Source organism: Atractosteus spatula, chromosome 1, assembly GCF_055471065.1.
Source record: "Atractosteus spatula isolate fAtrSpa1 chromosome 1, fAtrSpa1.hap1, whole genome shotgun sequence".
In the NCBI taxonomy this organism is placed as follows: Eukaryota; Metazoa; Chordata; class Actinopteri; order Semionotiformes; family Lepisosteidae; genus Atractosteus; species Atractosteus spatula.
In genome coordinates this window covers 34,319,011-34,463,189 of record NC_142706.1, presented here as the reverse complement: position 1 = coordinate 34,463,189, position 144,179 = coordinate 34,319,011, and the positions used below count along the sequence as shown (strand labels likewise).

The 144,179-nt window shown below is 35.8% G+C and overlaps 3 protein-coding genes across 3 annotated transcripts; 2 read left to right on the top strand and 1 right to left on the bottom strand.

Annotated features, from left to right (window-relative positions):
• Positions 1–62,738: 62,738 nt before the first annotated feature.
• On the top strand, positions 62,739–74,956 carry slc34a2b (solute carrier family 34 member 2b). Its single transcript, XM_088924965.1, has 13 exons — positions 62,739–62,829; positions 65,286–65,358; positions 65,469–65,597; positions 65,941–66,069; positions 66,341–66,484; positions 66,881–66,992; positions 67,807–68,002; positions 68,913–69,008; positions 69,638–69,758; positions 70,529–70,696; positions 71,457–71,573; positions 71,685–71,809; positions 72,021–74,956. The coding sequence occupies exons 2-13, from the start codon at positions 65,289–65,291 to the stop codon at positions 72,573–72,575; spliced, it is 1,962 nt and encodes a 653-aa protein (XP_088781091.1). The 5' UTR covers positions 62,739–62,829; positions 65,286–65,288; the 3' UTR covers positions 72,576–74,956.
• Positions 74,957–80,766: 5,810 nt separating this feature from the next.
• LOC148840808 (protein sel-1 homolog 3) lies at positions 80,767–112,554 on the bottom strand. The gene is made up of 24 exons (XM_088916893.1): positions 112,376–112,554; positions 110,879–111,446; positions 109,562–109,688; positions 107,976–108,097; positions 106,427–106,542; positions 104,481–104,545; positions 103,677–103,809; positions 102,761–102,893; positions 102,097–102,243; positions 100,171–100,379; positions 98,781–98,960; positions 97,852–97,974; positions 97,629–97,769; positions 91,990–92,052; positions 91,535–91,711; positions 88,524–88,651; positions 87,922–88,005; positions 86,486–86,576; positions 86,144–86,231; positions 85,951–86,060; positions 84,771–84,898; positions 83,842–83,956; positions 83,685–83,763; positions 80,767–82,415 (listed from the first exon to the last, which is right to left on the bottom strand). The coding sequence occupies exons 1-24, from the start codon at positions 112,439–112,441 to the stop codon at positions 82,147–82,149; spliced, it is 3,462 nt and encodes a 1,153-aa protein (XP_088773019.1). The 5' UTR covers positions 112,442–112,554; the 3' UTR covers positions 80,767–82,146.
• A 536-nt stretch (positions 112,555–113,090) lies between these two features.
• smim20 (small integral membrane protein 20) lies at positions 113,091–115,641 on the top strand. Its single transcript, XM_088908718.1, has 3 exons — positions 113,091–113,238; positions 114,269–114,325; positions 114,718–115,641. Exons 1-3 carry the CDS (start codon positions 113,103–113,105, stop codon positions 114,753–114,755), a joined length of 231 nt encoding a protein of 76 aa, XP_088764844.1. The 5' UTR covers positions 113,091–113,102; the 3' UTR covers positions 114,756–115,641.
• Positions 115,642–144,179: the final 28,538 nt, after the last annotated feature.

Here is a 144,179-nt window from a genome sequence, read left to right as displayed (position 1 = left end):
ATTGTGGAGGAGGAGGTGTTGCATTTTTTTTGTCCAGAAGTATATGTTTAAGAAGAATATCTGTGAAAAAGTACATATATTTCTAAATGCAAGATAGTTCACATTTATTCATGCTCTGGCAATTGATATTGTGTGAACTTTCTTTCGGTTTCCATAACCTGATAAATAGCACATTTCTGTGCTAATCGTACTGCTAGAGAGACTATACAATAATTCAATGTGTGTGTCATCCAACCAAAACATTTGGTCCTGTTTGACTTGAAGTCAATTAGTTGTCCTTTAGCAAATTCATGTTTTTTTTCTTTTAATGTCGCCATGGATCTCTGAAGCAGACCCCACCTCAAACGGTACTCTTGGAAACACTGTATCCTGAAAAGATTACTAAAAAGGTAATTCAGCCTCCCTCACAACATTTTTTTAAAATTAGAACAATCAATTATTTTTTGTAAATCTCAAATGATCTGGAAATGCCAATCACATGTTATTTTTTTACATCACGGCTTGCAATTGTGTACCCCACGACAACATACAAGGAAGGAAATGAAATAAATATATAGAAACACTCCTTTGACACCACAGCCATTTTAACACATCAACATGTCACAGAGAACTTACAGGAGTTCAGCACTGACTGGAGTAGAGGAGATGCTCTCACTGAAGCACCTCAAGCCTGCACCATAGTTGAAATTGGGATATTTTGTGGCTCATATTATGCACTAGAGTTGTCATGGATAATATTTTACTTTAGATCAGTATTTTTACACCAGACCATAGATCAAATTTTTCTCTGACTTTCTCCAGGATGACATGGTGGAATTTAGTCTGTGTTCAGCTCCATTTAATGGAAGTGGCAATCAACAGTAGAGTTACATTGGCTTCTATAAGAAAATCCTGACTTTGTGAAAATACAAGATGACTTAAAATAAATGAAGGGCCCAATTTACAGCATTTTTCTGTTTATATATATTTAAACATTGTACATTTAGAGATGTTATTATTTTTACATTTATCTAAGTATATATTTATATCACATTTTAAAATATAAATATTAAAGAAATGTGATGTTCTGAACATTTTCTCAGCTTAATCAACATTTCAGGGGCTGCTGTGTAATATTAAACACTACACCATTTTTCTCTCCAGATGTGATTTTATATGCTTCACCTTATCATCCTAATTTGTTGTCACCTGTAACTGTAGATAATCTGAATTTAGAATTGATCCCTGTTTGAAATGAAGCAGTGGTCATGCTATTTGACCAATGTAAGACACTTTGGTCTATTTGCAGACTTCAAAAACAGTTTGGCTGCAGCAGCTGTAGTATAGCTTTTGTCTGTATTTAATGAAATTGTTACTACAGATATTATTGTATCCTCATCATTTCAGAAAACTCTGCTTATTTTCCTCCTCTATATTATACTTGTAACAGTCAGGTACTTGTTATGATGTTTTACTTGTATTTGCAGTTCTCAAGACCTTTTCTCTGCTTTTCTAATTCGGGGTGTTCCAAACACCATTAATAGATACCTGTATTATTAAATATTAAATCTGAATCTTTAAACTCAATATTAAAGCTGAAAAGAAGTTAATTTTACTCTCTTGGAGTCACACAGATTAATATTGTTAATATGAGGGAAGTTAATACATGAAGATATATAAAGTGATTTTAATATCACTAATAGAGCATAGTTTTTATGTTTGTGTGAGGAGCTGCATCAGTATGCATTGGTTGCAAAAGGAACAAGAAAAGAAAATGTATAGAAACACAAAAAGACAAACACAAAAAGAAGGCTCAACTGCCAAAACATTGTGTTTCTCCATTCTATTATTCAGCGTGGAAATTAACCTTTACTTGTTCCTATGTACAAGACGTAAAAATATGTGATATTCATGGGACTCCAAAGTACGATATGAATTGTATGTTATGAACTAATGTGCATAAATAGTGTGAACAGTTCTCAAAGGGACAGACAAATAACTTTTGCAAACTGTCAGCTTCCTCAGAGAATGAATGGTACAGTATTTATAAACAGATTCAACTGTGGGTGTGTTCAATCCACAAAAGTTTTAGTAGAGTGTGCACATTGCCAGACGAGTGTCAAAATTGCTCTGTGATAAACACAGGCGTTTCACAAATGTGTCAGTCATCTACATTGAAGCAGAAGGTGATCCTTTTTTGTGTATCATCACTATAGTAAAAAATGTGTTAATCATTATTAACCATAGAAAAGAAACTGGCATCCATGCAATGGAGACAGCTGTCATCAGATGTCATCGCATCATGTGGAATGGAGCTGTGTGGAAATGTAAAGATATTAATTTTAAATATTAATGTTACCTTGGGTACATAAACATATACTATATCCATGCATTTTTGTCAAACTGATTCTAGATTAAGTTAAATATCTACATATTTATTCCCAAGTAAGATTTTCTGTAAGATTGGCAAACACATTCATACTTAATCTCTTTTGCTAATATCATTCTATGAAAAGCCTATATTGAATTCTTAACTTTCACCTATTTCTTCAGTGTTTTGTTCTGAAAAATATTTTAATTTAACTTTTAACACTAAATGTTGCTTTCATAAAACTGAAACTAACTAAATATACATAAGAAAAATACATTTATGCAGGGATTGACAAGACTGGGATGATTTCCAATAAATAGGTACACAGTGCTTCATTTATTTATGAAAAACAAGTTCTAATAATAATATTGCTCTTGAAAATGTACCAAATGTGTCTTGTTGTGTACTTAATTGAGAAAATTAATTTCTCACAAACTAGGGCTATTTCATGCATTTGAAGACACCTATACCTCCCTCACTTCTCATTCCTGGCATATTCATGTAGATTTTCTGTCTCAGGGGTTAAAGTTCAGCATCGTGTTCAAGTGGATGTTTGTCTTTTCTCTGGCTTGGAAATGTAAAGCTGACTTGATACAAATACAAACTGACATGTTCCCAACGGTACCTTACAGTAAATGGTGCTCTATTCAATTAAGCATTTCAAGATACATTTCTCCTTAGTGGCAGCTACAGTGCAGAACTGGAGACTCCCTGCTGTCAGAGCTTATAAAAAATGTGCATGTCTTGCAGTCAGATCCAGCTAAGACAGGAAAGGTAAGAACAGCTTGCCAGCAGAGAACACACCACAGTGAAGATTGCCTTCAAAAATGCAGGATGCACAAAACCAAACTAAACTAAACCAATCTCTCTCCATTGCTCCTCCAAATCAAAGAACAAGCCATTGCTTTTTTTGTTCTCTTCTTCTGCATTCTTTATATTTTACACCCATGTGTATTACCCTATATATATAAAATCAGAAATATCAGTTCAATCAATGGAAAAGCTTTTGGATGCCTGACCAAGAAGAACAGTACATGGATTGAAACTGTAGTCATACAGTCCATATATAAATATAAAATATGAGACAAACACAGACAAACATGAAATGTAAGTTTAATGGAGTTTTACATCATAAATTTGGAAGGAAGTAAGTTCTGCTATTTTATGCATAAATATCTCACCTGCTGAGTACTGTTGACATGCATCTTTTCTCACAGCAGTGTTTTGGTCCTGCCAGAAACAGATATCTCTTACATTCAGAGTTGCTAGACTATCATTTCATTGTCACTCCTCTTCTCCGACACTCCTCACTTGGCTCAATCCCATCATCTCGTCATGCATGCCATCCTTTCTAGCATGGCCAGACTCAGTCATCCAGCCATCATTGGTTGGATCCCCTCCTCCATGCCCGGACAGGAGTCATTTGCTTCTTGCTCTCCCTCCTTCATAAATAGAGTTTCTGTTTTGGTGTCCAACCCACTGCTCCTCCATTGTCTCTCATCCTCTCTCCCCTTTACTCAATCTTTTCAAAGTCCCAGTAGGAGCTCCCACAGTCACTGACGCTCAATTTCCCCAATGGCTTAAGTACATCATGTCTGTTTGCACTCGGCCAAGGCTCCTCTATCACAAACCTTGCTGGCTCCAATGCCCACACAGGTTGCAGCCCAAGCTGTTATAGTATTGGCAAAAAAGACTCTTCCCCTCACCAACTCATGAGTGGCCTCCCAACAGCACTGGACTCTTATTGCTTCCATGACCATCACTTTAAGACATTTTCCTCTTTGTGAGGATTCTACCAGAATCCATCCTTATTTATTCAAATTCAAAAAAGGGCATCTACAGTACATTCAGTATATCAAGCTTGATTCTGTTATTAGCCTTATGAGTCACTTCTTGGGCTTTTGGCTAAGATCAGGTGTAGTGTAGAAACTCTATTCTTTTGCTTTCTGCTCTTTTTCTCAGCCTTCCTACTCACTGTCAAACACCAGCAAATGGCTTCTTAATACTGTTTCCTCTGACACCTAGCATATTGGAATCAGCTCCATCCAACAAAATGTTTGCTCTACTACTCTATCGTTGAAGAACCCAGCATTGATGTTATATAGTTCCTTTAACCCTTTTTGGAGGTAATGTCTGCCACAGCCTCAGGGCCATACTGTCATTTCCTCAGCCAGGTGTGTTAATACTAAATATTAAAATATTGAATGCTCTATCCTAATATATTTAATCATCTTGACACATTAATTCAAATTAAACTAAACTATGGAGTTTGTTATTGCAAAGAGTAAAAATGTCACAATCCCATTTTAATTGTGTCACTCAGTTTTTCTGAGTAAATAAGAAAACATTTCTCCTTCAAAGCCGAAGATAACACTGCAGTTAATCATAGTATAATGTGATTATGGTATGGAGTATATAGTATATACAGTAATATATAGTATATAGTACATAGTATAGAATAAGTAATCTCAATGAACAGTAGTCTTTAACTTTAATTGTATCAGCAAAGAGTGCTCTACAAAGAGTTACTGTAATTACAGAGATCATACTTTAAAACACTATAAAATGTACTGCAGTCGCATGTAGCAAATGTTTTTCTAGCCTAATATATCAAAACTTATCCTTGAATTCAACAGCTTCTTACATATTGAAGGCCCATATTAAAAGGCTTCTTAGTCCTGCATGTGCACATATTAATGCAATTTGTAAATGGCCAAGTAACCATGTTGCAAATATTTTATCTGTGAATTAAATTACTGTCAAGCACATATTCATCTCACTGCCTGAAATTGTACCCCAACAGCTGTTAAATTGCTAAACACACTAGTTCACAGTGCAAAGTTAATATTTGGCAACTATCATTCCTCCAACAGACTTCAAATAATGTTTCCCTTGTAACTTTCTTAGACCTCCAACCAGCAAGGTCTGGATAGAAGCAAAGCTTTTTTCAATGCAACTAGTGATTTAAAAATGTTCTGTATAAAACCATCTTGTAAAACTTTCCATATGATTTCATGCACTCTTAGAAATCTGTTTGAATTTTTAATGTAAATATTTAGATACTATATCAGTAGACCTGTAAATATGTATTTTAAATGTAGCAATATTTGGTCCAGTAACATTAAATTCCTATTTCCATTCAACAGACCTGACTACATTTCTATAGCTGTATCTACATTATTGAAGGAAACCGGCATATTCCTGTTTAATTAAATAGTTGAATGAATGTAAATTTAAAAACGAAAATCATATCGCAACTATCAACACAAGACATACCAGTTCCTAGACTGTGGAATGCACTTTCAAGAATATTTAAAAATCTGAATCTTCAGACACTTTTGAATCTAGTCTTAAATGTATTTTTCTACCTTGGCTTTGTATTGGTACCATATAGTACACAGAACCACTATATAATAGCAGAAGCATTATATAATAAGAAAGGAAAACAAAAAATATGTATTATAACATTTGAAACATGAAAATTGTTGACAAAATTAATTTAGCTACCATTACTTATTATACAGTATATTATAACTATGTTTATCAACTTTTCTAGAACACTGATTAATCCTGGTAAAGTAATATCAACGTTTCCAGGTCAATTAAATGAGTTCAAAAGGGGTGTGTCACTACACACTCTATGTCTTTCATTCCATTGTTATCTATGGATTGCTAGATGTAAATACTGATATTACTCTTTGGTCTGTCCTAATGAATCAGTTCAGACAAGGATTATTTACAAATTAAAAACTGAACAATGTGACAATGAACATTGCTTCAGATCAATCATTTTGTCTGCAACTGTAAGATTTTGATTTGATTATTGCTTATATCTCATAATAATCCTAACAAATCCCATAAACAAAGCCCAACTGATCTACATTACATAATAAAAATAAAGAAAAGTGTTTAAGATCTTCATGAAATGCCTTAGCATAAGAGTAATTTTAAAATATTGAGACAAAAACACTACAATTTGCAGTTTGCTTATATAAATTCCCAAGAAAACCAAATATTGTATTTTTTTTAAAATACTATGCTTCAGACTTACAGAAATCAAGCTTGGCTGCACTGTAAATATGGATTACGTTACAATACATTAAATCTTATTAAATTTAGTGATATTTAATGTCTGAATATCATTATACCCTTATAATATGTGATCAGAAGGATGTAAGTTATATGCTTTAAAGTTTACTAAATATTGATAGATGTTTAAACCTCTACACATAGAGTGGGCTTTTAGAAAAATTATTTGCAATACTGATTAAAATATTTTGATATCATTTTGATTAATTGGTCATTGATTGACTGACCATGATGATGAGCCACAATTATCCAAGTCCTCTATAGCAGTTAATCAAAGTTTTATTACTAATATCAGTGAGTGTGGCACAAACATAGGCATAGATTGTGACAAAATGCTACACTATTTTATAGAACAGACCAATCAATGCAGATGTCTTAATGTCATGGTCGGGGAAGATAAGTCTCGTCCTTACAGAACTCCACCTGATAATAGTGGTTGATGGCAACATGACTGCATGTTGGTACGTTGATCACGTTCTAAGACATTACTACTGTAGGTGCTCTTCCTGCAGGCTCATACTGACATGACAAGATTCCAACATGACAGCACACATCACAACACATGTTGTTCATGTAACAAGTAACAATTTCTTGTGAGACTGGAATGTCACAGTAGCATAATATCATGGATGTGCTACTTTGAAATGTGTGTCCAGACTTTAAAAGAGCCAGAAACGAGACAGAAATCCCCATGACAGCATCTGTAGCCTGGCGCAAGTCAGGTAACACAAACGTGCTGTACATCTTGTACATTTGTTGCAGTTATAAATAATGCTTCTTTTGATGCTCAGTATTATTTGTAACTTTTAAAAGCCAATCATATGATCAGAGTCCCAGAATCTACAGTTTTGCCATGAAATATAAAATGAAAAAGCAAAATTAATCTGTCAACCTTACCCTTTATATGTTTAAGCAATGTTTTCAGTAAGGTTTTGAAAATCATACTGCTTGGATAGGGTCATGGCCTTTACAGTGCAACTAATCATTCATGTTTCATCTTTTTTTCCTCGAACATACACTTACCAGGCTCAGTCTGTTGAAATAGATGATTGTTCCTTTTGTGAGCACCTTAGTAGATCAATCAGAGTAACTGTTTGTGAAGGGCTTAAGTTGCTCAATGAGAAGCCATTTTCCAGAATGTTGGTGCTAACAGTGGCCCACGTCTATAAGAGATTGGTGCTGACGGCTAGCCTTGACTTCAAATTGTTACCACTCGCCTGCCATCTCGATTGGATCAAACAAGAAGTTGACTAGAAAAATAAGGCCATATTTTTTTCCCCTTAAATTAGATTTTAAAAGATGGTGTGGGAAACGATTAGTGTCAAAATGCTTCTCACATTTCATACCCATCTGTTTTAGATTTTAGTCTGTGACATATCAGGAGGTCTGATGCCAGTGCAGCAGTGTAGTTTTGCTGGCACCCAGCATGAACTTTCAGCAGGTTAGACAAGATTGAAGCAATTTTCAGACTTAAAATACTGCCAGATTTGACTATTACACAGCAAGTGTGGGCACAGCACACTCCCTGGGCCAACCATAACCTTCAAAATTATGTTCCCTTGTTTACATTGGATGTTTCACACAGAGTCTGTTTTTTTTAATAATTCTATTTTCAAAGGCCTGTCATTAAATGCTGTATAATCTATACCTTACATGCAAAGTCCCCAAGACATTATCAGCACTGCAATATTCTTCCCTTTATATTTACGATTTCCATGCAAAAACATTCTTTAATAGATTATTTAAAAAGTTTAGGCTTGTGAACCTACCAAGTACTGTATGTTCCTCATCTATTGGTTACCTTCTATAACTTCTTGATCTCTCAGAGGCAGGTGGTATCTGCCAGTATAATTTATTTTAGAAAAAGGACATTTCAAATTTTGAGGTCTGTACAGTAGTTATCTATTGTAAAATGCAGCTTCATGCAAATCTTTTTACCCCAGGTGGTATACTGCCTCTTTTTATCTTGTGGTACAGTTTATTTAAAAGACAAAAATTAAGTCTAAGTTAGTGGCTTTATTTACTATGCTTTGTAGTTTTTTTAACATTATAGAATAGTGCAATTATAATTATAATTTATATTAATTATAATTTATAGTAGAAAAAAAATTGACCTAAAATGGGAAAACAGAACTAATAAAATGATTAAATGAATAGTAACAAGAAAAACAAGATAACTATATTAGATAGAGGGTTACCAGACAGTACTGAAGGAACTGATTTTTAAACAATCCTCCTTTCAACTGTTGCTTTAAAGATTGCAGTCATGACTCATTGAGGTAGTAATTGATATTTATTGTATATTGTACACAACATTTTGTGCAGACACAACACATCACATCTCATGTAAACACCATCCTTGAAGTCAAGTATGGTGGTAGCAGCATCATACTAAGAGGATACTTTTCCTCAAATGGGACTAGAATTACTGTTATCAATGAAAGAAAAATGGATGAAGCAAAGTACAGATAAATACTGGAGGAAACCTGTTAAAGACTTAAAATTCAGTTTTTAGCAGGATAGTGGTGGCTACATAACCAAAGATATGTCAATGTCCTGACAAGAACCTTATTAAGAGTCTGAGGAAAGACTTAAAAACTGTTGTCCATAAGTGATACACAAGCAACATGAGAGAATTTGAGCAAATTTGCCAAGAAGATTTGGCAAGCACACAAGCCAGTATGCAAAGTTGTTAGAAAGTTACTGAAAAATATGTATTGCTCTAATTGCCAAAGGTGATTCAACAAAATATTGAGTTTAGGGGTCTGGATACTTACTTTACATTTTGTATCATTTTGTTTATCACTTGAAATTATTGCTTTAAACATATACTGCAGTATGCTTTTTTCTAAAGTAACCAAATAAATGAAAGGAATTACCAAAAAGTAAATGCATTGCTCTTATCATTCATATTAATTTCATGATCCAAATTTAAATTGCGTGTCTTTTCTGCAAAAATCACAGTTTTGTCATGCCAGTACATTTGAGGGAATTGCATAATTACTAGAAATAATTATAATTTTCTACTCTCCCTAGCTTGTTTGTTTACTCCACTATTCTTCTCAAACTATAATAAAGTGTTTAAGTTATTGCTCTCGCTTGTCTTTTGTTACTAAAATTATTTTTTCAAGCTGGTAAGTTTTAAACAATGCAGTATGTCCTATTGTTATTTTCAAATTTGTAGTCTTTTACTATTACAGTCTTCATTTTTATGTTTCTTGGTTTGATATGAATCTTGTAAGGTGCTGAAAACAATTCCTATTAATATAACCTCTACACAGTCAGACAGGAAAGTCTAAAATAGCATGCATAGTTTAAACTGTGTAAAAGAGTACAAGTGAGTGGAAACAAAAACAACAAATCTAAGTTTAAACAATGACAAATTTTAATTGCTAGTATTTTACTTTCACCCCTTCTATCTGAGGACGGGCTGTCAGAGACAGGTACATACACGTAATTATCATCTGACTCACACGAATATGCAAATTCATATACTTTACTGCAATTGTAATGTTGTTCTTGTTCTTTTGTGCTGTTTTGACTTCTTTAAGCAGTACAGAGTTTTTGTCGCTCTGCATTAATGTCAAATCCTGGTGACTGTAGTCATATTTTTAGAGTCCTGTTGGTCTCATTCTTTTCTGGTATTCATTACAGCTGAGTTTTCAAATTATTGATGACATTTTAAAGTTTGAACATATTGTGATATTTGTTTTAACATACCTCTATCTGATGCATTAGTTGGATAACTACAAATTTCCTTAGTTTCCATTTTGTATTTGCTTCCAGTATTAACATCCTTTAAAATTCTAATTAAGATTGTGTCAAGTACTTCGTCATGAATTTGCTGCCTCTATGTAACCTCCTTTTGAATTGTGATGATTATTATGCTTACGATGATTATTACTTGGAGGAATGCATTTTTAAAAAAATGTTTGAAAAAATAAAAAAATAATAGTTTGTTTTACCCATCTCTAGGATATAATTCTCTGCAAATCTTTAAAAAATCAGTTTCAATAACTACAGAAAATGCCCTAGCATGGCTGCTAAAGATATCTCCCACACAATGAACATACATAAGAAAATTATATTACAGTATGATGGCATACAATATAGAAAGAGACATATTTGTTTATTTTTGGAAAAAAAACCTAAAAGATTCATGCAGAAACTAGTGACATATATTGGAAGTTTTCCCTGTATATTACAAAATGGTACAAAATTAATTTCCTATAAATGCAATAAACTGATTGTTAACATAAGCACTGCCTTGGCTTTATGTTTACAGAATCTAAAATTCAGCAAATATTACATACAGTATATACCAAAATATGTAAGGAGCAGTTTCATTTTTCATCTTCTCTAAACATATGGAATAATGATAGCTATATACAGTACTTGCTTAAGAAAAATAATACATTCAAAATAAATTTTCATATAACTAAAATGTGTATTAAATATATAAACAGATCTTTGCCAATATTGTTAGGCTGCCCTTTTTATAAAATATATAAATAAACGAAAACATTCTTAGGAATATTTTCAATGAAGGCAAAAACATGATTCAATAAACTGTAGGTCTTCAATCTGAATTGCTGCTGAGACCCATTAGGGAATAATGTCCATGAGGGCATTATTTAATTCTTCAGTAAATTTTGTTGTCACTTCTGCCTCTAAAGACCAACTGAAAAAGGTTTCTGGCAGTCTGGCAGACTGCCCCTGATTGCAAGTGACTCAGAACAGAGAATTATCTTGTTGAAATAAAGCTCCAGAATGTATGGAATTGAAAAGGCATTTTAACATGTTAGAATAGTTCAACCTTTGTGCAGTTTGCTAAATCCTACACCATTATGAAATTTGGCAAATGGGACAATAAACAAGAGTTAAACTCACCATCTTGCTTATTGAAATGACATCTACATTATGTTTCATATATGTTATATATTTAATGTTTCATATTTCATATTTAATGTTCTTTTCAAAGTCTTTGATTAATTTATAATTGCTTCTGTCTGACCGACCACTTTTGCATATTCCTGTTTTAAATTATTTTGTCAGTAAGATTTTTTCGTGTTCGTGACAATGAATGATTCATCTTTGCTTCATACCCATCTTCACATTTCATTCCCCTGTCAAGTTTATCTGTCCAATCTGATCTTTTTCCTCCAATTATTTCCAATAATTCGTAAGAGAACTTAGAAGAATCTACAAATTTATTGTGTCTATAATTGACAAAAAGTCCATTATATGCACGTGTTCATGAAGTTGTGTGAGTCTTATCATGATCACTATGTGATGTTTGTTTATATGGAATTTTGTCTCTTGATGCTTATTCTCTGTGACACCATCTGTAAGGAAAAGTTTTATCTGAGTATATTTTCGCTTTCACTTTTTGCATTTTATATTGCTGAGCAACCTTTAGTCTAAGAACATATGTGCTCTTCAAAAATATCACAGATGCAAGCCCTAAAAGAATAAATGTATTAATTAATCTGCAAGTAATCTATTAAGAGCTCTCACTTAAAATCAATCATGTTTTTTAGATTTAAGCAGAAATTTGTTTTGTATTTATTCTTTCCCACCCCAAATGGTTGTCCATAGTAATAATTATTTGGTCTTGTATACTAATGAAATTTATCACGCAGTTATCTCAGAAGCTAACAACCATACATTCAATATTTAAGGAGACGCACAATTAAATCCTCAAAAAATGTAATGTTTTATTACACAAAACCCATTCTACGCATTCTTTGTCTATGGCCAACTTTAACATATCCCAGGTCAACACTCTGGAACAACAAAGTGGTAGTATGAATAGGATTGGGCTTATTGCCCAGAACTTATATGTAATATAAGCTGACCTCAATTACTTAACATAGTAATAAGTGACAGAAAATAAAATTGGAAGGGCAAAATTATGCTTTTCTTTTGTCATCTACTGAAAGAGAGTAACAATGCAACACGATCACTCCCTGTAGTCTGTGGTGTTTGCAGGAGAGACATCTGTTGCTCATCAAATAGCTTTCTGTATTCGCTGGGACAGTGTGCCTGACAAGAGAAAGCATTCAAATGTCCAACACATGCAAAGCATTTTTACCAAACTAGAGAGGGGTGAGAAGAATAATTAAGAGCATGGTTACTTTTTTCTCCTCAATAGGTCTTAACAGTTAACAGATGAATGAATATTACAGCATTGCACACCATGGTTATATGTGTGAATATTACCTATTTCTTTAGCTATGTTTACTTGTAATAACATAGAAATTATAATGTATCATGAATTCAGACATACGGTTCATTTTGAGAATACATGAGCATGACTTTTTACATTTACAGTAGTTACAAATGTTTTTTTTTAGTAGGGAAATTTCACACATAAAATAAGGCTAAGATTTCCTTTTTAGTTTCCTTTTTAGGGCTATTCATATGTAATTTAAATCTTATAATAAAATGGCATTCTAGAGTTAAGGTTAAGAATCCATTTTTGGCTTCACCCATTATGTTTTACCCAAACCAATTCATTTTATTGCATATTCTTCAGGTGCATTACAAGAAATAGCTTTCTGACATTTTGATTAAATGAACAAGCCAAAGACAGTAACTACAAAAGGTTTCTACTGAAGTCTCTGGCTCCCTCAGCTGGAATACTAAGTCAAAAAGTGTGTGTTCAGTATAAAAAATATCAAACCTGGCAATGTGCTATGCAGCTATGCTGTGATCTAACAAATATGTGGAGGAAACATGCTGGATTTGTGGAGAAAGTAAACAAATGAAAACAATTGAAAACAATCTTGAATATATTTAAAATGAAATTTGTGATAATATATAAACAAGATGTTCTTACAACAAAATTCTTTTAACATTCTCTGGTCTTTAAACGAACATTTGTGTATTAAAGTGCACTCTACATAGGTTCTGTTATACTGTATCCCTGTGACAGTAGCTGTAATTTGGTCAAGATGTGAAAGACACTTCATCCATAAAATGTTTACAGCAGTATATACAAAACCCAGAATTAAGAGACTTACATGCACAAATTAAAGGAGCTGAATCATGATGATCTTTTACAATTTGTAACAATATGTCTTTATGTTTTCAATTAAACTGCTCCTTTCTGGGCAGGAAAACTCAACTTGGTTGCATTAGTCTTGTATTTACACCAGATATTTTAATATATGTAATAGTGGCATACATTCAACACAAACCACACCTGAAGAAGGCTCCACAGCCGAAACATTGTGTTTCCTTTCTTTTCTTTTCAGCATGGAATAAACTCATTACCTGTTCCTTTGCAAACTATACACTACATACTAGTACATACTGTGCTACAAGAACATCATTAATATATTCGGCATTGTACAGGTTGTACAGTCACAGTCACTCTCATTCTGCTACTGCTATTACTTCTGTAGTCCTCCACAATCCAAGTAACAATGTCCGTAGCTACTGCATGGTCCTCAGGAATGCTTCAGATGGCGCTGAAGTACTACCATTGTATTACTAAATCAGCAACATGAAATCCACTAAGGTTTCAAATCTTCTCTTTGCTGTCTAAAATTGATACACTTGTCAATCATAAAATAAAGTAATTCTTAACTGCAAAAACAACAGGTTCTGTAATCTCTTCATGTGAAAAAAAATGCTTCTTAATACTTTTAATACTCTGTTACAAATTGCTGTTTTATTTTCAATTCTATTAAAAGATTACAATAAAGACTTCCAATTTGTTTTGGAAACGACACTATTTCTTATTAGCAGTATACAGTATAATACAGTATGTGTGCAGGTGAATTTGTTACTTCATTGAAGTATCTACAATTAGCCAGCTTGACCTGAGAAATAAAGGACTACATACAGCATGTGTGTGAGATTTGTGTGTGATGAAAGCTTTAAAATGAAGTGCAATCACAAGACAAGTCTAAGAAAGAAAGAAAAATGCATTGCATTTTATCAGCTGTTTTCCTTAAAAATTCATGGCTTTTCCTGTAAAATGATCTTACCAAGGCCTGGATTAAATCATAACTTCAATCTTTCAATTACATATTCAAATTTTCCACTTTGTGGTAGCATTTTATTTTCCAGATAATTCATTTGTTTGTCCAAAGATGCCATCAGTTGGTTGGGTGGAAATCCCTGTGCTGAGCCAGTGCCCATCCTCTCTGTAGTCTGCTTAATGCTACAGAAACAAGGATAAGCTCTGGCCCAATGAGCCACTATGGCTCTGGTATTGAACTGAATTTACTTTGACTGAAGAATCCATTTTCTAAATGTTTCATCCAATTCAGGGTCAAGGGGAAGCAGGAGCCTCTCTCAGCAAGCAACTTGCACAGGACGGAGTACACCCTGGACAGGACACACACAGACATAGACACAAACACAGACAAGCACACACTCACACCAGGGCCAATTTTCCTAGAAGCCAATTTTCCCAGAAGCCAATTAACCTGCCAGTACTGTACTGTATGTCTTTGGACTGTGGGAGAAAAACTGGAGCACCCAGAGGAAATCCACATAAACACTCAGAGAAAGACTGAAGAATCATACTGTCCAATTTTGTGCTTGTGCTCTACCTACAGTATTATTTAGTGAAAGTTCTGTACATGTAGCAAGTTCTTAAAAATTCCATGTCAGAGGTCTGGTCATTTAACTAGTATCTTTTTCTTTCTTGTTATATAACCATCTAGTAAAACATTTGTCAAATTCAGGACCATAACTACTGTACATGAACAATTGTCTCTTTATGCTATTTTCAGTGTGAAAGACTAGGAGTCAGCTAAAAAAAATGAATGTGAATATAGAACATATTTAATGCTATACAACATACGTAATCCCTGTCACGCTCATTACACCTAGAGGGCACTCTATGTTCCTTCTGTTCCTAGTTCCCTGTGATTATTCATGTCTTTCTGGTGGGTCTTGTTGTGTATCCTATTTATTTCCTGCTTCTGCTCTGCTACTCGCTCAGCATTGATGTTCAGTTGCCCTGAGACCGCCTAGCACCAGGTCACTCCTGTCCTTGGCCTGAGGGCATAGGTTTCTATACAGCTACTCCTGAACAGCTGAGCCCAGGCTAACCCCCGTCTCACCGCTACGCATAGGGTCTTTATCGCTCTCCTCCCATTCCACGGTTCGTCATTTCGGACTTACGTGACAGAATGCTGAGCCTACTTTAGACCCCGCGAGCGTTTTTTTTTCCCTTTTGTTTCCTGGCTTTTGGAATTTTTTTTCTTTACGCCTGGTTCTAGGCTCCCGTGCTCCCTGCACTTCTCTATCTGTTGTGGGTTATTTCTTTTACGTGTTGTTTGTTTTCCCTGTTCCATCAGTGTTTATACTCGTTGTGTATTTTGCCTTTGTCCAGGGCTCCCACACCCTCTCCTACTGTTGCTGACCCGGGCTCCCACGCTCCCTGCTGCTGCTTCCATGTCCCGGGCTCCCACACCCTCTGGTCTCCCTGGCTCCAGGCTCCCACGCCCTCTGGTCTCCCTGACTCCGGGCTCCCATGCCTTCTGGTCTCCCTGGTTCCAGGCTCCCATGCCCTTATGTGTTTATTGTTCCCCTGTTCCGTCCGGGTTTATTTTTGTTCATGATTTTTGTTTGTTTGGTCTGTTTTTTTTGTTTTGCTCCTCTGGAGCTCAGTTTCGAACCCCCTTCCTCTACTCAATAAAGGTTTATACCCCGGAGGAGGGGGTAGCTCTCAGCGGTGGACTCCCGGAGGTTTCCTTTCAGTTAAATGAGGTTTTTCCTCCCCCCAGTGCTGTGCAGCTCTTTTTTGGGCGTCAGGAGCCGCCCGTGAAGGGGGGGGTACTGTCACGCTCATTACACCTAGAGGGCGCTCTATGTTCCTTCTGTTCCTAGTTCCCTGTGATTATTCATGTCTTTTTGGTGTGTCTTGTTGTGTAGCCTATTTATTTCCTGCTTCTGCTCTGCTACTCGCTCAGCATTGATTTTCAGTTGCCCTGAGACCCGCCTAGCACCAGGTCACTCCTGTCCTTAGCCTGAGGGCATAGGTTTCTATACAGCTACTCCTGAACGGGCTAACCCCCGCCTCGCCGCTACACATAGGGTCTTTATCGCTCTCCTGCCATTCCACGGTTCATCCTTTTGGACTTACGTGACAATCCCTTGATATACTTAATTTTACTTTACATTATTTTGAGTACTCGCAAGGAATTTGCTGTATGCAGTTTTACCTTGTGCCACCCCCAGATTTTGAGTACCTAAAAGGACAAGAAACATCTGTTAATTGTAATGCTGGTGTGAGAGTTCTTTTCATAAGGGGAGGACAAACAGAATGACCATGCAGTCTGATCTAGGTTTTTCTCCTCAGTCAGTTTCCTTTGCGAATAAACATGTCTGTAATTTCTATTAATATGGCTCCTAAGCCTATGAGAAAGGGCGAAGATTCCAGTGTTGCTAAGTGTTCTAGATCTATGATAAGCTTAAAAGGAAAAGAAGGGCTTGATAAGTTGCATGAAGGACTAAGCAATGGTGCTTTATGGCAGTTGTTTGGTGAAAATTAATCTACAATATATAGAATAAAGAATACTGCGGAAGCTATCAGAGTGATTGTGGAACAGCAACATCTCTTAAGATTTTGTAAATGCCACATGACCTGATCTACTTGAGCATCATCACAGCCATAAAGGTAAGAATTATTGAATGTTATCAAACTCACTTAAAACTACACATATAATATTATTTCCATATTATTATTTTATAATATTATTTTACTCTGATGTTATTGTTTTACTTTATTTGTTCTTGTGCGTCTGGACTGTGAGTAACTCTTGTATTGTATTGTATGTATTGTACTATTATTATATAATTCGTTACATTGTGGCTGTGTTGTGTGTGTTAAGCTGCTGTTGCACTGCAATTTCCCTCACGGGATCAATAAAGTATCTATCTATCTATCTATCTATCTATCTATTATCAGTGCATTTTTTTTAGGAATATTAATAAGTTGAATTGAAACTTCACTCCCTCCTCCCAGTGTCCCCATAACATCTTAAGTTTACCAACGAATTACATTCCTGAACTGGCAAAGGATTGCTGTATTTCCAATATACTAGGAATAATCCTTTTGTTTTAAGTCTGTCAGATGTAGAAATATTGATCAGTAATAGCTTTGAAATTTAACTAGCAGAGGGGCTGATACAGAAGTGATATAGAATCAGCACTTCTTCTATTAGATAAAAGTCCAATAACCATTAAAAATAGAACTACTGTTAACTGCTTGACTTTTGAACGCAACTTCAATTAAGACAATAAATTACAATGAAGCTATTGTTTTTCAATCTGTTATAAACAGGACAGTATACTGCTAAATGCAAGCTGATCAGCATTATATTGTTAATTACTGTAGATAAGTAACTATGATAAACAGATATAATTCATTATAGTGAGCAATATGACTACAGATTTGAAGTTTTTGCCAAGCAAAAGAATGATCAGTAGCATATTAGCAACATATTATACTTTTCAGTTAACTGTGTTTGGTTATAGTATATATTTCAGATTTAATTACATTAATTTAATTAATTAGTGGACTGTGCTTTTTTTTGCATTCACGATATACCAGTAATTGTATCTTTTTGCTTTAAGTAGCTTGTTTATTGTGAACTAAAATGTCCATTCAGTTTAAAAGTCAAAAGGCAGTAATGTACAGAATAAACTTAGTGTGTCATGTCATATAAGATTTAAGATTTTAGATTTTTTTTCTTTTAAAACATTATTAGCCAAGGAAAATACATCTCTGTTTCTAAAAAAATAGCTTATTTTCCTTCTACTCTCAAATTAATTTTAATGGTTCACATTACAAATACATCATGAACAGAAAAACTGTTGATAAAAAGTATTTTCTTTACAGCACAAAAGGATACATTATTACTAGTTTTGTTGGAAAACAGCAAGTGAACAGTTTTTTTTTTTTTACCCAAAGAACATGATGATTATATTTCCTCAAGAATACTTAAAAGAATAGATGAGCCAAAACATTTTGTATATTGATTGGAAAATAGTATTTCTATGGAATAGTTACACATTAAAGGCAAAAACATTATGTATTATTGTTTTTGTGGAAAAAGTTTTTTTACACATTTTATTAAGTACCACATGGACCCATAATAATGTGTGTCTATGTTTAGGAGGTACTGCGAAATGAAATTGAAGATTTTATTTGTTTATAGAAAGCATCACAATATCATTAATACCTGAATGTTTTATAAAACTCAGATGTTGATTTCTGGAATCATTATTTTTAATATGAACATGTTACAATATGATTACAGTGAAGACTATGTATCATTATTTTATATAATTATTTTAGATATTTATAAAATGATGTACATAGTCAGGTAGTAAAAAAAATATACAATCTGTGGTTCGTGAAATCATTTTCACCAAAGAATCACCATCAGCAAGCAGATAACTATAGGTAGGTCCATATAAGAAAAAAGGTTAATAAACAGAGCACAACTGAAATGCCAAGGGAATGGACAGTAAAATTTAAACACCAGAAGAAGAAGCAAAAGAAGAATACTCAGAATATCTATAATCCTTTCATTAAGCAGCTATAAGGTGAAGGATAATGATGTTTAAGAAGCAATAGGATTTTGGGATAAGTTCTCTGGTGTTATCTGATGAGCAGTTTGAGAATGAAGCCAGCTTTTTCACTGGCTAGATTTACAGGCTAAAAGGAGGAGAGGTAACTTAACATTTCCCATACAATCAATGTCACTCATATGAGCATTTAGAGCTACCTTGGTTGTCTCCAAGGAAGAATGAACCCGCCTCAAAATGCAAATTGCCTCATAAATAATACAAAAATGAGAGGAGAAATGTGGAAGCATTCAAAATTAGACATGTAAGACAATTTACACTGTAAAGGCTGCATTTACACTGGAATGGTCATCACTGTGAGCAACAACATATTGAATATGTTGTTGGGTTATAAATGTTTATCTGTAAATATTCTAAATTGCTGAAAACAAAAAAGGAAATCCCCAAGAAGATGAGGAACAGTGGGACAGAATAAGCTTTTGAAACACAGCCAGTGTAGATTACCAGCTGTGTAAAAAATGCTATTCAAGTGCAAAGTATGTGTCAGAACCAGTGGAGATTCAGATTTACAGACATTCAACTAATTGTGTGACTTGTACTTTTGCACAACCAAACTAATTTAGGATTGTCTAAGCAATCAATATATTTTAATATATATAAAATATAGCCAATGTAGTTTAATCAATATATTTTAGTTTTTTATGTTCCTCTGCACTTTTTACTGACATTTTACTTATTTCACTCATAAAAGTGTTCTATTTGAGCATTCAAGATTTCATTAGAAGTTCTCACAAAAATGGGTATACATCATTTGTAATTCAACACAATTGGACATCATCAGAAGGGAGTAAATACTTTTGCAAGGCACTCTAGAAAGAGATGTAGAATATAAATCAAAGGCTGTTAAAAGCTATGCTAAAATAGCACAATGCACTCTTAAGATCTCATTTAGAATACTTTGTGCATTTTTAATCACCACTTCACAAAAAAAAGTTGCTCTGCTCTGGAATACATGCAGAGAACAGCAACCTGATACATTCCAGGCTCAAAGGAATGTTTTTCTCTGACAAGCTGAAAGAACTAAATCCTTTTAAGCTTGAACACAGAAAGCTGCCTAAAGTATCTCACTTTCTCATAGAAATTGACCAGGTCAACATTTGGGACTTCTTTAGAGTGAATAGGTAAAGTTAAATCAGAGGGCCTACACATACATGAAAACTAAAAGGAAGAGCATTTTAAACTGAGAAAGGGAGGCATTTCTTTACAAGCGTCATTATTGCACTGCACTTCATTAGTAGCCTCTATCCTGTGATCGAAACTCTGAGGGGTCTACTACCAGTATGGTTTATTTTGGAAGGTAGAAGAAAATGCTGTGTTGTTATGTTATGTTAAAAAATAAAAGGTTTTTTAGAATGCAAGATGCATTTTGTTTGACATAGGAGCACAATTATTGTCTGATCTGCTCAGCACTAAACCTGCAAAACTTGGAGGTGTCTGGCAATACTGTATTCAATCACAGCTAGTAAGAAATTTGACAAGAGAAAAAGAAGAAAAAATATTTCACTCATCAGATGATGATAATGTTATTTTAAATATACCTCTGATTTCACTGGATGGGAATTAAATGAACAGCTTTAACTTTAATTTAAATTTTATTTTAAAGTTTAAGCAATATATTTATATTCCAATTCAGCAGTTCAACAGTTGTTGCACAACAGGTTCCTATAAATTAAATGCCATAATTCTTAAATATGACAGAACATTTCATATAATTTGTTAATATACATTAACAAAACTCTGGATTGGGCAGAGAAATCTAAACATTTTAAAATGACAGTATGCTTAGGAAAACAAACATTTACAAAGTGACACTTTAGAATTAATTAATCAAAAAATGGAAAGAGAAGATTTACCTTAATTTTATTTTAATAATAATTGTGATTATTACAAATCAAAATGATAACAAGATTACCATTCATGTAGAATATCACAAAGAACCTCTTAAAATTAAAACAGCTATGAAAAACAAAACAAACCAATTCAAAACAATAGCTGTAAATCAGCAATAACCATTAAAAGCAGTGAAAGCCACAAAATGTGTTTTCATTTTTATGTCTCCTTTATCCTTATATGGTTTCTCAGCCTAAGATTACCAAAGTATCTAAAGTACCAAAGTACCACTTACTTGTAATGAAAAGAGCATGCCACAGTCTAAGAATCAAAGACTGCAAGGAGTGGAAAATCAAAAAAGAAAATCAAATACTGTATGTTATGTGGTGTTAATTTGTACAAAGTCTTAAACATTAGGAGCAGAATTGTAGCTCAAATCTTTTTATTCAAGTTTTGCTCTGAATTCAGCAGGCCAATGCCCAGATTTTATTTTATTTAAAAAGAGGGCAGCTGAAATATAAATATACTGCAGCTTGTTTTGGTCTTTGTGGAAACCCCACCCAAGCAGAGAACTGCAGAGGTAGTGTATTAAAAAAAATACAAATACATGCATTTGTTTTGCTGCATCAACCTGAGAAAGACAATAACAAATGAATTCAAAGTTACACCATCACAAATACGATTTTTGAAAGACATCGGACTATTAAGAAACAAGCTGAAATTGTTATAACACTTTTTTTTTATTTATAGAGCTAATGTGGAAAACCAATCAGCATTACCTTGATCTTATCAGAACCTAGCTGCAAGAAATTTGGGCAGTGGTTACGAATACACTATATGGATAAATCCATGTCAACCCATGCCTAAATGTTCATAGGTAAATGTGAGCATCATCATCTTATAAATAAAAAATCTAACACAGCAGTAATATATACTGTACACTAAACAAAATCACTGCCAAGTCGGATCCGTAAAGTATACCTGATAAATTGAAGCTTTATTTGAAGATGAACAAAGGCAAATTTTTACAGATCACAAAGTTCCAATATACTGTACATACACAGTCCTTAACTCAAAAAAGCATAATCATAATCAATAATAATCAATCAACAGAAGCATAATCAATTCTTAGCAGCATTAAGATCTCACTAGTTGAGAAAAGAAGGGGACACCAGAATTGGCATTGATCAATAAATTATTTACTATTGCTGCTTTACTGTGCATAGATCTGAAAATGGGCTGAAGTTGTTAGCAGATAGCTAAATACACATAGCTTTGTAACAGTATATAGCGGTACAAGGACTTTTGCCAAAAAATCATAGATTAGAATCAAAGCAATAGTATAATTATGTGGTAAGTTGTTTTTTTTTATCTAAGGATTAAAGATAGCACCTTTAAACACTGTGGGCATTCCACCAGGATAAAGCAATTACAGTAGAGCACAAAACTGAACAGACAAGATACTGTAAATTACAGAAGTAGGAATGGATTTCAGAGAGTAGTAGTATGTACCGAACTGTATAATTTGTGAAATAGTTTTGAAACTGAAGCCTGTATAAAGCTTATGACAGGAGCTTATAAATTGAAAATTATCAAAACATTATGAACATCCATTATTTAGCTAAAATGGTACCTGTTTTTAATATTTTCCTTTGTAAAGGCTGAGACATTTTTCACACCTGAAGAAGGCTTCACAGCCTTTTCTCTCTTCTCTTTTCAGCATGGAATTAACCTATTACTTGTTCCTCAGTAAATATAATATTTTATTATTTATCTATTTGCTGGCCGTTACTATTATTTTATACATAACATATGCTATTTGGTGTAAATTACATAAATTTGGTATAGATTTAAAACAAAAGAGCACTTAAAGTGTAGAATACCTTATATAAAGTAAACAATTTAAATAATGAATAAAGAATTTCAGACTTTACAGAAACCATTGTAAAAATTGGGATAATAATAATACTCATCATGTGTTGTTCTCATAATTGTAATCACCTTTAAAAAAACGAATGATTGTCATGGTCTGGTATGAATTTCTTTATAAAGACTGTTAAGATAAGTATCAAAATAAATACATTTGCATTGTCTTTTTCCTGTGTTGAAGAAGGACCACAAAAAGATCGCTCCATTTATACCATAATATGGATTATATACCAACTCAGCAGTTGTCATCAAACATTTTTTTAAGTGTACAAGAATGACTTTGAATAAAGAATCTCATCTTAGGTTCAAGTTTTTTTTTGTGCTCATGAACCATTTAATAAAGCATACTGTATATGAATAATGGTTAACTGAATCGTTTACTTTTTATACCAAATGCCACAAGTGGTAGAGTATATCCTGTCTTCAAATGTCACTGCACAGTTATAGCAGAACTCTGGAAGTTAATTGCTAGTGTGCTATCTGTGTTATCTGTGTTATCAAATTGTGATGTGATACTGTAAATGATCCCTGTTTATTTGCTGAATGAATAGTCCCAAAGTGGATCGGCTTAATGCTGTGCAGTATAAAAATGTTTAATCGGATTGACAGATGCAAAAATGCTCTCACACACTTGAGTTAAAATGATAATCTTAATAATATTAATAATTATTAAGACTAATTTGTTCTCTTTAATCTGTGTATGAGCTCTTTTGTAGATAGCTCTGTGTTTTTGTATTTTAGATACACTAAAAATTTACAAAACAGTTGTGCCACAGCAAATGATTTGTTACAATGGATGTTTTAGCAGTCAAATCTGTTTTCAAACGTCACATCAGTTCAATATAAAGTACTATAGGCAAACAATTGCTTTATATTGGTGACTTCCTGTTAATACTAAATTACAGGACTAAATTAGCTCTTCACATCTGACATAAGAGTTTTGAGACTGTATTGAAAAGCAATTGGTGATACCCTAAAAGGCAGAATCACTTGTGATATTTGTTTTTTCAACTACTGCCTTCCTTCCATGAGTTATAAACTAAAATAACTTTTCAAAGAATAAAGCACTAAAGAAAAGCAGTTGCAGATTTGTATCATCTGCACAATGACCAGCATCACTTTCATCTCATATGTACAGTAAAAGCTGCTTGCTTTTAAATTGTAAGCATTTTAATTCACAGAATTTGACAACACCATGGGAAAAAAATCTATAAACTTTTCCAAGATTGCTGAAAAATGTTCTATGAGTTAATGATTGACTATGGTTAAGTGATTGAAAGAGAAGTATAAAAAAAGATCTGAAATATTGACCCACGTCCATTGCACTGTCAGGATGTGATGAAATGGTGATTACAGAGTGTTGTAAAAGCCCCACCTAGTAGGATTTATTAAGGTAAGGTAAAATCTGCAAGAGACTAGCATAAACTACTGTACATGTTAATTACTGACTGGGGATGTTTATGAAATATAGAAATATAATATGGAATAATTTCACATTTTATTTTTTTATTTGCATATTGCTTTAAATTTTGTCACTACATCATTAAGAAAACGCTGCTTACACAATTTGTAGATTGGAGGGCATCATTTCTCTGTCTTAACAGTCTTCTCTGTTTAAAACAAGAAAGATCTGATTTTTTTCATCAATCACTGTTGGATATTTATTTAATTCTGGGAAAGTATCTGGATGGTTTTCTCTGGACTGATTCCAGAGCAGCAACTTTTTTGCAGCATGGTGACTAAATTTGCACACAATTTTCTATATGAGGTGATAATAGCACACTATACAATTCTAACTTCCATTGATTAAATTGTACACTTTTAATTACATCTTAGCATTCCTTTTTTATTTCCCCCAATACCTGGAAAATGAAAATAATGTGTTTAAACACTTGCATGTTTACCATTTTATATTTGTAGTTTATGTTTTTGCTACCTGCATGCATCAGCACATTAAATATGGCTGCCGGGTGTTTGCCCAGTCCTTACTGTGGTCTACATCTATTTGAATTCCTTCTACAACGAGTGTTTACCAATCCCCCACTTTTGGTGTTATCTGTGAACATGACTAGCTTGACAGCTACAGTATACCAGACCCTTGATATAAATAAAGAATAGCAATCATCCTAAGACACTCCCCAGTTGTAGTCCACCAATTAATATCACCACAATCTGAGCATTTGTACCTTATCTGTGCTCTCTGTCCATTCTTGTCCATTAACCAAGTTTTAATTCAAGAATATACATAACCTTGAATGCCTGTAATTTGAAAATAAATATTTTCTCATAAATGTTATTAGAAGCCTTCTGTAAATCTAAATATACCATATGCTGTGTTTACAATCCATCACTACTGTTGTTCATTCAACGATTGCTAACTAAAGATAATTAAGCAAGACAGGATGGGAATGGGAATGAAGGAACTGGATTGTGAGTAGAGGGTCACTGGTGGGCTGCTTTGGCTTTTGTACAGGGGTCTCCAATCCCTGCCCTTCAGGCTGGTGTGTTTATGGGTTCTCTGTCCAGCTGCGCTTACTGTTTGACAGTCTGAACCAGTTCATTACTGGCTTAATTAGACCAGTTTATCAGCTTCTTCCAGCTCTTCAGGCGCAGTTGCTTTGAAGAGACCTGGAAAATCTGCAGACACCCCAGGACACAAAGACCAAGACTGAGAACTCTGCTACAGAGAATGTAGAGTTAAATAGATGCTCTACATTCTCTGCCCCGCCTGGGGACTCTGGAGCATTTCAGGTGTAGGGTGTGTGTCTGTCTCTAGAGCTGCTCATCTCTGTTGTTCCACTAAAGATTGCACTTTGTGCTTTATCTCAGTTCAGACCTGTGCCCTCATGTGTCAGTCACTACCCTGTGAAACTGTTGGTTTCATTTCACTGTATATATACTGTATTTAAAAACATGAGCAAGTGTGATTTAAATCAGTTCAATTGCCAGGTGTGCACTTAACCTTTGGTAAATTTGATTACATATGTACAATGTTAACAAGTTAAGGCAAATTCCAACACATTATACAGGTCTCTATAAATAGTAAGTTTCCATACAATAGTGTCTATTGGGCAATTCACAAACACTCTTACAAAAGACTCCACCAAGATAACATTCTGTATGGCAGTCCATTGGCCTTGATCCATTACAAGAAGCAAAATTAGATTCGGGGTTGGATAACAGCTTTCGCAAATTATGCCATACAATATTAACAATAGAACTTCGGCTTGTATTTTTGCCAAAACAAATAAAAAGGATGGTGATGCAAATGCAATTATTAAAAAGTAATAAACTCAACAGGGTGATGTATCAATTACAGTATATCTTGCCTAATCTCTATAATGCCACCTATAATACAATTATTGTTCCTGCTATAATCAGTACTCCTATAATGTGCACTGCAGTGTATATGTACAGTACGTATATTCTTGTATGTAAATGTCAGATATGCCTTAAAACTTTACTGTGGTACTTTGTGGAAAATGTAGAGAAATATGTAGAAAGTACAATGAAACAAGCATTGCAATGTGTAAAACATGATCAAAGCTATGGAAAAGTGCAACAAAGCTTATCACAAAAAGCTTAGAAAATTGCATGTACAAGTAAGGAATTTGTTTCTCAGACATTCATATAAAGTGTTTTTTTTATAATGTGGGAAGCATTGGGCACTATAAAATGTGCATTGAGTTGAACTTGACAAATGGAGAATTGATAATTCATGTATAGTAAGTGTAATTGATTAACGGACAGTTTGGTGTGTGAGACAGTTGAGGCTGCATGGCAAACATGTTATTGAACCTCTGAATTCAGCAAAATAACACTTATATCTGAGACATTTGAAACTGTTGTGTATTTACTTCAGTGTCACTTAATTTGATCACCACATGTCCTGTGATAAAGATCCAGAACCCTGAACGGTTTTCTGAATACCTAAGTACATTATTGATATAGAACCTTCAGATATGGAATGTGAAACAATAGAATACCACACAGAAAGATTTAGATCTGTACAAAACCACTTTCCTAACATAATAATAATTAATAATAATAATAATAGGTCACAACCTAATTTTATGTTGTTTATTTGATTAGTAGGCAAAATATGATGAAATAATAAGACAAGGAAAATACAATAAATAACACTTTACAGAATTATATTGTCACGGACGTCCAAAGGGACTAACCGTGGAGAGCAGGAGAGCGGAAAAAGACCCATATGCGTAGCGGCAGACAGTATGAGGAGGAGGGAGGCTCCTGACGCCCATACAAATAAATAAGCTGCACAGCACTGGGGGGAGGAAAAACCTCATTTAACTGCAAGGAAACCTCCGGGAGTCCACGGCTGAGAGCTACCCCCTCCTCCGGGTTATAAACCTTTATTGGGTGGAGGAAGGGGGGGTCGAGTAGGGCTCTGGAGACAAAAAACAAAAAAGTACACAAACACAACAGAAAAAAAACCTGGGAGACCAGGGAGACAAACCACAAAGAACAGATAGGAACCAAAGCTGAGACACAGGGAGCAGGGGGGACCAAATAGGAGGGGAAACCAGGAAGAGAAATCAAAACAAAAGGCAAAAAACAAGATTAAAAAACAAAAAACCCGGGGAAAAAAATACCGCAGACTGGGCAATAGGCACGTTCACATTCTAACGCTGATATCGGAGTGGACAACCTGAGGAAAGCCAGACCGTGGTCCGCTCACAGACACAGATGCCCGGAGTGATATCCAGCGGAAAGAATGGAGGAACGGCAGAACTCACCAGGCTGACGCTGATATCGGAGTGGACAACCCGAGGAAAGCCAGACCGCAGTCCGCTCACAGACACGGATGCCCGGAGTGATATCCAGCAATCAGAATGGGAGACCCAGCTCAACATTCAATCACTGATATCGGAGTGAGCCAGGTACCGGACCCGCTTACAGGCATGGAAGATCGGAGTGATATCCAGTAATTAGAATAGAGGGGCTGAATAAATAATAATAAAAAAATAGCCCAGAGCAAGAGAAAAAAAACTGCGGCAAGACAAAAGGCGCCGCTCGCGGGGTCAGTAGGTGGCTCAGCATTTTGCACGGATGTCCAAAGGGACTAACCGTGGAGAGCAGGAGAGCGGAAAAAGACCCATATGCATAGCGGCAGAACGGGAAAAAGGCCTGGGCTCAGCAGTTCAGGAGTCAGGTAGAAACCAATGCCCTCAGGCAGCGGACGTGGGGCGACCTGGGTGGTTAGGTGGGTTTCAGGACATCCGAACGTCAATGCTGAGCGAGGGCGGAGTGCAAGACCCGGAAATATATAGCCCAAGGGAAAGAGAGGGACCAGAAGGACAGCAGGCAGGAAACTAGGGACAGGACAGAGTAGGAGCGCCCTCTGGCTGCAGAGGGCGTGACATATATAGGATTTACGTACTGGTTTTCTCACTATATATTTAAGATTTTAGAACAATATTTTTTTTTAATAAACATTATGTAACAACATCAGCCACAGAACTTCGGTACCTACAAAATAATATACAGTAGGCTATTTAAACTCAGATTTTACCTTTAAAATAACTTTCAAAAAATAAATAATAATTCTCAACTGTACAATGCTAAGCTCAAGTATAAGAGTTTAAGTTAATAAGTGAATTAAATGTATGAATTTCCACCAAGACCATTTTCATCTTAAAGGCGTGAACTTCCCTTGCACTTCAACAAACGTCTGCTACTGTTTCAAAAGGTTATGGATGGCTCTGAAACAAAATGAAATTGGTCTGTCCCCAAGACATTTCTGCTCTGACAAACTGTCATCTGTGTCTCAGAGAGTTCTGTTCATCAGACCAAAAAGATGACAATCCAACAGTTTAAGTTGAGATTTTCAAGCCTGTAGAGTGGGAGGTGTAAGAGATCAAAAATCAAATTTCTTAATGTATTGCACTGAAAACCTTGCCTATAATGTTCATGAGTTGCCATATTGCAGAAAATCCCCGGCAGCTTTGTATCACTACAGAAAAATGATATTCACGAATGTGTCTGTTGGAATTTTGGTATTAATGGTTTACTTTGGTATGATATACTGTATGAAAAACAGTTCAGATTCTATTTTGAATGGTGTACAATAATGAAAAGAAGAGCTGCTAAAATATACAGTATATACTTTTCTGAAACAAACAAACAATACATGAAGTTCAACTACTGTAGGTAGCTGCGTCAGAATGCGTAGGCTGCAAAGGAACAAGTAAAGGTTTATTCCATGCTGAAAAGAGAAGAAAAGAAACAAAGTCTTGTTCTCTTTTCAGTATGGAATAAACCTTTATGCTGGCGTCACACTACATGACTCGACACGACTTCTAGTCGGAGAGCATGTCAAATTTAACGACTGCAGCTGCTGAATCTCGCTGCCTTTTCTGTCATAGAGAGTGTCAAATTATGCGACTAGGAACCACAGGGGGTGACTAATTACACGATTCCCTCTCGATTTTTCATCATGGTTCCAAATCTCATATTGCGCCGCGGAAGTACCGTGAGGTCACCTCATTTTGGCAGCCAATCAACATGGAGCACACCGGAATAAAGGTGCACCGCACAAAAGTAAACAAACAACATGGAGAACAAGCAGGTAGTTGTCACCTTCACTGTAGCCTGTGCTCTCCTTTGTGATGAGAAAAAAAAGAAGAGGATACACTGAAAAACTTGGAGTAGAACACATTTGTTTGGTCGTGGTACTTCCGGTTGAGCACTCATTGGCTGTTGACTGTCGCAGACACAAGAGCCCTCCCCTACGACTTGTGACTCGCTACGAGAAGTTTGATTTTGTAGTACCAAGTCGCAGAGAGTCATAGGGGCTGTTAAGAGCACTATGACTGAGTCATTGGGGGTGTCACACTACACAACTGATGGTCACGGGTGCGCTGTGACTCTCTACAACTTACTATGATTTTCTTATGATTATGTAAATGAAGACTACGACTGCAAATCCTAGGAAAAGTCGTGTTGTGTGAAACCGGCATTACTTTCCAATAAATAAAGTGTTGATGAATTATGTTCTTTCCAGGGATACAATTCACTGTACAGGTATCCATGTTGTTGTTACAACAAACAATTAGAGGGGGCAATCAGCAATCAACATAACATTTTGAGAGTAAAATGCATATTGCCATAGCTAATAGCCGTATGTAAAGTAAGGTATTTAGAAGAACTGAACACAACAACAGCCAAGTTTCTCAGACTAATCAGAAAAGAGATACACTATACTGTTTCATTTGTTTATCTGGTATTCGTTAAATACACCAGGACAAAAAGTGATTACAAACCATTATATTCATATTCTGGTTTTCAAGGACTTTGAATGAGGTCTCTGAACATTAAGTGCAGACCATTGTTCATCCTTTATGTACAAAATGTAATGAATGTTCACACAGTCAAATTGCATTCAATTCTAAAATAATGCTGTATAATGTATTGTTTTCTAAAAATACAGAAACTTTGAGTAATACTATCTAATGTGATGTGGTTATCAAATAATAAATTTAATCAAGTGAACTCACGTTCTTACTTTAAGTAGGATTATTACAGGTAGTTTTCATCAAATATGTAGGATTTATTATATGTCACACCCAAAATGCCTCTCAGCATTCCCTTCAGCTTCTGCAATATAATAAAGAATGTAAGAGAGGTAAAAAATTAAAGCAGGCAATTCATTTCATGGACAGTAGTTTGTTTTGTAGCTACTGTGGATCACATCCAGACACTGCATGAATTCAGCATATCATATCAGCACCTACAATTGGGCCAGGCAGCTTCTTCTACACCTTCAAAAACCTTTGTTTAAAGCAGTGTCTCCAGCAATCAGTATTAAATGTGCTTCCCCACAGTTTCCATTTGTATCCTAAGGTTCATATTTCACTTGTTTATTATGAAAATCCTATTGGTTGACTTTATTGATGCCTTTCAGGATTCTGAGCACATGGAGTTTCCCTTGTAGTCTTCTCTGATTCGCATTTAAAAGGTTTAGCTCTTTCAGCTTGTCAGAATAGAACATTCTTTAAAGCCCAGAAGTATATCTAGACATTTCAGAGCAGCAGTAGATTTTTATACAATGGTACAAGACTGTACCAAAACTGTACATAGTATTTTAAATGACATTTAACAAAGCACTGCGCAAAATTTACATAACACCCCTGTATACCATATATCCTAAAATTCTAATTGCCTTACCCCAATCAGATAGCTTTCTCCTTATTGTAAATCTGTTTTCTCTCAACTATTTAATATTCCATATGTAAACATTATCTTGTATTCCTACAGGTTTCAAATTAAGATAATTAATATTGACACTTATCAAATACTTTCCCAAAATTGTGATGTACTATACAGTGCCTCTCATATGAAACTATTCAAACCCTTGCTCAGTTTTCATATTTTGTTGCTTTAAAGCTTGTAGCCTTGTTACACCACAAGTACAGTACCTGCAGTGCAGTTCTGAAGGAATGACTGGCTGAAGTACAAACACAGGGCGTCAGGTTACTACTCTATGGAGAGTCGAGGAAAGGGGAGCCCAGGGAATAAGCTGGACTCACTGGTTTGGGGGCTGCCAGGGGAATCAGGTAGACCGACAAACAGGAAAAGGACTGCCCGGGGCAGGCAGACCTGATGGGCTGACAGGAATAGGGCTACCCAGGTTTGCAAGCAGAAGAAATTCTAATGGCTTTAACGGTGCTTGATGGAGGTTCAAATGGCAGTGATCAAATATAGAGCTGATCACCAGAAGGCTGTCTGTAGCTGGTCAAGCTGTAAACCAGCCTTTATTTGGTGGTTAATTGGTGGCTTGATTAGATGACTGACTGCCTGATTGATAGGCACTCAGATAGGCAAGCAGCCTGATCTCGTTCTGATGGACTCAGCCGGAGGGTGAATGCTCATGAGAATGCTGCAGTCGACTCAGACAACTACAGGCAGTGAGCTGCTCCCAGCCCGGGCGTGACAATGACAATAGCTAAAAAGTAGTGGGCAAAATTTACACCAGACCTGTGTACAAAGTTGTTTGGAGCTTCCTCCCAAAGTCTTGAGGCTGTAGTCTTGGGATTGCTCCCAAAGGTGCTTTTTCTAAATACTGAGTTTGCAGGTCTGAATTCTTATGCAACTTAAGAATCTTATGCAACATATTTATTTTTTCCCACTTTATTTTACAGTAACCTATCTTCCTCTTAGACATATTTAACTTGAGTTTTAAGTAAACTCCATTCATGCAATACATTTTTAAACATTTTTATCCAGTACAGACTCTCAGCGGGAGCCAAGGCCTAACCTGATAAGAAACAGATGCAAGTTGAGATATACATGTACACTGAATGGGATGGCTGTCCATCACAGGTTTTAAGTACAATAACTTTGTAATTCTATGGGACACCATAGAAAGAGCCTTTGATATGACACTATACATAACTACCACATTTAAAATATAAATTTGTTGGGGTTTTTTGTTCCAAATGCATGCTGATGTTCTTGATTATATTGTTATACTCAGACAATATACAGACTTAATAGCTTACCTCTGAATGTTTTTCCATAATATTACATGGAAGTCCTACATAAGGTAGGAATGGTTCGCTTATAATTCCCTTGTTTGACATTCATTTGGAACATTTATGTTTCCTTTCTTATATCTGGGCTTGAAAATATTTTTTGTAGGGTGTATTAGGTCATGTTGTTTTTTTACACTATTACAATGATCCCTTAAAAATGCTTCTTAGATAGATATTGTGGTAACATTCTGAAAAGAGTACAAAACCAAACTATGCGGATGAGCTGAGATTCTCATTCAGCCATTTGTTCATTTGCCTAAGTGGTGGCAGAGAATCAGCAGAACAGAGGAAAATTAGGATTAGCTAGCCCGGACTCTCTCAAAGCAACAGTGACTGTTGTGAAATTCCAGACACCTCCCTGAAGTTCTGTTGTGATGTGAGTGAAGAATATTTACTGTAGCTCCTCCTATCACAATTAACACACTTGTCCGATGCTGTGGAAGCTGCAGTATGTCAAATGGGAATTTGCATTTTCATTTCAAAATGAGGAAAGTTATATTTTCAGTTAGACATTTTATGGTTCAAATAAATAAAATGATAGCTTCAATTATTTACTAGGCTGTTACAAAAAAATGATATATTGAAAGTAATTAGATTTGATACTGCTTGTATACTATTACAAGATAGTATAGGGTATTTTATTTTTATGATAGTATGAAAGTCTAATTGTAATTGCACTCCTGTCATAAACTGTATACTTATTAAGAAATTCCTTTAGCCTGGGAATCCAAAACAAGATTGTTCTTCTGTGGTCAGATTATAAAGCTCTAATATATTTTTTACACCATAATTACCAAAACTGAACACAATATTTTGAATAAGGTCTTACTAGTGCACTCTACAAATTTAATAGAACATTCCTTAATTTAAATACTTTTTTAATTTTAAAATTTATATTCTTACTAAAACTAAAACATCCTGAAACTGTTTAACTTTATCTAGACATTAAATACAGTAGATGTGTTAACACAAACCCTGTTATGTTTCCCATTTGATATTTGTAGTTTAGGTTTATTACTACCTGCATGAAACACTCTGTCTCTGTCAACATTAAATGTCATCTGTCAGGTGTTTATCTAGATTTGAATTCTTATCTTCTTTGCTGTACTTCAATCTGCAACGTTGAATAGTTTATAAACTATATCCGAGTCTTCACAATTGATATAAACTCGGTAGAGAAGCAACTGTAATCCAGACATGTTTCATCTTGAATGCCTCCTGCTTTTAATTTAAGAATTAAATTCAGAGAATCTAAATGTACTTTATAATGTCTTCTGATTGTATAATTTACTTTTCTTCCTTGTTCAAAGAACTCTAACAAATTAGTTATGTAAGACCGTGTTTGCTTTGTCTAAATTGTTTGTCAGGCATCTCATATTTGATTTGCTTGCACTGCATAAGGCGTGACGGGCACAGGCTGGAGAACATTGTCGTCAAAAATAAGGATTGTTAGGGTTTGTATTTCAGAGAAAAGCTTCACTTATTGATCTATGCCTTTTTCACACTTCTAATTTCACTGTTGCAATCTGACTTTCCACTGACCTGGTGCCACAAAATTGTTTTGCTTTGTAGTAGTGCTAAATTTGGCTTTGAATTGTCACATCTACTACTCATATAGTACACAGATAGAATAGTTCTTCTGCAACCACCTTAAACATGAGCTGCTCCTGATAGAAAAACAGCTAACCATCTTCACTTAAACCTGAAGATATGAATACTGAATATATGAACTGTCTTCCCCTTTTCAGCTCTTCTGCTCTGAAATTATAGAATAATATGTCTTTCTAGCTCAGTAATTTGTTTTCCTTTTGAAAAACTCAAATAGAAACTGGCATCAAAATACTCACTCATCACAGCCTTATGGTTTTGCTTATGTAAACAATTTTGTGAAAGGTTCTCCGGTTCATGTTTTATTTTTCTGTAAACCCATTGAACTTTTCTTTACAGCCTGGCATGCCTTTATCAAAACAGAAATTATTTTATTGCTGTTAAAAAAGTCTGCTAAAGTTACAAGGTAATAGTTTACCAGACGTTGCCAAGCAATTCTGATTTCTCTATATACTGCACATAAACTGCTTTTCATTTGCTGTGATATAATAAAAAAAAGCTTTAGATATGAATTCGATATATGTACAACACAAATTCATTTTTACCAAATTGTTTTAGGACTAATTTTTAGAAATTAATTATTATTGAATTGTTTGTTATTATTTACTGGTGACAGAAGGAAATTCTTTAATATACACCACTGAAGAAATCAATATTTAAACTCAAATTATTTTTTGAAGCATTTCTTGACAGAGTTCTTATGATGGAATGTTAGATTGCAATTTAATCAGAATTACATCTCATAAACATTATCTGTATGTTTAATAATCTTTTCTCTCTGTGTTGCGTAAACAAAAACAATGAAAATAAAGTTTAAAGAAAATAAAAGTATATATGTATTCATCCACATATTAGTTTTGTTTCAATAAGTAGTATACTGCTGAAATTAAGTATTTAGGAAGTTATAGAGTAAAATGGGAATTGTGATCTCAAAATGTTGAAAATCACACTGAAGCTAAGCAGGAGTGAACCTGGTCAGTACCTGGATGAGAGACCTCCTGGGAAAAACTGAGGTTGCTGCTGGAAGAGGTGTTAGTGGGACCAGCAGGGGGTGCTCACCCTGCAGTCTGTGTTGGTCCTAAAGCCCCCATAGATTGATGGGGACACTACAGTGTAAAAAGGTGCCATTCTTCGGATGAGATCCTGACTCTCTGTGGTCATTAGAAATCCCAGGGTGTTTCTCAAAAAGAGTAGGGGTGTTATCCTGGTGCCCTGGCCAAATTTCCCCTTGGCCTTTACATCTCATGGCCTCCTAATAACACCCATCTATGAATTAGGTTCATCACTCTGTTCTCCTCCCCACTAATAGCTGATGTGTGGTGAATGCTACACATTGGTGGTGGTGGAGGGGAGATGCCATTTTCTGTAAAGCTCCTTGAGTGGAGTGTCCTGAAAAGTGCTATATAAGTGTAAGGAATTATTATAATTAATTATTAATGTCCTACTTTCTAAATCTTTCTTTGTTTTGCACATTATTCTGCTTGTAGTGTTTTTTCAGAATGCAATTTTCAGTACAATTATACTGAAAAAAGTGTCAACACAGAATAGAATTAAATAGAATTAAACATTATTGAGCATAATAACTTTGAAAAAACTCAAGATATATTTTTTATACTTTTAGTGCTGATTATATGATTTCCAGTATTACTTTGAACCCTGTATGGCTTCAAATTAAAATTAAACATGAAAAAGATACAGTTATAGGATGTTTCACTGGAATATTGTTACCATCATTATTACTGATACAATAATTCATTTTTGGCATATTCATAACAGGTCTTACATCTATGTATGTAGTATAGATCCATAATTATGGTATCAATTTTTAGTATATATGACTTCATAGGCTTCGTTTACTTATTGTGTCTAAATAAAAAAGGATGATTTTTTATATTTGTTAAAATCAAGAATTGTTATCAGTATGCATAAAATACTGTGATAGTTTTGTGTAAGGAAGTTGGGAGTTGAAATTGGATGGATTGTTTAAGCAATTGATTTTCTCTTTTACCTATTCTGAGTAGCCCTGTGATTTGGTTGCTATAATTATGTCCTGCTGTGGTTTATGAGGCAATGGGGATGAAAAGCTGGGGCTGACCGAGTAAAAGAGAGAGGACCTTTGCTGAGGATAGTTGTCAGAGGAAAACGTTTTCTTTGTATGGGGAATTTGAGTTAGGCGGTTCATTGGATGGTTGTGCACCAATAAAAGTAATATTGAACTTTATCTTCTTCTCAGGAGAAAAGGAACAAGTAATAGGCTTATTCCATGCTGAAAAGAGAAGAGAGAAAACACAATGTTTCAGCTGTGTTTTGCCTTCTTCAAGTGTAAGTAAGACAGGGTAGACAGAAAAGATTAAATAGGACAGAAGAACAAAAGCTGGGAGAGTGGAGGATGCAGGAGAGGGGAGAGGCAGAGAGACCTCAGTGGTGCAAAGTGGAGAGGGGTGAAGAAAGGTGTTAAGTCGAAACCTGCATGAGAATAGAGAAGATTACATGAAAATAAATCTGTCATTGAGAGAAGTGGGAAGGTGTGAACCTAGTTTCAGCAGGAGTTTAGTTTCTGTTGCCTTTCTGCTATGGGAGTTGAGAAACCCTTCTTTGAGAACAGAGACAAAGAAATCAGTGTGATCATAGCCGTCTGAGGTGAAATGAGAAACTATGGGCTTGGAGAAATCCTTAATCTTCACAGCCCTAACATGTTCCCTGAAGTGGTCCCCTAGTCTCCTTCTGGTTCCCCCAATGTAGATAGCTGAGAATTTTTTGCAAGAGGTTCAGTAAATCAGGTTGCTGGAGGTACAGGATGTCGTCTGGGTGATCCTGAATTGTCCTGAGGGGCCCTAAATGAGCGTGTTGTTAGATATGTAATTGCAGGTGATGCAGCGAGTTCTGTTGCAGGGGAAGGTGCCTGGTGGGGACGATTGCTGAGTGTGCTCAAGGGAGCTGTGCACAAGAAGTTTACGTAGATTGGGTGGTCGGCGGTAAGAGATGACTGTGCAGTCAGACAAAAGGGTACCGATGGAGGAATTGTCCTGTAAAATGGAGTAGTTGTTAATGATGATTCTGGGGGTAGAAAGTGTGTTAGGGTGGTAGGGAAGCACCAAAGGAATGCAGTTTTGAGATTGGGAGGTCCTGTGATCTGAGGGCTGTTTTTGGCCCAGGAGAGGGCCCTATTGATAACATGGGTAGGGTATCCTCTGTAAAATAATGCAAAATAACGCATTTTGAGTGCTTGGTTCTGGAAATCCATGTTGTCACTGTAGAGTCGACTGGAGCCTGAGGAACTGTGAAAAAGGGAGAGAGTTTTTGGTGTGACTGGGGTGAAAAGAGCTGTAGAGGAGATAGCTGTGTGAATCTGTGGGTTTGCAATAGACCGAGGTAGAGAGTCGAGGGTGGTTAATATATAAATTTATGTCTAGAAATGGAAGAGTGGTGAAAGATATGTTAACTGTATATTTGAGGGGCGGGTGAGAGTTAGTGAATTGATGCAGGATGTGCTCTAGCTGGTCATTAGAGCATGTAGCAGCACTGACACAGTCATCGATGTATCGTTTGTAGAGATCAGGGACAAAGCCAGTATAGGAACCAAAGAAACATTCTTCTCCCCAGCCGACAAAAATATTGGCATAGCTAGGTCCTATCCTGGTGCCCATGGAGACTCTACTAACCTACTGTTACGCATTCCACTCGCGTCTCTGTTCCTTCTTGCATTCCCACGCGCACACCCTGTAACAAACGCTCACGCCGCAAGTAACACGCCAATCACCTTTCTCTCCCATCCCTATTTTAGTTCTCCTTTTTCCTCATTTCCCCGCTTACTGTTGCAGATTCTCCTCGAGCTCCCTAGTGCGCGTTTTTCTCTTCATGTTCACCGGTTCTGATCTCCTTGCTTGCCTCTCGTTTTCCGATTTCGCCTACTGTTTTGGATTGTTGCTTCGTCTCTGACTCTCCGTGTTCAGACCTCCTTTCCGGCTTCCTGGTTTTCGTTTTGCCTAGTGATTCGGCTTTGTGTCTTTTTCACTCTCCTGAGTCCTGCACAGGATCCACTGACCAGATCAGCCCCATTCTAACACCTACTGATAAAAAATGTTATTAAATAAGAATGCATTAAGTGTGAGAACCAATTCCGCAAGACAAACTAGGGTGTGGGTGGGTGGATGAAGCACTGTGCGTTTGTCTAGCATGTGCTTGAGGGCTGTAAGACCGCCATTGTGGGGAATGACGATGTAGAGAGACGTGACATCCATGGTAAAAGGGTAGCATTCTGGACCCTGAAATTGAAAATCATTGAAATGTTGGAGAGCATGGTTAGTATCCTTGATATATGAGGGGAAGCATTTCAACCAGTGTTCTCATAAGGCTGTCGAGAAAAGCAGAGATGAGTGTGGTCGGACAGTTGCATGCTGAAACAAAGGAGTATCCAGGTGTGTCGGGTTTGTGGATTTTGGGAAGGAGATAGAATTGGGATACCTGGGGATATTCAACGATGAGATGGTTCCCCTCCTGGGGGAGCTCCTTGTTACTAAAAAGAAGGGAGATACCACTTCCTTCTGGTAGTCAGTGGTAGGATCCTGTTGGAGAGGACAGTAGGCAGACATATCGGTTAATTGTCTGGAGGCTTCCTTACTGTACAGGTCTTTTTGCCACACCACAACAGCTCCTCCTTTGTCTACTGGTTTGATGACAATATCATTCCTATTTATTTTCTTCTCGCTTGGTTTGAGTAAGTATAAGTGTTGGTGGGCTGTTGGTGTTGGGTTCTTTGTCAGATTCTATAGCTCCTCTTACCTCAGGCTCTCTTTTTAATTGTGTTCAGTTATATTATTCTTTTTCTTTGGTATTGTGTACCTAAAAGATTGGAATTGTTTTGAATTTTTGTGTTTGCTCATTTGGCAATGTTGGGAATTATTCTATGTTTTGTGTGTTGTTTTAGTCCATGTACAGTATATATAGGATGTTAGAGTCTTATTAGAATTCTTTTATTTCTGGCTCTGGTTGTATTTGGTGTGGCTTGTCTATAAAGAAATCTTACTGCGGTGACCTCTTAGTGGGGCAAGTAGGTTGTTGTACTATACTTTATTTTAAGTGGTACCCCTTATTTGCAGTAGCACTGCAAATGTGTGAGTTGTGGTTCTGAGAATTTACTGTACAGTCACCCACCAAATGTTAGCTAGAGCTGGTTTTAATTGCTCTGTTTTGATGTGAATTTAATAAACGTTAATGTAAGTAATGTTTCTTGCAATTCAAGAGTGGAAAGGAAAGGATATTACAACCTGGAAAGGATATTACCTGGATATTACAACAAAAAGTTCCCTCACCTTTATCAAAGGTGGTATCAGATGATATAAAGTAAGTTTAGAGATTTAATAGGAATAACTCATTTGATTGTCCTGTGGTTCCTTTTTTAAGTGATAATTTGGAAGACTATGTGTGCATGTGTTACTGTACATCCTGTGTAGTGCGTGATGCGTGCTACTAATAGTATACACCTTGGCATAGTATTGTGTGGGCCTTGTTGATTCCTTTTTGGGAGCAAGTCTGCAACATGGATAGACAAGGGCATGTTAGTTGATTAAGAGTTTTTATGTCTTATTTGATGGGGAATATGTGGGCTCAGAAATATAAAGAGAAAAGCTCAGACATCAATTGGCTGAGTAGTAGGCTCATATGTGATGTATGATGTATGGGTTACCTGAAAATGTGCAGGTGAACTTAATAGGGCTAAAAAACTAAAACTAAAACCAATTCTGATGTTGTCTGAAAGAGCAAGGGAGAATGTTGGTCAAATTTTGCTACACTCATAAATCTGTATGGTGAAAAAATATCTCCTATGGGCCTTCTTTCCCTGTATTGCAGTTGTAAGGAGGAACCTGGTGAAAATCTGTCTGAGTTTGCTTTGCAACTGCAGAACTTGTTTAAGAGGTTAAAACAGATAGTCATGAGGGGGACTGGAGACGTTAACTGTCTACTATGTGACCTGTTTGTGGAAGGGTTTCAGGTGAGTTGAAGACCCATCTTGTGTTAAGACCTGGCTCGTTCTTTGCCAGTGTGCAGTGTGAAGCTTTATTGTGAGCAGAGGTGAAGATGAAGGAAGATGGGACATCACTTGTTATCAGATTGAATAGAGGTCTGTATCCAGTTCAGGTCCTATTGATTTCTAACAGTTAAAACAAGGCTGTCAGGAGGACATGGTGGCAGAGATTCAACAGCAGATGGACAGCTTGTGGCAGTGTTAGAGGCAGAACAAACTTAAGTGGTTCCAGGTTCAGCATTAACCTTGCCTTTATCTGAAACTTCATGTCACATTCATGGGCAAATTGTAAAGGACCTGCAGACGCCTTTGCAAGTAGATTGTCAATTTTATTGTAATCAGTATGATACCAATGGTTGTCCTATTTGTTGGAAGAGTCAATGGCTGAGTCACATTCAGTGGAAAATTAAGAATACAAGAAGGCAGCATGTTAATGGACAGCTTTTAAACTAGTAAGCCCCACTGTCATAGCTCAAACAGCGGGGCAGTCTAATAGCATTTCCAGTAAAGACAAAAGGATAGAGAAGCTTTCATTGGTAATAACCCAATTGTCCATGTGAAGATGGGGGGTGAGTTAGCTCCAAGCCTCCTTGATACTGGTTCACAAGTTTCCATGATTCAAAAGAGTTTTTTCCATTCACACCTTTGGTTATCGTGGTGCCTTTTTTAAAGATTCACCGACACAGTTGACTTTGACAGCTGCTAACAGACAGAAGATCCCCTATTTAGGTTGGTTGGAGATGGGGGTGCAGATTTGGGAAGGCAACTTTACCTTAAGGTAAGGTAACTTTACCTTATTGTGGTGTTGTGGTGGTTGAAAAGAAATGTTTGGCCGAGGTGCCTGTTTTATTGGGGATGAATCTCATTTGTAGATGATGGAGAGTACTTTTTCAAGGATCTGAGGCTTGACCAGTAGCCTTGCAAGTGAATATCACAGAGCAGTTTATGTAGAAGCAAGTCTTTAAAATCTGTAGCCCAGAGGCCCATTTGATTGGCCTGATGGTAGGGTGGAGTATGTACTTCCTTATACTAAGGAAGGTGGTGATTCCATCTAAGAGCAAGTGATCTTCGTTGGGTGTATGCAAGATGGCCCAGGAAGGCAAAAATACACTGCTATAGCTAAACCAAAAGATGGGACAATATAATGGAGACTGACTTGTGCGGTGGTGATCGCTGAAGGGGGTAGAATTTCTGTGCGAGTTATGAATGTGAGTGAGGCTCCTGTGTGTTTGTATTGTTATCAGAGGTGAGGACCATTATTTGCAATTAGACCTGCTGATGTGTTTTCAGGTGATGTTAATTTGTGTCTGGAAGAGCCAGGAGTAGTTACCATTTATTTACAACAAGTGAATGCTGGTGGATTGATTCCTACTTTTCCAGGTGTAGAGGATTTGGCTGGTGCAGAAGAGCATTTGTGTGAAGTGTCTGCTCGTTTGGATCGTTTCCGGCATGTCCTCTCTGTTGATGAGAATGATTGTGTGATTGTGGGCAAAATTCTGCAGCATGCCAATGTATTCCTACAGGTAATGCATCACCAGTGCAGGAATGATATTGGCAGATTCCACCTCAGCTTTATCAAGAGGTTCATACCTTGTTACAAGAGATGTTGGATGCAGGTATTATAAGAAAGAGCTGTAGCTCATGGGCATCCACAATTGTGCTGGTCTGAAAAAAAAGATGAGACTTTAAGATTCTACATGGATTACTGTAAGGTTAATGTGGTAAATTAGAAGGATACCTTTCCTCTTCCAAATGTTGACTAATCTCTTACAATGTTGCCTTAAGCTTGTTATTTCCCTACACTAGATTTAACCAGTGTTTACTGGCATGTTCAAGTGCATCCTGAGGACCAAGGGAAAACTATGTTTACTACATCAGTGGGGTTATATAAGTTTGTGAGTTATATGAGGCTGTGTAATGCCCCAGCTATGTTTTAAGGATTAATGGAATTTTGTTTGAGAGACCAGAATTATGAGACAGTATTGATACATTTGTATGATATTGTTTTCTCCTCTGATTTTTTTACTTGTTACTCATTTAAAAGATCCTTAACTTGTGTTTCATAGGTTAGCGCAACACCTGGGAAGTCTTAGACAGAGGATGGTGCCAGCAGGAGGAGATGAGAAGACTCAGCAAAATACCCTGTGCATTCAGGAAGAACAAAGATTGTCCCAAGTACTAAGAAGATTTGCAAGGACTACTTGGGGACAGGTACCAGCTCGATATTGCCATTGATAGGACAGTTATTTGGACATGACTTGTTAAGCAGGGAAGGATGTAAGGGAGAGGGAGTTGTAATTGTTTAAGCAATTGATTTTCTCTTTTTCCTGTTAAGAGCAGCCCTGTGATTGGTCTGTACATCCTGCTGTTGTTTCTGCAGTGATGGGGATTAAAACTGGGGCTGAGAGATCCGTGTTGAGACCAGTTGTCAGCTCACAAGTTTTTTTTGTACACGGAGTTTGGGGTTGCACTGGATAGTTGCTCAAAAAAAGACAGAAAATGGTAACGCTTTATTTTCTTCCTGTTTGATTTGAGTACGTATTAGAGTGGGTGGTGTTGGGAAAATGAAGTAGTTTGTTTCACAAATTTTAGTTCCTCCTAGCTCAGGTTCTCTATATGTATGTCCCTTTTTAATTGTGCTATTGTGCTCAGTCTTATATTGGTCTTATTGGAATTTCTGTCTGTTCTGAATGTTGTTTCATCCATGTATATACAAGATGTTAGGGTTAAAACTAAAATTATTTTACTTCTGGCTATGGTTGTAGTTGGTGTGGGTTGCCTATAAAGAAACTTTACTGTGGTGACCTCTTAGTGGGGCAAGTAAGCCATTGCACTATACCTTATTTGCAGTGGTATCCTTATCACATGCGAGTCGTGATTCTGGGAAGTTACTGTTGGATCATCCACCAGATGCTGGCTGTTTGGCTGGCGCTGGTTTTAGATGCTCTTGTTTGATGTGAAGTTGATAAATGCTGATGTAAGCAATGTTTCTTGCCCTGTGATTCAAGGGTGTCCTGGCAGAATAAAAAGAACCTGGATATGACAACATAAAGGTCCCTCACCTTTATCAAGGGTGACGTTGGATGATATGAAATAAGTTTAGAGATTTCACGGGAGAGGGGGGTAAGGTAGATAAAAGCAAATTACTCATTTGATAGTCCTATGATTCTCTTGGAGTGATAATGTGGAAGACCACTTGTGCATGTGTTACACCCTGTGTAGCGAGTGACATGCGCTACTGATAGTATAGTTTTCTTTTTTTTTTAGCAGTTACCCTTTGCCTTACATATCAGCCCCCTCACCCTTTACATTTGCAGTGTTAGACATTGCAATCACTGACACTGATTTAAATGGAAGGACTACAGACCAATGTACTAGATCGGACAATAGATAGATGCACTATACTTGGCCAGTAAACCATAGAATATATTCAGTTTTTACACCACATAATACATTAGTACAGATGTTTACATTTACAGTAGGATAGTTCTTGGTTTAAAACAAATACTTTGTACTTTGAATGGATGGGTGAAGTAGGGGAATTCCACTTGTTGCAATACAGTATGTGTTCTCCTTCATACAAGATCCCTTGGTAAAAGAATGTATTCCTCATTAAGAAAAGTACAAACATTTTTTCTAATGTATGCAGCCACCAAAGCTCTGGATTGACAAAAATTATTCAAGTGGCACCACCACATTTATTCTCATTCTTCTTTGTTATTTTTCAGTAGCTCAATACAGACCTACAGTAGTTTTAACAGACAATAGGCAATAACAGCCTAGATAAAAAAAAACAATGATTACTTTGTAAATGATTACTTTAAAATACCAAAAATATACAGACCAGTTAAACTGTGTAATTAAAATACATGCAATATGCAGATGTATCATATTTTTTGCAATTTACATATACAAAACAAGATTTTTTTCAGATCTTATTTTTAGAGAACACTTTAAAGAACTTTAAACTTTAAAGTTTAGAGTGGTGGCTCAGTTGGCTGTAAGAGGAGCTAAGAGCCACAGTGACAAAATGAAAGTTATCCTTTCCTATAATGTTGATCAATATTATCATTATTTCTTGTGTACACTCAGGACTCTCCAGCATTTTACATTTATGTTGTAAGACCTGAAAATTAAGTCATGAGAAATCAGAAATGTGTCATAAAGAATGGGAAAATCAGATTTGTGTAGGAACACTGATTTCTTTGTATGCATGAACTGTTTCTCTTTTTACAATACACTACACTGTTTTCTAAAGCTGATAGCATTGCAACACACTCACCCCTATTTACTAAGAAAGCTCTACTTCTGAGGAGGTTGTGTTTGTTAGCTTACAGTATATATCAACTCAGGATGCTTGCATTTTAAATATGTTTTATTCTGAATACACAGTTAATTAGACAAAAGGTTGTATAGTACAGTCATCCCCAAAATTCAATAGCTCTTTTCAAATATGTTTCAGAACATGATCTATGAAGCTGTAAACATGGTCTCCTTTCTCTAACAGCTTTCCTCAAAAAAAGAGGACAGTGCTATCACTTTCAGACAATTTCCATATCAATGGCTGTATTACATTATGAAAGAAGACACATTACATGATCGTTCAGGACACAAAACATGAATTTCTGAATTTCAATGAAGAAAATACAAAGTTATCTTCACTGCTGTGCTCTCAGCTGTTCTCAAGGTTTTTGTTTACGTTAACACTACATTTAACATACAGTAAATGACTAGAGCTGTCCTACAGTAGTAGAGGATGAAGGTGTTTTAATAAAGGAATTAGCCACAACTCGCCAGTCTGATGGTTGTGGCTAATTACTTTAGGGTGTTGGGGGTTTTGGGGATTGAACACTACACCTTTCCTTTCCTACTAGCATAATTCTCTCTCAAGAGATCAACACATACTGTATACATGTGTATATTTGTATCAGAAATGTGTCTTAGAGAAGTAACAGAACAAAATCAGATTTGTGTAGGAACACTGATATCTTTGTATCCCTGAACTGCCTCTTCTTTAACAATACACTGCATTGCAACACACCCAGCCCTTGATTTACCTTTTCCAATAATATTGGGTTCTTGTCAGATGTAACACTTTGCATTTAGACCAAAATTTCCAATTGTTTGGACCTCAAACTATTTTGACACGTTTGCAGTATCACTTTTGTGAGTGTTTGGTGTGTTGTTGTCTCATTGACATTCATTCCCTCCTCAGCCACTATGTTCTAAGCTATAAAGTTATTTTATTAAAAATTAATAGTCTCAAACCATAGCCTCAAACTGTACAGATTGTTTTTTCAGCACGAAAAATCCTATTTAAAGGATGTATCAACATTGAAGTATGAAAAGCAATGCGAAACCTTCTATATTGTTACAGCTAATCACGGCCAATTCATTTTTTTTTCTGAGCCTCCAGTGTGCAACTAGTGTTTTCATAACCTACTGCAAATCAAGTTTGTGTTTCCAAACTGTTTTTGGTGAGCAATAATTAAACGTTGCATTTCTTACAAAATGATATATGACCTACAGATTTCTTTAGATTTTTTAGCTGTGAGGCTTTAATCCCCGAATTCATTCGTTTGCAGAGGCAATTCGCGTTTGCCTTCCGTACTGGACCTCAACAGATTGAACAGGTGATGGAAACGGGAAACAAATCATGCTGTTGTTTTTGAAGCGAGACTGACACAATAATTCTGGTTTTCTTTTTACAGAAGGATTGTTTCACTTGCTGAACCTGCTGAAAATGTCTAAATACTATTTAGGTGTGCCCTGCAATCCGTGCATTGTGAAATTATTTTTTAATGAAGGAATTGTGCGTTCTCCGTGGAAACATACTGTACTGAACAAACCCCGCGGAACTACAGTAGTCATTCATTATCAGGCTACACAAATGCACAGAAACAATTCAGAAACATCAAGTATGTCGTTGAAATGTATTTTAAAAATGCCCGTGTTGTCTTTTTACAAAAGTCTTTTGCCTGTTACAATGCGCGCTACAATGATTACATATAGCTGATTTAAACTTTCAACACAGGTAATTGTTGTATTTTTATAAGGAGTTGTGACTGCTGTGTATAGAAACTACCGGTTATTATGCTTTTAATGACTACATTTGGAAAGGGTGAACTTTGCGTTTATATTTGTTTATTTCTCGAATAATCCCACGGAAACTTGGATTCGTTTTTTGGCTAAGGGCAAATAAAAAAACCCTCAATCGTGAACAAACTTTTATTTTTACTTAATTTCTCTAAAGCAAAGGCAATAAAAATCTCTACCCTCGTTATAATTGTATTGCACGTTAATTATTTTCTTAACTTTATTGCAATTGCATGTGTTACAAATTGCTTCTGAAGAGAAAAAAATAAATTTAAGGCTCCTGAAATAAAATGTGGCTCCCTCCAAGCAATTTCCAATTAGATGAGAACTGGCAGTTGGTGTCAATATACTATAAAGTAGGATCTTTACAGAAAGTTTAAAATTGCCCTTAATTTAAATATACATATTTAATGCACTCTTTGCTCGTTCTTAAATCCTATGTAATTGGTCTGCTGGGTGAAATTTTCAACTAAAAGTATGAGTAAATATATATCTTTCTTGTTACTTTAAATTTCAAAGAATTACTTAGCTAAACCACATGTAATTATGTTTCCTAATTAACTCTGTGATTTCATAAAACCATTCTTTCTCAGTTCACCCAAAACAGAAACTTACAGTTTTACAGTACCTTGACAAATAATGTTTTTTCTGTTTTTACAGACACATTATTTATTGTGTTATTGTTTTACTCACCAATAGTACAAATATATAGAAACAACTTGATTTCAGTTTCTTAACTTCTAAGACTGTACTAAGTTAAGGAGGTAATGTTTATTTTCTTTTTTGCAGGCTCTTTTTACAAACTGTCAATATTTAACTTATCTAACTGGATAAAGATCAACTTTCAGAAACCTGAGCAGTTTATAAATACTGTATGTTGATTTACAAAAATAACATTTAAAGAAGAAGTTTGGAATTCATGTGACAAGACAGTGTATAATAGTATTTTTGTGCTTTTGTATTTATCAGGAACATCAATACAGAAAGCAGCAGGCTAAACAAAAGTCTTCATGTCTTCAAAGCTACATAATCAACTAACATTCCTCAAGATAAAAAGATGGACATTGTTTCAAGTCAGATATGAGACAAACTTTTGTAAAATCAACATCAAATCTAAATATATTTTCTATTCTTTTCCAGGATTAAATAAATAATATGCATTGAAATACGGTGCTGCTAGTAAAGAATATCAGGGAAGTTTCTTCTTTTCCTGGTTGATGTTTCAAATACTAAAAAAAATGTTTGTGAAATATTAAAAAGGACTCTAAAACTGACCTTTTTAACATGAGTCTAAAAAATCCAATAAAATGTTCAAAATTTATAAAATATAGGATTTGCTGCTGAAAGTTGCAAAATTGACCTTTTTGACATTTACTAGTGAAATGCTTGCTGTAGTTTTCCATAAAGACAGTTTGGTTGACTTGATAAAGTGCTATTATTAGCTATCTGTTATTTATTCTCCTCTAAAACATGCCTGAAAAGACAACTCTTATCACTCAAGCACAGAATCATTTAAAACATACAAGCATAGCATTCGTTGTAATAATAATAGCCATTAATAATTAAAATATTTTGCAAAAATTAGATATACAAGAAATATGAAATTGGTCTTCAAACAGACGATAAGCAGAGAATCATAGTACAAAAAATGTAATATATTATTCTTCACCTGTTTAAACCTTGTATTATTAATATATTGATTTTTTTTTGGTGTCTTCTAAGTTCAAGGTCTTCAGAATATATTTATTCATATTTCTGTTTTGGCAAAAAATAGAATTAACATAAGGATTAAAAGTTCAACATTTTAAAATAGAAACAAGGAACCCCAATGCATTGTTTTTAGAAGCTGTTTTTTTAATGGCTTCATTTTGTACTATATATATTTTGGTAAAGTAGCTTCTACCAGTGCTGTTACTTAGTGGTGCTGGTTCTATCCTGGTACATCTCATATACTAGGCCTTCTTTTTTACTATTGGCATCATTAGTACATTTTTATCAGTAATAAAACTACAAAAGGAATCACTACAGCTCAGCACTACTGTGTACTGATCCACTAATGCATCCGTAAGAACATTTACGAATGATTGTAGGCCAGTGGTTCTCAAACTTTTTGGACCAAGTACCACCCCTAATCCAACCAAAGCATCCAAGTACCACCTACAAGTCATCTTCTCATAGGAACCCCAGAAATTCTCAATGACCAACATGAGCGCGCGTGCACACACTCACACATACATATAATAAATATTATAATAATAAACTTAATTTGATATAGCGCCTTTAAAGGTGGCTTCTCAAAGTGTTTTACAGAAAAAAAACATTAACAACAACTAATAAAAAAGCACCATTTCAGTGAGAGGGGTGAGCCTGTTTAGTTGAGCAAAGCAGATGTGAATTAATTTTTCGACCCTTGATACAATTCACAACGGAGTCTAACATATTAAATCGTCAGGCATTTTCTTGACAGCAAAGATCTCGCGGTGAATGTTGTAATGCGTACATTAATTTCTGGAGCAACCAATCTAATTCGTGCAACTACACCGTTATGTCGGCTTGTCATTGCTCTAGCACCGTCTGTACAAAGTCCGACGCATTTTATCCAGTCGAGGCCATTCTCTTCGATAAATTCATTCAGAAGCTGAAATATGTGCTCTCCTGTAGTTCCTGTTGGTAGCGGTTTACAGAACAGAAAGTCTTCATGGGACATGCCCTCAAACTCGTATCTAACGTAAACGAGCAAATTGGCCAAATCAACTAGAGACTCATCTAATTGCAGTGAAAAACATCTGCTCATCTTGACGCGCTCTATCAGTGTACTTTTGATATAATCCTTCATTTCAATAATTCTATGAATGACTGTGTCTTTCAGGGGGAGGGGGGCAGCAGGTCGAGCTGTTTAGCAGCTTTTTCTCTACATATAATACGTGTCAGCTCTTTTGCCAACGGTAAATAAGGTTCTTCAAAAATAGTGTAGCTTACCTGCTTTAGCAATCCGCAAGCTTGCATTTTTCCGCGTTTCCGTTTTTATTTCCGTATTTATTTAAAGTTTTTATTTCATGCGCATGGGAGCGAAACACAGAGATGCTTGGTGTATTTTTCTCAAATTAGAACAGTTCTGAAATATTTTTATATTATGTTATCACGCTTTCGTGTGCTCACAAGATTACCAGCGTTCGTAGCACGTATTTCTATGCATTCCTGTGTTTACAACGTTAGCATTGTTCCAAAATCACGCACATTCTCCTTTCTCCCTATTTGCTGGAGATACAGTAGCTTTTTTTAAATACAATTGGTCATTTGCATCCGTAGCACGCATTCCTATAGAGTGGTAGAGAATTACAGAGTATCTCTTGTGTCCACTGAACTATTAGCACACACTGTATCGTAGTACATAGGCTGCGTATTTGACATGTATTAAAATACAAAATATGAAAACCCGTCCCGATTTTTCTGCGCACACAACACAGTTCCAGGGTCATTTGGCGTACCACTTGGCGGCACTCCACGTACCACTGCCGGTACGCGTACCACAGTTTGAGAACCACTGTTGTAGGCCATTTGGTCCATCTAGTCTGTTTTTTAGTTAGTAGTGTTGCTTCTGTTTTATAAAATTGTTACTAAACTTCACATGTAACAGAAAACGTATTGGTCTATAATTATTTTCTCTTTTCTCTTAGCTTTCTTATGGATGGACACTACGTTAGCAACTCTCTAGTCTTTAGGTACTACCCCTGTCTTGAGGGACTGTTGGAAGAGTTTGTCAGTGTCTTCTGAATAACATCTGTTGTTTCTTTTAGTACATAAGATAACATCAGACTTTAGAGACTTATTAATTCTAGGTGCATATAGTACCCAAAATACTTCTTCCACTTCTATGCTTCTACTAATTAGTAGAGAACCTTATCCTTGCCTGGGGCATGTTGTTGACTTCTTCCTTAATGCACATCTGATTGAAATACTCATTTAGCACATTACCTTTGTAGGAAATTCATGCTATTTTTCCTTAGTCACCATTAGTGATATACATATTATACATATTACAAGTGTTTAGTATATTCTGATATATTTTTATATTATTACTACAGTATATGACTATACAGTATAGATGGGCAATTTTGCATATAAAGTACAAAAGTAATATACCACGGTTTAAGATAAATTACAAGTTTTATAATTGCAAGATACAGGGCAAAGTCTGTAGTCCTCTGTCATTTGGTACAATACTGTATGTTGTTGGGTTGGGCAGCACGGTGGAGTAGTGTTTAGCATTGCTTCCTTGCATTTCTAGGTCCCTGGGTTCAGTTCCTGGGCTGTTGTCTGCATGGAATTTGTATTTTTTATCAGATTACCATGGGTTTCCTCCAGGTACTCTGGTTTCCTCCCACAGTCCAAAAACATGCTGCTACTGTATGTGAACTGGCTTCTGGGAAAATTTGCCCTAGTGTGAGCATGTGCATGTCTGTGTTTGTGTCTATCCAAGTAATACACTTATATAACGCTTTTCTGGACCCTCCACTCAAAGCGCTTTACAGATAACGGGGACTCCCCTCAACCACCACCAATGTGCAGCAGCCATATGATGCGACGGCAGCCATAGTGCACACATCAGCTATTAGTGGGGAGAAGAGCAGAGTAATGAAGCCAATTCATAGATGGGGATTATTAGGAGGCCATGATTGAATTCTGGCCAGGATGCCAGGGTTACACCCCTACTCTTTACGAGAAACGCCCTGGGATTTTTAATGACCACAGAAAGTCAGGACCTCGGTTTTACGTCTCATCTGAAGGACGGCGCCTGTTTACAGTATAGTGTCCCCGTCACTATACTGGGGCATTAGGACCCACATAGACCGCAGGGTGAGCACCCCCTGCTGGCCCCACTAACACCACTTCCAGCAGCAATCTTAGTTTTTCCCCAGGAAGTCTCTCATCCAGGTACTGACCAGGCTCACACCTGCTTAGCTTCAGTGGGTTGCCAGTTGTGAGTTGCAGGGTGATATGGCTGAATATCACAAGTACCCTGTGATGGACTGGAGTCCCTTCCAGGGTGTATCCAGCCTTATGCCCATTATTTGCTAAAATAGGCTTCAGCTCCCCAATGACCCTGAATTAGAAGAATTAGTTAGAAAATGGATAAGTGGATGTTGTTGGGTTCTCTAGTTACTTTGACAAAACAGCACTCTACTACAAACTGATCCCAGACTAATCACTGATTCTTAAAAAGGTACCCAACAAAGCAGGTTTGAAAACTAACAATGAGAGACTGACTCTGTTGCTGTGTACCAACAAAATGGGCAAAAACAAGCTAAAGCCACTGAGCAGGGGCAAATGTCAATATCCTCAGCCAAGTACTGTACAGTATGTCAACATGAAATGTTTGCCTGTGAGCTACAAAAATACTGCCAATGTTTGGATGACGTGATATTTTTAATTATTTTTTTGGCTTGAAAGTGAGTTTATACCATTGGTGAGATACCACTTGTGTTACAAAAAAAAGTTTAAAAAAGACCCTGATCAGTTGATGTCCTAAAAACCCAGATATGAAAAGATTAGAGTCATGTTTCTGCCCAAGAATATGAATGCAGTCTTGCGTTTCACGGTCAAATACATCATTTGTGTCTGCAAAGTCTGAAATCGTAATAAGGTTCTTGTGTTAAAAAAAATTAAATTTCAAATTCCTGAATTTCTAAAGTCGCTAATACTAATATATCTTGCATAAAATGTTGCCTTTTGCATGGATAAATGCTTTTTCTCAACAGCAATTCAAAACAGGAGGATTAAATCACAGAGGACAACATGGAGTTACAGTACAGTAGCAGTATTTCCAGGACAAGATGTAAGACTGTCTGCTTCCCCTACAAGCTTAATATATTATTATTGTTCTGCCATATTGGCCACTTTTATATAGTAGGTCTTTATGGAACTTAACTGCCTAGATGTCTTTCTTATACCCACTGAGTTAGCAGCTTTGGTCAAAAGTGGATCTACTGTACTGCAGGTCTCTCTCAGAATTTGTGGTGGTAAAATATCTATCTCAGGGTACCAGGGTTATCAAATATGTTTTTTTCTCCATATTTATATGTACAATTCCTTTTAATTACTTAAAACATAATCAAATGTTTTGTATTAAACAAAATAATAATCAAACTATCATAAATGATCTGGACTACAGTAACTTGCCATTATATATATTTTTTTAAATTACACATATTTCAACATTATCTGTTGTTCTAAGGATCACACTAAAACTGAAAAGTTAAGTATTACATAATTGAGACTAATGAATTAAAATTGCTAAAATATAGTTTGAGATTATATTATTTTAATAAAATTCTGTTTTAGGGTGGTTGATGTTCTGTTCTGAATTTGCTTTATGCTTTTGCTTATGTTCTGTTCCTTTTTGATGATAAAGAATATTTACAGAAAGGGGCCACTGAGTTTAAAACGTTTTGATTAATAAACCAGAACGATAACATATTATCGCATTTCTCTTCTTTCTTAAGCAAATTATTTAAGATAAAAATGTAATGAGATAGTGTAACCATGGATATTTGATGAGTTTGCAGTAATAAAGTATACATGTATTGTGTGGGAGTTTTTATTTTAAATTTATATTGTATGACATATCATTTTATTATTTGCATGTAATAAGATTTGAATGATTATTTACTAGTATCTGTTAGAACCTGCTTATATAAATATCACAACGATGTATACCTTTCCTAAAATTATTTCTCTTGTCTTGTAAAATTTTGCGTATCATCTTTTAACTCACACTTTTACATTTTTGGATTTTTATTGAAATATTTCTAACACCTGATATAATATATAGGATATACGTGCAAAAACAGAAAAACATTCATAGAAATGTAAAATTATTCTAAACTAAAATGATTATGATTATAATAAAAATGATTAAATGTAAAATCTACACATAAAAAAATGCAGTATATATAAAGAAACCCCTCTGAACTCAATAATTGAGTATAATATATAATAAAACTGCTTAATTCAATTACAGTGATCAGACAATACCACCACTTCAGTTCTGCAAAACTACTAATCAATTAGGTTTATTTCTATTTAGTGTAAACCTATAGAAATAAACCTATATTACAAAATTGTAAACAAAAAGTAGAGCATAAATGAAAAATTAAACATTAGCTGTAACCAGTCTGGATTTCAAAAAGAATAACAATGCCTAATTTCTTTGAAGTAGCAATTGGTGTAATGAATAAAAATATATTATAGAGCCCCACAGGTATTGATTTCTCAGCTGAAAGCTGTAGGAACTCAAAGCAGAATATGCATATGGATTCTGAAACAGTTGATGAACAGAAAAAGGGGGTCCTAAGATGATGCAAGGTAACACCACAAGGATGAGTACAAAGCCATATGTTGTATATAATCTACTTCAAATTAGTCTGCTACTGTTTGTAATCTAAAATTAAATATTCTACTGTATAGCAATAAAGGAAGTGCCAAATCATGTAGCAGACTACACAAATCAGCTGTTAAAAAGCAAACAGAATTGAATTCAAAACAAGTATAAGGTACTTTATGCAGACGAGAAAGCATATGACATTTATGCCATTAAACATACTGCAATTACATGCAGCCTTTAAAAAAGATCAGTGGAGTTTATACTGACATGGTTGTCCTCTTGCAGGGAAGTGATGAAGATTTGAAGTTGGAAAGAGTTGTAAAAATGCCAGAAAATGCTTACCAAACTGAAAGTTATCCTGCAAGATGGGGTTAAAAGAGCTCACTCTGTTTAGGCCTGTGGAAATTTAATTCAGGTATTCAAATTAAACCCATTGAAGGAATCTACCAGAATTTAAGTTCAGAGAGGAAAACTGGGACTGATATACATTACTGGCAGTTAAGTATAAATACATTTAAGATAGAAAATCATTCATTGCACAGAAAATTGTGGAACTCAGATCCTTTTACAAGTACAGTAGCTTGATGAAATACTTGAATCAATAAGCTACTTATAACAAGAATACCAAGATTGAGCAAATGGCCACTCCTACTTTTTTAAGCTGTAATTTGTTGTTTATTCTCATTTATTATTTTCTTTGGGAACTGCACTGTGTTTATCTCACATTTCAACCTTTTGTATGTCTACATTCTGTATTCCCTATGTGAATGCAGAACCATTGTAAGTACCACACAGTAAATAATAAATATACAAATAAAAAGGAAAATGTATTTTTGGAGCAAATAATGATTAGAAAATAACTAGGGTTTAAGAACTTCTTGGCACAAAAAGTAACAGTCCCCCACACCACAACCAGAAAAGGTCCAGAATCCACCATGATGTTGCTGATGTTTTGATTCTGTTGTGTCACCTGGATTCACCTCTGCATCTTCCCTCCAGCAGGTGCCACTCTAACCAAGCTCTCTTCTCTACTCACACAGTCTCAATAGTAACAGCTCCACCTTCCTTCTTATTACTGTAGACTACTAAACAGACAGCAGCAGAACCCTTAGGTTGACATTACAGTATATTGAAAGAACCGTTCCAACAGTATCTGAGTTTAGTCATTTGTACCAATTAGTGCATTATAAGAAGCTTAGGGAAGAGTCAAACCTCTCTTTTGAACAACAAATATTTTGGAATTATGCACTCTTCATCCTGAACTGACTTTCAACTCTTTTATATTTGTACAAAACCCTTCTTCATCCCCTTAATGAAAATAAAGAATTTAATAAATGTATTATTGTATACATATATTCATATATTGTATGTATTATTACATTCAGCAAAAGAAATAGCATAAAGAACAATATATACAAACTACAGTATAACAACATTTTTTTTCTTTTTGGAGTCATACAAATGATATACACTCATTTTTTAAAGTGAAAACGTAGTCAAAACTGGAATAATCAAACTGAGCACTTTTATGCACAAAAGAAGTTAAATGTCAGTTAAAACAGCAAAGAAAACACAACAATTGATATATACTGATTGCAAATGTATTTAATTCCTAGTAAATACTACTATCTCTGTATGGTCCCTCCATCAATGAGAGTGAAAGCCACAGATTGGGAGAAGTGTATAAAAATTTGAGAGACTCTAAATATCCCTTTAAGAATAGTGAAGTCAATCATTAAGAAGTGAAAGGTGTTTTGTACCAACCAGTCACTGTTCAAATCTGGCAAGAAGACAAATGGTTAGAGATGCCACCATGAGACCAACAGATGACTTTGAAATATCTACAGAGTTCAATGGCTGAGTGCCTTAGAAAGGAAGAAAATGTCCATTAATGCTAATCCCAGTCACTCCACAAAGATGACCTACAGACAGAAGCAAAGTAGCAAACAAATTATCATATCTTAAAGAGTTTGCAACAAAGCAAGTTGTGGCAAAAAGGTTTGATGACAAACAGGACAAAGCTAGAACATTTCGGTCTAAATGCAAAGTATTACATCTGGGCCATTCCAACACAAACTCTTCACCTTGTCTACACCTTCCTTACTGTCAAGCATGATAATGGCAGCATGATAGTATATAATGAAACTGCTTTTCATCAGCAGGTTCTGGGGAGCTTGTCAAGGCTGAGGGGTAAATGGATGGCGCAAAGTTCACACAAACCTTAGAGGAAAAAAATGCTTCAGTTTGCTAAGACTGGGATGAAAATTCACCGTTTAACAGGACAATGACCCAAACCACAAACCAGAGATACAGTGGAGTGGCATAACAAGAAAAAAAATTCCTTTCTGGAATTATTTTCCTTTTCATACAATTATAATGAGTATTGATAGCTCAAATTTCAATAAATGTTTACTAAGGTTTGAAAGTATTGTATAATTGTTTTGTATAATTTGTTTAATATATCTCTATGTTAAAAATATAATTTTCCAGGAAGAAGAATGCCACCAACACCACTAGCAGAAACAATCTAATTTTCTACAGTCTTACATCACAATTCACCAGAGCAGATCACAAATATCACAGAGTTCCACAGAAATATGAATTTAAAAACATTAAACATCAAGTAATTTCTTATTACTCCTCCAGTGAGTGACCAGTCACTATCACATTTTTGCTGGTTCTTGGCAGGGCTCATCTTGGCTGTGATAGGGGACTGATCCTTTAGCATTTAGAAGAGTGTACAAGTGAGGAATGCTTTGGGTTAGCTAGCAAAATCAGTTAAAATTAGAGTGCTGATGGTACACTGCTAGAATAGGCAAGTGCCTAACAAGCAAGGAAAAAATAGTTTTAAAGTTTTATAGTTTTATAGTTACAATGTTCTCATTTGATCTCAATGTTTACCATTTGAGTTCTTAATTGGGACTGACAGAACACTGTCTGTTGACGGTGTAGTTTCCATTGTGAACAACAAAGTCACACTTGTGCCCAGTTTTCTATGGATTCGTTCAGCTAAGGCAGAACTGGACAGTGGCCAAGCTTTAGTTACCTATTTCTGTTTGCGTTCCAATTTCTGTAAAGTGTAGAGAAGTGTACAAAAGTCATATAATGAAGGAAATACAAAGTAACAAAATGCAATCCAAAGATGGATTAAGTGGAAGAAACATACAGTAATTATAGTACCATTATTTTTTTCTGTGAGAGGATAATGTCAGAAGTTTACTTCAGTGAAAAAAGAAATATCTCCAGATACAGTATGTTTGGTACTCTTTGTATTTTTGTCATTTATTACTTGTATGTTAGCAGAAAATTATTCAAGTTAAAATAAAGAAATCACAAAAGATCTGGCTCCGATACTTTGTAAATCAGATTTTTCCTGTGCCTAGTATAATGAATAGTACTTCTGCCTATAAAAGTTGGGTCCATCTGGGTATAAGATACAGAACCGTGTTATCGAAAGTGTAACTAAATTGAAGTGGACACCATGGCCACAGTGACCAGCTCAGCTGTAGCTGCAAAAAGCCACTGATTTGAAGAATTATTGCTTAAAGTACTATCGTATTTAAGTGCTGCTGACATATTTGCATATATAGTACGTAGATATGAATAGATTATTCAAAACTCTCTTGTAGAATATGACATTTTACCAGAGAACAGAAATAATCTGATAATGAGAGACAAATGACAAATAAATAATGCACATTTTTGGAGAAATGATTATAAAACCTTTAAAATTCTATAGCGATTAAAATCAGCATTTAGATATCTTCAGGATTTTCAGGTTTTGGGATTTACCAGTCTGCAGACTGAATACTTTAGGTAAACACAATAAAAACACTGTGATTCACTGGTAACAGAATCAAATGATAGCACAGTTTTAAATGATACAATAATAGCTAGAAATCCACCATTAATGTTAATAATTTACTATTTAGAAATTAACTTCATGCATGACTGTATGCACAGTACACCTACTCACATGAACTTTAAGCTATTGATGATTATGATTAGATATCTCTCATGCTCTCATGAAACCAGTTTGTAAGTATCAGCTGTGAAATGCATTTTTATATACTCATGAAGATAGAATCTAGGGTGTTCTTAGTCCAAATCTAGAACAAATAACAGCACAAAACTTGATGAGTATGAATACAAAATACATCTAAGTTCAAGTTCCCTTGTTTATCCACTCTTAAGCTACAGAGGTATGAGGAAGTTACTTCTGTTTTGAAGCTCAGCAAAGGTTAAGGTGTGGTCATGAAAGATCCTATATCTCTTCCTTCTGACATCCTTCTAATTAAAGTTTATTTTGCTTATACTTTTAGAGCTGTTATCTTGATAATAAAACAATACTTTCATTCTTAAGTCCCTTTCATAAGGCTTTTGTATGTGCTCGATGAATATATTTTACAATACATCTTTTAAATCTTGTGTTTAAATAACTGTTTAAAATTAGTTGTACTGCTAATACCCTTAGCTCAGGAAGGACAAGGACTGTCCATGCATTTCTCAGAAACTTGCACTGTCAAACTATTCACCTTCGCCACTTCATGGTGCACACAAAAGAGTTAGCAAACTGAGGTTACCATCACAAGACCACTCAGTCACCATAGTGCTAGACCTATTGTTTATCTCTGCTGGAGGAATCCTAGTCACGGTCGATTAATGACAGCCCAGAAAAGAGATATTTGGAGTGTTAAAGGTAACACTCCATTAAAGGTACTCCAAATGATCAAATTAAATTTGAGCCACGCAGAAGAATTTTCAACTGGTACTTCCCAGCAAAAAATAATAATTAATTTTTTTAGTTACAATACAGGTTAAAAGTGCAAGATTACACTTTCTGACATATCAGACATCTAGCACACAATTTAACTAAATAGACAAACCACATTGATTTTTGCTTAAGCCTAAGATTTGATTAGTTCCCTTTTGCCTGACAAATCAGTTTCCGTTGTGCAGATTATTCTGTTTGCTAATGATACTTTACAAATTATCACTCTAGGGGATCTTCTGCTTGTGCACCAGCAACACAGCCTCTTTCCTTCATGCTGCTACCCTGGTTTTCTGTAGACACTAAACAACATTTTTGACATACCTCACCTATTTACAGACTGTTCTCTTTTACAGCTAAGTTGACACATTGCACATCTTTTTTGTCCGTTATTCTTTTGATCACTGTTTTGCTCCTATTGTATTTTTTGATGACTTCATCACTGTCACACAAGCTTCTCAGGCACAAATCTGCACATCATATCAGCTTCTCATAGATTTATGTTTCCTTTTGTATGTAGAGTACTAATGTGAAATTGATAACAGTAGCAGGTAGAGAGCTGTTAAGGAAATTATTAGACTTTCAGAAAATTATGTTTCCCTGTTTGCCTTTCTGCCTTGAATCCACTTTTGTTTACATGTTGTGTTTGTTCCTTGCACCCTATAGTCTCTTGCACAAAACATTAGCCATTAATCAAGATTTCACTCCCAGAATTCCCTACCTTATGAAGGTGAATTTAGATAAATCTTGATTATATTTTAGCTTCTTCCTTGGAACAATATTATATTGTTTCTCTGCTTTTTAATCAAATCTTGTGTTCTGTTTTTCATAGAACTCTCCATTCTTTTGTTTCACTAGGAATGACTTCTCCCAAGATTAAAGCATCATGAACCGATGATGGAGTGAAATTTTGCCTTAACCCGCTTGTCCTATTTTGGCCATAGGACAAGGAGGCCAGGACCCCCTTCCAGGGTGACCAAGGGGTAGCTGCAGAGGTGGAGATGGGGTGGAGGTGGGATGCAAAAGACGTACGCAAGGGAGAGATGGGGATCACGTACAGGTATTTATAGCGTTTTGGGAGAGGCAAGGATATCAGGAGCAATTGCTAATTATGGACGGCTGAGTCTGATTGAACTTGGTTGTTGTCATCCCTCCTGAAGTTTCATTATAAGCTCCATTACTTTAGATCCTTAAGTGATCTTTGAAATTGCAACCTTCATTCCAAGAAAAAAAATAGCAATATTACAATTCTATATATATACATACAGTACATGCAATTACTTTTAATAGCCTGTCTCATTGGTCAGGTTAGTTTTGTAGGACTGATAATCCTAATAAAAGTGAAACAGCTATTGACTTCATGCAGGTGAAAGAACTGTTTAGAGGGTCCTACTTTCTGACTAATTAATACTCATATTTCCTTAATATGTATATCTATCCATATATACTGAGAACCATTAAAAATGAAACAAATGCCATTGAACTCTACTCCATTTGATCTGCCATTTGATCTACTTCTACCATCTGTATATACTGTAAACCTGTACACCTATGCTTTCAAGACAGGCCCTGGTGTAACCCCTAATAAGACAAAAAAAACTTTCTGATTATGGATTGATGAATTGATATACCATCTTTAAAAATGGGCATAATTTTTTTCTTAATAGTTTGTCTATGCTATTCCATTCTTTGTGGGGCTTTAACAGGGTGCTGTAAGATTTCCAGGTGTACTCAAAACTTCAACTGATTGTACTACACTTGAATGTGTTCAATTGCTCCAGATGCCAAAAGCTGAATTTTAAACTACGATGCCAGTTCTGGGGGCAATTAAGAAAAAAACAATAAGCTTTATATAATATTATCTTCATGTTAAATTATATTGAAGGGTTGAACAAACACAAAATCCAAGTTTACACAAATTAAAACAGTAAATTGCACAGAATTAAAAGCTAGAGTTTAAAATTGTTTTTAAGACTCGGATTTGAAAGGGTTGAGGGATAAGCCATAAGAAAAGTCTTGGGACGAAAATGAACACAAGCTTCTCCATCTGAATTCCTGGATTGTTTCCAGGACAGTTAATGAACAAAGACTGACACATTTGCAAATCTGAAAAAGAGAGCCAGTTAGCATAACTTTGGTTTTGTCAGAGTTCAGGTTTTAAAAAGTGTTGCATCATCTAAGCAGTGTGATAAAACAGTGATTGAATGTCAGGTTTCATACATTATGAACATATATTTTGATGTCATCAGCATGAAAAGCTCATGCCATACCTACAAAGAATCTGATCAAATGGGAAAATATAGATACTGAAAAGAACTGGATCAAGAACAGAACGTTACAGGACACCTGGTGTGACCAGCTTTATATAGGAGGAACAGCACCTACTGTATTTTAAACATATTACTTTCTATTAGATCAAATTTAAACCACAACATAGGAATTCTAATCAGTAAGATGGGATGATCAAAAGTGTCAGCAAGACCAGAATGGACACAAAATAGTCAGAATCTGCAGATGTTTAGTGATTGTGACAAGAACTTCCTATGTAAAGTTCTGTTGATTGATCTGAACTCATACGGAAAAGACTCATGCACAGTAGTTTATTTGCAGTTAAGTGAGCTTGTACCTGAACAGCAACAGCTTGTTCTACAGCCTTTGCCAAAAGTGTTATGTCACATATTGGCTGATAATTACTTAGTGTGTTGGAGTCTACATTTTCCTTCTTTAACAAAGGAATAATTGTTAAAGGACTGAGCAAACAATTTTAGAGATTAATGATTCATAATAAGTGTTACAGTGATACAGGGAATTGTAAATTATGATCAAAGCATGGTAGTGGGAATAGGATCTAAGGAACATCAACTGTAATTGGTTTCATTTTAAAGATTATTTTAAAGCACTGCTAAGGAAAAATTGCTTGAATCTCCATAATCCTGAGAATACACTAAATTAGGTTTGAAGTAGATACCATTTACAATTACAGCTCACTTTAATAAGTAATTATTTAAATAATTGTGGAGCAGAGAAGGAATGCCACTGTTTTACTTAGCTTTACATTTCTTAAATATGTCTGGCTGTGCTAATTTACAGCAATAATACTCAAAATAATCAGTTTTTTACACCAAGAAGTTGACACAGGGACCATAATAAAGGAAAAAAAACAATAAAATATATAAAGTAAAATATTTTATTTTGTATTATCTTTGTTCATGTGTACACTGACTTGTCTTTAAGCACAACAGGATTTTTGGTTATTCTAAATGATACCAGGGTGAGCTCTAAATTGATATTGAAGTACAACAGCTGATGGCTATGTTGCTTCTGGTCTTTGTTAATCCAATGGCATAGTTAAAAGTTCATACCTTGAAGACAGTGTAACAGAACATAATTTCTGCTATATCGCCTTCTCAAATGTAGACGATAGTGCCTTACTGATCCCAACACAGTCACACGGTTAAAGCTGGCACACGGAGAGCTGCAGAACCCATTACTGTACAGATGGATCAATGGAAAGACTGTAAAACTCACTGTTCCCATAACACTTCTCCACCATAGTTTTCCTCTCCACCACTGTGCTTTCACAACATACTGTAGGATAGTGCAATCCTGGTTAGTAAGAGTCCAGCAAATTGCATACATCACAGCAATATACTGTAGGTTAGTTCTCAATCAAATGTTTTTTAAACATGTAGAACAATTAAGTACTCAAGCAAGTTATTTGTTTAATGAATTAAGAGATTCTTTGGCATTAAATACTTAGCCCGCAGCCCTACTGGACCAGAGCTGTTCATTCATGACATAATGGAACAAATGACTTCCTAAATTGATCAAAAGCTCTCACTCATTGCTTGTCCTTAGAAAATGGGTGAAAGTGGTGTGACCTATAAAATCAGTTGTTGGATTGCAGCTCTCTGGAACCACTTCTAACCTAAGGGAACCACAGACTAAACTCTCTTTCTTTTCAAGCTGGAAACAAAAACCTCCTGCCTGTTGAGAAGCTTATCCAGTCAAGTATTCTCAGGGAATATTTTAGGAATCTAAAGTATACCTTTATAATTCAATGCAATGCATACAGTCAGAGACAAGTTACAAAAATATTAGTAAAGTAAAACATTTTCAGCCTTCAGCATGGATGAAAAATTCTAAATTACATTTTTCTGTGGCAAAACTATATATCTATACTCTAATGTTTATATTATATTTGTCACACACCCTTGTGTTTTTCTATGTTTAGATTACAGGTATCCAATTCATGTTATGATGGAAATTATACACATTATGAAATATCAGTTAAAAACACTTCCACATTAATTCAGGCTGCTCTGCAGAAATTGTTGCACATGTGAATTGATTACTGTCCTACATTCCAAGCAGATATCACTGAGGTTACAGGCAGGCAGTGCCTTCCAGCGTTACACTCACATGTGATGATAACCCTTGAACAATCAAAGGGCTTGCTCAGTGCCAACTGCTATATAAAGTAGAATGAAACCCGCACAAATCAGGTAGTTTTTCAGAAGATAATCTTACTGCTAAGGAGTACCTCAGTCACCACCAAGAACATCATAGCTGGTGAGTTAAAATAATTTATTTTACATTCGACTGGCAACACAGCAATGCGTGTGTTTAACAGTTCGAGAGGATACTTTAACATCGTTTATTCAGAGACCACTAAATAAAGGGGTTATACATAACCTGACTGGCGCATGTAGGTGTTACGGGTTACATTTACTCTTAATGAACCAAGCCGTAGGTTTATGCCAGCGAAACTAAACCATACAGTATGTCATTTAATGGAAATAACCGTGTGTTCAGGTGTGAGACCTAACATCATCAATGATTCATCAATGTTTAAACAGCACACCGCTTTGTAAGAAACCTTTAATGGAGATTTACTACAGTACGTTCAAAACTTTTAGATCTGTATTAGCTGTAATTTGAGTAGATTTTATTATTATTACTGCTGCTCCTATTAATACTTTAATATTAATCGTGTCTTGTTAATATGTAATAGTTTATAAGTGCTAACTTAAACCAGAATATATTTCAATACGAAAAACTAAGTCCAAACGTCCATAAAAGGTGTATTCAGCAAATATTGAACATCTGTGCTGAACATGGTGTCAAAAGTAAACGTTTCAAAAGCTGTTTCAAAATAATAAACAACTTAAACAGAATACATGAAATGAGTACAAACAATTCAGGGAGTAAATACATTTTTTTTTAATTTTCGTATTATTCACGTAAGGACTTCTTACCGTAGACAAAGTTTTGAAACTATAAAAAGATTCACCGAAAACAAGAAAGTAAATAATCTGGCTAAATCAGGACGCGGCAGGTTGTAGACCCACAGTATCGCACCAAGCTGTATTGATCTATGGCATTCATTGACAGGATTTTTGCAATGTCTTGACAGATCAGATCGCATTTGCTCCTTTATTTCTCACAGATAAATTAGCTAATGGTTTAAAGCAAAGACATAATAGGCTGTCCTGACAGAATAGAATGAGCTCTTATAATACACAAATACGTGTATTACACCTCATTGGATTATTGTATAGGAATATACCTGTGTTTTGCGCACAGGGGGTGAATTGGGTCATTTAAAGGCATGACACAAATTATCCATACTTCTATACTCACAGTGCATTAAGTACCTTCTGCGACACTATGGGAAGGCATGTTCACTTAATGTATTAATGTAATAGATTCTAAAACACCATACTTTCTCTATCAAGCCTACGTAAAATAAGTCATCGTATCACATTGACTTCGACATCGCAAATAGTTGTCGTGTTATATACTGTATAACAAGGTATTTTATACTGCCAAGGAACTTTATCTAGTAATTACAATGTTAATTGTTTTGCACCAATTTATATCAAAAGACTTTATTTTAAATTTCTCTCTTCAAAAACAGGGGAAGAAACAAACTTTGCATATATGTGGCCCACTGCACGCATGACATATTTCTAAGTGTTGATTATTCAAATTTTTTATTTTTTACACAGAATATATTCAATTTAGTTATGCCAATATGTCTCAAGTATTATTTAATGCATAGTAATGACATTTCTATATGCTTGTAAGGTATTGAAAATTATAAGTTATAAACATACATTGGTTTATTTTGTTTTTAGAGCTATTATTTCTTAAAGAACAAAAATAATTTCAGTTAGAATAGTAAAACATATCAATATATTAAATATAGAATTATTATCATATTAATCATTTTGAGGAGAAGTCTTTGTGAGTCTCCACCTTTAAGGCAGAATAGCAGTGGTTAGGACTGTGGACCTATGAGAGATTAATGGGTTCAGTTCCCGTATGGGATACTGAAGTCATAGCTGTGATCAAAGTACTGTACTTTACTCCAATTTCAAAGTAAAGGAATAGAACATACTGCATTAGGCTTTGGATGCAAAAGAGAGAAGCTAGATCATGATGAGAATCGGTGTTCGATTGCACTGTCAGAGATTTTCAGGAGGCTTTAAGATTTTCCACTGTCACCATCTTGTGACAACAACATGTGGTTGTAGTAGCATGAAATACGTGGGATGATACAAAAATAATTTAGGAACTAATCTGGATACAACTGTACACTGCAAAACTAGGGAAATTAGAATGTATCCACAGAGAGCTTCAAAAAGGATGATCATTTTTGTAATGCAGGTTGGGATTATTTCTTTTACGAATACAGCTATATTATATCTAGCTGCTAAATTAGTCCTTGTATTTGGGAATGTGGGAAGATAAGTTAACTGTACACAGAAGTACAGTTCCCATGGCTGATTTTTTTAGCAGAAGAATATCAACAACAGCAACATGTTTCATTCATAGAAGAACCAGACTTGCTTAATATATTTTAACTGTGTATTTAATTAACATGCCTGTAAAATTACAGTTATTTTGTTGCACTTTAATAGAATTTCATTAGTTTGCCATAAGTATTACTTTAAAAAGAAACTGTTGTGACTTCTAAAGAAATGTGTAGGTGTGTTTTTAAATTGCATTTCTTTCTTTTCCAGACAATGGCTCCTCGACCAGAGCTGGAGAATGCTTCTTCAGGAGAACCCAAAGACCCCACTCAGGGACTAAGTGGTACGTTTTGTTTTTAATTATACTGTAGCAGCATTTCTTTTTCATGACAGCACTTAATTTAAAACAAGAGAATTAACATTTCTGTTCTTTTTCCTGTTTCATCTCAACAGTTGGTTCAGGGGTACCACCAAAGGAGCCTGTGATTCACCCAGCCTGTTCCACTGTTGCGTTGGTGAACGATGAAGCAGAAGATCCTTGGGCCCTTCCTGAACTCCAAAGTGTGGGAGTCAAGTGGTCAGGTAAAAAAAAGGCCCCAAAACGTCCCCTTACTCTTCCTAGTTAGGATAAATTCTTCCTTAATTACACTGTCCACTAAGAACCACCTATTGTGACTGTGGAAAACAATAACAGCCATTTGTTTCTTCTCAGAACCCTTTAATTTGTTGTAGTCAACCCACCATCCATACATGTACAGTGGCGCCATGATCTTTACTGACTCAGTCTCAGTCTGACTCAGTCTTACTGACTCAGTCGTAGAATCTTAGTTTCATTCTTTGTCTCCTGTTTGTCCTAAAAGTAGTACTTTGGTCTTTTTAAGTTACTGATTTTTTTCCTCCTTTGATTTCTTTTCTATTCATTAAGACTTGGACACCAAAGGAAAGATTCTCCGTGTTCTAATTTCCATTGGAAAGTTTTTTTTACTGCTTGGATTCCTTTACATGTTCGTCTGCTCATTGGATATCCTGAGTTCTGCCTTCCAGCTTGTAGGAGGTAGGAAAATAAAGAAAACAAGAATATAATAATATATACACAATGCTATTTTTGTCTACTATTTTTTATGTTTTACTATAGTTGATGTTCAAATTGAAATAGCAAAACTGTTTTTTTTATAGAGCTTAGTTAATAAATTAGTCATACAGTAAATAGCTTAGTAATAGATTTAGTAAGAAGGTCTAGATGTGAGACGTTTGATTATATTCAAAATCTTTAATAGCATAAGTAGGTCCAGTGATAATAATTAATTGTTCAAACTCCTCAACAGGGAAGGCGGCAGGTGATATTTTCCAAGACAATGCTGTGCTGTCAAATCCCGTGGCTGGACTGGTGATTGGAGTTTTGGTTACAGTGCTAGTTCAGAGTTCCAGCACATCTTCCTCAATCGTGGTTAGCATGGTTTCCTCTGGGTGTGAGTATTTTTGAAAAAAAATATATGATTTGGGACTAGGGTTTGCACAGGGCAAGTTAAAACCATTTATTAATTGAAATGGCAGAAACCTCAAAACCTCAAGGGAAAAGTAACACTCATTTTCAGCCAAAAGATTGTCAGAACAAGATTAATTTACAGGCAACTTAAAAAATGGAAAGTTAAATTATATAAAATCTGTCCTGGACATGTTGAATTTCATATTATACATGGCATGTAGATAACAATGCAAAATAACCCATAGTCCTTTTATCAACAGTTATAATACAGATTATTAAAGTGTTGTGTAATGATATATGCAGTACCACACAGTTTCATACAGCATATTGGAAAAAAATAAACCCTATATTTTCTCGTTATTTTCTCTATGTGTAATAGTGTTAGAGGTCCAATCTGCTATACCTATTATAATGGGGGCCAACATTGGAACCTCTGTGACTAACACCGTTGTGGCAATGATGCAAGCTGGAGACAGAAACGAGTTTCGGAGGTATGGATGACACTAATGCCCAAACAGGAAGCCCAGACTTTCTGGATTTAAATAGTAGTATTTAAACTGATTATAAAATGTTGTGTTTTGTGTTAGGTAACTATCAAATAAAGGTACATTTTGTAAAAAAACAAATGTAAATTATTTATTGTTGCTTACCTTTTGTAGAAAAAAAATGTTTCTCTAATATTAGATACTGTAGATACTTCATTGATCCCGTGAGGGAAATGGCCAGTTATTATGGCCAGTAGCCATATCACCTTGCAACTCACAACTGACAGCCCACTAAAGCTAAGCAGGTATGAGCCTGGCCGGTACCTGGATGATATTACCTCCTGGGAAAAAATAAGAAGTGATGTTAGTGGGACCATTGTGACAGGGACACTATACTGTAAAAAGGCGCTATCCTCCAGATGAGATGTAAAACTGAAGTCCTGACTCCCAGGTTGTTTCTAGAAAAGAGTAGGGGTTTTACCCCAAATTTCCCATTGACCCTTACCAGTCATGGCCTCCTAATAATCCCCATCTATGAATTGGCTTCATCACTTGTTTTCCACCCCACTGGTAACTGATGTGTGGTGAGCGTTCTGGAGCACTATGGCTAATGTTGCATCATCATAAGTGGATAGGTGGTGGTGGAGGAGTCTCCATTACCTGAAAAGTGCTTTGAGAGGAGTGTCCAGAAAAGTGCTACATGTATATAAGTGTAAGGAATTAATTATAAATCTAAAAATACATCATTTCAGTAGAATGCCTGGGTAATAAAATAATGCTTAGAAATGTTTTTTTTTTAATATTTCTTTTAATTCCTCAGGGCTTTTGCTGGAGCCACAGTCCATGATTTTTTTAACTGGCTCTCAGTACTTGTGCTATTACCGCTAGAGGCAGCAACTGGCTACCTGTACCGTTTGACACAGCTGGTCATTGACTCATTTAATATCCAAAGTGGGGAAGATGCCCCGGATTTGCTGAAAGTCATCACAGACCCCTTAACAAAGACAATCATTCAGGTAAGAAATCTCATTTGCAAATTCTACAGATCAGTCCTAGTTCTTTGTCAGCAAGTTTTCTAGATCCCTGTTAAGCAAAAGAACCTAAAATGCTGGGAGAAGGTGTTAATTTGGTCACTTAAGCTAATTAATGAGGTGGTTTGGTTTACATCATTAAGAGATTGGTTGAAATGAAAAACTGCAGACGTACCAGCCCACTAGGATGATGATTGTACTTCCCTGATATTGAATAACATTTGGGTAGGTGCTGGAAAAATCAAAGTTTCTTTCAGGAGTTGCCACGTCTCTTACTAAAGCTTCTGTAGCAGGTGTTAGCTGTTCTCTATTATTTACCTACAATATGTTTACCTAAATTATATACATTGAGTTAAATTATACTGTATAAAGAAGGATTAATGAAAATGTCTACAAAACTATTTGAAAACAGGTGAAACAGTGGCATTCTGTTTTTCTGGACTTGGAATGCTATCTGTGTGGAGTTTGTATGTTCTCTCTGTGTTTCCGTGGGTTTCCTCCAGGTGCTCCGGTTTCCTGCCACAGTCTAAAAATGCATATTGGTAGGCTAATTGGCTTCTCGGAAAATTAACCCTGGTGTAAGTGTGTGCGTGTCTGACCTGCGATGGACTGGTGTCCTGTCCAGGGTGAATCTTGCCTTGCACCCATGACTCTAAACTGGATGAAGAAGTTAGAAGATGGATGGATTGTTTGAAAATTGTTCTATAAATATGAAATGACTTTAGAAGACACTAATTGATTCTGGGTGTTCTGATTATACATTTTGTAATGCTGGTAACTTTCAACTTCTGAAAATTATTTAGCTAATTTATGATGATGAGAATCAGAGCTCTTGTTTTTAGTACAGATTTCTTCAAAGAAGGGTGTTTCAAATATAAATATGTTTTTCTTTTAGCTTGACAAATCTGTTATCAATGAAATTGCTACTGGCGATCCTGCAGCAAAGAACAAAAGCCTGATCAAAATCTGGTGTAAAACTCAAACAATCATCGTAAGTAAACTTCCAGCAGGTAATGTTCTAGTGACCATATATAGGTATCCTGTAATAATACATTCATTTTTGTGCATTCAGTATTACTGTATTATGTTACCATATAGGGTACGTACTGTATACCGAAGAGAAGTAAACTGAATCTGACTTATAACAAAATGTTAAAGTTTACATTAAGTGAAAATTCCCAGTTAATTAATATAGTAACTGTTAAGGGTCAGAGGAGATGGAAGCAATGTTTTAACAAATACAGTGTGACATGTAAGTAGATTTTAAAAACAACAAAGTGTGTGTAAATTAAGTTCAATATACTAAGTATTTAAAGAAAGCAATAGTTAATTATTTTTCAAATATGCTACCATTAGCCCTGTAAAAAAAGGGAAGACGGGTAAAACACAAAAAGACATTAAAATGAACTTTTTAGGAAGATAAGGTACTTTTACAGTACATACAATTAGAGTTCAGGGTGTTCTTTCTTGCTTTAAATTTGTGGTTTATAGTCACATTAAATAGTGTGCATTTGTACATTGAATAATCAACCTACTCCAGCTTTTAATACTTAATGTCTCTCAGCTTCCAAATCGTCAATGATATACCTTTTCTATAAAGTTGTTTGTTTGTTGCTGCAGACAGAAAAGAATGTGACAGTGCCTGGGACTGAAAACTGCACTTCTCCCAGTCTCTGTTGGTCAGATGGCAATATCACATGGACCCTGAAAAACGTTTCTGAAAAGATAAACATTGCAAAATGTAAGTGCCATTACATGTCTAATCAAAGGCAACCTAAAAATAAATCAATTGACAAAATCTGAGTTATCGTCTGTGTAAACACAAAACGTCCCACTGGAGTCTTCATTCTCCAGATTTCCTTAATTGCCTTATAGTCTCTCATGAGATGGTATGAGATTTACAATGTGTGGTTTCTATTTATTTACAGTAATCCACATAGTAGTTTGAAGCCAACTATTAGTGAAGAAAAAAACTATGCCAGTCCATAAAAAAGTAATCCTAGAGCAAGCTATCCGAGTCCCACTGGCTTTGAATTTTGTCATACAATGGGTCCTTTTCAAATTATGCAGTGACTAAGCAAACTATTCCACCTTGCCATGGCCCCTCGCTATTTTCTTAAGGGACTTATTCCCAACTATTCTGCCCTGTGTGCAGCAGAGCTGCAAGCTAAACAAGGCAAGCAAATCAGGTACTTTACTCTTGAGTATGTCTTGTCTGGTTTCATGTTAAACAATGACTGGGTTTTTGATAAAATACAAATGAAAACCCTCTGCAGATAACAGAAACCAATGTATGAATTAACCAAAAGGTGTAAGCAAAAAAAAAAGGCACTCAGCAAGATTTTCGATAACTAATATATTACATCTTTCCCATATGTTTCCTCATCTGTTGGATTAAGGTGAATTTCCGTCGGTGGGCTGTTTATTGACTTATTCATGAAATCTGAAACAGTATGTAATTGTTTCTGTCAGTTATTTGGTTAATCTGTTTCATTACTTTTTTTTCACCAGGCAATCACATTTTTGCGAACTCTTCTTTGTCGGATCTGGCTGTTGGCCTTATCCTCCTTGCCTTGTCCTTGCTAGTGCTTTGTACCTGCTTGATCCTTATCGTGAAACTGCTTAATTCCATTCTCAAAGGACAAGTGGCAGCAGTTATCAAAAAGATCATCAACACAGGTAAGACTCTTATATTGTTTGAAAGACAAAAATAATTTCCTCTGCCTTACCTTTAAAGTAGCTACAAATACAAATATAGGATTCACATATTTACCTAAATTTTGTACTGTAGTCCAATGAAAGAAAAGCAGTTTTAGCTCATTTCCAAGCAGCAGATTAAATTTTCAATGGAATTCTATTGAAATGAATCATTTAGAAATCTGATACACATATACGCACCTGCAACCTAAATAACCCAATGAACCATGATCAAGAAGCATAAAGGGCCCCTTCTGGCTTTTTTTAGAGAGGTCTATAGACTACATGAGTGTAATAATGCTGCAGATAGCAATCAAACTCTTTTGACCAGGACTGTATCACACACACATCATGAATGTCTCCATTAGGAAGGCTGCAGTTGCATGCCTTAAACTGCATTCAGTATATTACAACAGGACTAGTAGATGTCTTGAAAGGTAATATGGGTGATTTACATCTAAACATGCAAACTGAGAATCCATATCTAAATCTGAGTACACAAAAGCCTGTTTTTAAGCACTCATCCTGACTAAGGGCAGATAGGATGTCAAAGATTGTCTTCAACTTAAAATTTTGACCTGCTTTAGCTATCTCATGTTCAGCAGATTATTATTTATTCCTCCTCATCCTTGAATGGGAAAGATATATACTGTATATATTCTTGAAACACCTTAAAGCAAAATTCTAATACATAATGTCATGGAAATGAACACATTTCTATGTTTCATTCTTGTTCTTACAGATTTCCCATTCCCATTTGGGTGGGTGACTGGATATATTGCCATTCTGGTTGGAGCAGGAATGACTTTCATAGTCCAAAGCAGCTCAGTGTTCACCTCTGCCATTACCCCCCTAGTTGGTAAGTGATGTGCGGTATTTGCCTTGGTGTTATGACTCTATGCTTTATAAATATAGTCTTCACAGACACTTGTCAGAATACTTATTTTCCTCATTTCTTTTTCCTTAACAGGCATCGGAGTAATAAGCATAGAGAGAGCGTACCCACTAACTTTGGGTTCAAATATTGGTACAACCACTACATCTATATTAGCAGCTATGGCAAGTCCTGGAGAAACACTTGCCAACTCATTGCAGGTCAGCAATGACCTCTTTCAAGTTTCTGAATTGTCATTCCTGATTTTTTTCTCCATATCATTCAGGGAAATATCTAGTTCCAAATCTCATGCTCTAAGCAACCTCATACTAATTACACTTGCAGTTGACTAATTGTAACAAAAAAAGAGTGAGAAACTCCGATACATTTCGGTATCAATGCTGATTTCCTTTTGTTATTTTTTATTCGCAGATTGCTCTATGCCACTTCTTTTTCAACATCTCTGGGATTCTGCTGTGGTACCCAATCCCTTATACACGTATTCCTATACGTATGGCCAAGGCACTGGGTGATCGTACTGCTAAGTACCGGTGGTTTGCTATCATGTACCTGGTGCTCATGTTCTTGATCATGCCTCTTACTGTATTTGGGCTTTCAGTGGCAGGCTGGCAGGTCCTTGTTGGAGTTGGTGTGCCAGTTGTGGTTCTCATCGTGGCTGTGATTATTATTAATATCATGCAGTCCAGATGGCCACAATACTTGCCCAAGGTGCTGAGGACCTGGGAGTTCCTCCCCAAATGGATGCACTCTCTTAAGCCTTGGGACAGGGTGATCACCTCTATGCTATCATTCTGCAGAACCCGCTGTTGCTGCTGTTGCAAGTGCTGTAACAAAATCAGCAGTGAAGAAGATGGAACTGGTAAAGAGAAGAGAGGATCGCTTGAAATGTATGACAATCCAGCATTGGAAACGGATGAAAATTGTCACAAAAACACACAGATTGAGGCAAAAACAACAAATTTGTAGCACTGCTCGATTTAAGTTGACAATTTGAAACTTTTTAAAGCATGTAAGGGGTTTTCTGTTCAGGAATAGCCAATTCTGTTCCAGCTCCTGAACCCGATGACATCAAACAGCGTCAACTTTGACCTCAGAGAACAACTAATGTAAAGAATTAAAAAATCTCGAAAGAAAGTTAATGCAAGAAATGACTAGGCAAAAAGATGCCAAATTGAAGATACAGAAGAAAGGTGTTAATACATTGGATATTTAGAATATTTATATTAGTCAGAGGAAATTTTAACAATGATGGTAAAAACAAATGTGCTTTGATAGCATAGGACAAAAGAAAAGAACTGGATGGTTTCATTTTTACAGAGTTATTTATGTTTTTGTATACATTTAAGTATGTATATAAGAAGGATTTAATTTATGTGTCTTAATTAATGGGAACGAATGTGGGCAACTGATTTATTGAAGTGATTTGGGAAATAATTATAAGATCGTGAGACCAACACAAAAAGTATGACTCATCCATATCTTGTGTTTTATATATATAAGTGCTGTTCGTAAAATGAATAATAACCCCAAAACACAAATCACTTTCTCAGTGATCACACAATACATTTGTGAACTACCTATAGAGACAGTTTTTAAGTCTCACAAAGAGAAAACAAAAAACTAGTCAAAGTAGTGAATCACATACTGTACACCCGACTAAATCACAATCTTGTGCATTTTTTGTTAAGAAAACTAGGATGAATAGGGAATACAAGTGATAATTATGAACTAAAGTCTAATTTATACCATTCAACCTTCAATATTTGTTTAGAAATGTGATTCATGAAAAATGTAGTAGTGTAAATTGTGCAAATTGAGCAGCACTGAATTCAAGTCTATATGATAAGTCACTGGGGCTGATTGCAGGGAAAATGGTAGTCATATCAGCAGATTTGTAGATTTGTAGACTTCCTACATTGCTCACTTTGCAGATACTGTAGGTCTCATAGATTGAGAATACATGTCTTACAGCAAAAGTTTGTCATACAGTCACATGAAATTCACAGCAGTGACTAATCTGACTTTAAGGAGTCAAAAGCCTGCTGTGTATTTTAAATAGTCATTATCTGCAATAAAATGTATATACGTTTTTTTTGTATTTGCAATACTGAAAAAAAATCATTCTCTTTTGGAGAGAGATTTTTAAAGTGTTTTGCTCCAGATCTCATTAAATTAATTATAAAAGTTTGGAAGTGCAGATCTTTCAAACAACATATGCAAGCATTTTCTTCCAGTTGTTTTTTCATCATTTTAATTAGTCTCTATGGGGAAAAAAAGGAAAAAGTGGAGCAAACTTTGCACAGGTGTAAAATGTGGTAACACTTTAGATTGGGGGTTACAAAAGCTATTTATAAATGTTTTATTACTTATTAATGAAACATATTAATAAGGTATTAATAAAACAGGTTGACTAATGGAAATAATTAACCTCTTTTGTAGATTAATTGCTTTGTACTATCAAAAACCTATTTATTTTATTCAGTCATAAACTGTAATCTTCTTATTACTCATCTACAGTGTGACCACAAATTGTTGGAAGTTGTTTTATTTATGTATGCTATAGGTGTTAATAGTCATGTGCGCTTGAATGTGCTGTTGTGGTGGTTTTTTTTCTTTTTTGGAAAAGCTATGCAAAATATTTAAGAAAGTTTCTATTTATGCCAAAATAGAGGATATATACAGAGTTTACAAAATAAATGTGTATGTGTTTATATCTACAGTATACTGTATATCTACTGTATAGATATACTATACTGTATAGACATAATGACTTGTCTTGCTTTTTTGAAAATATATTCAGCGATCAGTGCTGCTTTTATTATGTGTTTATATATTCCCTCTTTAAGGAATATGTAACGAGTTTCATTTAAACACATTTCTTTCTCATTTCTCTTCCTGTCATAAATTTTATGGAGACATTTCTGAAATCATACTTCCAGAGAACATACAAAACAAGGAAATAATCTTTGCACCATGTCTTTGCTCATCGGTAATCCTGATTCAGTACTTTTATTTTTTTAATGTGTCACAATTTCTCATTCAGTTTTTCAGTTCTTTTGTGCAGGGGAGGTAAGCCTAATACTGTGATCAGAAACAATAACTTTAAGTATCACATGGACAATTTACATAGGCACGTACAAAGAAAAGTCCACAATTTCAGTGTTCTGTACATACAGAAATTTAAATCACTCCAAAATGCCTGTACAACTGAAATGTCTGTGTTTTACTTGGTTATTTTTATTGTGCCCTGAAATTATTTTTGGATTTTGCAACATTTTATTATACTGTGAGCATGTGTAATTACTGTAACCACTTGTATCAAAATAAAAGTGGCTTTGAAAAAAGAATTCCATCTTTCAATAGTTCTTTTTTAGTATTCAGAGCATTAGAACCATAAATAGAGAAGTCAAGGAATAGTAACTAATTATCTACGAATTTGTCAAGAAAAACACTCAAAATTGATATTTACACAATCTCGTCGAAATTTTCCTTCTGAAAAACTCCTCACCTCTGCAATTATTTTCCATGTCAGATCCAAGCATTATTGTAAAAGGTTTGATGTTTATCTGATAGGTTATGTTTCAGTTGTGGAAAACACTGTGGTTCTTTAATAAACCCATTGCACCATTGTTATTTTGAAGAAGCTAATTATTGTACTTATTTTTATAGACAAAAAAATCAATTGAAAGCTATTTCAGTTTCTGTGATGGGCATAGTTGCCGTAGAAACAGAAGACCTACTCTGTAGTACAAGTAATCAATATTTAAATGTATAGTCCAGCTTAGGGGACTTTATAGAAATGTCTATAATTTGACTAGATTTAAAGACTAAAACATTAAGCAAAATATATCTACGCAGTTGAAAAGTTAATTTAATTTTTTTAAACTATGAGAATTAAGCATTTTTTGGTGTCATTATGAGTAAAAAAGAAAAACTTAATATGTTTCTTTACTTGAACACACACTGTTAAATGACTGCAACAATAATATCTTTACATTAATATGGCTCTGTGTGACATTTTGGCTCAGTTCTAGCTCCTGTATCAAAAATGTAAATCTGAGCCACATCAATTTATTGTCTGACAGGCCAAGGCTAGAAACATGGTGAGCTGGTAAGTTATGAAAGTGAAGTAAACCATGAATCAGGCTATTAATATCACTATAAAAGTGAAAAACACTTTGTCTTTCATTAGCTTTGTAATTTAGCTTTATAAACCTCTGATGCTAATTGGTTTGCTTTATTAATTTATGTTTTAAAACTTTATGTTTTTAGATTTACAGATACATATCTGTTCATAGCTGATATCTCACTAGTCGTTTGGAAAATATTTGTGTGCTTCTTACAAGTGCTGATTTACATGTGTACTGTGTTACGTAGCTGTCAGTGCAAGGTAATGTCTTTGCTCACAGCCTGGGACTTTCCAACCAAACTCACATCACCATGTTGCTTTGAAATGTACTTACAAATGTGTACCTGATTGTGTAATGGCTTTGTGTAATACTGTATATGAGAACATGAAGCTTATTTACAATGAGTCCAGGTGAGACAGATGCAGGTTGATTTTATCAAAGATTATTTTATATCCAGTGGTATTTTACAAACCTTTATGTATAATTTGTCTTGTTTATGTTTCTGCCAATGAAGTTTCATTTTCCATTAGAAGTAACACTGAGTTTCTGCAAGTTAGGATATATAAATATATTAATTTTGCCAGAGCAAAAGATTTCTGTGACATTAGCTGTTTTGCTAAACACCATAACTTTAACTTTATAACTTTATTGTCCATCCAAAAGGGTAGAAACGTGTCGTTGGCATCTCTATACAAAACTACAAAAAGCAACACTCATCTCACTCTGCCCATATTACACTACCATTACACATAATCCGATAGCTCCATATAGGAAACAGTCAGTTAGCTGAGTTTAATATACTGACGGCACAGGGAACAAAGGATTTCTTGTATACATTTTTCTTTGTCACGGGAATTCTAAAAGGCCTCCCTGATAGCAGGTGGAAATGGAAATGAAGAGGCTGGGAGAGGTCATCAATGATAAGATGATATTTCTTTTGAACTGCAATAAGCTGTTTGTGTGGCCAACCAATTACTAGAATAATTAACAATTCTTGGCAATTTCCCTTTACTCTTAATACTCAGGCTACCATGCCATACCACGATATCAAAAGTAGATGTTTTCTACTAATATTTTAGAAATCCTTTCTAAAACATTTTGACTCATCCCAAACCCATTCAGCTTTCAAAAACATACACTGATTAGACTTCTTAAAAATGAATTTGGTATTCCCTGCAAAGTTTATTCATCTTTTACTCTTCCTAAATATTTGACATTGAACAACCTCCACAGGCTGATATAGACTGATTAATTAGGGAGAGAGTTAGAAAATCTAATGTATTACACTCACATATAGTTAGTTCTTTTTATCAATATTAATGTGAAGTATACTTGAGTGACACCACCTTTCCAGTTTTATATATCTGTTCAAAGTAATTCTCCACCCCTTCTCAGTCAAATCCAGTAAACAATCCTACTTAGGGCCATATCATCTGCGTACTTTAATAGATTAACAGAAGTTCCGTGCCTTTTCTTTTCATGTGTAGATACACGTGGAAAATAGTAAAGGTGAAAAAACACTGCCACGGAGAACACCAGTATTTAAAACAATTCCATTTTACAATGTAAAAATAAATAGACCATAAATAGCACAATGTCCATAAATCTGGAGAAAATGTTGCAAATATGGAAGAAGATTACATCTGCTTTAGAAAGCACCTACAATGTATTTCCTATTTAAATGTTTTATTTTTTAGTGAAGCAGGTATCTCAGATAATGACACTCAGTGACCTAGAAGGATCACTTAGAGTTGTACTATAATGAAAGCAGCTTGTACTGTACTTCTTAAGGTTTATGAGGCTGTGTGTTATCAGTGAGTATCTGATTTAGTTTCATAAAGTACCTTTAAAACCAGGAACTTTGCTCTCAACAGATGACAGACAATAAAGATCTCATGGCTAGTAGCACTTAATACAATTTTTTTAATCTCTTATTCTGTACAATAACTGATTACATACTGTACCACACTTTTTAATATCTACCAGAAATACTAGAAAATTTAGTATATAGATTTATATAGCACTTTACTATATCATACAACATACAGTACTGCTACATGCATAATATTGTATTGTAAAAAAAAAATTAAAATTGATTTTTTCTTTTTGTCTTTTTATTATATTTTTTACAGCAAACAACAGAGGAAGAGTTACTATTCTGGCATAGCTGAGAATTAGTGTCCTTGAACTGATAAAATGTTTCCAATATGAAATGGAAAGAGTGAGCAGTGGGCAATAAAATATAACCTTCCTTGAAGGCATTGCAATTGTATAGCTGACTGCTTATAAAAGGTAAACCCCATGTGTGGGTCAAAGAGTTTGAGTGGAGGAGTGCCCGTGTGTTTAAAGGAAGATACTGCATGCATGCTGACCAACGCAGTGATTCAATTACAGAAGAGATGTGATAGACAAGACTTTATACTAACTCACTTGTATTCTTTAGTTTTCACATTTTTCTCATGATAGCATATTATGCTTGCATTTAGAAAGCTCGTGTTATCTGCTTATATGCACACCTGTTCACAAAATCACCAACCTTATAACGTTGTACAGCCGAATTTAAGAATACTGACAAAAAAATAAAGCAAAACTCATTATTGGCTCATTATTGTCATTTGCAGTAAAAGCCGTGACCTGGAGTGTTAGGTACACATTTACGTGCAGATGTGAAATCATGGCGTGAGCCAGACATCCAAGCAGTGAACAGTAGTAGCACCATCAGGATTAGGATGAACAGCAGCACAAACTTCTTCTCATACCCAGTCTGCAGGAGTGCATCCTTTCTGATCAGAATGTGAACAGAGGAGACTGGCCTGGCAGCATGCTCCTAGAGCATGAATTTCCCCTAAACAGTGGAGTGTACACGTGTGAAAGTCAGCAGTTTTATCACCCTGCAATTCACAGCTAGCAGCCCACTGAAGCTAAGCAGGTGTGAGCCTGGCCAGTACCTGGGTGAGAGACCTCCTGCTAAAAACTAAGGTTGTTGCATGAAGTGGTGTTTGTAGGGCCAGTATGGGGTGCTCACCCTGCAGTCTATGCGGGTCCCAATGTAACAGTACACAGTCTTTAATCCAATGCCCTCCAAGTTGGCATCCGTTTAAAACAGATATAGCCATTACTGTACTAATTATGTTTTCTTGAAACCAGCCATTGAGAAAAGGGTTAAGGTGCAGATTTTTTTTTAAAAGGATGCTTTCAATGATGTATTATGTAAAACAGGTGCAAGGTGTGCATGGTCCCAGGAGGTCCAGAAAGGTTCATCATTTTGACACTGCAGTATGTTTTCTTTCTTTTTAGCCTGAATGTAACATCTTTTGTTATTTATTTCAAATATTGTCTATTAAGGGGAAAACAGGATTCTATCTAGTTCATTGTTTACAAATCACGTACAAAGGCATCAACAGTTAAACAGTTATATACTGTATCTATCATGAATATCATGAATAACAAGGTTTCTGAAAAACAAAAAGGTTGCTCACCTATAAGGTGTATTGTAGACCTAGACTGGTTCTGTGGCACTGAAAGACTGCAAAAGTTAAAAATGCAAATCCAAAACTTTTAAAGATTTCCTGCTAAACTGTGGCTGGTGCATCGTAAGTATAACCCCCCCCCCCCCCCCCCCGCGTCTTCTGTACATGAGAATTTCCAGTTTGCCTGCATTGAGCATAAAGTGAAACTTACCTACAAGAAAAGCATAGAACATACACTATGCTGTTCAGCAGCTTAATAATATAATGTTATAATAATATGTTTTAGAAACACTTTAGGCACATTGAAAGATTTATTTGGGGTATATAAAAATATTGTCTTTGAGTAGTATTTTCCTTAATATCTTAGCTCTTATAGACAGGAAGGTCAGTTTTACACAGTGCAGGTATATTAATTTACATGTTTAACACTAACTGTAAACAAATATACAGATCATTATCAAATATATTTTTATACTGCAGATTCCAAAAATGGATAATGTGGATAATGATTTTGTTTCAATCTGTGTGGGCCTGCAAATGAATAAAATTAACGTTTACCTAAATCACAGCTTCATGTTTTTTATCGTGATGAATAGTGTCTTCTTGGCACAAAGTAAAAATATCCATGTGTGTTCCAAAACAAACTGTACAATGGTAAATAATTCCAATGAAAGTGACTTGTTAAAGAAAATAATTTGATTTAAGAATTTGATTTAAAAAAACACGTGTTCCCTTAGAGCAGCTGTGCACAACTCCTGTCCTTGAGGGCCACAATCCAGAATTGTATAGGTCTCTATAAATCATCAACAGCTAAAACACACAATTATTACAAATAAGTCAACACATAGTTCAACTGCTAAGTCAGAAGTAATGATAACAAGGAAAACCTGCACCTCTCACAACACCAAAGTTGTACAAAGATGTCCTAAACAAAGGCTCCACAAAAGAAGTCCCACAGCCAATAAAAGTCCATAGTCCCACTAGAGTAAGAGTTCAAAATCATTCCAGTTAATCCTTCATGCTGGGATGATACATAGTTCACTTAATAAAGTGCGGCTACATCTACCTTTTGTTTTTTTCCCACTTTTTCCCTATTTTAATAACCATACCACATCACTTTAATAAATTACAATAGACATTTTCATAAAACTATGACTTGCAATTGAGATGCAATATGCATATATCAATATAGAAAGTATATTTAAAGTACTGTTAATCCTAATTGAACAACTGGATCATTTGTCATTTTCTAAATGTCATCCTCCGTCATTGTGTGCCAGTTATACAGCACAGACCAGTATTGAAAGGTAATTGCATATTAAGAAGCAGTTCAACAGGTATGGAGTTAGGATTCAGTATCTGTTTATACCCTGTGATAACATCTACTGGGAGAAATTATTTGAATTTTGTCATTTCTAAAATAGGATGTAATGAAAGTATTAGAAGAACAAGCAAGATCTCCAGTACTTTATATAATGCTTATGTCTGAAAGAACAAAAGTTTTTACAAGTAAGTAATATGGACCTAATTCCAGTGTAGTAGTTAGCATTGCTGCCTCATAATTATGGGGCTCTAGGTTCAATTCCAGACCTCGGGTGCTATCTATGTGGAGTTTGTATGTCCTCTCCAGGTTTCCTTGGGTTTCTTCTAGGTGCTACGGTTTCCTTTCACAGCCCAAGGACAATACTGGCATTTTAACTGGCTTCTGGTTAACTGGCCCTGGTGTGAGTGTATGTGTGTTGCTGTGTCTGTGTGTGCCCTGCAATGGACTTGCATCCCATCCAGGGTGTACCCCGCTTGCCAAGATAGGCTCCGGTTACCCCACAACTCTAGACTGGATGAAGTGGTTGGAAAATAAATGGATGGGCCGAATTCCATTGTCCTTATCTTATTTTTGGAAGTCTCATGACAGATATAAAAAACAGGAGAGGGTAAAAGGCAAGGTAATTGCCTGACACCTTGTGAAAGAGACTTTGGCTGGATGTTCTAAAACAAGGTCAGTTATTAGTAATACTTATCACAGGGATGTTAATGCATTATTTTAAAGTGTCATTAGAGTCTGGAGGTCATTAATGGGTTACCTATTAGAACATGTCAAAAAGCAAGGGCAACTTAATATTTTCATTATGGATGAAGATAGCTGATCATTTTATTAATATTTTTCCTAAATGAGGAAGGACATTAAAATCAGGACTGATTGATTGCTGGGCCATACACAATAATACACAAGTACATACTTCTAATTATTTAGCAACAATTATGTGTGTACTCTCAAGTAGACCACTAACTTTGATAGATGTATAATCTATGTAGAACAGTCTGTGATGAATTGAAAGTTTGTCATCAAGAAATTGTAGGGGTATCACATCTGGAGGTATTGTTCAGTAATGTGGTAATAGCAGGAGCTTTTCATAGTCCTTGATCAGTATAACTTCAATATAATCTTAAAATACATAATTTACATACTTAAATTCCTACATTCAGCATTACTTATCTCATGCCATCATCAAAGTCAGCATCTTTTTAACATGGCATCTCACATCACACAAAGAAACAAAATTTTTATAGAGTAAAAATATTAAATATATACAGCAAAGGCTCTTGTGTCACAAGACACATCAAAATCATAACGTTGTAAATGAATTACTGTACTTCGATAAAGGTTTATCCTTTCAAGATTAGGCAGACTGTACTGCATGTTATCATTCTGCAGCAGAATTTCTTTCCCCAGATCTGCTTCCTATCTAATTGCTGCTCATCAAAACCAAAGATACATTATTTCTGCATGGCAAAGGGCTAGCTGTGATTGCCATACCTTTTCACACTAACATAAAAAAAATTGATTTACATTTAAAAAAAAACATATTAAAAATAACTTAATAAACACTGTAATATGTCACAATTTTTTGTGGCGAGAGTGCTGTTTAGAGATTTTTTTTACAACAGATGCATCACAATAACAACACATAGTATGCATAAGCATACCCCCAGCAGTGTAAAGGTCCATTCCTCGACATGTTGACTGCGTAGTAGCTTTAGAAGGGAGCAGACCAGCTGGTTAACTCTGGACTTGAGGAACCTTAGCCAGCAGGTGCTGTTGTGCCTGACTGGAATGGCAGGAGAAACAGTGTCCTCTTCTGGATGTGTGATGTTTTCATTAGTGTTACTCCTGAATGAGGTATTCACATACTGCTGTCTCATTACATCTATAACACAATGAAAAAGCAGCTTAGCACTAAGGAGTTTAAACGATGAAAAATAAGATTTCTCTTTATTTTAAAATTGTCACTTAAACAGAAGAATAATATTAAAACATCAAAAACTGTCATCTGGTCATGCTGTGGTCTATTTGGAGCCAAGCTAATAATGCTTTTGTCCTGTCAACTTGCTAGAGAAATGACCTGTTTAAAACTAGGCCCATATGAACAAATTATCAAATATTTTGCTAATTAAAAACAAAATAAAATTTAAAAACTTACAAAAATCTTAAACCAAATATAAGAAAAGTGAAGATTCTATGTGTACTGTATTGTGAAATACAGAAGACATGTCCTGACATTTCAACATGTTGTTAATGCCTGTATTGTTAGACTATTTTATACATGTTGTGATGTATTATTATTATTATTAGCAGAGGTCAAAATATATACTAGATTTCCTAGCAATCTTGTGTGAACAGCACCCCCAGGTGAGTAATTTAAAAAGTACAAAGAAAAGTCTGATAAAAGTTTCTTTTTCCTTGCTGTATTTTCCCCCTTCAATAATAAACTAAAATCATCTCTTGAAAATGCTCATTCGAAAGGACTAGAAATAATGTAAAAATTCAAATTTGCTTCTGCACAGTAAATCACAGATTTTCACCTTATCTTCAGATTTCCAGAAGCCAATTGTCCTGTAAAGCACTGATCTAATTGTAATCAAAAAGATGAAAAATACTGCATGCATATCATTCTCATAGCCTCTTTCACCTCTACATAATATGTCATGGAAATAACTCCACAGGCTAATTACAGAACAGTGTTTAACTTTTAGCTTAATATTTCATATAAACTGAGTTATTATGGAGGAAAGCATGTGTGACTTGTGTATTTTGTTTTCCTATTTTGTGGAGTTTGTAACAGAAGTTTGAGTTAGATCTTAATCTCACACACTTCCACATACCTACTGTACATACACTGTATACTGTAGAAGTCTCAAACCCAGGTCTTCCCTTTGCGTATCTCTCTCCCTCCCAAACTACCCATCTACACCCTTGCAGTAAGCTCCCTTGCTCACACCTCACAATAGTTAGGTGGGAGTTTGGGCATTATCCTCATAGCTAGACTGCCATTCACTCAGCTAGGTGAGTCACGTCAGATACATTATACAGTGATATTTCATCTATCACATTCATTTTGATCTAACTGAACTACTAACAAAGCAACTGCCATGTCATAACATTTCCAACACTATAAGAAATGTTGAATACTGCTTACCTGTTGCTCTTCCACATTCAATGTGTTGTACCAGAAAGGTAATAAAAGTTGCAGTTATGACACTGAAAGTGAGCCATGTCTGTAAAATATAAAGGCTGGTATTTACCAAATAACAAAAGACACAGCATTAAACCAACACAAAAAAATATCCACATACCAAGGAAGATAATGCTGTATTATTCATAATTTGTTTCCAAGTGATTTTCATCTGAATTCTGAACAAAGCTAAAGAACATGGGGATAACAATACTTCATGATCCTGGTCTCTGCATCTGGAACAACAAACATTATGCTTCACACACAGCAAATTCATAATTAAAACCAACTAAAGAGGTAATCTGGAGCCGTGGTAGCTCAGACAGCAAGGGGCGTCAAGCTGCTGGCTAGAAGGTCCTGGGTTCAATCCCAGGTAGGATTCCTCTCCTTCTTTAGCCTTTCCTCATTTCTTCCTCCCCCTATCATCAGCACTTCTGTTCCACAGTAATAATGCCCCCATTCTGTTATGTTCCAAAACACATTTCTCATGACTTATATTAATGTTTGGAGCTATGAATGATTTTCAATGAAGCCTATAAAGACTTCATAGTTAAATGAATGGTAAAAATGTACCACAATAATTGATTTACTGGAAAGTAGCAGGGTGGCACAGTGGCATAGTGGCAAGCATTGCTACCTCACAATGCTAGAGCAGTGGGTTGAATCCTAGATCTGGGGTGCTATATGTGTGGAGTTTGTATATTCTCCCTGTGTTTTTGTGGGTTTCCACCGGGTGCTCTGGTTTCCTCCCAGAGTTCAAAAGCATATCAGTAGCAAAATTAGTTTCTAGGAAAACTGGGCCTAGGTGTGAATGTGTGCATATCTACAGTATATGTTTGCCTTGCAATGGACTGACATCACATCCAGGGTGTACCCTGCCTTGTGCCTGTGACTGCAACTATGAATTGGATGAATAGAAAAATAACACAATAACTGAATCCAGTTCAAAATACCTCACATATGTCCAAAAACAAAACATTGTTTATTTCAAGACATTAGTTTTCAGCAGAAAGAAAAGATATCATACACGGTAGATCAAAGATAGCATACCTTTTATAAAGCTGTTCTAATGTAAACGTTTTTCCCAGCTGTTCATCCTCATCAATTTGTAATTTTTCTAAAATGTCTTTGGAAACTGTATGTCCTTCTTCAATTAGGCCTGCTAAGTTAAATATTCCCTGTTAAATAATAATAATAAATTAATACACGCAGGTATGAACATATACGTGTTGGCTCTGTAACTGCTACAGTTTCATGGCAATAAAATAACAAGCAAGCATGACAAGGCCTGTATCTTACTCTGTGTATTTCTTTCAATAATGCACATTTTAGAACACAAGAAAGGTAACAAGTGACAGGAGACAATTTGGCCTTTCAAGTTCATTTTGTTACTAACAGTTAATTGATCAAAGAATCTCATCCAGCCATCTTTTAAGGAATCAAGTGTATCATCTTCAACAAAATATCTGGGTAGCTTATTCCAGATTCACACAACCCTTTGTGTGAAGAAGAGTTTCCTGTTCTCAGTTTTAAATATATATTATTGTGATTTGCTTTTGTTCTCAAACTTTTTCACATTTTGATGTATTTTACATTCCTACAGCATAAAAGTTTTATCAATTACACTAAATTAATATTATTTTATCACTGAAGAGATCCATGAGGAACAAACAGTACATAACAGATGAAAAATGATATACATGCAATCAAGCAATGTGCTATTCTCTCTGTGACCCTAAAGTTACAACACTCAGTTAGCTAAAGTGTTTCAGCCTTGAAAATTCCTTGCCAGAATTAATCTTGACAGATGTCACAAAGATCACATAAAAAGTCATCCACTTAAATTTAAAATAAGAAATCTATGAAAAAAACTGATGAAAGTTAATATTGATCTGAAGTAAATTTTGACAAATATTTTTTTTATTGTAAAATAAATATTCTTTCTCAAATAAAATTGTAATCTGTGAATAAAAATTGAAGACATTTAAATGTCCTTATGAAACTAAAGAGGTTTCACCTAATACCTCCTGAATTTTATATCATCTGGTAGGTCTCCATAGTAAAGACCAAAATCCAGCTGTCTTTTTATTAATATTCAATCTTTATGTACACGTACATCTGTTTACAGATCTTTATAAGTAAGTCCCAGTTTGATAAAACACAACAATAAAACAGAATATCTGATGATCCCAACATAATATATGATATATACAGAAAGCAGATATCTCACCTGAGAACTGTCAGCTAAAGCAGCATAAGCATACATAGAACTAGACAAAGGAATGTCTCGTGACTGATTTTTGTGCCCATAGTAGTAATAGTCTCCCATTTTCAGAAAACCTGTCAAAACAAATATATTTATTTTTTACAAATGCAGAGTGTACACTTTGTATAGTAATATAGCAGGGATGGAAAGAACTTACCTAAAGTGGAACCAACGTAATGCAAAGTGGAATGATTATAGTATCTCCATTCACAATCATAAGTAGAGAAAAGGCTGTGAACCAATTCCTGTAGGGAAATCAACAACTGAGAATCAGCCAAAGCTTTTTTCTTACAGTTAGGGAACAATAAAAATTTGGACAAAGAAACAAAACATAAAAAAGCAATTAGTTTATGATATCATTATGGCATCATATGACATTGGTTATAAAATACATAAGCATTTATTTATTTTAATTTCAATTTCTTGGAATATTTAAAACTACACAGATGAACCTCATGAGTATTTGGATGTTAAAAGTCACATATTTAAAAATTCTTACAGTGTTCTCCTCACAGATATGGGCAGTATTTGTCTGTGCTACTTCCATTCCAGTCTCAGCAGCTATAAGGTAATTCAGAAAAGCTTCTTCCCTAAAATAGATTAAAATATAACATCCTCTTTAAAATGAAAGAAGTCTTTTTGGTTGAGATGCAAATAAGAGATCCCCAGAAGCCTGTGTAACAAAAGTGATTAGTCAGGTGATTAAAAATATCTCCAGAAAGACAAAACATCCTAAGAGCTCTTCAACTTCTACCTGAATAAGCAAGCAGATCCTCTTGTGCGTGCTGCACAAGATGTCATAGCTACAGAGTGAGAGCCAAAAGCAACAAACAAGCAAATAAATTAAAATTGTGCATGCAGTATGTATTTGTTTTCTTTTTTGGTGCTAGAATGCAGCTTAGCCAACCAGTATAATAAGTAGGGACTTTGAGAAGACAGCCAGAGCTCCAGGAGCTTGTGGACTTGTTTGGGGGTTTCTTTTTCTCTGCAGTTTTCTCAGATGTACCAGTACCCTTGTCCACAAGAGTGTGTTCTCAAAAAGAATGTGAAGTTCACATTCTCCAGTATATGTACCCCTATGGGGCAGCAAGGTGTTGTGGCTCCTTTAGGTGGGTAGGATCTCAAAAGGTAGACACTAAGAAAGCTATGAGGTACAAAATACTTCCTTTTTTATATAGTGTAGAGAAACAGACTCTTTGAGGTACTACTTTGAAGTATGTGCTTGTTATACTAGGAAGCTATGTTACATACGGGCACTGAAGTAATCTGACAAACTGTTTCTGTACGTGTGGCCAGATGACAGCATGCAACAGGTCACCCGCATAGACTGCTGGCTTAATACAATTTAATGCAGTGAAAAAATTCAAAACACTAAAAAACATGTTTTAGTGTTTTAGAAGAATGTGTAAAAATAATAGACTAAAAATAATTTAATGTGATTATCCAGAATCTTTGAAAATCCTGTGACTCCTCCCCACCTCCCACAGAGCATCAGATGAAGATAAATATACAGTATACATTTACAAACACACACCCTCTTATGACAGCTATCCTTTGAGAGGAAGCCTGAGAGGACATCTACCCCTCTCATTACAGTAACTGTCCCAACAAGAGAACAACAGACAATAAAAGGAAGACAGGCGGAGGAATAACAGATAATGCTGCAAGTTTCTTGCACCTACAAAATTCTACGAGTTACTGTTGAGCAACAAGAAGAGAACATCCTGTCAAAATGAATTTCATTCAACTCTAATGGCACTGTGTGCTACCTCATGGGGAAACCACTTTACAGCAAGTTAATAGCATAAGCAAGTTTTCAGATCACCAATGAATCAACTACAGAGATCCCAGAAAGGATGCTTACCAGATGCTTACTAAATCACAAATGTATTTTTGCTGCATACATTATGTGTAAGAGTTGTAAACGTTTCTTACCAAGATCCTTTCAGATATGCATTGAGACCTCTTCTGATAATGTATCCTAAATAACCATTTTGCTCACAAATGTTTTTCAGAAACCTGAAAAAATAGAGATGTTTACTGTAAGTAAAAACTGGCTTTAAGTTCACAAAAACATTCAAATCATTCAACATTTTCTATTTTCAGAATCCTTCTGGTAAAATCTACAGAAAAGTTTATTAGTGGAATTTAAGTGTTAAACAGATCATCCCTCTTAAATAAATATTTTAAATTATGTTTTCAAATCTGTTCACAGTACATAAGTTTAAATCCTATATTCAATTGATAAAAATACTAAATGAAACACAGAAGACCAAACAAAATACAATAGTGTGATTTGAAGTGGACACTGTCCAAAACACTGCATTAGAAATACTGTTCTTCCTGGTTTATATCAGCGATAGATTTTCTGGTATAGTCAGCCAGCAAGTTAAATTCGCAGATGATAGCAAGCTAAGAGAATTAGCAAACACTATATAAGCTGAAATATAATTATTTTAAGCTCTTAAGACCAATAACATTTATGTCTTACAACATTTGTTTCATACCCGACAGCATAAACATTTTAAATGTCTTACCTAACTGCTGTTTCTGGATTTCGTGTAAGATTGTCTAGATTTCCTGTGGCATAGTAGTGAGAAGTTTCAACAATGGCGTCAACGTGTCCTAAAATAGAAGCTTTCAAAAAGTGCTGAAAAGCTGCAGACTGTAAAAGACAAAAAAAGACAGACGCAGGAATGGATGACTAGTTTCATAGAAATAGGTAATTAAAATTATCCTGGATCCAAAGTCCAAGATAGCATTACTATATTTCAATTTAGACCACTTGACCTAAATGCATTTAGCCCTCAGTGGCAGTAGCTACCTACATGCTGTTAAAAGCACCTTTCTATATTATTCATATTATTCTAACTCACTTGTGTTTAATGATGATTTAACTAATGATGGCAGCAGAATTCAATCTGAAGTTTATAGAAACATTGGTCAAGTTAGTTTCCAGATCTAAATTCACTTGAGCATGCATTTCACATGGCGAAAAAAACTGAAGTGAGAACACCCTAAGAATAGGCAAGAACTTAAAGTGACTGTGGCAAAGCACCTCAAATGACTGCATAAAGAGTTTGGGATATGCAAATAAATACTGATTATTATGCTCTAGAAAGTGAAGACCATGTCTTGTGGTGATCTGAAATCACTGGGTTGAAAACAAAGCTTTTTTTTGTTATAATATGATTCAATGTATGCATTTTACCATGCAAAAATAAGATGTACATTATATGGTGCTTTAATTCATACTAATCTCATAATCACAAATACAAATTGCTTGACTGCAAAGCAGAAACAATAGTTTTGGCTTTGAGGCCCAATATACAGTATTTAGAGCATACTGCATTAATTGTACCAGGGAAACTTTAGTTCCCTTCAGTTTTGTTTAATTCTGATTTTTCTGAGCATGCCATTTTCTACAGATAGATTTCTGCACTTCTGTTGTAGGGTATAGAGGGTGGCATAGGGGCAGTTATCAGCAATGCAGCGCTGCGCTGGGGCCCTGGATTCAATTCCAGACTTGGGTGCTACCTGCATGGTATGTTCTCCCTTTGTTCATGTGGCTTTCCTCTGGGTGCTCCAGTTTCCTTCCACAGTTCAAAACCGCACTGATATGTCAATTGGCTTCTGGGAAAATTGGCCCTAGGTGTGGGTGTGTGTATGACTGTGTTTGTGTCTGGACGTGCCCTGCGATGCACTGGCATCCCATTCAGAGTGTACCCTGCCCATGCCTGTATGCCAGGACAGGCTCCGGCTCTGGATCTCCTGTGACCCTGAATTGGAAGAAGTGGTTAGAAGATGGATGAATGTTTTAGGGCATAATCCCAAAAGTAATTCTAATCCTCTGAAGGGTACTTGGTTTTTCGCTTTTCACTTTGTCTTCTGCACAAGTAATCTAACCATTATGGTATTCGTGAAATATTCATAGCCTTTGCACTGCAGGGCTGGTGTTATCAGGTTCAGGGAGAAGCCTCTGTGACCCTTCTGTCCCTTAAACCAATGTCTTCTTTTTCACCATCTCTGTTCTTCCTTTTTACTGGTTTATAGGTATTTACCAAAATCGTTCCACCAAATTGGCATTGTACTTTCATGTAGTAATAGTTTTGAGTGATATTTAATCAAAACGGGTCCCTTTGAATTCCAGAAAACGGCCTTTCTTTTCTGATGGCTCAGTGTATAATATCCTGAGCAATGAGGTGTCCTAATTCTTCCAGTAAATGGACTTGTTTGATTTTTTTATTGTTTGAGTCCCAGTCCTCAATTCATGTCCATTAACATGACCTGAGATGCACCAGATGCACAAGATGGTTGGATCCTCATTGAAAATATCTCTAGATTTTTGTCGGTGCTTATCTCGAGGAAAGATGTTTAGGGCTGATGTTCCAGGGACCCATGGCAGGTGGAAACACATCCACTGGAAAGACAAGACTCTCCTGCTATCTAATCTATCTGTAATTAATCATGTTTAGACTCCGTTGATTAGTTTACATTCATTTGCTGCCCAATGTTGCCATGAAGGTCGATGCTGATGAGCATATGAAAACAGTAGGGCTTCTGGATATTGTGTTATTTTTTAAAGGATTCAAACCCCAGAAGTTGGTTCACCATCACAATATACACTGTGTAATTGCTGATTTCATTACAATTACCACAGAAATGTGTTGTGCTGGTGAAGGGGAAGTGTGTCTTAATCACTGATCCTCCAGCCAAGAAGAGAACAAATAAAAAAACATGTAAATGAAAGTTAAGTAATAAGCTTTCAAATTAGCCGTGAACCATGTTGCAGTTATGAACTGAAATATATTAAATATGTTTCAATATAAGATATATGAATTCATTCTTAATATATTAATTGAAATATAACTATATCTTTTCACATACATCCTTAGATGCCTTTTTTGTGTTCCATGTGACAAGATGGAGGTTCTTGTCTGAAACCACACTTCCTGGAAGTCAATAGGGTATGACCTGCCATCCTTAATCATCTGACCAATTAATGGAAGACAATTGCTCTGGTGACAGTTAAGATCAATAAATGGGGCGCTTCCAATATGGCTGCAATTTTCCTGCTTTCCAGGAAGAGGGTGGAACCTGTGCTATGTCCTGCTCAGAGGCAGAAAGGAACAGAAAGAAGCAAACAGCCGATAAGCCAGTGCATGTTGTATGAGATTTGGAAGCTAAAAAGTTTTTAATTGAGAAGCAAGCTTAGTTGCCTGACTGTTATAGAAAGGTGACACAAAGTTAGTCAGGAGTTCTTAAATAGCTTATGTATTTACTTTTTTAGTTCCCTGCACTGCAAATAAAAGGAGCACTAGTTTGTACCTTCTGGCTGTATTTGTGTGCCTGTTTTTCCTGAGACCCACCTATTTAAAGATCCCGTTAAAGCAGCTCTGCAAATATTTAAAGATCCATGGAAAATATGTTGATAACACTGATCTCCATTGAGAAAAACAATGTAATCTGTATGTAATATGAAGTTATAGTTTATGGTCTATCTATACTCATCTATCCAAGCTTTAATCATGCTTATGGAGCTACTTACTTCATTCTTTGATGGATTTCTTGGGTGGTGACCATTTAGATGAAATACTCCCAGATTATATAATGCATCTCTACTTCCTTTTTCAGCAGCCTTTTCAAAGTACTTCACTGCTGTCACCATATCTGCCTTAAAGGTGCTATAATACCATCCCAAACCGTTGATAGCCTCAACACAGCCCTAACCAAACAAGAAAAAAAGATGTTTTAAACACAAAAGATGATTAGTTTAGACCCCTTACTTCCTTTACAATTTCATAACCTTTTCTTGCCTTTCAATAATCATGAATAGGGCAAAACACTGTGAGAATCTGTTAAGGATTTTTAAATCATAGGATACCATTTAAAATTTCTTCTTCAATAAATAACATACGTTATCCATACGCAATAATAATTGTTTCTTAAAAAGAAGGTATTTTCTAATTACATAATATCTTGAGATATGCAAAATGAACTCACCATAGATGCCGCTTTTCTCATCATTTGTAAACCCAGAGTTTTGTTCTTCTTCACTCCGTGACCCTAAATAACATTTTTTTGTAGTGGAGAGTTGTGTCAGCTTACAAGCCAGAAAGGAACAAGCAGAGCTTAATTCTATACTAAAAAGTATAAAGAAAAAAAACACCAAGCTTTGGTGTTTGAAGACTCCATAGCCCATTTTTTTCTTTAACTTTTTAGCATGGATTTCAAGCATCACCTTGAGGTTGACCTAAACATTTATTTAGAAAATATTTAAACTGTGTGCATAGGTAATGTACGAGGCAGCAATCAAAACAATTTTTTGAATGAAATAATTTATGACTCCATAAAGATTCATCTGGCAAATTCATTGCTTGGTTCAGTTTATCAGGGCAATAAGAAGAAAAAGCTCCCACTGTTCACAGATATGCAGGGTCATTGATGCAAAGCAACAAGTGTGACCACCCCGTGCCAGACCCAGACACATGCCGTATATGAGGCATCTACTGTGTAAGATGACCAGGGGAAGGGTCATTCATAACAGGTATTTTTGGAATGACCTACTTAAAACACTAGATATAGACCTAAGCAAAATGGCTGCCAAGAAGAATCAGCTGACCCGTATATGGAAATGGTCTACCCTGAGAAACAATGAGACACAGCTGAGCCTCATCAGGAACCGAAATATAAGTGCCCCGGAGGCAGTGAACAGGGCGGAAGCCGATAAGGTGAATGCGGTTTGGAGGAAGAGAGAGGAAAGAGGATTGTGTTAAAGATCGGACTAGAGAATAACAGACTACTGAAAGGAGAAACGGTTTATGGTTTTCGGATTTCGGATTGTGGATAAGGATACATCGCGGATTGGCTTTATTATGGACTTTTGGAATTCGGATCGTATCAGGATTAAGAGAACGACTTACGGACGGGATTTGGAAGACGATTGGATGGAAGAAACGCCACGGAACACAAGAAAGAAAAGTGTGGTGTGAGTACTTCTCTAATTTACATAAACTTTCCCCCGGAGACACCACAATTGGTGGAGGATGCCGGCAGTCGCTACTCACATTTGAGAATTGAAGAAAGTAATTTTTTTTGTGTGTGTGGGTTTCGTGTTGCGTGTGTGAGAAAACAAACAATGGAACAGTTAATGTAGCAACTGTCCCAGGCTACCCTCACCCAATTTCAGGCTTTAAAAGGACAGCAAGAAGCTATCCAAGCGCAACAGGAGGCAAATCAAATCCAAACCGAAACTAACCAACGAATTATAGAGGAGCAGAAATTAGTGAGAGAAGAATTGCAAAGATTAAGGGAAGAAATCAGGCAGACCCCCGTAACAGGGAGATACACCGTTCAGGCTGAACAAATTGGGCTACAAAAGATGACAGAACTTGATGATGTGGAAGCTTATTTAACCACTTTTGAAAGAACTGCCTCTCGAAATGCATGGCCCAAGGAGCAATGGGCCGGGAGAGTAGCGCCTTATTTAACTGGAGAAGCCCAAAAGGCCTATTATGATTTAAAAGAAGAAGATGCAGAGAATTATGAGACTCTGAAAAAGGAGATTTTGGCAAGACTAGGGGTAACCATGGCAATACAAGCGGTCCGGTTTCACAATTGGAGATACCAAATGGACAAGCCTATGAGGTCTCAGATGTTTGACCTAGTACATCTGGCAAAGAAATGGCTCCAGCCAGAAAAATTTAGCCCAGGACAGGTGGTAGAGAAGGTGGTGTTGAATCACTTCGTGAGAAGTCTGCCTGTTCATCTGAAAAGGGAAGTGAGTGATGAGGATCCCCAGACACTAGATCAGGCAGTGGATTTAGTGGACAGACACCATGCCACGGATGCCTTGATTAGGGAGGAAAAAGGGGACTTTCGAAAAGAGGAGAGAAGAAGCCCCAAGAGTCTGGAAACTAAAATGAAGTATCGGCCGATAAAGTACAGTGATGATTGAGGGCCTACACAGAAACCCCTTCGGGAAAGGTCAGACTCAAGAGCCCGACCATGGGAAGAAACCTGACGATGTTTTAATTGTCACGAAGAAGGGCATTTAGCCAGCCATTGCCCCTGCCTGTCCAAACCCATGCAGGTAGACCCAAGAGATGAAGCCAAGTGTAACTACCTTACAGCACGGGTCCCAACCTGCGAGGATCCCAACCTTACGAAAATCGAGATAGGGGGAGAACCTGTCGAGGCCTTGTTGGACTCCAGCAGTACTGTGACCCTGGTGACCCCTACAATACTTCCCAAAGAACTGGAGATCTGGGGAACAGAGGGGATACCTATTACTTGCATTCACAGGGACACCAAGGTCTATCCGACGGTAGAAATTAGCATCTCTACGGAACAGGGGACATACCGTTCAACTGTCGGAGTGGTTGAGCAGTTGAATTACCCTGTGGTACTGGGACGAGACTGTCCCCACTTCCTCCAAATTTGGAACACTGTCCAAACAGCTAGGCAAAGACCAATTCCCTGTCCTGAAGGCTGGGGTGACGCCCCTAACAATGTCCCTGATGAGACGGACCCACAAGAAGGAGGAACTGAACTTGGGGATGAATTTGTAAATATGGATTTACTGGACTTGGAACGACTAGAACGTCGTGGTAGGTTTGGGACGGCCCAATTAGAAGATGGAAATTTGAGACATGCGTGGGGACATGTCAGGAAAATAGGTGGGAAGTGGTGTACTGATCCTAGTACATTGGGTTACCCATATTTCATGATAAAAAATAATCTCCTCTATCAAGTGCAGCAGAAGGGACAGGAAGAGGTGAAACAACTCTTGTTTCCCCGGGCCTACCAGAGGAAGCTCCTCAACTTGGCCCATAGCCACCTTCTGGGTAGACACCTGGGGGTAAAGAAGACATCCGAGAGACTACTCTCTAGGTTCTTTTGGCCAGAGATCTATAAGGCCATCGAGAAGTATTGTCGGGAATGCCCGGAGTGTCAGAAAACTGCTCCATGACCTTATTATAGAAACCCTTTGATTCCCCTCCCAATTATTGAAACCCCCTTTGAATGGATTGGGATGGATTTGGTGGGGCCCCTAATTAGAACCACCAAAGGTCACCAGTATATTTTAGTGATAGTGGACTATGCTAAAAGGTACCCTGAAGCCATTCCGTTGAGAGCTGCCACTGCCAAAAACATAGCTAGGGAGCTAGTACAACTGTTCTCTAGAGTCGGAATGCCTTAAAGAGATCTTGACTGATCAAGGAACTCCTTTCACGTCTAAAGTCATGCAAGACTTATGTAAGCTACTGGGTATACATCAGATCCTCCACCAATTGTGGTGTCTCCGGTGGAAAGTTTGTGTAAATTAGAGAAGTACTCACACCATCCAATCATCTTCCAAATCCCGTCCATAAGTCGTTCTCTTAATCCTGATCCGATCCGAATTCCAAAAGTCCATAATAAAGCCAATCCGCGATGTATCCTTATCCACAATCCAAAATCCGAAAACCATAAGCCGTTTCTCCTTTCAATAGTCTGTTATTCTCTAGTCCGATCTTTAACACAATCCTCTTTCCTCTCTCTTCCTCCAAACCGCATTAACCTTATCGGCTTCCGCCCTGTTCACTGCCTCCGGGGCACTTATATTTCGGTTCCTGATGAGGCTCAGCTGTGTCTCATTGTTTCTCAGGGTAGACCCTTTCCATATACGGGTCAGCTGATTCTTCTTGGCAGCCATTTTGCTTAGGTCCATATCTAGTATTTTAAGTAGGTCATTCCGAAAATACCTGTTACGAATTACCCTTCCCCTGGTCATCTTACAACCGACACAGACATATCACAAGTGTTTGTGGGAGGGCATGTATTGCAAACACCTTCTAACAGCTCTTTCACAGAGAGTATGCGGTTGATCAGCTTGCTGTGAAACAGGGATTCAACTCATCTCACAATTGTCCATTTGGGTGTTTACTTGGGCCATCATGATGCCCAATTCTACATATCAACAACAGATTAGATTTGTAGCTCTGGCTGTATACAGCTAAGCACTATCGTGTTAGAAAAGGAGCTGTTTGTTTCCACGAGGTTGCACTGACAGAGGAGGGATATGGTTGAGATGCAAGATGTTGTCCACACAGAGTTGGACAGCGAAATTAGGCTGTACGTGTTTTGCTCTGAACTAAACACCCCTACTCTACTAAAACAACAGTTCTGTGGAAATTGCTCATCTTAGCATTGATAGATTCAAAGTCATCCAACAATTTGGATTAAACCTAGATTGACCTTGAGTAAATTACATCTTCCCATTTTCTGTAACCAAGGTAACATTCATTTGCTACCCAGTGTCGTAATGTCTTAATTTTCTTCAGATTTTTCTACTACTAACTGTCCAGTTACAAGTCCTGACGATAGCAATTGCTGCAGCTCCTAAAAAGGTGTTTAATACACATGTTTAAGTCACATTAACAGACAAGATTAGTCTGCTGTATGAAGATTAATGACACAGCTGCTGGCATTCCAGTATTCAACTACTTGGCTTCTCTCTGCTAGTCATGGCATCAGATCAATGTGTAGGTAGAGTTTATTAATGAGTTGGTTTTATGGGGCTGGGCTGCACACGCATCATGACATCCTCACAGTACTAACATTCTGTCAAATTAATGGACTGCTGCATTTATTCTATGACTGTCACCATTCAGAAACAGCACAACACACTCCAAAACATTCTATAAGGATTAAATTTGAATTCAAATTGGCAATAAATATTAGTAGAGGATTTTAACTACATTTTATAACCAATAACTTTATTGTATAACTCTGTTTAATGTGTAGGATATTTCCAAATATACTGAGGCAGTCATTATTCCTTATCGCCATGCTTCCTTTTACCATGTACCTACTATCTACATTTAAATCTATGCAACTGGTGCAATTTAATACAAATCCCACATTTAAAAAAAAAAGCTGTGCAAAATCAACATAGAATTTAAACTACTTTTATTTTAGGGATTGTTACCACCAATATAAAATAAGTCATATTGGCTATGTTCAAATTCATTTATTTATTTTGGAAATGAAGTGCTTTGTAGTGTACCAGTTCAAAATATCACTTCACTGTGCCTTCACTGACATTTGCTGAGCTAAAGGGATTTGTAATATTCAACGGATATGTTACATTTTACTACACTATACTGCTTAGGAAGATATAGTTACAGCATATACAAAACATACAAGATAAAATATCTTACTACCAATAATCTTTTATTTATATAAGTTGAAAAAGAAAAAAATACTTAATTATTCATGTATTAACCCTTTTGTAACTTATAATGTTTCAAAAATTAAAAAAAATCTTACTGAAAATAACTTCATACATTTTATCAAAGATTTCCTTTTTATACTGTATGTTTCACTTTTATATGTTTCAAATTCAGGTATTTCACACACTAGTTCTCAGAAAATTACAAATATAAGAATTTTCCCATCTTGAGCCTGTATTTTATAAAAGACTGCATTAAATACCTGAATGAAGTAATTTGCATTGAAAGCAGGGTGTTTGTATCTGTGAATGTAGAATATTGAATATAGAATATTGAATACTGGATATAGAATGTAGAATACCTCACAAATGAAGTGTACAATTCACAGAAAGATGATATTTCATTAAAAAACTAAACAGTTCTTACCTTAATCAATATAACTGAGAGGTCATACATTGACTGAGCATCTTTCAGTTTTAGAGCACTTTTGGCATACCACTTTACTGCTGTTTCAATATCCTTTGACACACCATGTTGTCCCCAAAAAAGCATTCTTGCCAAGTTTCTCTTTATAAAAGAATAAACATCACAAAATCATAATCATTGAATTATTTTTTTAAATCCATTGGTTAGCAAGAATAGAACCTACTTGGGCTTCCAAGTCCCCACGCTGTGCTTGAAAATTGAGATAATGGAATATATCATCTTCCTCATTTGTTTGAGACTTCAGTGCCATCTCATCAGAAAGTAAGATGTATTCTGTTGTATATTGCTTCCAAAAAAATAAAAAAAACAACACAATATAACAGTGTAGGGCACAGGCATAAACACAACTCACAACTGGCAACCCACTGAAGCTAAGCAGGTATGAGCCTGGTCAGTGCCTGGATGAGAGACCTCCTGAGAAAAACTAAGGTTGCTGCTGGAAGAGGTGTTAGGGGGGCCAGCAGGGGGCGCTCACACTGCAGTCCATGTGGGTCCTAATGCCCCAGTATAGTGACGGGGACACTATTCTGTAAAACAGGCGCTGTCCTTTGGATGAGACGTAAAACCGAGGTCCTGACTCTCTGTGGTCATTAAAAATCCCAGGGCTTTTCTCAAAAAGAGTAGGGGTGTAACCCCGGCATCCTGGCCAAATTTCCCATTGACCCTTACCAATCATGGCTTCCTAATAATCTCCATCTATGAATTGGCTTCATTACTCTGCTCTCCTCCCCACTGAGAGCTGATGTGTGGTGAGCGTTCTGGCGCACTATGGCGCACTATGGCTGCCGTCGCATCATCCAGGTGGATGCTGCACATTGGTGGTGGTGGAGGGGAGACCCCATTACCCGTAAAGCACTTTGAGTGGAGTGTCCAGAAAAGCGCTATATAAGTGTAAGCAATTATTATTATTATTAAATAGGGGTACCAATAATCTCCTTAGCATGTCATTTAACATATTTAGTGCTAACATGTGGCACAACTGGCTATTTTGTGCATTTTCTTCAATATTAATTCGGTACAACACACAGGAAATGTTCACCTTGACAAAAGAATACTCTAATTTTCAACTGAAATATTAAATGTTTTATTTACTTCAGATTCTTGTACTTCCCACCGATCCACAGAGGTCATTTTCCCAATATTAGCATAGTAACTGTATGAAAGGTCATAATCCTGTGGGTACCCATCAATTCCTTGCATGTGCTTGTAACCAAGGTGCATGAGAGCCATCCTTTCATCTCCCTGGGCAGCTATCAAACTATAAAGATGTCCCTGTATACGAAATAAGAAGAAAGGTCAATTACTGAATTATCTGAAAGCAAGTTAAAATGGATTGAACACATATACAGTATAGAATACATATATGTATTTTCTATACATGCATGGTATGCTGATCTTTTATATTTTTATATATATATTTCATATTTAATATAGAGATTCAAGAATTAGGTAAATGTATGGTTATACTTCATGTCAATATTCCAATACAGGGCCATGCTGTGGAAGTGGTAAACACCTTTACCTATCTTTTGAAGCAGCCCCATAACACAGGGAGCAGTGAGTCAGGAATATGATGTTGAATTTATGTGCATCTGCATGTATGTGCTGGACAGAAATATCTGGCACTCAATTATATAGCTTAACACAATAGTTGTGTCTATAGATGCCTGTCGTACATCTTTTCTGTGTTATTGTACACATCGGAGACCTGTTTGACCACTTCCAACCTCAAGCACCATCTGGATACATTCGACTAGTGCTGTCTGCATTAGATAGTGCAAATTGTCATATATTGCAATCCATCACCAATGCAGAAGTCTGAGCCGCAACTAGGCAAGAGTCTGTGATGACCCTGATGAATGAAAACCTCTGAGGTTCATCTTGGAGCACTTTTTGTGGCAATGAAGAGATATCATACTGCACATTGTACGGAGCAGAGCTAAGCATTGCAACGTTTAGCAACACACTGTGGTCAAAGCAATGCCCCAGCTAGGGATTTGCCATGGATCATAATGTATGGTAGAGGGAGATTAATATTTAATTCCTATTAATTGTATTTGCGGTGCTGGGGCTCGTTGTGTAGTGCGCTGGTCTGTGGTCGATGAGAGTCCGGGTTCAAATCCGCAGAAAGTTGTTGTATGCGAAAGGACAAATTCCTAATTCAAGAAATTGTATATGGCCAATAAAGTGATCTTATCTTATTAGAGAGCTACAGAGACAATGGCACTAAGCCATTTTAGAAATAAATGCAGTGGTAAAAACATTAATGTTCATAAGTTCAAAACTTGAAAAATCAAAGCTACACAATAAAATATGAGGACATATTATGAGGTCAAATTAATCTTAAAGATTTCACAAAAAATAATTTAAATTGGTGAGATGAGATTAGTTATGTACTTTGTTTCTTAATATACAAATGAGGTATTAAAATCCAATTATCACCAGAGCAGGTAGACAAAGCAGTATACAGATTTACTTGTACCTGTACCAAATCCACTGGTAGGCCTAGTCCTGCCTCATGAATGATAGCCAAGAAGGTGGATGCTTTATGATACCCACAGCAGCTTGAAATCTGCAAATATGGAATCAGCGACCGTACAAGCCCAAGCCCTCCTTGCTGGGTTAATCTCTCCAAAACCATTTCATAAACATGTCTCCCAAATTCCTTTGTGACATCCATATCCCAGAAACCTTAAAATAAAAATCATAAAAGGCATTTTAAAAATAGAGCTCAAAGGTTGTTTGCAGTGTTGCTTTAAGTATTTTAGTACCTTCCTCTCTGTACATTTGACTAAAAACTGTTCTTTCCAAGACGCAGTAAGAACACTGAATCATTTATGTTGTCAAATGCAATTATTAATCATGCAGCACAACTAAACTCGAGCGTAGGTCGAGGTTAAAGGTCAAAGGTTGTAATATCCCTGTAAAATATGTTACAGCCCATGTCCCCCAAGTTTTACACTCCTTGTTACCTCCTGAGGATGAAATAAAATTACAAAAAGTGTATAAATGCACGTGTCATGGGAAGCACATGCTTGCAAGTTAGAAGCAATTTTAAATTAAAACTTAAAAAAATAACCTGGACACAATTTTAAAGTATTCTTATTTCGGTTGATAATGACATCATACTTCATAATATTATATTTGTCACGATTAATGACTTAATGTCTTTTGTTGGTAGTTTAGTAATAAGTATAGATGACTAAAACAAAAAAATATATATCCATCATCATATCTTGATATGATCAAAGGATTTAAAGCACATTTATACCACACATTTATTTCCCACATATTAATATATCATACTAGAATGGAAATGTATGATATTGCAAATTTAAATTTTAGATCCATTTTTTTTACTATTCAAAATACAAGATTATATTAAATTATAGTTAAGTTGCACATATGAGAAAATATAGATTTTTATTCATCAAGAAAAATCTTGTCTATCATTTTGCATTTTATTAAAAGATAGGTATCATCTGAAGAATCACTTGCAACACCACCTGCTAAACAGTGACCTTCACATGTATTGGGACAACATAGTCAAAACAGTTATTTTGCTTTACAGTCAAACAATTTGGTAAACACTTTAATAAACTGACACACCACAGGGTACACAGGGTACAGCAGGAAAGAACACACTTCCTCACACTTCCTCACACAAGTGTGTCACATCTGAGTTGTTAATAGGGATAGAAAAGCATTACCAGATCCTCCAACCAAATGAAAAGGGTCACATTTCCAGTTTTCTTTCAAAAATAATTGTTTTTTTAGTGTATCAGAGAAATCTGAAAATAATCACTTAGGCAACTTTCAGAAGATCAGTTTTCACTTTTTCTTTGTGGAATTATTTTCTGAAGAATCTGACTGGATTCACCTCCCTCTGCCTAACCCAGGATGCCAACCTTATAATGCCAAGAGAGATCCTCCAGTTTTGCAACTTTGCTTTTCCGGTCAATTCAGCTTCATTGCATTATCTATCTTTTATCTTTTTATCTTATTTAATATTCTTTTGCTCATCTGATACTATCAATTAATGAGAACTGATGATTGCTGGACAGTTCATTTCTGAACGGTTCATTTTGCACAAGTTGCCAGCAACCCATGAACACCATCTAAGTTTAAGTTCTTCCAACCTCTTCTTAATTAACGTTGAATGAAAAATCTGTCTTTTCCATGCCATTTTTATAGGATAACAAATACAAAATTAAAAAAGAGAGGAACACCAAAGGCAGTCCAAAAGTGTTGCAAGCAATAGGAGCACTTTCACTCATGTAGTCATGTAGTCAATTTTTTCCACTTAAAACTAATATTGATTCAAAAAGATTCATTCAAAGAAATCTAATAATATCCTCATTCTTTCTGTAGTCAATGGAAATAAAAAATACATTTGTTTGATACATACCAGAAGAGAGATTCCAATCTGCTGTCTGCATTAGACTGATAAGAGTCTGGTGATTTTTCCATGTCTCCAAACTCCAGGGCAATTTGTCACAAACAGGCAGCTGGCCAAATTTGTTATTTAAATATAAAAAATATGAGTCACATGTGCCTAAAATATATGAAAATGAAAAATGTGTACAGATTTAGAAGTATGTACATTGATATCCAGTTAAATTTAGAGCATTATATAATTTCCTGATCCTGTTTTTATTGCATAGTGAAATATGTTTTGTTAATTATTTTATTTTTTTTCAAAATCATGTTTCCCTACAGTAAATAACAGATTTCAAATATACTTACAGTACAAGCACAGATTTCCTGGAAATCTTACATGTGGATGGGTAATGCTTTTTTAGTTATGTTTAGTTTTTCACTATGTTTCTTTATTTTGTGGGTTTGCCACACATTAAAAAATGTAATCCCAAATAAAATAGCAATTACTAAAACAAATATTATTAATACAAAAACTTTAAGAAAAAAACTACATACAGTAGTAAAACCTAAATAGAACAATAGCAGATAAAATGAAGTATATTACAAAATTTCAAACTGGTTTAAATGAGCTGCCACAATACTCTACAGTACACGAGCAGAATATAATAAAATAATTTCCTTTAATTTCTTACTTTTGTTTGTGATGTCTCTACTTTGTTTAAGTATCTGTAGAAAAACTGGGATAATTTCTGATATGTTGTCACACATTTGATATTTCTGATCCAGCTCCTCTAACATCTTCTGAGGAAACAGGGGGTTAACCACCTACAAATCACAAGTCTTGTCAGTTTCATAGTGCATTATCATACTTTAATAACTGCAGAGGAAAACTAATCTTTACTGTCCTATTTTTGCTCTTTCAATAGCTTCCTGAATCATCTGTTGGAATCACCCCACTCTCTTGTATAAATAATAAAGTCTTAATTTAATTCCTTTCAATATAAGTTATACAATAATTATTACTTTAAGTAGTGGTTATATTTTATTAACTGAAATTCTACTGAAGTATTTATTGCTGGATTGCTGAGCATATATCTTTCAAAAACACACCTTGATTTCATATGAAAAAGGTTATGCATATGAAAAATATCTGGTGTAAACACATCTACTACTGATTAATCTGTAAATAATCTTAATTCATTCTACTAGAAATTCACAGTTCTTTGTGATAAATATTAATGCACTGTTATAATAATTAATAACCTCCATATTTCTTTAACTGGTTAAAGCTGACCATGTGTCCAGCAGGATTAAAGAAAGTAGGAAGTCAACCCTGGTTCATTTCAAAATATATATATATATTGCAATTTCTAAATGCTGCTGTACAGCAAACTTTCCAATTCAAGCTTTAATGGTTGACTGTTAGTCTGATACAATATCCAGGATACCTGGAACATTTGGTTAACAGTTGGTCTTTTCAAAAATTAAATATATTAAAACTGAAGGTAAGTTAGGTAATAAGCAAATCAAAGCATAATGCAGCAGAAAATCTGTTAGAAACACAAACAGTGCTACAGAAGGGTAACTGTTATATGATTCATTACTTACAGATTCGAATCCATTTGCTTCAAGACGATAGTACTTCACTGGGCCAAAAAAGCCCTGTATGCTGGGCAAAAACCTGCTGCCTCCAATTACAAAGTATCCAGAAGTGTCATTGTAGTGTATAGCACTGTCAAAACTGGAAAATATACATTAGTTAACATCTTCTAAAATGTAGACTCATTTTATTTACAGCTTCCTGCCACTGGATACAATTTTGATTCATACAGGAAATATAGTTTTTTATTAACAATTACCACTTGAAACATGATTCAGAGAAAGTACCCATGTGCTTTTCTGTGGCTTCTGGTTTGTGCAGAGCTATACTGTACCTGAAATTAATTTCCTATGGATAAATGAAACTTCTTTGCATACGTGTATGGGAAAAATAATAGAAGAATAAAATATTATCTCAGATTTTGACTTAATGATTGCTTATTTGTTTCTGTGTTAACACAGTTACAGACTCTACAATCATACATGACAAATATGTTTATCATCAAAGTCAAAACCATAGAAAACCATTCTTACAGAGTCAGAATTCTCAGTTTCATAACTAAAGCAAAACAAAAATATGTTTTGCAAATTATTTCCTCAACTATAATTTTCTAATGTCATTAATTCTGTAATTTAAGATTCTTGTATTAGTACTTGTTTATTCATTAATTCTTTTGTTTATTGAGATGATGTACCCAGAAAGGAGCTAAGCATAACCTAAGCAGAAAGGAGCTAAGCATAACCAGATACTGTTTTGAACATACAGATATATTTATATAAATATTTTTATTGACTTTGTTTGTGTAAACTTACATGTATGTATGTTTATTTTCAACCGTTTCTTTTATAGACTTCCAAGCAGTGACATTCAATGTGACCTGAAAAGCACAGCAAAAGTAAACAGGCAGAATCCATAAAAATAGAAACAAATTAATATAAATCAAGTCTGGTGTGCTCCTGGTATGACACAAAATCGATTCAGGACCTGTACTTCAACTGTCCTTATGGTATTATGATTAATTTAATTACAAATTAAAGTTATTCCAGTGCAACCTGTGCAATCTGCCACCATGATAATAGTCATTACTAAAAACAGCAATCACTTCTACTTTCAGTGTAAACATCTGATAATCAGGGAAGGAGGTCAGCACAAGAGCCAGAAATGTCAGAATGAGGAAGCAAAACAAGACATTGGAGAAATCTCATCATGACTGGTTTGTACAGTCCACAACTTAATATCTCTTTTAACAATACTTGCTCGAGTGTGTGGATCCATATTGGCCTTTTCAGTTAAATTTGGGTTGATGCAAATATAATCATCTTCAACAGCAGGGGATAGTGACTGAATGATGTCAACAACTTGTAGACCTTCTTGTACGATGCAAAGTAACAAGTAAAGGTTTATTCCTTGCTGAGAAAAGAAGACAAGAAACACAACATTTTGGCTGTGGAGCCTACTTCATCCACTTCGACCTGAAGAAGGCTCCACAGCCGAAACATTGTGTTTCTTTTCTTTTCTTCTCAGCATGGAATAAACCTTTACTTGTTCCTTTGTAGCCTACACATGCTGATGCAGCTACCTACCTGATCTTCTTGTATAATCACATCTTAATCCAAAATTGCACCCGTAGGTGCTTCCATTTTCAAATAATGTCACTATTGCTTTAGATACTCAAAGATTAAACACTCTTGTGGGATGTGTAAAGGTGCCGACTAGTCTATGCATGTTCTTTTATTTCTATACACAAAAGTTACAGATGAACAAACAAGATACTAATAATCTCAGTAAAGGTAACTGACTTTTGCCAATTTCCTTGTAAGACAGCTTGCAAATTAAGAAATGATTAATAGCTAAAGCTTACGTAATACTCCAAAGTCTAAGGCATCTAAAGTGTGCCTTAAACTTGGTGTTAATCCAAAATATTAAAGTTAAAACAAATATTACATCTTATTATATGAGGTTTTGCAGATCAAGAGGAAAAGGTTCAGGATTGTGCCTAGACTATGTCTGTTTGCAATATACACACTGTATATTTAAAATAAATCACAGAGATTAAATAGGTTTACTCAACAGCATTTCATAAAGGTATCTGTAATACAGGCCATGCAATTAGCTTAACCTGTCAGGTTACATTTGCCTACATCACCAAAATGAGTTCTCCTGCATTTTGTTTAAATGCCATGAAGGACAGCAACTGATGCAAAGAATAATTGTTTTCACACACACACAGTTGGTCTAGAGCACAATTATAAGTAAAAAAAGAAACACAACTTAGCAGGTTACTGTATCATAAGTAATAACCATTACATATTTAGTATATACACACTTGAAAATGTTTTATTTTAAAAAATCACTAAATCCCATTATATATTTATCAGATACATTTATCAGATTTAAGTGATTTCCAGCCACTGCAAAAGAGCAATATCTTGAGCTTTGGACTATACAATATTTGTTATGTCACTATGAAATTGCTGTGATCATGTTTTTTTTATTTCAAGCTTAAATGAAAACAAGGTGAATCTTTAATATGGAAATCGATATCAGACTGTGTCTTCTGTTGAAGAAATATCCTTCATTATGTTCATGCTGAACTGTAAGGTGTTTTTATTTTAATAATGGATAAGCCTTAGTACAATCAGAATCAGAGGTAAATGTCCATTTGAACTTTCCTCATTGCGTATTTTATTCAGTTTTGTGAGGCTCAGAGGTACAGAGTGGAGATTTTTTTTAATTTCACCACAGTACTGGAACATACCTTTGTTCCTTCCAGAGACACATCCAGGCGATACCACATCTTTAAGGAGAGTCCAGTAAAGGATTTGAAAGCACTGTCTTTTCCTGATGCAAGATGGACCTGGATAATGATTTCCCCTAAAAATATTACACAGTTTGTGACTCACAAAGTGGAACAGAAAAACTTTTCCTTGAAAAAAGAAAGAGATACAAATGACGGAACTGAGATGTACAGTATGAAGCTTCTAGTGAGCCAAGAGGAAACTCCAGCTCAGGGTACTGGAGGAATGTTTTGACTACATTCTCCTTCAACAACCTGGAAATAATTATTAATTTGAACAAACCCAAGTCATCCAGATGGAAAATTTAAGGTTCTATTAAAGATATTATTAATCACATTAAGCATAACTCTTTAATACAGTACTATGTTTGTCTAATAATTCTTTGATCTACTTCCTGAGGTATTCAATCTCAAAGCAACAGACCATCATGTTATAAATCTTTTGAAGGACAATAAAACCTGGAAATAGCTTTAGGTTATTAATGATGACTTTCATCATTTATCTTGTACCATTTATTTTTAAAAGTTATTTCTGTTGATTTCCTTACTTAATGCTAAATTCGTTTCTGTGAAGACTCCAATATGAATTCTAACTGGACAATCTGTTTTGTTTCATGACAGTCAAGAATTAATTATTGTTTTAAACACTGTTTAGTAAAGGATTGCATACAGCAAATGACATTCTTAAAAATACAGTATGTAAGTTTGCATAAAGAATCTAGGAAATGTCAACTTTCCAGAGGCCAGAGCTGACTGACATATAATGCTTATCCATCTGTTAATGTGTTAAGACTAAGGCTGACCTCTAGTCACACACTTCTGATCATAAATATTCAGTACAATACTTGATCCCAGAAGGAAGAAGCCTCAAATAAACAAAAATGCACCACCAAGTACAGGATTTCTAATTATGCTTTAATAGGTCAGATTGAACTTTGCTTTAATGCAGGCCTTGGAAAAAACGTTGAGCACAACTACAGTGTACCTGTCAGGTATTAAACCCACTGAATCAATTATATTATTTTAAATGCCTTTTATCCATTGTTTTGAAATGTACAATGTTTACAAACATATAAATGCATGTGCATTAAGGAACTTGCTTTGTCAAAAACTTGTTAAAACTAGGAAAAAGTCCAATTTACATATTACCATCTACTTAATATAATCAATTTAATTTATTTAAATATAATCCATGGATTATTTTAATTAATATCCAAGGATTGCATATACTCAAAATACAATCTGACATCAAATTAACATTAAATAAAACAAAAAAAACTTAATTTCCCCATGCACTTGATGTGCATTGGATTAATACTGGTCTGAACTATGAGTACAGTACATTGATTCAATTATGCATTACAAAAAAACTAAATTTCTGTCTGTTTCACATTGGGAGTGCCACAGATTATTACATGTACAGACAAGAAGAATGAGAAAGCAAAATCAAATTTCAATAAATCTTTATTAGCCACATACAACAAATATACTTTAGAAATGGCTTACTTACCCTTATTAGTTAGTAATATTAAAGGTGTGTGGTACAAATTGTGTTCACTCACATGTTGAAGAATTCCACAAATTTGACTGTAACACAAACTAAGCAGGTAGATCCAAACTGAAAAGGTAAACCTAAATGGGCAATGGATTAAGAAAGTAATGTTTTGTTTAAAAACATTCATGATGTTAGACACATACACTGTAATTTCAGTGACTGCATTGGGCTGTACAGTACGTCACCAATGGACAGCAAAAATCTAGATCTTATATCATGAATTCATAACTCATTTTTACTTGAAGTGTAGCTGGCACTTAGAATGACAATGAGCAATCTTATAATAACTTTCATAATTGTAATTTCCAGATGATTTGTAATAAATCTGAGCATGGGAAAATATTGACACAGTAACACAGTGAATTCCTAAATTCCTAACATCACCACAAACCCAAGACTGCCTCTGAAGTAGCTAACAGACTGCTTCTGTATTCTTTGAACTGTACTGGGTATACTGTATACATTGTTTGTTTTAATTCTTTGTCACCTATAAAATACTGTCAGAGAAAAAAACAAGAAAGAACTCACACAGCCACTTTGCATCACTTAAGAAACACAATTTTCTTGTAGAAGGAAAATTATAATGACTCATGTTGTGATTACTGTGTTCTTACTCTTAATGTTTTCAGTAAATACTGGCTCTTACCTCAAAAGCATATTATAATCGGGGCTCTCAACTCATAAAGATGCTAGCTTTAAGTGCCAAAATAGCTCTAAGATCCTGACATTGCCAGTTTGAAGCTGGGTCACATCACTACTTCATTATGATATGGATTCCTCAAACAGCAGTACCTGTATTATGCTATATTTTATCCTTTAAATCACAATCATTTTATAGTGAACCATTTGTTGCTACTTTTGCTCTTTTACTCTTCAATTCACAGATACATTACAGTGATTTGTGTGCTGCTGTGCTGGTACTATATCCAACAATCACCATGAAAGTGGGAGTAAGTCCTACACATTCCTGGGCAGCAGCAAACCATGGTGACATCAGTGAGGAACACATCTCTCCTCCAATCGGTGCTGAATCTCCTGTACTATATGTCACTATAGAGCTTATTTCTTGTCAAAAGATGTGTGGCTCAATGGTTGTAGAGATTGGCAGGGCCCATTAAAATGTTAAAATAATTTGTGTTCACTAATCTGGTATATAATAAATAGCTGTTCTAAAAAAAGCATAAAATAATCTCTTATCTTTTTCAACCCACTTTGACCTTAATGTCAGTCTGCTGGATAAGACTCGCTAATGTCTTTGTCTATTGTCAAACACAGCTGTTTTGAAGAAAAATTAAAAAAAATAAAACTAAGCAAATAAAAATCTGATTAACAGATAAAAACAATCTTAACTATGTGGGTGTGATACTGAATGTTTGATTAATGGCAGCACCAACAATTTCAATGATGGCAATATTAACAAAGGCATAGACAACATTATAAGTTTTGGGTTTTTTTTAAATAGCACAAGACAGAAACATACATAATGTAGATATGTACTGTCCCTAAAGACCTAGAATTTATTAAGTCCTAAACTGAATTACCTGGGATTGTGGACCCTCTGGACTCTGATCTTTTCAAAATCTTTATTTATAAAGCGATCCAACTTTCTGATTATTCCAAATCTCTCTCCAGTGCTTGCATGTGGGAAATTCAGCATATCCACAGTGTCTGAAAAAAAAATGAAAGTCTATAAATATTTGAATATTTCCATAACAAAAAATAAGCAAGTTGTAATAATAGAACAGTATATGGAAATCTGTAGACAAAAGAGTTTAATGTTCAAATGAGGATATACTCATAGAGCTTTACTTGAGTGTTGATTGGACCAGTCTACAACTAAAAAATAGATAAAAACACAAGATTTGGACCCTGCAGAGTGACTCAAACTCTAAGTAAAGGCACTAGCCTGAGTGCAGGTAGAGCTATATGATCACAGGTTCGAACCGGATTATATCACTAGCTGACCATGACTGATATTACCCAAGCATTGGCACAACTGGCAGAGCACTGAAGGTAGGGTGGGATTAGCTGGGTTATTTGGTCTGTGTTGAAATATGCAGTCAGTTTTTTAGTAACTTCACCGAAGGTTTCAGCACACACTGATTATCATGCTGTCTTATACATCTGTTGAGCCAGTGTCTGGCATACATTTATTCATTCCTCATGTTTATTATCTATTTCATGGACTTTTAACTTTACAAGTCTCAAACTGCTGTAATAGATCAAATCTTTGTCATGTGTCACAAATCGGAGAGGCCTGTTTCCAAACTCCGTACTTCTGCTTTAACATTATAGTATGAGGGGAAATGTCCATTTCCCTGCACACAAAGCTTACACAGAAACTAATATATTTGGAATGATGGTCTGAGAAGTGGTGAACTGTGAACTGGGCAGTGTGGGGGACATAACTAAATGTTGTAGGCATCTTAAAACAGCTGGGTGTGGAGGAGGGAAGAAAGTTTGATAAGAACATGCCAAACAGACTCTGTTTATCTAAATAACTAAACAATAAAAGACAATCACAAAGACTCCAAAACTGTTCATACTTTATTCACGCACTTGATCACGTACTAGGAAGAACACAGCCTGGTATAGCAGGTTCATAACATAAAAGGTTGCTTTCTTGAAGGGATGCTACAGGAGCAGCAATGTGGTGGAAGTCCTCTGAGCCAAATGACAGAGAATTGTGTCTGCCTTACAGTTTTGTCTATCTTGTCATTTGCATTTTTCCTTTTTTCCCCACTGGATTTCATTTCTTTCATTTTATGTATCTATGTATTTTTGCGTATTTTGCACATGTCCTTGAACTAGGGTGTCTGCTAAGCAAAACAACACTGTACATAGAGTTGTAGGCTTACCAGATTCATGAGGGCAACGAGGAATCCTGTTTTCAGTTAATCGCCATATTTGTTCAGCATCCCACTGAAGACATTTCCTGTGGTTTTTGAATGGACGTTGAAAGGGTGGAAGCGCCTTCAGAACTTTAAAGGTGTTCACTTTGGCTTGTGCGAAGCTGTCTACATACCCATTGTGTTCATTGTGGTGGTGACTATCAACAATCCAGGCCCTAAGGACCACACTTCTGATGCTAATTGCGTGTTTTATGAAAAAATCCTCCCTGTAGACCATGATGTCTGGAAACTTCAATAACACTGCCCGGTTCCTGATAACATGAAGGTGTTTTTCATTTTTCCACCTTGTCCTGTAAATAACAACTCCAGTTCTAAACTCTGAAGAAGCTTCAACTTCAACAACAATTGTGCAAGGCCTTGAACACAGGTACTGTATTGAAAGATTGAAGTTATCAATGACAATATCTGAGTCATAATCAAACTCAATAAAATCACCATCCATAACACTTTCAGTGGGAACTGAAGCAGTTACTGTAGTGAGTGATGTATGTTGGCAAAAGGTTGGTAATCGAACCTAAAGGAGAGAAAATAGATCTTAAACATACCAAAATATTATAAAAATATTTTTTTTCTTTAAATCCAACTTTTTGAAAGCAATAAACATTTATAAAAGCATTGAATAATTTCAGCTGTAATGGACTATGAAATGCATAAACATGATAACCTACATTATCATAATGATTATCTGAAGACTCCTTCCAGTAGTAGAATCAGTCGGTAATAACACTGTATTAAGTTTATTATTTTGTCATAGAAAACAAAATTAGGAAAAACAGATCTCCAAGATTTCTTATTACATACAGTATCAGGTACTTTCAACTCTGGTCCTCAGAGTCCAGATTTGGGATGCCTTGCTCAGTACAAAATTCTGGAACATCCTGTTTCAAGTCTCATAATCCCGTCATGCTTCGTGTTATCACAAAGTAATTTTATGTTATTTATGGCATCTGACAGTGAAACCTAAATATTATGGCTCTGAATTTAGGTTAATGTCATTAATAACCAAAGCAGAACTGCAACAACATCGGAACCAGAAAAAAAATCCAGTTTATTTAGTAATGTTGTCGCCGAAAAGATTTCATAGAATTTTGAAGGCACACAGATAAACAAAGATGACTCTCATATACAATGTCTTGTTAAGATTACATTACAGAAAATACTACGCCACTGTTAGCGTTGTTTAAACCGAATGATATTCAGTTTAAATAGAATGGGAAATATATATTAGGCTCCGGCTCCCCCGCAACCCTGAATTGGATAAAGCGGTAAGAAAATGGATGAATGAGAAGTATATATAACTATACTAAGTTACTAAGACAGACACTAACATTTAAACGAAACAGAAATATAAAAATCATGACACATCAGTCCATCGCACATTTTGAAAAGCAAATAATACCAACTAACCCGGAAACGTGAAAAGTCTCAACAATCATTGCTTACCAGAGTGAGAAATAGTAGAGTCAATAATGCTGATCGCATGACACCAAAACTTCTCAGAACAAACATTTTCGTCTTTATCCCTATCCCTTCTTCTGTATGTTCAGGATTGATATTGCAGCCGAAACTTTTCTAAAGCGCAGTCCATACAGTTTTGCCTCAGGTATTCAGCATTTTTTTTTAAAAAAGGGATGCCTTTAATGATTTATAAAGAAGCTAAATAAAACATATATAGATATATAAATAAGTATGACGAGATTTGTATTACTTTGTACGAAAACTAATATTTTTACACCTTTGTTTCCTTTTTGCCGGTGGAATTTAGGAACGCCCTCCCTATTCAAAATGTACAGACAGGTGAGAGCACCACCTGTTCTGTAAATCTGATACAGGAAGCAGAGTCTTCCGTTGTATTGACTTTATTATTATTATTATTATTATTATTATTATTAAAGTTTTGGCACAGCATTTAACTATTTTCTTTTACCTTATTAATATGAAAATTCTAAGACATTATCCTATAGTTAGTTAGAAACATTGGCTAAAACAACTAGATATGCCTACATATGCTATTTTTTCTCATTTATAGTTACTTCATACTGTATTGCAATTGTATTTTCTACAGTTGAAAGAAGTTTAACTTTGTTTACCGCTAGAGGGAGACGTCAAATCATCAATGTTTCCTTTAGCATGTGTTACGTTTGCTCCGGAAGTGCGTCTACGGCTGACTATGTGTCTTCTTTGCTTTGCGACAAACATGGGGCGGAACACGAAAATTGCGTTGATCTTTGGAGGTTTTGTAACTGCTGTCGGTGTTGCATTTTATCCTATATTTTTTCATCCTCTTACACATGTTGATGAATACAGTAAGTGCAAACGATATACGTGGCTGAAGCGGTCATTTGAAGTGAAACTTTAATTTGAAAGATGACCTTTTCTATTTGTTGAATGAACTTTTGTATACCTTTTTAAAACGCACTGATGCGTTTAAAACGTCATTATTAAAAATAACAACATGACCGACTCCCTCTTAAGATCTTAAGATTAGATAATAAAATATTATATATTAAAATTCCTAAATGAGTATTTTAATCTTTCAGTGACATGAAAAAATAGGAGGCTATTAGTAGTTGGTACTTAATTAGATGGATAGTGCCAGTGTCGGCGACCATGTCGGGATTGTCTTACAATTAGGATGGCTATTCAATGTCAGGTCAACTGTACCCCTGTAGCCTTCAACAGCCACGTAAGAATCATAATGCCTTGTGTTTGGTCAAGCACAAGCATCAGCTCTTTTCTCAATAACTGTTGCCACTGTTTAAGGAAGAAAAGTTGTTACAAATACTGTAAATTAAGTACAGAAATATATTTCAAAAGCAGCAACTCCCTGGAAGAGACAAAAACAGCAATGTTGATAGACTTCCATTGTACCAGCAGATTGGTTTGTGGGGTCAGCAATAAGATTTTTATGTAACAGTTGGGGAGACCACTCAGTATTTTTAATAATGGGATACAGTATGTATTCCACATCATCCTGATACCATCAAGATTCAGACAGTTAAGATAAATCGTGGTCAATGCTTTAATTCAAAAGCAATTTCCTAGCAATACCACTTGTTATTGTTCTGTAACTTCCGTAGATTAGGTTAACCTCTGGGCCATCATGAGAAAATATCATTTTTAAAATAATGTTTCCATGTCAGTTGCTCAAGAAATGTTGATAGAGGAGAGTTACAGCCTTAGTGGCTGAGTGGAAATAAAAAAAATGGATTGTTGCTATGTAAATGTACTATATAAGCATTGTAATTTAATATACTGTATGTCTTTTTTTGCTTGTGTAGTTCATATTATCCAATTTGCTTTAAAACACATTAATATTGTAATTTGTTTTAACAGAGAAAATTCAGCAAGTGAACAGAACTGGAATAAATCAAGAGGATGTCCAACCAATAGGTAACTTTAGTTAAGATACTGTTTTGTATTTGCTAACCTTTTCATGTGACCATAAATATTGTAAGAAAATACATAGATTCTACCCCAAAAAGTTACTGTTATAATGCATGCTTATGTTGCACTTCACACTTTTGTAGTTGCTACATTGACACAAATAGTTTAAAAGTAACTGGAGAAAATTAATTAAGTCTAGTACCTATTTAGAACAGTTGTAAACTGATCAATTGCTCAATCTTACAGAATAGTTTTACTTAAAATTTGTGCTCGAGAGAATTAACCATTCATTACTACTGAAACTGAATAACAAGATTGTTTTTCATAATGTATGAAACTGGACCTAAAGCTTGCAAACAAAGAAAAACAAAGACTTAAAATCTTTCTTGTCACTTTAGGAGTAAAAATTTGGTCTGATCCCTTCAAATCAAAGTGAGCCATTCAATAAGATGAAGAAAGTAACTGGAATCAGATGATACGGACACTCTGAGTGAAGAAAGTGAAGAAAATTAAATATTATACAGAGAAGGCTGACGTGTTCCAAAATGTTCCATTGACCACAGATGTCATGTCTCCAGTAAGGAAGAGGGGTTGCTCTGAATTAGGCTGCTTTGTATTTAATTTTAATTTTTGTCATCAGAATAATTCGTAATGAATGTTTATTTCTTGAGGTTCCTCTGAATTTTGAAAACTTATCTTAAACTACCTAGAAATTTTATTTCTTGCCAAGCATTTTTCTTTTCTCATTCAATGTCTGTGCTTCATTAATAACAGATCACATGGAATTAATACATCTGAGAGAAATATTTTTCATTTTTTTGTGGTTTGTCAATCCCTGATATATGAACATAAAGAATCATTTTACATTATTGTTTTGATACATGGAAATTGATGTCATTATGGAAATTATAATAAAATATTTAACGACATTCAGTGTAATTAAGTGATTAACCTACAAGAATGCCATAAGATATTTAAAAAAAAATTTTCACATTGTCATACAGAGTGTTATTGGTAATTTCCTTTACAGGAGAGATTTCTTTAATGAATAAAATAAATCTTGAGAACCCCAACATACTTTTAGAAGTTACTTTAGAAGAAAAGTCTGTATTAAAAAGAGACAGTAATGTGGTTTCTTTTTACTGTGTTGTATGCTGAAACTGATCTTAGAATTATTAGGTCGGAGGATTTGAAAGTGTTTGATTACACTGGATTGAAAGATTAACAAGTTTTTTGTTAATAATATGATCATAAAAATTATTTTGTAGGTATATTTTAGTATACATCTAGGTTATAGTGTTGTTAAATAAAAGTCTTCTTTTTTATTCTGTGTCCTTTCACTTATGTGGTTGATAAAAGTTTATTGTTGACATATCCTTCATTTGGCATAACCTTTCCATGTGTTTTGCAAAAAAAATAAATGCCCCTTTTGTGTATCATGAACATGAGAAAACAAAAAAAGGTTAATTACAAGGATGTTCAAACTTTGTCTCATCTTGTTCATTTGGTAGTTAGTAACTAATCAGTCCGTGGATCTTACCTAGCCATTTTTTGAAGGATGCTGGAGAATTTGCTTGTTCAACACCCCCACAAGTTTTTAAATACTAGAATAAGGTCCCAACAACATAAATGTCTCTGTTCAAAACTGGAAATTAACTGTTTTAATGTGTGACAACAGAGCATGTGCATACAGTATATCTGGTCACTCTTCTCTGGACTGATTTTAGAGAAGCAAAGTCTTTTTTGCATCTTGGTGAAAAAAAAAGTCAGTGTAAGTGTGGTATTACTAGTGCATTATGAAAGTTTTGCTATTAAGATTCCTTAATTTAAATTATATAATTACAGTGGTGTGAAAAAGTGTTTGCCCCCTTCCTGATTTCTTATTTTTTTGCATGTTTGTCACACTGAAATGTTTCAGATCATCAAACAAAGTGAAATATTAGACAAAGATAACACAAGTAAACACAAAATGCAGTTTTTAAATGAAGGTTTTTATTATTAAGGGAAAAAAAATCCAAACCTACATGGCCCTGTGTGAAAAAGTGATTGCCCCCTAAACCTAATAACTGGTTGGGCCACCCTTAGCAGCAACAACTGCAATCAAGCGTTTGCAATAACTGGCAATGAGTCTTTTACAGCGCTGTGGAGGAATTTTGGCCCACTCATCTTTGCAGAATTGTTGTAATTCAGCCACATTGGAGGGTTTTCGAGCCTTAACCGCTTTTTTAAGGTCATGCCACAACATCTCAATCGGATTCAGGTCAGGACTTTGACTAGGCCACTCCAAAGTCTTCATTTTGTTTTTCTTAAGCCATTCAGAGGTGGACTTGCTGGTGTGTTTTGGATCATTGTCCTGCTGCAGAACCCAAGTTCGCTTCAGCTTGAGGTCAAGAACAGATGGCCGGACATTCTCCTTCAGGATTTTTTGGTAGACAGCAGAATTCATGGTTCCATTTACCACAGCAAGTCTTCCAGGTCCTGAAGCAGCAAAACAGCCCCAGACCATCACACTACCACCACCATATTTTACTGTTGGTATGATGTTCCTTTTCTGAAATGCTGTGTTACTTTTACGCCAGATGTAATGGGACACACATCTTCCAAAAAGTTCAACTTTTGTCTCATCAGTCCACAGAGTATTTTCCCAAAAGTCTTGGGGATCATCATGTTTTCTGGCAAAACTGAGACGAGCCTTTATGTTCTTTTTGCTCAGCAGTGGTTTTCGTCTTGGAACTCTGCCATGCAGGCCATTTTTGCCCAGTCTCTTTCTTATGGTGGAGTCATGAACACTGACCTTAACTGAGGCAAGTGAAGCCTGCAGTTCTTTGGATATTGTTGTGGGGTTTTTTGTGACCTCTTGGATGAGTCGTTGCTGTGCTCTTGGGGTAATTTTGGTCGGCCGACCACTGCTGGGAAGGTTCACCACTGTTCCATGTTTTCACCATTTGTGGATATTGGCTCTCACTGTGGTTCGCTGGAGTCCCAAAGCTTTAGAAATGGCTTAATAACCTTTTCCAGACTGATAAATCTCAATTACTCTGTTTCTCATTTGTTCCTGAATTTGTTTGGATCGCAGCATGATATCTAGCTTTTGAGGATCTTTTCGTCTACTTCACTTTGTCAGGCAGGTCCTATTTAAGTGATTTCTTAATTGAGAACAGGTGTGGCAGTAATCAGGCCTGGGTGTGGCTAGAGAAATTGAACTCAGCTTTCCAAAGATGTGATAAACCACAGTTGATTTATGTTTTAACAGGGGGGGGCAATCACTTTTTCACACAGGGCCATGTAGGTTTGGATTTTTTTTTTCCCTTAATAATAAGAACCTTCATTTAAAAACTGCATTTTGTGTTTACTCGTGTTATCTTTGTCTAATATTTCAATTTGTTTGATGATCTGAAACATTTCAGTGTGACAAACATGCAAAAAAATAAGAAATCAGGAAGGGGGCAAACACTTTTTCACACCACTGTATATATCCTAATGATATATTAGGATATACTGTCATGTGATAAAGAAAGTACACCCTCTTTCAATTAAAATGTTTTACATATCAGGGCATAAATAACAATCATCTGGTCCTCACCAACTTCCATAATTAGACAAATCTAGCCTCAGATAACAGACAACACATAACAGATTTCACTATGTCATTATTCATCAAAAAGTAAGCCAAAATGCAGAAACCATGTGAGAAAAATTAAGCACACCCTTACTGCTTCCATAGGAATTAAGAAGGGAATTAGCAGCCAGGTGCTGCTAATCAAATGCACATTATTAGTTGATCATCAGGAAGTGTGACCACCTCTATAAAAGCAAAACTTTTGGCAGTTTGGTCACCTAGAATCATTCAGGTGTGTGTTAACTCCATGCCAAGGAGAAAAGACATCAGCAATGAACTCAGAGAAGCAACTGCTGCTGCTCATCAATGTGGGAAGGGTTATAAGGCCATTACCAAACAATTTGAAATCCATCATTCTACAGTTAGAAGGATTATTTACAAATGGAGAACATTCAAGACAGTTGCCAATCTTCACAGGAGTGGGCATCCCAGGAAAATTCACCCCAAGGTCAGACCGTATAATGCTCAGAGAAGTCGCAAGGAACCCAGCAGCTACATCTAGGGATCTACAGTCCTCGGTTAACATGTTAAATGTCAAAGTTCATCACAGTACGATCAGAAAAAGACTGAACAAGTATGGCTTTCATGGAAAGGAAGCCAGGAGAAAGCCCCTTCTCTCCAAAAAGAACATGGCAGCACAGCTTAGGTTTGCAAAGTTGCATCTGAACAAACCAAAACATTTCTGGAACCATGTCCTTTGGACAGACGAGACCAAAGTGGAGATGTTTGGTCATTATGCACAACTCCATGTTTGGCGAAAGCCAAGCACAGTGTATCACCACAAATACCTTATACCAACCATCGAGCAAGGTGGTGGAGGGGTGATGATTTGGGCTTATTTTCTAGACATATTCTAGACACAAATGTGAAGCCATCTATCCAACAGCTAAAGCTTGGCCAAAACTGGGTCATGTAACAGGACAATGATCCCAAGCATAGCAGCATGAATTGCTGAAAAAGAAAAGAATCAAGGTATTGGAATGGCCAAGTCAAAGTCCAGACCTCAACCCCATTGAAATGCTGTGGCGGGACCTTAAGAGAGCTATGCATAAAAAAATGCCCTCGAACATCAATGAACTGAAGCAATGTTGTAAAGAAGAGTGAGCCAAAACTCCTCCAGAATGATGTGAGAGTCTGATAAACTCATACAGAAAATGATTACTTCATGTTATTGCTGCTCAAGGTGGTTCTACAAGCTACTGAATCATGTTCTTAGTTGTGTACCTAGTTTTTCACACATAGCTTCTGCATGTTGGCTTATTTTTTGTTAAATAAATAATGACATAGTAGAATCTGTTATGTGTTGTTTGTCACCTGAGGTTAGATTTACCTAATTCTAGGACCTGGTAAGGACTAGATGATATTTTGTTATGTCCTGATATATAAAACCATAGTTTCTTTTTCAAATGACTGTATCTTTCAATCATAGTATCATATCATGTTATGATACACCCTAATAATAAGATAAGATCACTTTATTGTCCATTTACATTTTCTTGCATTAGGAATTTGTCTTTTTTCCACATATCCCAACTTGCTCTCTATGATACAAACAGACAGGGAGAAAAGCTTGGGGTCAGAGCACAGGGTCAGCCATTTATACAGCACTCCTGGAGTAGTTGGGGTCAAGGGCCATGCTCAGGGGCCCAATGGAGTAGGATTCTTCTGCCAGCTGTGGGATATGAACCGGCAATCTTCCAGCCATAGGTGGAGATCCTTAGCCACAGAGCCACCCACCACCAACCCGAATAAGTTTCCTTTGTGGCACCAGTTGAATTAGGGTTAGCAGTGGGATTTTATTAGACATAGTTTAAGGATGTTCTTTCCATTTTATTCTAGTAGGCTGAGACCAGCCGTCTTCCATCACCTGACCAATTGATGGAAAACAATTGGTCTGATCGTTTTTTAAAAACTAGGAAGCAGAGACTCTTTGAGGGCTGTAAAACTCTCCTATCCAGTGAAAAAGCAGATTTAAAGTATTAATAATTAATAAAGGGAAAGCAAATTCTTTAAATTATCCTCGGACAGGAAGTCAAAACAGAAAGTCATGTCAAAAAAGATTACTAGCCACCAGCTACTGTATATCACTCTGCACCTTACAACTGACAACCCACTGAAGCTAAGCAGGTGTGAGCCTGGTCAGTACTGTACCTGCATGGGAGACCTCCTGGGAAAAACTAAGGTTGCTGCTGGAAGAGGTGTTAGTGGGGCCAGCAGGGGACGCTCACCCTGTGGCCCATGTGGGTCCTAATGCCCCAGTATAGACATGGGGACACTGTACTCTAAACAGGTGCCGTCCTTCAGATGAGACATAAAACCGAAGTCCTGACTCTCTGTGGTCATTAAAAATCCCAAGGCGTTTCTCAAAAAGAGTAGGGATGTAACCCTGGCATTCTGGCTAAATTTCCTATTGGCCCTTACCAATCATGGTCTCCTAATAATCTCCATCTATGAATTGGCTTCATTACTCTGCTCTACTCCCCACTGATAGCTGATGTGTGGTGAACGTTCTGGCACACTATGGCTGCCGTCACAACATCCAGGTGGATGCTGCACATTGGTGGTGGTGGAGGTGAGTCCCCATTACCTAAAGTGGTTTGAGTGGAGTGTCCAAACAAGCGCTATATAAGTATAAGCAATTAATTAATAATATCAGGTTTAGGTTCTCAATTAAAGTTACACACTACAATTTAGGGGAAGTTGGGTATCAGGTGCTGGATGACGCATAAGCTGAGAAGCGAATGGAAACTTCAGATTAAAGTCTTCTCAGAGCTGCGTAAGGACAGGACTGTCGAAAACAATCCAGCCACAGGTCACAGTGACACCACAGTCCTAAAAGATGGATCAGAGGCTGACAAATCTCTGATCAAACCATGCTAAAAAAAACAGCATGGGCTTGAACTTGAGCAGTCCCTGTGTTACCGTGTGAACACTTTAAACATAGCCTTTAAGCATAAAAAAGATTAACAGAACAACCAGGCTTTTCTGCGAGGCAGAGGGGCTGTACGCACTGCTAATGTAGATCCTCTATGTTTAAACTGTCTGTTTGCAGTATACAGTAGTTTAAGGGAACATCCTTTTCCGATGCTCAAACCGTAAAGACAACAGGTCCATTATATGGAAATGTTGAAAAAGTAGGTCTAATAGCATATGATTATGGACTGTAAAAATCACGAATTTAAAAGGCTTTTTTTTTACTTTAACCTTAATTGCATGACAGTGGTGGCTTGAAGATGTATTGAAAGTGTTTTAGTGTTTGAGTGCTGTGTGCATGATCAGTGCCTCCATTGCCCCAAGCACATCTGCTCTTTCCCATTCACATTGAGCTCCGGCACCTCATGATTTACAAAATAAGCATTGTCCATCTATTAAAAAGATCTCTGATTTGGACTCCAGTCCCAGGAGCATCACAGTATTGTTTTTGCTTGCTGGATGCAACACTGCACTTGTTATGTTAAATATCTTCTGCTATTAGATCTGAATTGGACTTAACTTCTTTTGCAACTTCCACAGTGTTGACTAATCTACCTAGTTTTGTATCCTCTATGAATTGAGCTATCTTTATCAGAATCTACATAATTAAAAGTTAAAGTAGTTGTCTCAATACCAATCCCTAAGGTATTCCTTTAACTATATCACCCAATTTGAGCATTTACTTCCTATCTCTACCCTCGGTTTCCTGTCCAATAACCTATTCGTAATTCAATTACATGCATTACCTTGAATGACTACTGCCTGCATTTTGTGTAAACCGCCATTGAATATCTTATTTTATAGATGTCTGACAAAAAAAAAAAGTTTTGCTCAGTCACGTAACTAACAAAATGCCAGATAAAGTCTATCACAAAATAATTCATTATATGTTGAGATATAGCAGACTTAAACTAAACTGTGTAATGTTATAATCCTTGACTTCCTAGAAGTGCACTTTTTCCGAGACTGATCTGTGCTTTTAAAACAAGGCCATCAACCACATTCATAGCTTTCTAGCAGCTCCTGCTGATCTCCAGCAGGTGGCGCAGCAATCATGTTTTAATGCTGCACGTGCGTCACGTCTTAATTCACAAGAGAATAACGTGATTTGTTTTTTGCCATGGATTCGAGTTATGTTTACAAACATTGTTATTTTTTTAATTAAATTTAGATTTTTTTGTTTGTCAAAATATCTTCTTGTCACAAAACTAAATTTCTTTGTAACCTCAGCAAAGATTTATTAGAAAATCTGTATGGCTGTCCCATTCAGTCTGGTTTCACATATTTAATGTTATGTTTGAATTTGCTGATTTTGCAGTGTATTTTTGTATTCCTATTTGGTTGTGCTGTAAAATAAAATGTTGTAATGTTTTGTACCTGATGAAAGACTTGCAGAATTTCTATATGGGATTTTACTACATGCTTATGTCTCTGAGGTCTCTTGTATCATTATTATTCGTGGTGGTGGTGCTGTTGTTATTTGTGTTGGTACATATTTTCCCACAATTTCTCTATTGTCTCACCAGAAAATGACCCCATCGGGAACATTTCTTAGCAGGTCAGGCCTGCTGGCATAACATAACTGTGTGTGTTGTAGTACAGGAGACACAGATTTGGACCAAACTTAACATTCAGAGAAGCAGATGCATCGTGTCTCCTGAAACATGCTTAATCTCCTACCTCGACTGTGTTATATATACCAAGTCTCACCTAGTGTAGTAGGTGACCAGTCCGCAATGAAGGGGCACATACATACAGTACAGTACAGCTCCATGAATCGGTTGTACAGTGGCATTTAGGAAAGAGAATCCTGGGGATTTAGATAACCTTCTTAACTAGAACCAGCAGTTTTCATGTGTTCTATAACAAAAGAAAATATCACCAAAGCCTAATTATATGAAGTAAGCACATTTTTCCCATATAATAGTTTTGAAACCAAAAATTTCAAGTCATATATACTCACACAATTATTTAAACCACTAAGCTTCCATCTGAGCCTAACAAATCATGCATTCACACAAATTACTTTGTCAAAAAAAAGCTTCTGTCTTTTGGAGGGCTTTTTGGCATGTGCTAAAAATGCTGTCGAAGGTTTCTTTCTAGCAACCAGAAAGAAACTGGTTTCTTATTGCAAATAATTTGTTCTATATTTTTAACCCAAACAATATATGCTTCGTGTATCTACTAAATATACCTAAAACTATAAGTAAATTATTGTTTAAGCACACATGGTATTAAATAATTATTCAGAAGAAAAGACTACATTCTTAACAACTTGCTTGAGTATAAACTAGGATAAGTCTTTATTTATTAATAGCATTCACATTGAATTTAAAACTGTGCAAGAAAATAGAAAATGTGATCCTGCCTGTGTGTGTAGACCTCCTCTACACTGATATATACACTGAAAATGATATATTTTATATCTTATTGTTCTGGTTAGTAAAGTAATCTTCGCAATCTGGAATAATATGATCTAATTTTTTTTTAATCTTCCATTTTCTACACAATTTAAACTGATAATGGTCAAAGAAACTGCTTTTCTTTTTTTCTATGTGGCATTTATTAGTTTTGGAAAAAAACATGTCACTGTGTTAGCTTGCATTGTATTTCAATGAAGGCCTAATCTTTGATTAGTACTGGCATGGTTTGACAGACACCATTCCAGTTACTTTATGTGCAACTTCCTCTGTTCACGAGGCCCGACTATAAGACTACTTGTGGAAATAACTCTGGAAACTAATTGAAGGCAGTCTTCCAACAAAGAGAGAAGCTGCATATTGAGGAACTGACATAATTTCTCAACACCACAACAAGCACTTTGAATCTATAAAGACTGCCAAATCCTACTGCCAAAACCAATAATGCTCAACCCCCTAATCAACAAATCCCATTGTTTATGGGATATTATTTTTGTTGGTTACAGCACAAAATTTGAAACCCTAACATTGCTTCAACTGAATACAAAAAAGAATTCCAGAAAATAAAGGCATTCTTTCATATGCAGTTGTTTTCCAAAGTACATAAGGAAAAAAAGAGATGTCAGCTAACTAAGGAATTCGTGATTGACAAGGGAAAGATTAAATAGTACTTAGTGTTCACAGAAAAAATACATTGAGGAAAAAGGGAAGGATGTTCCAACATTCTTAAGCAAGCCTCCTGTTGCAGCTGAGAACATTTCCGTTAGTGGGGATCCAGAGAACATCATATGGCAGAACATAACGTTTAGTTTATCAGATTTGCTTGTTTATGGCTTTTGGCTTTGTTTATGGCTGTTTCTCTTTTAGGTTATCTGTTTTTTTTCTAAGTAACTTAACAATACTTCATTTATGAGTAAGTCTAAACCTTCCCTGGCAGTTGTACTTAGTTTCATTGGTTACAAGAAACTGGTAGCTAAAACCCCAGAAGACCTGGATACAGTATATGTAAGCTACAGTATGTGTTGTTCAACTGTAAGACAAAATCCAAAAGGTGACCAGCTCACAAACCATTTGCATAAGTACTGTCAGATATTGTATTACGTGATGTACAGCACTTTCCATCAGTATTTCTTGGACAACATACACTGTTAAACAGTCATGGCCCTCCTGTTGCTGGAGATTTCAACAGAGTGAGGTGTCGTAGTGAGTTGTCTCACCATAATATGCTCACACTGTATGAACCCTCTTACAGTATACAGTAAATAGTGTAGATACTGGCAATAACCCTTAAGTAAATATAGTCAAACCCCTCACCCCTCATGTGTAAAATGATACTCCATAATTCATTTAATTGTTTTTCCATCTTTAATGGGGTAACTTGTCATTTTTTAAAATTAAACTCATTGTTTCTGCTCTCTATTTCCAGTCATATGTCTGCTTGACCACTTGCATTGCAACCAGGATTGACAGTTTTCAGCACAACATCCTTCTCTCCCTCAGTGCAAACCATGTTTGCTTGTTTTCCATCACTTGTTTTCAATCACAGCTTGTTTAACACCACCCTGCTTCAAAAAGCTGCTAATTTCTAAGCAAGTACTGTAAATGTTATGAACAGTGAATAGACATATTTTCTACAGCTGATGATTTAAGACAGCTTATAACCTGCGCCATGTTTCAGAAATAATTAATTCAACACAAAAAAAGGAAAAATGGTTATGAGACAGACGTGCCTGAATTAACAAGCCAAAACTTGAGTAACTTTTTTCTAAAAGCACTGTATATGGGCAAGAGTCCATTTTACAGCAGAGAGTTGCCTTGGGAAATGAAACAGGTTGCATCAGCCAAGAGAATTGTGAAACAACAGGCTTAATATTTGAAAAAAAATGCATTTATACAAATTGCTCACAAGAAACCAACAGGATGTGCAGTGGTAAAAATCCCTCAAAGCTAGTTTTGTTGTTATACTGTTTGTTCATCCTTGTAGTAGCAAATACAATCACAGAACGTTATTCTTTTTTCCTTTCTTCATGTCAAGACATGACGCATTGAATGTAGGGCATATATACAAGACACTTCTTGTGTCTTGCATATCTTTACAAAAATTTCAAAGTAGTTTATAAAGATGTTAAAGTAGTTTATAAAGAGCCATATCTGATTGCATGCATGAGGTATTGAAACTGGGACCACATGGTTATTAAATGGAAGTGTAAACCACAAAAATGTGCTGTAGATGATGTCATGTTTTAGTATTTGGCATGTGAAGGTACAAATCCAATTGTGTTTTAGTTTTGTGAAAGCCATTAATAAGATGAACCACTTTTTATTTAATTTGGTGTCTCCTTGCCTGGTGTTTGGATGTCACAATGAGTCATTACAGACCATTACAGTATCATTGTATATTGTACATTGTAACATAGCATTCAATCTATAACAAGTCTAGTTTGAGGGCAAAGCATACAGTACCAAGGTCATTTTATTGTTGAACATAGTCATCATCTCTGTTTCCCAAGATACATAAAGAAAAGGATTCCATCCTAAATATTACTTTGTAATCATTCTGATAGGCCTTGAAGCAATTATCTGAGGTTTGGTTTCTGCATTCCAGTGAATATAAAATTACCAGTTTCAAATGTTTTGTCAAGCCTGTCAATCTCACAGGTGTCAATGACCCAGGTTACTCAGTTCTCATTATCCCATTTCATTGTGCCCATTTTGACATCATTTCTTGGTATCAACATTACTTCAGCTTCTTATGTTAAATTATCTAGTACTTTTCTGCACTAGGTCCACAAAAGCTATTATTCCAATGTAATTAGTTGTCCATCAGTCAAATATGCTTACAATTCTTACAAAGGTATTTACCCCCTTGTTTCCACATTTTTCTGTTGTATGACACTTTCAGGAAGGACTTTGTTTAGATTGCAATCATATTTTAAAGAAAATTAAATATTATCAGTTCCATGAGTATTATTCCTTTACTTCAGCAATAAATCATATTGGGTAGAAATGAATAGTTTGAAAGGTCACAAAATGTAGGTAATGGTCTCTGTCTGTGTATAATCAAAGTGGTTTAACTTAACTGTAATTAACTGTAATTTCTCTCAGATAGATATTGAGCCACGGCTCAGGTAGTGATACAGTAAATTGACGGTTACAGGCTAGAGAAACATCAGCTGGATGTGGTGTTCTTCATTTACACATTTGTCTCAGAGGTTCTATCAATCTCTTTCCCTCTTTTCTCACTTATGTGGAGCTCATCACAGCTGCAATCACCAACAGTTACTGTACATCCTTTTCAGATGCCCATGAGCCAACTGTTTCACAGCAACCAAGAAGAAGAGCTTTTGAAACAAATCAGGGTTAAAAATCTAGAAACACAGATCAGGACAAGGCTAATTATCCCTATTTGTACACTGAAGTACATCATTAAGAAGTGGAAAGTGGATTACACAGTACCACCCAGCCACTAACATTTATTGTGAGTTGATGGGTAGGATTGAACCTGCTTAGAGATGACACTTTGAAGATGAAATTACATTAAAAGACATTCAAAGAACTCTCTCTGAGATATGGGTCACTGTTCAGATATACAGTAGATAATATCCCCTTGTCCCCATTGTCGACATATAGCTAATGTACCCCTCACAAAACTGGCATTTATGAAGGTGAATGAAGAAATAATACTGAAAAACATTTATTCTAAATCTTTTATAAAATTTGATGTGTATACATATTCATATAAAAATATGAACCTTTTATATAATATATTGTATAATTACAATGCCAGGATATAGAAACAATGGATAGAAGAAGTATTTATTGAGCTTTACAGAGTCTGATCAAAGGGGGCCTTCTGGGGAATTACTCTGTTTTATCATAATAGTAAACAGAAAAAGAAAGGAAACAGAGAGAGAAAAAGAAGAGAGGAGAAGAAGAATGCCAGTTGAGTGGACCATGTATGAATCAACCTTCAAGATCAAGTTAAGTATTTGAACCTTTTAAAAGAGAGCTTACAGTTCTGTTATTTTAGGAAACTCTAATTTCCTTTATAAGGAATCCCAGAGCTAAAATGTTCTCTCGTGGTCAGTGGATGCATTTTTAGAATAGGGGATAGAATTAAGGAAGGGAGATTTAACTCTGCGTTGGATTTTGTTTTAGTTGGGATGCAGATTTATCTTTCTTGTGGACCTGTTTAGGATCTATATACTGTAGTATAACAAAGTATAGGTTTAACAGTCTGAGTTTTTTTCTTTTTAGTCACGATGATGATGGTAGGATGATGATGATGATACTACAGTACTACTACTACTACTACTACTACTAATAATAATAATAATAATAATAATTCCTTACACTTCTATAGTGTTTTTCTGGGCACTCCACAAGTACTTTACAGGTAATGGTGACTCCCCTCCACCACCAATGTGTAGCCCCCACCTGGATGATACAACAGCAGCCAAGGAGGCCGAGACTGAGAATGGCCACGGTAAACTTTGGCAAGGACATGAGGAGTAACACTTACTCTTTGCAAGACATGCCCTAGAATTTTTAAGGACCACGGGAAGTCAGAAACTCGGTTTTATGTCTCATACACAAGATTTTTATAAGTTTTAACTAAATGCACAGTACATCACCCAGGAAGCACCTTTCCACCTGTCAATCTTAGTGGTGGTAGTATCATGTTATGGGAATACTTTTCATCAGCACCTGGTGGGAAGTTGGTCAATATATTGGGATATAGTCATATATAGTCATATACATGGTCAAAATATATCCAAGAGGTTAGCCTAAAATCTGAAACTAGGTTAAACTTCACACAGTTTTAGGTGCTGAATACTTATCCAATTAATACATTTTGCACTGTACATATTTTTTTACAGGTTTTGTCAAGTTTTACTATTGTACAATAATAAAAATATTATATACAGTGTTTTGCAAAATTATTCAAGTTCTTCCACAGTTTTCACATTTGGTTGATTTAAAGCATGCAGTCATGATACTTTGCAATTGCAATATGTGTTATATACAGTCCACAACACATTCATATGAATGTTTCCTAACATTGTCAGGATAGCTGACTGCTCATTGAAAGAACCAGATGTGGTGTTGTGTGGTGTCGTGTTGTGTCGTGTAATGGTGTGTGCGACGTGTTACATGTACTGTATGATGCTTAATTGCAGAAGACAGACTTCTGGTCTTGGATTGTAAATAATGAGAGAACCTCATTTATTATTAAAAGTGCTGTCCTTAGCCAAACAGGATCAGCCAGTAGAGATATTGAAAGGTGAATAGTGATTTGAAAAATGAAGGTTAAGTTCTACTGAAAATATGTGGCAAATGTGTTGGTGGTCAGATGGGATAAAATTTTAATCTTTTTGGTGTAAGTGTGAAGCACTGCGTGTGGTGCACACCCATCACAGCATTTCTCTTTACAACAATCATCCCCACAGCAAAGAAAGGTGGAGGCAGCATCATGCTCTGGGGATGCTCTGGTGATGACACTTACGGTCAGAAAAACATATCTTATTTTAGCCTGAGAAATTTGAGCATTCAAGCTTTGAAATAAATATTAAGTTTAAAAAATGTATTATGCGTCACTTTGTAATTTCACAAAACAGGACACCGTAGGGAGTGTCTGAATATGTTTATAAGGCACTATACATTACTTGTAATTCATGTAAATGTGATAATGGTAAGGGGTGAATACTTTAGCTAAACCATGTAGATGTAGTAAATGAAGTTTAATAATCAGCAAAATAATAGCTTTCTCCTGAATAGCTTTAAGAGCCTATTACGTCTATCTCTGTATTTCTATAACTTGGTGAAGAGAGAACATAATACAAAAGTACAACAATTAATCCCAGTTATTGATAAAGGAGAAGAAAAGCTGCTCTAAATTTGACTCCCCCAAACCCATCTATTAAATATGGTTATATTGTTTTTTTTATGTGAGGATAAATGTTCTTATTCCACCTTTCAGCTTCAGCGTTCATCAATTTTACCACTCTTATGTGAAACTCAAACTGGAACTCTTTTAACAAGGGGTTTTCTAGTGAGTCCTGCATGCTTCAGTTACATGTCTAAATGTTAAGGAAACAGATAACGTAAGTATTTAGCAATGTCTGGAAAAACAAACACAACACAGGATGGACATTCTTTGGACAGTGCAGAATGAGCTAATGTTACTGGATTTCAATTCTGAAAAAGCAAATCATAACAAAAAAACAACTTTGTAGCCAAAATGTTAAACACCAAAAAAATCTTTTAGTGCTTAACCACAACATAAAATTGTTCAAGGCTAGAATACTGATTTGTTTTCCATGCTTGTTATTGTTCTTTAACAATTTTCAAAAAAATCTGCAGTGTTTCATTGATGATTCATCCAGTGTGGTCCATGGTATCTGCAATGCTGTTTACCAAAGTTTAATGAGCATCTTAAACACCAAGCAATAAAAATCAGTGTTGCAGATGTGTGTCTATGTATTGTAGTGCAAATCATTCAATTCAAATATATTATTAATACTAAACTCGTATTTACAGTATATAGCAATTATCAACCCAAAGAATCTCTCAACACAAAGATTATTAATAACAATAATAACAATAACAACAGTAACAGAATAATTCCTTACATTTATACAGCACTTTTCCTCTCCTAAAGAACAAAAAACATTTTATACATATGTGCTGCATATATTATACACATACTGATCTGCTACAGAATAGATAAAATAATTGAATTTTTCAGTGCCTTTCTTTTGCTTTATTTGCTTTTCCAATTGAATTAAGAGACTTTTCAGTTAGACATCTTATCTGAAGTCTAGTACCCCCTACAGCCCCTAACTGGTTAGCATACTGGGGAATTGGCTTGGAAATACTGGACTAGGGGAGTAACAGATCTCAACCTAACCCATTTCTGTTTGGATCAGTACACACTGATCATACATGCAGCTTTTACCTAACACACGAGAGCATACAGTATTACAAATGTTATCCTTTACTATTGCCACCTGATTCGGGGAAGAATAAAGCAGTGGTTAGACCTTTAAACTATTTACCACAGAGTGATAGGTTTAAGTTCCAATGATGACAAGACTTTTGTCAACTTCAGCAAGGTACTTTATTCTAATTGCTCAAGTTCAATCAACAGTATAAATAGGAAGCAGCACTGTTGAGGGTAACCTGCAATGAACGAGAATCCCATCCAGGGAAAGGCTTGTTCTCTCAGTTTACTTAACTACACAAGCACAGAAAGTCTCCTAAAGGATTTTAACCTTGTCTCTTTCATACAATAACAAATAAAAACAAATAATGCATAACTATGTGCATACACCCTGACATAACAGCATCCAAAACAAGGTTCATTTTCATATTTCAATGAGTGGGCTGAGATGTCAAACAGCATTTAAATTTATTTAGAATCAAACCTATGATCATATTTGGCATTGTCTGTCCTCTTTTAGTAACTCTCAATGACAGTCACCAGAAGAAAATAACTTTTATCTTTATTTGTCTTGGACTCCAGATGTTTTTTACAAGCTTTACTTTCTCTTATCCATGTTACAAAAATACATTGCGATAAAGAATGAACGCTTTACCAGTTTAAGAACATGATTATATATTTGGAGTTTTTTGTAGGGTGCACAATTCATGTACATAGCATGGAAGAGTGTGGGCTTTTGGTATGAAAACTGGTATGAGGACAATAGTGGGCCAAGTCCCCTTTTCGCATTTGATCGTGCAGTGTGAACTGTCTGCAATTGCTGCCCAATATCCTGTAGGATCATGGCACTTCAACAAGAAAAGAGATCTCAAATCCTGTGGCACTTCACAGATAATAAAGTTGTGAGGATCCTGAGTACATTCCTGACATCTAAAAAAAGGAAGAAGGAAGTTCAATAGAAAAAACACAAAGCTCTCTTCATCAGGTACAGGTTTATAAATAGAAATAATGGGTAGGTGGTACTGTGATACAGGTTTATAAATAGGAATGATTGATTTTGCTATTGCTCCATATCTGAACAATGTAGTTTTATTGAAGGTGTTTTTCTACATCTCCAAGCTTGATCTCTTGAATACAGTTTGATTGTGATACAATATGAACTGCTGCATTTGAGATGTGACATGTCATCTTTTGTTCCATATTTTGATATTAATTAGATTATTTGTATTTCTAGTGGGTGTTTCTGTTTCTGAGTACAATTAAGAGCATACACAGAAGCAACAGTGATGACATTACTAGTGACATTTTGAGGCAGACTTGGGGCTTATCAAGGCCTAAATTTCAGAAGTACTAATACAGGGAGAAAATTAGTTAGGAGTCCAAATCTGTCCATAAGGGTCATTTTCTATGAATAAAATAAGTATTACTGATCACTTAAAAAAAAGACAATCTCTTGGAGAAGAGGAAAGGAAGCCATTTGGCCTACTTTTCCTATCTGCTAGTCAGTTGTTTATTTATCTAAGGATTTTATTCAGCCTTTTCTTGAAGGAAACCAAAGTAGCAGTTTTAACCATACTCCCACAACTCTATACACGCTGTGTGAAGAACTGCATCCTGATTGTGAAGAAGTCCTTTGGGTTAACTTTATCAACTCCTTTGAGGATATTAAATAAAGTTCCTTTAATCCTTGTTTCACAAAATAAGGTTTATTTTAACCTGTCAGTGTAGGACACTACTTTGCCTGTGTGTGGTTGCTTTGACTGGACTGATTCTAGCACACTAATATATTTTTTGGAACATGTTGACCAAAAGTGTACATAATATTCTTAATAGGGTCTTAGTAACACAATGATAAAGGCAGTCCTTACACTCTAACTATCCTAACTTGCACTAAACACTGCTGATATGGCAATTACTATTGAATATCATAAGTGGGTATACAGTACATTACATTCTTTAGGATTGCCTCTGGGATCCTAGTTCTCTCAGGTTATTCCTTTTGCAAGAAAGTCTTCCACCCTAAGGTCTAGCCTGGTCTCTTTGTCCATGCTGTTCTTTTTCTACTAAGTCATAACACTCACCACTAGGCAAGGAAAAACACATTACAACTCATTCTATTGTGCTCATCCCATCACTAGACATAGTAGTATTCATATGTGTTCAACTCTCATACCTCTGTTCATAAATTCTCTTCTCTTACTCTCCCGACTGTTGAGCCTGTCATGCTTCTCTAAATAACCAACCTTGGCTTCCCTGACAGCAATATCTGGGTTTGTCCTTTCTTTCCATTCACCCATCTGTCTGCAGGTCTTAAGGCACACAGTGGTCATGGGATCTAACCTGTGTTACCTAGACTCCACTCTCTTGTCTGTGGGGTGAAGATATGCTACTGCTTTAAAAACATAAGAAAGTTTTGAGAATGAAAGGAAGATTTCGGCTCATCTAGCCCATTTGGTAGTTAATAGTTTATCCAAGGATTACATTCAGCTATGACTTGAAAGAAACCACAATATCAGCTTTAACAACAAACCTGGCAGCTTGTTCCATACTTCCACAACCCTTATGGTAAGATGTGTTCTCAGTTTTAAATACGTGTTCTTTATTACCTTGGTCAGATATTTGGCCAACGTACATTGTCCTTTTAAAGGCCATGAGCTTTCCAATCTGTGTTGTTTCCCAGTGAGGGAGGGAATGTTTTTTTGTCCTGTGTTCTGATATAGTTAACTTTACTTTATGGTATTTTAGTGGTGCATCTAGGCTCAGTGGGGCCTCAGCAAGGTGGAAGGAGATCTCATCACTTCTTTTTAGGTATTGCCAATATTTCATTATTCTCTTCCATATATTGATTAACAATGGGTTACAGCTTATATGGGGTGTTGTAGCGTCTGGATGGCGGGGTTGGGTGAGGAGGTGTTACAGACCCAAGAGCAAGGGTGTCACAGTCCAGGGGGATTTAGTCCCTGAAGGGGGGGATATTCAGTCCCTGAATGGGACAAGCGCTCTCAGGGGGATCAACTCCAGAGACCAGGCCAAGCTTGTACTGTCAGAATGGGATGTAATGGCACACCCTGAACCAGGCCAAACCGTAGGCACGCTGAGGACCAGAACTAGTGCAGAGTCCCAGTGATAGGTTAGGACAGGGGGCAGGCAGAGAGACTGGGACGCTGAGGGAGAGTACAAAGGGCGAAGAGCAGGCTGACAGGGAATAGGCCTGGATTATGGACTGGAGTGCAGGATGGTCCAGGATGGAGTGCAGACAAGTGAGAATGGGAAGGACCACCGTTCTGGTCTCCAGACCAGGGTACAGCATTCTGGCTAACTGTGCTGAACTCCAGAATGCAGGGTTGACCTGCCAGCCCCCAGCCGGCAACAGCACCACATGAGGACTCCGAATCTGATGCAGCAGCTGACCTCACCTTCAGGACACACACCAAGAGGATCAGAAGTACCACACCCACTAAGGAGAAAAATGCAGTGTGACACAGGCACCGAGGGAACAGAAGCGGCAGACACCCACTGCTGGACAAATCCTGCAACTGCAGTTCTCTCATGTCAATCTCTGTGTTTCGCTTGAGAGGGTCTATGAGGATGTTACACTCACCTATCTCTTTCTCTCTGCCTGGATCACTGTAGGTGTCTTTCATATGGTGGTCCATATCCTCCTTCAAACGTGACAGCTCTGCCTTAATAGCTCCTTGGTGAATCTGAATGGGTCGGAGATGAATGCCACTCACTTTCTTGCCCTTTCTCGAGGGCGTCTCCGATGCCATTCTGCTGACCTCAGCACTAGGAGCCTTTTTTACAGAATGCCAAGGCTGCACACTGCTCCTCATCCGCACTCTTGTACTGACTTTTCAGGGATTTCAGCTCTTGTCTGAATTTGTGGATCTTCATCGTCCTCTGGTTCATGGAGTATATGAGGTATGGTGCTTTGGCGAGTTTCTCCTCCTCTGCACCGAACCTCTCTGAAGCCAGACTCACTATGATGGTTGTCATAGTTTGCAGCTTTCTGTCACGTAACTTTCACAGTTACCTCCAGCACTGGTAATGTTTTCCCTTAGATTAATTTTTCCTCTGAAAAACATCACTCTGGCCTTGTCCAGCATTACTATAGGTGCCCAGGTCTGACACTACTGCTCCAGCAGGGCCAGGGTCTGCTTTAGCCAAGCCAGAGTATGGAACTCTGGTCCTTTGTTTCCAGTTTTCACTGAATGCTTGTTCTCTGAGTACATTGTGATTGTGATTTAATTATGTTATAAACTTTAAACCCTACACCACTTTGAATAAGTTTGGTTAAGAGTCCCTCATGCCAGTTGAGTCAGAAATTTTTTTAAATCAGTAAAGCATGTACGGTAAATATTTTCCTTTATTTTTTGGTGGATATGTTTGTTTATAACGTGTGTGAGGGTGTAAATGTGATTGAATTTGCGGTTGTAAAGTGACTTTTACTAGGGACACTGTTATGGGAGTTAAGTCTGTCTCCACTTTTTGAAATGGGGATGATTAATTTTTTATACCAAATCTCAGGGAAACATTCATTTCAGAGAAACAGATTGAAGAGTTTGAGCAGTACTTGGAACTCAGAGCTGCTTTGTCTTAGCATTTCATGATAACTCCATATTAGCCACAAGCCGTTCATGGTTAGAGGGCCTGGAGTTTGTCTGATAGCTCCTGCTCTGTGATCGAGGAGTCTGAGGGGTTTTTAATTATCTCTAATGGCCAATTCCAAAATTTTGAGTTTCATATATGTCATTTTGATCTAATGCTGTTGCCTTTGGGAACTTTTGTAAAGATTAAAAAATGTGTCTTCCAGACTGGCCAGTGCTTTGGGTTTTGATTTATTTAAAGTATTCCACATGTCCCAGAAGCAGATTTGGTTTATTGACTCCTCATTTTCTGTGAGTTGTAAGTTTACGTATGCATTTATTTTAAGGACGTGTTTGCTTTACCATTTCACAGTCTGAGGAGCATCTGCATCTGTGGTTGACTGTGTTTTTGATTTGATAGTTCTTGCCCTGCTTCTGCAGGCTGTATCAACTATTTCTTCTTTTGTGCTCCTGTTTTTTATTATTCTTTTACATTTTTGTTTCCAAGCTAATTTTCCAAACAGAATTTAATTCTATGACATATTTATAAATACTTTATTGTTTCAATGCAATGTGTTCAATAATGTCGAACATAACAAGGAATATGTTCAATAATGTCTGAATTTCCAGACATTATTGCTTCTGTTCATTCATTGCTCTCTGGTATTCATCTAAACTGTTTGTAGCTCATCTTTAAGGCTGGTTACAATCACACAGCTTGCTGGGCTGTATCAGTGTGCTTTTGGGTTGGTGTGGTCTTTTGATCTATGGTGTAATCTGGCTGTGGTCAGAGAGGGGGGTTTGTGTCCTAACAATGAACACAATAATAGAGGAGGGGTCCGGGTCAGTAGCAGCATGATCCACGGCACTATTGCCCAGAGCTGAGATGTATGTTAACTTTTCCTCTGATCCTGCCATTGACAATGTACAGGCCCAGCCCTTTGACAGATCTGTAGAAGCTCATGCCTGCTCTTATTGACCTTGGTGTCATGGCTGCACCTGTATGAATTGACCAGTGTGTGGTACAGATTGGATTTCCTTTCTTCCCAGCTGCTCTTATAAGTATCCTGAATTACCCTCTCAGGAGTGGCAAATCCCACAGAGACCCTATCCTAACAGCTCCTCTCCCTCAAGTGGATTTTCACTTACTCTGCAAAGTAAGGACTCTGTCAAGCCAGCTGTCTAATTCTACAGCAGCTCTCAATTTTCAGGTCAGCATCCTAACTTAAGGCCATAATTTGAGTTTTCTGTCAAGATGGTGGTTTCCTCACTACATCACAAGCATATTAAACAATTTAAAGATAACACCATTTGACCTAAATTGATCACTTTTAACCATATATCCTAAAATTGTGTTTGTCTGTGTAAAGGCTTTCATAAGACACATTCAAGAGTTACAATATATACTGATATAAGCATCGATAATTTATTCAAAACCTCCAATAGCCAACAACCTTGGCTGTTTTTAATACAGCTTAGTTTGGGTGAGAAGTAACTAAACTTTTCATTCAGCAGTCTTATCCTGACATTGTTCAGATTCTTCAAAACCTTGTAATCACACCTCAAAGTAAAATGCTCTGGAGCAGCCAATATGATTTATTGTAGTAACGAATCCATCATATTTTCCAATCAAATGTAATTGATCACTCATTGTCATATGTTACTTGTCATTAGTATTATTAACTTATTATTACTTGTTATTTTGTTCCTCTCACCACATTCTTAAAGCTAAAAAGTTGCTTTCTGCATTACAAAATACAGTTGTATTAGGATTAATTGTTCCAATAAAATTACTTCAATATCATTAGACAACTACCATAGGATTCTGTTTCTGTAAAAAAAAAAGAAAAATAATGAGTGAAACAGCGTGTAAGCAGAAAGTACAGCAAAATACCAATTGTAACTGACAAACCTAAGACTGGAAGTTCCAAGAAGCTTCAAGAATAACTTATATCTTAAGACAATTTCATTTAGGAATAAAACTGGGATAAGGTTCAGGTGTTGTCATCTATCAACACACAAAGGTTGATACACACACAAAACACTTTTGAAATCAGGCTAAATTATGAATGAGAACACAGAAATTAGATCATGACACAATTTCATCAAAAGTATATGCTTCAGTTATTCGGACCTCATCAAATATAGTAACAAAGAACTGAATCCTATAGAGCCGTCCCTAAAGTCAGCATTTAAATCTGGAGAAAGTTCAATTCTAATTTAGGAGTTCTCAACTGGTGTTGGCATATTGCTTAAAATGTATGACATATTGACTGCCACAAGGCACAAATACATTTTAATTCACCATTCTATCCTCAGTGACGCAAGACTTACAGTATTGCTCCAAACTTCATCTTATATCAGGATCACAATCCAAAACACTTAACTGGAATAATTAAAATGTTATTGCAAAGGAAACTGGAAAGTTTTCATGCAAAACATGGAATAATTTTCTCCAAATCCATTTCTTAATATCATTGAAGCTGTGGGACAATTATTATTATACATTCAGTACAGTAGAAATATTTCTGGTTTAGAAGGAAAAGGGTGGACATACTATTAGTTATTAGGTATTTTCAGGTGTACAAATTTAGTTATTTGGATATTTTTTCTGATGTACAAATTTGGTTATTGGAATATTTTTTTCATAAAGGCAGATTTGTACTGAAGACAGTATTTTAAATAGAAAAAAGTGTTATTTAAGAAAATTATATGTAGACATCTGTATCAGACATAACCATTTACTACACTATCATAGACCACCACCCAGGAAATAAAATCAGTGTGATAATACTTTTATCATGTGTTTTTCATGGGCTGCCCACAAAGACAAACATGATGGCTTATGACCAAATAGGAACTGAAGACCAGGCACACCCTCTCTGTTGAAAGTCCTCCGTTGTTGGCCAGAAGGTCACAGATGCAGGACACACAGAAAACACTACACAGAAATGATGTGCTTTTCTTATTCTTAGTGATTACATAATCAGTACAGAACACAACAGACAATCCTGAGTCTTCTTGTACTGTGATTAATAATGCTAAGTTGAGTTCCAGTAAATAAATTTCAAAACATCTTTCTAATACTAATTATTTTGATTAGTAACAGAATGTATTTATTTCAGTTTAACTCATACAATTTGTGGAATTATAAGAAAAGAGTTACAGCTTCCCCTGACTTACATGTTGGTTATTACTAGTATAATAACTTTTTATCTAACTAAATCTTACCGATTTCATGCCTAAATCTTCAGAATTAAGTTCCTCTTGATGTGCTTGTCCAAGGGATTTTCATGGTGCTCAATCAATAAAGTATTTCATCGAAGTGAAGGCTGAGCCCAGTTGTCTAATCACCAGTATATGTACTAAGTTTACCAGTACCAGTACTTTAACCAGTACTCCACAATTAGCAGAATTAAATTATGTGAACATCTGCTAGGAATGTATTGGTTCGACTCAGTTAGCATATCAGTGACCCTTCTGTCTTGCTAACTGCCTGTGAGTTTTCAGGGTGGTCAGTATGAGTCACATTACTGCTGATCCTGCTGTTGCACAGTGTGAATAAGAAGTGCATGGCTCTGACATTGTACAATCCTTATTCTGTCTGTACTGATATAAATTTTGTCATGTTAAAGCTGATTTAATTGACTTGTAGCATCTGTAGTTTAGGTGGGTATAAAAAAGTACTATTGGTGATTTCAGATTGATGCTGAAAACCATGAGAGAAGTGTCAGTGAGACAAGTGAACCCCAGAGCCCCAGCATAACATCTGCATTATGCTGAACAATCAATCAGCACTATAGTCTACAATACAATCTTTAGTTTCAAATAAAAGTGTCAAAAATATTTTAATGTACTGCTCTAAATTATAAACACTTCAGAATTGTACTCATAGATTTACATAGGTTCTAGATAGTTTATTTTTTTAGATGTTGTGTTTATTCAAAATCCCATAACAACACCTTGGTTGTCCAAAGTCCTTCACATACATGAGGAGAAACACCTTATCCAGCACTAAAGCAGAACACTCACCTGGGTGATACACAGCAGCCATTGTGTCATGTGCCAGAAGCCCCAATCAGGCAGACAAGTGAGAAACAACTACAATAATTGAGCTAAAACAGAAATTGTAGGGAGGCCCAAGGCTAAGCCTTTAATCAAGACAATAGGGTTAACATCCCAAAGGAGAGCAACTCCTACAACACTGTCCACTGTCACCACACAGGGGCACTGGACTGGAAATTCCAGTCCAGCAGGAAGAACATGGCCTACCGGTCAACCAGCACCAGCACAGTATCAAACAGTCTTCCTTTGAGGGCTCCCACCATAGTACTTACCAGGCCTAAACTTGCTTAACTTCAGAAATTTTTACTAGATCAGGATGCAAGGTCATAACACTTTTGCGATTACAGTAAACCACACTTAATTCACCATTGTTTATCCATAAGGCCGGTAGCAGCTAAGCTGGACAACACATGTACAACAAAGAAAAACAATACAATAATTCCTTCAGCAATTCTCTCTTGTGTCCTGGGAGCAAAGGTGAAAAATGTGTGTATGTGTGCTTAGGCCAGGACTTTAAATACAGAGGCACTCAGGCTGGGCAAGTTCTGGGAGTAGTAGCATGTACAAGATACTGAAGGACATTCTGCTTTGAGAAAATAAAGAGGTGGTCTTGGATGGGAGCCTTGGTATTCATCTAGCATCAGAAAACACCTTCATAGCATCTTTTATTCCCTGAAGCCTATGAATAGTGGTACCGTGGGGTAACAACCTGATTGTTGGAGTTGGAGTATCAGTACCAGGCTTTCATCACTGTTCATTTCCATTTAAACACCTGTTACAGTATGTAAAAAGTTTTTAAAAGTCTCAAACTTTAGAAGCACAAACAGACAGGCAAAAAAAACTTAAGCTTTATCAGGTATGAGGAACTCTAGGACTTAAAATCGAATTTTGTACATAAAAATGTTTACTGTTATTTTGTGTCTGTGGCAGTGTGGGTGCAAGTGCGTGTTTCTACTGTGGCTAGCCATTATGTGCACTCCCCCTGAAGATGTTTCAGCATGTACTGCTTATGCAACACCCATAGGGGACAGAGAACCTGACTGAGGGGATGATGAACTGTACTGAATGGAAGTATTTCTGCCCACATAAAGGTACAGTATGTCTGCACCAGATTCACCCCTCATATAATGGGGGATACATAGTGGCAGGCTGATGTATCTCTTCTGCCATTTCTTATTGTCCTGTGTTTTGTAACTGATTTCTGCAAAAAATCCATTGATCCATGAGTACATGGGATTGTTACATTATTCTCCCTGCTTCACTTCACCCTTGCCACCTCTTCACTCTGCACTCTTTATTGGCTGTCCATTTCTGCTACTGTCTACAACAGTACCCTTCCCTTCATCACTCCTTCATCCCCTTCTCGGTGCAGTTTCTCATTTCTCCTCATGCCCCCTCTTGTTCTCTCTGCTTGTCTTCTGCTGGTCTCTTCCTCCCCCTCAGACTGCTCATTCTCCTACTCTTTACAGTACCACACCTTCTCTGACCATCTCCAGACACTTCCTTAGAACCTACCAAATTGATGATTTATCATTGTAATTTTTGTGCCTTTTTATAATTTTGTTTTTTTTCATCCATCCATTTTCTAAACTGCTTTATCTAGTTTGGGGTCTTGGGGGGGACCTGGAGCTTAACCCTTAAAACAACAGGTGCAAGACGAGATATACTGTACCCTGGATGGGACACCAGTCAATCACAAGGCACACAAAGACACACACACTCACTCCAAGTTAATTTTGCGAGAAGCCAATTAACTTACCAGTATGTCTTTGGACTGTGAGAGGAAACCAGAGAACCCAGAGGAAACCCACACAAACTCATGGAGAGCAGACAAATTATATGCAGCTAGAACCCCAGGAATTGAACCCAGAGCCCCAGTGCTACAAGACAACAATGTGAACCACTGCGTCACTGTGCCACTGCTGTTTTTTGTACCTCATAATCATTTTTGGTTTTGTTTTTTGTATTATACAATGTTGTTGTATTGACTCAGGGGTGAGCCATCCTGTTCCTATGGGCCTGGAAGGCTGTATTATTTAAAACAATGATTTGTATTATTGTTTGTGTTTAACTTAATGATTAAAAAAAATCATCATCACATCTGCATGTCTGGTTTAAGCCACTTCCTTCCTCATTTCATTCTGACATGCAATTCAGCATGTCTTCTGCATCTGTCAATGCGCGGTACTCAAATGAGGCACAGACAGTGTAAAATTCAATACAGAGGCAAGTAACCACATTTAATAATGGCGGCACATTTTTTCTCTTTTATTTATTCTACAATCAGAAAAAAATGTGAAGAGGTGCAGATAAAACATTAAAATTGTTTCTGCCCTGCTCATATCTTTACACCTCAATGATAAGCCTTGTCTAGTCTTCATCCTATTTTGATTAGAGTACCCTAGACTGGGTATTTTATGTACTGTTGATAACAATACACTATATAAACAATGTGATAAAACTTGAACAATTTAATTTTTCAAGACGACTGCAAGCGTTAAATTTGCTCACATTGGTTTTTTTTAACTTTTGTATGTTGGTATCTTTGTTACTTGAACCATGCAGTCTTTATTATGAACAAATGTTTAAAATATATGTATATATTTATGTACAGAACTGAAACCACTGAAACTCTATAAAAGTATCTCATGTAGTGCAACCCAACATAAATTAAACAAATGTCTCTACCATTTTTACTGCAACTGCTGGTTTTCCTTTTATTATTGTATGCCATACTGACAGTGCTAGTAAGTACTTGGCTACAGTGTTCAATTTGGTCAAAACAAGCCAAATATGGATTCTTTCATGGAAAACAACACCATCTAAATTCTCTATGATAGAATATGTTACAGCTAAGGACTAAAAGGACTACAGTGTATGTTTTAATTTTAAAAATTAAACTATTACTATCATAGTGAAAACATTTTGACACATTAGGAGATGTGTTATAGAAAACTGAAGTGCAGATGACAACATAAAGCCTTTCCCTTCCTGTTGGGTAACTTTCATCACTCTTCTTCAATGATACAGTTCATGTGCTCCTTGAAATGTACAATTTCATTTCCTAATCATTCTTTCTCGGAACCATTCATTGAAATTAGACACAATTTACGTGTCAGCTGTTTGTAGACACCTTCCTAGAATTATTTGTCATTTAAGACATCTGTATATCTAACACTTACTGACATTCATCTGATTATGAAGGGACTGATATTAAGACTAATCTCCTTCAACTCTGAGTAAGCTTTTAGCAAAGCAAATGTCTCAACAAGGTTTTCTTTTTATAAAATCAGCTGTCCTTTCCTGCCCATGAGGTTTGTATATGAAGGTATAATCTTTTGCTTTTATTCTTGATATGAAAAAATAGCTTTTACAATCAAGAATATTAGAGAAACTACCTCAGTAAAAGGCAACCTTCCAAACCACAGAATGCTCTAAAATTGTTATTCATTTAATATAATGTGATTTTGTTTCATATACTGTATAATTTAAAACAATGTATGCTGCAAATTGTAACTTGTTTTGATGTCTAAGTTCTACTGACAATATCAGTGTGATTACCAGTAAGTAATTAAAAAGCTATTATCCATATTATTTTAAGCAAACCATAGTTCGATTAAATAAATTGCTTTCACTTCAATAAAAATAGTTTTTTTTAGAAAGCAAGTCAGAAAGGCAAGTGTTAAAATTGTATTGTTGTATTTTATGATTACATTTTTGGAACAGAAATAGACACTGACTTTATTTTCTTCCGTATGTGTGGAAACCAGGAATAACAGGAACTGAAAATTGCCTCTCAGGTTCTTTGCTAAGGAAACTGATATAAAATGTGAGTTTATTAAAAGCTATACCACTGGAAGAAGGATTGAGTATGTAATGTATACTCCACATAAAGGACCCAAAAAATCATTTTGCTATCTTGCACCTCATTGCACCCCCTAGAAGGTCAAACTGAATAATTATTGTAACTAAAGTAACTGACAATGCTGTGTGATTTATGATCCTGAAATCCATGGTTTGGAAACACTGGTTTACAATCTCAGATTTTTGGGGGATTTAAGTTTATATTTGTAAATATTTTAGTGAAATACACAACATTTCATCATACAATAAATAAACAAGCGAGACACTTGAATTTTTGTGGTAACCTAAATTTTGTGTGAACCAAACTATTGCCCAAATGAATTGCATGAGCTTACTGGAATTGCAATTAGAATTAAACCATGTAATACAGACACCATTTGGGGAATAGTAAAATGGAACATGGTTTTGTTTCCAAATACTTAATCTCACATAATGTGTTGCATGCTTTAAGACTGAACAGTACAGCAAAATATTTGACAAAGCAAGGAATTCAGTGATGTCTTTTATAAGAGAAGAATTACCTCAATAAAACACTATAATATCCAGTTCACTGGCATGATTGTTCTTACTTGATTTATTATCGTGTACCACAGCTGCACCATCCCCAGTTATGACTGACAACAGTTTCCTACATTTTCCTGATGAATGGAGAATAAAAGAGGTCAGCCGATATAACCTAGCTCCTCAAAATCTCAGCTGTGTCACACAAGGCCAGCTCCCCAGCCTTGTGTACCTTTCAGCCCAGGTCAGCTGGACCAGTGCCCAGACCTCTCCTGAGGCTCTAGTGCTTCCCTGTGTGGCAGCTTGGAATCCTTCCAATCCATCAGTCCCAGCCTCCCCACCGGGTCCGTGCCCGACCTTCTGCAGCTCTCTGCTGGGGTTCATTTGCAGCAGGCCAAGTTATCAGCCACTGCATTTCTCCCTCACTTTATCTCTCTCCCAGGCTGACTTTATCTTTGTATTCCACTTCATACTTCTTACTTATCCCAATCTGCCCTGTTCCAAACAACCGTTTCTCCTTTCTTCTGCCGGGATGATTTATGATTTACTGAACTAAACTGTTCCAGAAGAAACAGTCTCTGACTTTTCTGAACTAAATGGGAGGAACTGCACAGTGGAGGAAAATTAGCATTGCAATAAGATCCAAAAGCCCATTCAGTAGAGATCATGGACATGGCCCAGTAGCCAAAAGACATTCTGCATCCGACATCTATTTTCATTAGAGACTGAAATCTTTTCAAAATCCCCTTATAGTGGTGTATAAACTTATAAAGATCAACACCAATCAAGACTGAAAGAAAAACAGAGAATAGTTATATTAGAAGATGAAACAAGATAGATATTTGATATAAATATGGATTTATTTAAAATATCATTTATAATTTAAACT

Bases quoted from the DNA above. Each gene is read 5' to 3' on its own strand.
- smim20 (XM_088908718.1), top strand. From the start codon at position 113,103: ATGTGTCTTCTTTGCTTTGCGACAAACATGGGGCGGAACACGAAAATT. The intron at 113,239-114,268 runs GTAAGTGCAAAC...TTGTTTTAACAG, and splicing joins TACACATGTTGATGAATACA to AGAAAATTCAGCAAGTGAAC. The intron at 114,326-114,717 runs GTAACTTTAGTT...TTGTCACTTTAG, and splicing joins AGAGGATGTCCAACCAATAG to GAGTAAAAATTTGGTCTGAT.
- slc34a2b (XM_088924965.1), top strand. From the start codon at position 65,289: ATGGCTCCTCGACCAGAGCTGGAGAATGCTTCTTCAGGAGAACCCAAA. The intron at 66,485-66,880 runs GTGAGTATTTTT...TATGTGTAATAG, and splicing joins TAGCATGGTTTCCTCTGGGT to TGTTAGAGGTCCAATCTGCT. The intron at 68,003-68,912 runs GTAAGAAATCTC...TTTTTCTTTTAG, and splicing joins TAACAAAGACAATCATTCAG to CTTGACAAATCTGTTATCAA.
- LOC148840808 (XM_088916893.1), bottom strand. From the start codon at position 112,441: ATGTTTGTTCTGAGAAGTTTTGGTGTCATGCGATCAGCATTATTGACT. The intron at 102,244-102,760 runs GTAAGAAATTAA...CATATATTTTAG, and splicing joins TAGAGACATCACAAACAAAA to GCACATGTGACTCATATTTT. The intron at 82,416-83,684 runs GTAAGCAGTATT...ATTGTGTTATAG, and splicing joins TGAATGTGGAAGAGCAACAG to ATGTAATGAGACAGCAGTAT.